The 144,179-nt window shown below is 38.8% G+C and overlaps 11 protein-coding genes across 16 annotated transcripts in view; 7 read left to right on the forward strand and 4 right to left on the reverse strand.

The window, feature by feature from the left end:
• LOC134811349 (uncharacterized) overlaps positions 1 to 1,986 on the forward strand; it is a 6,667-nt gene extending 4,681 nt beyond the window's left edge. For 2 of the 5 annotated variants that reach the window (XM_063818136.1, XM_063818137.1), the window contains exons 8-11: positions 195 to 311; positions 420 to 481; positions 607 to 849; positions 1,004 to 1,985. In XM_063818136.1, coding sequence (XP_063674206.1) covers positions 195 to 311; positions 420 to 481; positions 607 to 849; positions 1,004 to 1,639 — 1,058 coding nt within the window. In that variant the 3' untranslated portion in view covers positions 1,640 to 1,985. Of the gene's footprint in view, positions 1 to 194; positions 312 to 419; positions 482 to 606; positions 850 to 1,003 lie in introns of all 5 variants that reach the window. The other 3 variants (XM_063818139.1, XM_063818140.1, XM_063818138.1) reach the window with 3 other exon arrangements.
• An 8,346-nt stretch (positions 1,987 to 10,332) lies between these two features.
• LOC134826508 (phosphoserine phosphatase-like) lies at positions 10,333 to 12,466 on the reverse strand. 2 transcript variants are annotated; one of them, XM_063838892.1, is made up of 7 exons: positions 12,333 to 12,466; positions 11,966 to 12,122; positions 11,714 to 11,763; positions 11,330 to 11,475; positions 11,098 to 11,194; positions 10,821 to 10,872; positions 10,333 to 10,547 (listed from the first exon to the last, which is right to left on the reverse strand). In XM_063838892.1, exons 1-7 carry the CDS (start codon positions 12,434 to 12,436, stop codon positions 10,437 to 10,439), a joined length of 717 nt encoding a protein of 238 aa, XP_063694962.1. In that variant the 5' UTR covers positions 12,437 to 12,466; the 3' UTR covers positions 10,333 to 10,436. The 2 variants fall into 2 exon arrangements, with proteins under 2 accessions (XP_063694962.1, XP_063694963.1); XM_063838893.1 differs by lacking the exon at positions 10,821 to 10,872.
• A 2,612-nt stretch (positions 12,467 to 15,078) lies between these two features.
• Positions 15,079 to 82,300, forward strand: LOC134811628 (uncharacterized WD repeat-containing protein alr3466-like). Its single transcript, XM_063818624.1, has 9 exons — positions 15,079 to 15,102; positions 68,695 to 68,872; positions 69,004 to 69,192; positions 70,205 to 70,324; positions 71,268 to 71,349; positions 71,492 to 71,618; positions 77,973 to 78,104; positions 79,731 to 79,915; positions 81,076 to 82,300. Exons 2-9 carry the CDS (start codon positions 68,782 to 68,784, stop codon positions 81,404 to 81,406), a joined length of 1,257 nt encoding a protein of 418 aa, XP_063674694.1. The 5' UTR covers positions 15,079 to 15,102; positions 68,695 to 68,781; the 3' UTR covers positions 81,407 to 82,300.
• On the forward strand, positions 29,097 to 44,671 carry LOC134811629 (uncharacterized). The gene is made up of 5 exons (XM_063818625.1): positions 29,097 to 30,148; positions 32,088 to 32,179; positions 38,820 to 38,882; positions 41,131 to 41,205; positions 42,855 to 44,671. The coding sequence occupies exons 1-5, from the start codon at positions 29,389 to 29,391 to the stop codon at positions 43,038 to 43,040; spliced, it is 1,176 nt and encodes a 391-aa protein (XP_063674695.1). The 5' UTR covers positions 29,097 to 29,388; the 3' UTR covers positions 43,041 to 44,671.
• LOC134811630 (disks large-associated protein 4-like) lies at positions 47,322 to 62,204 on the forward strand. The gene is made up of 4 exons (XM_063818626.1): positions 47,322 to 47,409; positions 56,595 to 56,657; positions 58,499 to 58,573; positions 60,379 to 62,204. The coding sequence occupies exons 1-4, from the start codon at positions 47,332 to 47,334 to the stop codon at positions 60,562 to 60,564; spliced, it is 402 nt and encodes a 133-aa protein (XP_063674696.1). The 5' UTR covers positions 47,322 to 47,331; the 3' UTR covers positions 60,565 to 62,204.
• Positions 82,301 to 83,066: 766 nt separating the features above from the next.
• On the reverse strand, positions 83,067 to 89,504 carry LOC134811709 (leucyl-cystinyl aminopeptidase-like). The gene is made up of 12 exons (XM_063818735.1): positions 89,356 to 89,504; positions 88,803 to 89,006; positions 88,462 to 88,576; positions 88,082 to 88,259; positions 87,568 to 87,730; positions 86,970 to 87,185; positions 86,614 to 86,863; positions 85,807 to 85,926; positions 85,360 to 85,553; positions 84,959 to 85,084; positions 84,574 to 84,745; positions 83,067 to 84,125 (listed from the first exon to the last, which is right to left on the reverse strand). The coding sequence occupies exons 1-12, from the start codon at positions 89,356 to 89,358 to the stop codon at positions 83,194 to 83,196; spliced, it is 2,673 nt and encodes an 890-aa protein (XP_063674805.1). The 5' UTR covers positions 89,359 to 89,504; the 3' UTR covers positions 83,067 to 83,193.
• A 1,499-nt stretch (positions 89,505 to 91,003) lies between these two features.
• Positions 91,004 to 96,704, forward strand: LOC134826485 (uncharacterized). The gene is made up of 11 exons (XM_063838866.1): positions 91,004 to 91,152; positions 91,369 to 91,551; positions 91,704 to 91,860; positions 92,822 to 92,920; positions 93,146 to 93,315; positions 94,785 to 95,022; positions 95,273 to 95,362; positions 95,598 to 95,645; positions 95,779 to 95,807; positions 96,005 to 96,162; positions 96,266 to 96,704. Coding segments are annotated over exons 1-11 (1,188 nt in total). The 5' UTR covers positions 91,004 to 91,150; the 3' UTR covers positions 96,280 to 96,704.
• Positions 95,660 to 98,591, reverse strand: LOC134826484 (uncharacterized). Its single transcript, XM_063838865.1, has 3 exons — positions 97,222 to 98,591; positions 96,894 to 97,034; positions 95,660 to 96,459 (listed from the first exon to the last, which is right to left on the reverse strand). The coding sequence occupies exon 1, from the start codon at positions 98,569 to 98,571 to the stop codon at positions 97,366 to 97,368; it is 1,206 nt and encodes a 401-aa protein (XP_063694935.1). The 5' UTR covers positions 98,572 to 98,591; the 3' UTR covers positions 95,660 to 96,459; positions 96,894 to 97,034; positions 97,222 to 97,365.
• Positions 98,592 to 136,855: 38,264 nt separating this feature from the next.
• Positions 136,856 to 139,097, forward strand: LOC134826487 (phosphoglucomutase-1-like). Its single transcript, XM_063838867.1, has one exon. It carries the CDS (start codon positions 136,873 to 136,875, stop codon positions 138,529 to 138,531), a length of 1,659 nt encoding a protein of 552 aa, XP_063694937.1. The 5' UTR covers positions 136,856 to 136,872; the 3' UTR covers positions 138,532 to 139,097.
• Positions 139,098 to 139,329: 232 nt separating this feature from the next.
• Positions 139,330 to 142,557, forward strand: LOC134826488 (mucin-7-like). The gene is made up of 5 exons (XM_063838868.1): positions 139,330 to 139,556; positions 139,849 to 139,978; positions 140,371 to 140,458; positions 140,742 to 140,852; positions 141,269 to 142,557. Exons 1-5 carry the CDS (start codon positions 139,335 to 139,337, stop codon positions 142,125 to 142,127), a joined length of 1,410 nt encoding a protein of 469 aa, XP_063694938.1. The 5' UTR covers positions 139,330 to 139,334; the 3' UTR covers positions 142,128 to 142,557.
• Positions 142,558 to 142,807: 250 nt separating this feature from the next.
• The window catches only part of LOC134826489 (dynein regulatory complex subunit 5-like), a 6,180-nt gene continuing 4,808 nt past the window's right edge, over positions 142,808 to 144,179 (reverse strand). The window contains exon 7 of the mRNA XM_063838869.1: positions 142,808 to 143,880. Within this exon, the coding sequence (XP_063694939.1) occupies positions 142,951 to 143,880 (930 nt within the window). The 3' untranslated portion in view covers positions 142,808 to 142,950. The remainder of the gene's footprint in view (positions 143,881 to 144,179) is intronic.

Raw genomic sequence — 144,179 nt, forward strand, 5'->3', positions numbered from 1 at the left:
TCTCAGAAATATCAAATTTCTCTTCCACCTGTATGAAAGACAATTTTATCAACGTGACTATTGTTCCTGAGTTCGAGAATGTACTTGGCACAGATAATCATGATATTAGAACTCTAATCTCCCAATAAAACATGGTCACTGCGGAGTGATAAGACATGTTTGATGATAACAACATTAAGACATTAAACTTTCAGTGTCATACGATTACGATGGCAGTGTGAGCGGTTTGAGTGAAGATGAACAAAATTACGACGTGCCTAATCATTTTTACAGGAAAGACAAAACAAGGGGATCAACTATGCTAAGCAGAGGTTGGTTTCAATAATTTCCAGTTTGAACAGGAATATTCCTCTAAATACAATGAAGAGATAATACGTTTTATTGTATCTTAACACCCAAAAATAACCTCTTATTCGCAGAAGAAAGCGTGATGTCGCCCATGTCTGACGGATCACACAGTCATATCTACAGTAGTGATGTGGTGAGTGGGGCATATTACTATCGTGATACAATTAGATCTTTGATAAAAATTCTAACTATCTTCAAATTTGTATTAATGTAGATCACCAAAATGAATGGTACGATGGTTGAATTTCTCCCTCTCAGGAAATGAGGGCACAAAGTGGAAGCAGTTCAGGAGGATCTTTCAGCAGCACATCCAAAGCCAGCTACAACAACACCCCCAGAAGCCTAAACACCAGATCTCAGTTCTTCTTCCCCGTCACCAGAGAGGTCAAGTCAGAGATCGAAAAAGAACGTCCCCGATCTGAGATCCTGAGAGAAGATTCCTCTGATTCTCAGAGAGAAAATCTCAGGGCGAGCAGCATGCCACCTTTCACTTCCTTATCGGTAGATTTATCTTGTTTGTTTGTATGAAAACTTTGATTGATGTATGGAACGCATGTGCATGTAGTGTTGTGGTTGTCTGTGAAACATTTTGAATTTGGAGTTGTTAGAGATAGGATCGATATAATATATACTCACACCCACTTAACCTCTTCAGATCAACAGATCAATATCCGAGAAATCCCTATCTGACGTGGAGAAGAGTAAAAAAGACGCTCCAGAAGAACTTTACGTAGAAATGAGTCCCTCTGTACCTCCAACTCCGTCAAACCCAGCCCGATTTACCCATCCAGAACCACTTGCAGTCGAAACTCTTAAACGTCATCCGATGTATCAAAGTCGTTCAGGGTCAGATCAGGATAGTGATCCCAAAACCCTCACCAGAGTGGAAGAACCAGAGAGTTGCTACATGAACATATCAATAGCTAACAAATCAGCTTCTTCTTCCAATCAGGATGAGCCAGTAGAAACTTATGTGGATATGTCCACATTGAGGCCCCTGAAGCCACCACCACAGGATCTTCTCCTGTCTTTACAATCACAATCACATCATGACTATGTCAACAGACAGGGAATTCAGAATGGTTTTTCTCCTTCCTCCTCTGGGAGTGAATATCAACATTTTGATCCTGTCACATCCCAAAAACTCATTGACAATGTTCAAAGTTTAATGGCGACCGTAAAGGAACAAGCTAAGGAAATCTTGAATCTCAAAATGTCAGTTAAGGATTTGAAAATAAAAGTGGAGACCTTGGAGCAACTGAACATAGAAGAGTTCGAATATGATCAATGATGAATAATCTTAATCTGGCAATATAGGAAATAGGACTCGCGTTAGGTACTACTACTAGAACTTTGTTGATGTATATTTCGTTTGTGATATTTTTTGTATGATTTTTGATGCTGATCTGGATCAATCAGAGCTGATGTATCTTGTTTTTTGTAGCAATGAGTTTTGTGATTTTATCTTTCGAAAATAGTTAGAGCACCAGCTACGATGATTGGATAAGTTTTACAATACGGACCAGCTCGTGCGAATAAATTTACAATGCAGGGCACTGTTTTGTTAGGTGGCAGTAATAGTTTAATTGTTATAACTAAAAGCTGAGATCTTTGTTCATTTTGCAGTAAATGATACCAAACTTTTGTTTTTATTGTAGATGACAGCATTGTCTGAAAAGTTATGACCATTATATGTACCTCTAATAGTTAAGTCTCTGTAAACCCTTACAGCAGGCAATTATCAAAACCAATCATTAAAAGCTGAGGCAATTATCAATACCAATCATTAAAAGCTGCCCTCAAAAAGCAACGTCCAGTAGTCGAATCTGAAAAGAAAAAGATGTGGTGCTTTTTCAAACTAGCGCTGCTCGTTGTGCCCGTTCTTTGTGGTGGTTCTGAAGATGAAGATATCCTGGCAAGAAAGAGCTCTGTATCTGATGCTGATCTTCATCAGGAATTGCCGGACTCTTTCCACTCAGACTCTGAATGGGATGATTTCCCAACATTCCAGCCCGTCACATTCTACCCACCCACAGACAAGGACAGCAGCAGTGAAAGTGAAAGTGAAAGTAGCGATGAAAGCGACTCGGATGATGAGCAAATTCGTGATGGTGAGGTCTGTGAAATACCTAAAATAGAAAACGGTTACTTCGTGGACACGACGAGACCAATAAAAGTGGGAGCATCGCGACAGATAAGGTGCAACGCTGGTTACTGTCTCACCGACCCAAATGATTCCGACCTACCAGCCGAGGTGACGACTTTCAACTGCACGGAGAAGATGGCTCAAGGTGATACTTACTGTGGGTTGCCAGTGTGTGTAGAAGATGTGTGCCATAACGAGGGTGTACTCTGTGAGGACGGTAAAGAGTTGTGCAATCAGAATAAGGTTACTATAGTGAAAGGGTTCCTGAAGGAAGGACACGCAGCTATGCAGATAAACTGGTTCTCAAAATATGAGGAGAGGGCTGAAAGATACCTGAAGACTACTGAAGGTTACGAAGGAGCAGAGGTTCTGAAGTTCACAGGGGTTGGGCTGTGCAACAGACATCTAGCCACCGGCTACTTTAACTATTGGCGGAACTACTTGAGACTGAAATATTACGGCGGGTGGGTGGGGTGTGCTGTGTCCCCTGACTATAAGAATATCGTCGCTTGTATTGTTCGTCCGAAATAAATAATGAACTGGTCGTTACAGCCTGATCATGAACTGTTTAATGAATTGATCCCATTTTCATTAAGAATTTGCAGTTACTCAGTTAATTGTGTTACATGGTAATTTTGCGTATAAAAACCGAGATGGGAGTTTTATTTTAATCGTGACAGATATGTGCTATAAACAATAAACATAAAAATTAACCCCACCTAAAGAATAACAAAATCATGTATTTTTACAGCGATGGTTCCGAAGCATTAATTACAACCATAATTCAACGGTCATCTTGGCCTCAAAGATTACCTATCCTATCTATAATAATGAAGACTAATAAACTGAAACTAAACAATTAAACACGTACCAAAGTTCGACAGGGGTGAATCACTCTAAACTCTTATGTAGAGTGATTCACCCCTGTCGAACTTCGGTACGTGTCGAACTAGAGTCCAGGTTGAGGCCGTAGCGTACGTCGTACGACAGACTACAAGACTTACACGTTTACTAACCTACACGTTTACTAACCTACACAGTGAGCATACTGCAGGGCCCAATTCTAATCGTCACTATACTGCACCTCAATCGTGTCATTTGCCATCTATAGTTGACTTACTAACTGGTTGCGGGTAAAAAAATCAGTCAAAACTGTAAAATTTCGGTCCTGGAAATTTCATCTTCAAAAACTGAAAATGGGACAGAGATTGGGACAATATGATTTTGCAATTTTATTCGGAATTTTGACTCCCAGTACCTCAATTTGGTTTCATACCATCATCAATTAACTGAATAATTGGTTTCTGGGCAAAAACTTCATCCAATCTGTCAAATTTGTGTTCAGAAAATTTCATATTTGAAAATGGGACAGACTTTTGAAAATACAACTTTTCGTTTTGTTAAGCTTTCTACTGTGGGCTTCCTCCGACCGAAATCAAAGTTCCAGCACCTCAATCGTGTCATATGCCATCTATAGTTGACTTACTAATTGGTTGCGGGTGAAAAAATCTGTCAAAACTGTAAAATTTCGGTCCTGGAAATTTCATCTTCAGAAACCTAAAATGGGACAGAGATTGGGACAATATGATTTTGCAATTTTATTCGGGATTTTGACTCCCAGTACCTCAATTTGGTTTCATACCATCATCAATTAACTGACTAATTGGTTTCTGGGCAAAAACTTCATCCAATCTGTCAAATTTGTGTTCAGAAAATTTCATATTTGAAAATGGGACAGACTTTTGAAAATACAACTTTTCGTTTTGTTAAGCTTTCTACTGTGGGCTTCCTCCGACCGAAATCAAAGTTCCAGCACCTCAATCGTGTCATATGCCATCTATAGTTGACTTACTAATTGGTTGCGAGTGAAAAAATCAGTCAAAACTGTAAAATGTCGGTCCTGGAAATTTCATCTTCAGAAACCGAAAATGGGACAGAGATTGGGACAATATGATTTTGCAATTTTATTCGGAATTTTGACTCCCAGTACCTCAATTTGGTTTCATACCATCATCAATTAACTGACTAATTGGTTTCTGGGCAAAAACTTCATCCAATCTGTCAAATTTGTGTTCAGAAAATTTCATATTTGAAAATGGGACAGACTTTTGAAAATACAACTTTTCGTTTTGTTAAGCTTTCTGCTGTGGGCTTCCTCCGACCGAAATCAAAGTTCCAGCACCTCAATCGTGTCATATGCTATTTATAGTTGACTTACTAACTAGTTGCGTGTGAAAAAATCAGTCAAAACTGTAAAATTTCGGTCCTGGAAATTTCATCTTCAAAAACTGAAAATGGGACAGAGATTGGGACAATATGATTTTGCAATTTTATTCGGAATTTTGACTCCCAGTACCTCAATTTGGTTTCATACCATCATCAATTAACTGACTAATTGGTTTCTGGGCAAAAACTTCATCCAATCTGTCAAATTTGTGTTCAGAAAATTTCATATTTGAAAATGGGACAAACGTTTGAAAATACAACTTTTCGTTTTGTTAAGCTTTCTGATTTGGCAATTTTATTCGGGATTTTGACTCCCAGTACCTCAATTTGGTTTCATACCATCATCAATTAACTGACTAATTGGTTTCTGGGCAAAAACTTCATCCAATCTGTCAAATTTGTGTTCAGAAAATTTCATATTTGAAAATGGGACAGACTTTTGAAAATACAACTTTTCGTTTTGTTAAGCTTTCTGCTGTGGGCTTCCTCCGACCGAAATCAAAGTTCCAGCACCTCAATCGTGTCATATGCTATTTATAGTTGACTTACTAACTAGTTGCGTGTGAAAAAATCAGTCAAAACTGTAAAATTTCGGTCCTAGAAATTTCATCTTCAAAAACTGAAAATGGGACAGAGATTGGGACAATATGATTTTGCAATTTTATTCGGAATTTTGACTCCCAGTACCTCAATTTGGTTTCATACCATCATCAATTAACTGACTAATTGGTTTCTGGGCAAAAACTTCATCCAATCTGTCAAATTTGTGTTCAGAAAATTTCATATTTGAAAATGGGACAGACTTTTGAAAATACAACTTTTCGTTTTGTTAAGCTTTCTGCTGTGGGCTTCCTCCGACCGAAATCAAAGTTCCAGCACCTCAATCGTGTCATATGCCATTTATAGTTGACTTACTAATGGGTTGCGGGTGAAAAAATCAGTCAAAACTGTAAAATTTCGGTCCTGGAAATTTCATCTTCAAAAACCAAAAATGGGACAGAGATTGGGACAATATGATTTTGCAATTTTATTCGGGATTTTGACTCCTAGTACCTCAATTTGGTTTCATACCATCATCAATTAACTGACTAATTGGTTTCTGGGCAAAAACTTCATCCAATCTGTCAAATTTGTGTTCAGAAAATTTCATATTTGAAAATGGGACAAACGTTTGAAAATACAACTTTTCGTTTTGTTAAGCTTTCTGATTTGGCAATTTTATTCGGGATTTTGACTCCCAGTACCTCAATTTGGTTTCATACCATCATCAATTAACTGACTAATTGGTTTCTGGGCAAAAACTTCATCCAATCTGTCAAATTTGTGTTCAGAAAATTTCATATTTGAAAATGGGACAGACTTTTGAAAATACAACTTTTCGTTTTGTTAAGCTTTCTGCTGTGGGCTTCCTCCGACCGAAATCAAAGTTCCAGCACCTCAATCGTGTCATATGCCATTTATAGTTGACTTACTAATTGGTTGCGGGTGAAAAAATCAGTCAAAACTGTAAAATTTCGGTCCTGGAAATTTCATCTTCAAAAACCAAAAATGGGACAGAGATTGGGACAATATGATTTTGCAATTTTATTCGGGATTTTGACTCCTAGTACCGATCAATTTGGTTTCATACCATCATCAATTAACTGACTAATTGGTTTCTGGGCAAAAACTTCATCCAATCTGTCAAATTTGTGTTCAGAAAATTTCATATTTGAAAATGGGACAAACGTTTGAAAATACAACTTTTCGTTTTGTTAAGCTTTCTGATTTGGCAATTTTATTCGGGATTTTGACTCCCAGTACCTCAATTTGGTTTCATACCATCATCAATTAACTGACTAATTGGTTTCTGGGCAAAAACTTCATCCAATCTGTCAAATTTATGTTCAGAAAATTTCATATTTGAAAATGGGACAGACTTTTGAAAATACAACTTTTCATTTTGTTAAGCTTTCTGCTGTGGGCTTCCTCCGACCGAAATCAAAGTTCCAGCACCTCAATCGTGTCATATGCCATTTATAGTTGACTTACTAATTGGTTGCGGATGAAAAAATCTATTTAAACTGTAAAATTTCGGTCCTGGAAATTTCATCTTCAAAAACCGAAAATGGGACAGAGATTGGGACAATATGATTTTGCAATTTTATTCGGGATTTTAACTCCCAGTACCTCAATTTGGTTTCATACCATCATCAATTAACTGACTTATTGGTTTCTGGGCAAAAACTTCATCCAATCTGTCATATTTGTGTTCAGAAAATTTCATATTTGAAAATGGGACAGACTTTTTTAAATACAACTTTTCGTTTTGTTAAGCTTTCTGCTGTGGGCTTCCGCCTTCCTCTGCAACCGAAATCAAACTTCCAGCACCGTCTACAGTCTATAATTTATCTATTCGGCGTATACTGCTGCTTTCACATCAACAATGGAGTTACATCAGGTGGGACTTTTTTATGTTCACATCATCTTCAGGAGTCGACAAAGGTAAAATATGCTATAAATTATAGACTAGAGGATCCTCTTGCTTCTGGAAACACAGGAATGAGGAAAGCGAAGATAATGTCATTTTCCCATTAACATAATTATTCCGAGACTTTTCGTCCCCAATTCTAATTTAGAAGATAAATTCACTGTGTAAATCTTATAAAGATCTGGTTAAACTCGTTTTCTAGACTGGCTCCTTTTATGTCTCTATGTAAGTGTAGTGTGGGAATTTTAGCATTTCCACTGCTGCAAATTGCAAAAACTTTATGCACCGGATTTTCTGCACAAACTTGATCTATAATAGTATAATAGGGTATAGGGTCACTAGACACTAACCCAATGTCCTTGAGAAAAGGCTGTAGAGCCTTTTAAAGTTTGATACCTGGAATCGCGATGTACCCCTTATCTCAATTCAGTTTTAGAGTTGAGACCCAATAGGAGATGCAAAATTACCGCAAAAGTCACATCATGGTAGGCCAACGATGGTTTGGAAATGCTTTGAATATCATGAAACGAGATATTTCAATTTTTCCGAAACACTCGTTATTTTGTGTGCCAAATTTTACCAACTTGGTATTACAGACTTTTAAATAAGTGTAAATAATGACTTACAACTAGCACTTTGAGTTACGGGGGACCCTGCAAATCAAGTCTGTGTAAAAAATCCGATGGCATAATGTTGTGTACTGATGAGAACTTAATTCTGTTAAAATTCCCATAGTTCTGAGGTCTGGCCTTGTTTCACAGTAACTTAGTTGTTTGTCATTAGTACCGTCGCGTTTTGCGTTGCTATTCGTTTATTACATGTCAATTTGTTCGTTCGTACCGTACGTTTGTTTTTTTATAATATGCGCGGTGAATAAATCTAGTGATGTGTTGATGCGCGTTCCATACATGACATCAGAAATTCTACCTCTGAAACATCTGATCACTGGCGTGACACTCATGACAGAGCCACCAAAATAAAAACTCAACTCTTAATAGAGTTACCCAGTCTTGAGCCTAGATCATAAATCACGCCGGACAGACAGATCAGAGAGCGAAATGGTAATTCTGTTTCTGGTCTGGAATAACAAGTACCTTACGAGACATATTTGAGAAAATTAAATACAAAAATCTTCTCTGATCAGCTGTTTCATCTTGTTAAAAATTTCTCTGGAGCCTTTGAAAGTTAGCCTCAACTTAACTTATAATCCTCCAGAGGGTATAGGAGACCGACAGTGTTTATTATCTTCCACTACTCCCGAAATTTCACCGCCGTAATTAAGGAAAATACGTGAAAAATAACGATGGTGACCTAAATTTTGGTAGTCCGTAAATATGGTGTTTTTTTCTTCGAAAAACCACCGACTTTCCGCGACTTTCGTACCATTTAAATATGTCTCGTAAGGTACATACAAACGTAGAAGCAAACAACTATGAATTATGACTTTCAAACTATATACCTTAGTGACACATTGACCCTACGATATCGATTTTGAGTTGTTTGTTAGTCAACAACAATTAATACATATACATAATAGCATGATGGGTGGTTTTATATAGATTTGTTGACACAATAATATAAGATGTTACTGGCCGTACAAATAACCTATTGACTAAACAATCGAGATATAAATGGTTTTGAGTTATATTAAGTATAATCTTTTCTGAATGTTAATTATGCGTGGAATGTACAGCTAAATGACGCATTATCTGTGCCATACATGGGACACTAAATTTAAACCAGTAATTTCTTTCAACACTTCTGACTTATCCTACCGGCTCGTATTTCAAAATAAATATCTTCCAATTAAGCTCATCAAAACACCGAACAAAGCTAGGAACCGCCCGGTTATCCGGCTTCAATATCCGGTTCCGGTCCGGTTTCAAAACATTTTGCCGGATCTACTGCTAGGCCTAAACAGCAAACATCATCGGTGTGGTTGTATTGCTCTTAGGAATGCGGAACTTATTAATTCAAATTTTCCGGCAAGATCCGGCACATTCCGGCAAGTTCCAGCAGCCTTATATTTGCCCTTCCTAACAACCGGTTCCGGTCCGGCAAAAATCCGGTCCGGCAGCCAAAAGCCCATTCCGGTCGGTTCCTAGAACAAACACACTAGGTCCGCCAATCGCCATACAGCAGATAGCGTAAATACTTTTTTTTCACTGTTAAACTATTCCTGTTATTGTCAATTTAATGTAATTCATTTCTTCGGCGCAATTTATCGACGTGGTTTACTCAAATTATTAACGAGGTTACAATTGAATTATAGTATTCGAATATTCATTCTTAATAATGATATGTAATTGTATTAAATATGCATAATTGTATTTAAATCTTCGTCAGAGCAAGTTGTATGTGATTTAAAGATGTGTATATTGTTCCTTACAAAATAAGACGATTTCTTCATCGGAAAATTATATCATATTAAAATATGTATACTGTAGTGTTTAAATAAAATTCGTTTTACAATAATCGGCCATGATAATGTTCGCCTAGCAAAAAAATATCAACACGTAAAATAAAAACTAATAATAATTTTTGAAAGCATATTTGCAGCAGTTCAGAGCTATTCAAACGTGATAGCATTCTCCTACAAGTAGCAATCACTTAAGTAGCAGGATGATTTTTCTTTTTCGAGTGATTTAAGATCGTTAATCACTCCGATGTTATTCGGTTTTAAGTCGAAATTACAAAGGAAAAATAAAAATCATCTGGCTTCGTCATAAATACTATCGAGTCTGATATCTTTGGCTGTTAAGAGTATTTTAAAATCGGTACAAAGTTACCCCTTTATACCTTCATCATTTTGTTAAAAGTAATAATATTATCAAGATGTTTGTGAGAAAATTAAAAAATTATGCAATTTGAAGAGTTCAAAATATGATCAGTAAAAGGCACGTCAGTTTATCTATAACGGTTTTGATCAGTCTTTGATTAAAAAAAGCAAACCCGAATAAATATCAGGTCAAAATCATGAAAAAAGAATGCAAACTCAACCCCCTGAAAATCATTCAGTACACTATTTACAATGTAATGTTAACTAGCGATATATCCAAAAGGTGTTTATCGTAATAATGAGTGCTTAATTTAAACTGAGTTACAATTTTAAAAGCTAAACTACTAAATCCGCTATTCCCACTTAGATTATTAGCGATGCCTCAAAAAATAAACAGAGCTGAGATCAACCCCTGTCATTCCATACCAATCGAACATCGATGAGTACTTACTTCAGATGTTTTTAATCTATTTCAGTTGAAGAGCCTCTAATATAGAGAAAAAGCTGGAGGTGTAGTAGTCGGACACTTCCTTCACTGCGTCTCGTTTCACATTTCCACCAAACCCGATGAAAATATCCTGCAGGAATTGTGTTTATAGATAAAGTAATTTTTTTTTTTTTAATCAATAAACTTTCAAATTGTTATACAAATACATCATTTTATTTCAAAGAAAATATCGCCGAATGACCTTACATGCCTTGACAAGTGACCGAGTGGGCGAGTGTAAACAAAATAAGGGACACCGAAACACCAGTTGACCAGTAAACTGATCATAGCAATTACATCGGGCCCTAATAAATTCTAGTATTTATAAAACGCTTCGACAACAGAGATGAAAGAGAGAACAAACCGCGGGAGGACGAGCTTCAGCATCCGTCATGCCATCTCCGATCATTATCATTCTGCATAGTAAAACAGCTCATGGTACAATCAGTAAATAAACAATTGCATTATGTTATAAAATATTTTTATATATTACATATGTGTATTTAGAATAATTATACCGTTCATCACACAACGTTGTTACATGAGTAAATATTGTGGTTATAGGATCATTGCAGTCGACAAAAGTCACGCGATAATTTATTTCCAGGAATCAAGTTGAATCTATATAGTTCTCAGCTTACTTGTTGAACTTGAAGGAATCTTTCAGATACTGAAGGGCCCTTGCTTTGCCTCCATTCTCAGAGGTGAAGTTATTCTTGTCAAATCCGGCGTATTTTCCTGAAAAATCGGCGTTCAAAGAGAAATTAAGACAAATAGAATGAATCTATGTTGAAACATCGATAATCATTTGAAAACCAACCCGAGAATTTTTACATTCTTAATTAACAAAAACTTGAATAATTCCTTTAATACCTTCTTTGTCAAAAAGTATGGTATTTGCAATGACATGGTTTGGAGCAATTCCACATTTGGCAGCTTCAGGGACGATCAGACAGTCAAACCCTCCGGAAACTAGATAGATTTCAGTTCCTCTGCTTCTCAGAGCATCTACCAGTTCCCTGAAGTAATGAAACTAATTTTAAGGAATTATTTGTTCATCAAATCAGCATATCTTGAAAAGTATTGAAAAGTATTGTACCAGAGCAGCTTACTAATTTTAACGCAACAACTTTAAAAACATATGTACGGCAAAATCAGCTGATCTGAAGTAACTTGAGTGTCGGTGAATATCGAAGACAGTTGAACTGTTGAAAACATAAACTCAGCAACTAAATGGTCTGTTTCCAGAACACTCACTGAAATCCTGGAGTAATGCCAGGGGGCTTCATTTCGATCATCTCCTGGATCTGAAATTTGATGAAATCAGCTTATTGATTGTAATATTGAAAATGATCTTTACTAGCCAATGAGCCAAAGTGTCACATGAAAGAACTGAAATGACTTAGAAGGTTTATCACTTTGGCTTCCCACGCAGAAGGTCGTGAGTTTGAACCTCGCCAGAAACTATTTGTTTCAATTTTAGACCGTATATATTTTTACTATATTTACCAATTGAGCTGTGGGTTGTAATATTTCCAGCCTCTCTGTAAGGCACTCTCTGAATGACATATTACCACCCATAGCTTTCTTTGTCAAAGCTTTCACTTCCTCATGCTTTCCTGCGTATCTCGCCATCTCATCGATACCTTCGCAGGTCAACATCGTACTGCAAAAATGACATTGTCACAGTACATGTATATCACAAAATAGAATATGAAATATGTCACATTGTCATTAAACTGTGTTGGAACTTGGAAGCATTGTAAGATCATGATTATCGTTGAAAACAATATTTTGAAAAGATGGTGGAAACCAATCATGCGTTATGTCACCAAGTTGATTCTATAACTCCTAAACACGAAAGATAGGAACTAACCTGTCGACATCAAAGCAGACACAATCACAGTTCTGAAGAACGTGGAGAACATTGTTGGGGATTGTTTTCTTGGTGATTGGTACGATTTTGTCATGAGGTGCCATAATGTAGCGACTTTCAACTAGATAATAATAAATTTGGATTATGAGCCGATCAGTATGGAGTTTGGACTAGAAACAGCTAAATATTAATTACATTTCCGGTTCGCGCTTATAGAGGAGAAACTTTTAGGATGCAAAAGCTTGCAGGAAAGTTGATTCGCTTACACTTGTGGGAGAAGCATCATGAACGGGCGTTACCAGGTAACTGGCTATCCCGTGAATGGAAACTTCGTATTTTTTTAAAAATAATAAAATAAAAAACTTTTGAACATTCATCATTTATTGATTATGATTAACTAGGTAAATATGCGTTGAATATTGAATGGTCCCGTACCTGGTACGAATACCTGCCATTGAACCCTGAGATCCAAACCTAAGGACCAGGCATGTTCCCTAATTACTCGATATTAAATCTCAAGACCTTGTGGAGTGTGTCAAACCGTGTCTTAAAATAGCTGTGCATATTGTCTAATATGAACAGAGAGCAGAACGATAGATTGCATACATGCAGAACAATAAAATTATTCCAATCACTCGTTCCTATAATCCTATATTCAGCAATAATGACTTAGATCTGTGTATGGCAGTCATATGACCATATTTCTAATTATTGATTTTTTATATTATATAATTTTTTATATATAATTCAGACAATGAGCTACAACAGTAACATATGGGACACTAACTATCCAGCAAATGTTAGCTTTACATTGTACATCAATAATAAAAGCCCATCATCTCAATCGGTAACCCTAGTAGAGCCACAAAAATATGGATGAGCCTAAAGTTATTTTTATAACCAGCCAATTATGAGATGGTCAATCATTAATGTTTGATGATGCACATGTGTTTAATTCGATTAAACGCCCTGTATTATAACTACACTCCCAGCATTGGGGTGAAAAGGTGTGATTCAAAGGAAAATGTCTGATCTTACGTTAAAAACTGAAAAATTCACAACATTTTACAGAAAACTGAGATGTTGTGTAGGAACTGGAAAAATCGGGACTTCACATGTGCTGCAAAAATGTTCGTTTCTGATTGCTGAACAGTTTTCAGATACATAAAAGTTTCCTGAAAAGTTTTTGAAACTTTCCACTAAGAATCTTTTAAACCGGACTGGAACTCGATATTAAAGCCAGATATCTGGTCAGTTCCAAATTTCGGATAACAAGATATGGTGTAATGTGTGCAGCACTCAATATGTACTGTATCTATAAGAGCATATTTCGATCACAAGTGATCAAAATGGGTTTCCATACCCATTACTCAGTTCATAGGCAAAATTCAGAAGTAAACCAATAAATTGACTAGAGGCAAACTTTATAAAAAACATTCAATCAATAATGGAACAGACAACATTACAAATATAAATATACATTATGGAAATAATTAGAAGTTTCATATAATTGTCAAGCTCTCTAGATATAATTAATAATTAGGGCAACAGGCTAGGAGTAGCATAAATGTACGAAAAAGGAATGTAGTAGAAATGTCTCAAATATTATTTAAAACCTAAATCAGCTAAAATGAAATATATTCTAATATAAATACATACAAATTAAGTATTATTCTGTCTAACCCAAACTCCGTCATTATCCATCTTATAAATCATTGGTTCTTTATTTGGTCCAAACACCATGTTGCTATCCTTTGTTGCTATAAAAAGAAAGAAATTTCTCATATCTTGACAAAAGTAATGAGGTTCACAGTGCGGTGACGTGGAGCACCTTGACAAAAGAAAGTTATCTGGAGCTGAAGCTGCTCCTTGGTATCTGGGGTCCATTTCAAATTCAACATACGGAATTTCAATAAGGCATGTTTCTCTATCAAATATGTTGAAGTCCTGTGCAGAGTCCTGTCGAAGAAGACTTCTCAATTCTAATTCAGGTCCCCTGTAGTCAAAGATAACATTATGAAGTGATCTATCTTCCAGTCTAAAGGCAACGTCAGTCAATATTGGGAAAGATAGCTCATCACTGATTTTCGTGTTTAAATCTAATGTGCACCAGAGTTGAATGTTGAAATGTTTTTCAGACAGGTAGAAATATTCTAATAGACAAGAAGATATGGAATAAGAAGTCATTTTCTCCTCACTGAATCCACCAACAACATACAAAGACAATTCATGACCCATTCCACTAATCATGTTCTCAATTGTACTATCAACTGAGTTAGGGCTGTCTAAATGGGCTAAGGCAACTGAATCATTATCATGAATTACTACAATGTGGCATGTGGTGGCACCTGCTGTTCCAATCCATGTAATTTGGTCTGCTTTAGAAAAACTAACAGCACTATATTCACCCTGGCATACAAAGAGGAATGTTTACATATTCTTTTCTGTGTCATCTCATTTAGAAATGTGTCAACCTTTTGTTTAATAACACTGTTTGCGAGGAGTTCTTGCAGTAGTCTTTGTGGAGATGGATTAATTACTTCCTTTGCAAGCACTTCATTATCGATATTAACCACCATAACCTCTGTTAAGTTTCCTCTACTGGCTGATAAGAAAATATAATAAATTTAAATAAGAACAAACGTGTAATAAAAATACATATCAGATCACAAATCATTTAATGTTCATTTCGAATACAAAGTACTCTAAATTTGTTATTGACACTAGTTTTTTAATACTTTCAACACTACTATATAACAAATAATTTGAGGTATGGCACGTGTTGAAAGTATGTCGTGGCAATAAGTTGAAAAGCGATACACACACAAGCGATACACAGTTACTAGAGGAGTGTTCTATCCTTGATAGCTCTCTTCCCCTTCAAACCAAAACTATCAAAGGGTATCTGACCCATAAGTCAGAACTCTTCCGGTGGGTTGTCTTTATTGTTTTCTGTTGGAGTCTCGACTGTCTTACAAGTTTACAATCCTTACACAGCAACCCCTGACCTACTAAACTTAGCTACGCCTGATTCTCCTAAATCATCTATAACTTTCTCTCCCCAGAACACAGAGGGTACAAGGACCTACATAGCTGCTCCCAACATCATACAAAATGATTGTTGTAACCACTGTCAGGAGGGAGTTAATCCTGACTACAAAGTTCAGTGTTATGACTGTAAAAACTATTTCCATGCGGTAGGCTGCACAGATGATTCCTATTGTGTTAGTGCCCCATCTAGCTTCACTTCCCATTTGGGACCAGCTGTTTCTAACACCAAGTCCTATGAGAAAAGATTTGGCAGATTCTTGTTCTTTTGTAACCATTGTATTACAGTTAAAGAGGAGATGACAGAGCAAAGCACAGGGGGAGCTGCTAATGTTTACGTTGACAGAAAGATTGAGGAGTTAAAGCAGAATTTTGCTGAAGAACTGTCCGGTGTAAAAGAGATGCTTAAGGAAATCTTGCCAAGTAAGCAAAACAATGCTCTAGCAAAACCTCCAATGACTCCCTGCAACCCATGGGATGATTCTCAGAGGACTGAGAAACTTCGCAGCATGATTGTAATTAAGAATGATCAGAGTGGCAAACCAATTGATAAAAGTATGTTGGAAGAAAGCTGCATCAAGAATAAGATTAGTATTGTTAACACAATGAAGCTCAAATCTAATGATACTGCCGTTATTCTTAACTCTAGGTCTGAGGCAGAAACATTGCGTGAGAAGCTTAGCAAAGCTTCCCCCCAACATAGTACATCAACCGTAGCCACAAAGTTACCAAGAATAACAGTTGTTGGTCTTGAGCGTGATTACTTGAAGGAGGAAATAAAGGAAATGATAGTTAGTCAAAACCATGGAATAGATCTGCTCATCAATGATCCAGGTACCAGTATAGAAGACAAGAAAATTGATGTAGTAGCTATAGTACCCCTAAAGAATGACCAGAACTCCTTCAAAGCCATTGTTCGTGTCAGTAATCTTGTACGATCTGCAATTGCTAAACAAGGTGATAAGCTCTTTATTGGAACTCAGAGAGTTTGCAAAGTCTATGATAGCTTCTTTGTCCTCAGATGTTTTAACTGTCAATCATTTGGTCACCATAGCAAAAGTCACCAAGGTCATTGCAAAAGTGAACATGTCTGTGGCTTTTGTGCAGGAGCACATGAAACACGGACATGTGATCGCTCCGCTCCATTGTGTTGTTCAAACTGCAAGAAAGCTGGTAAGCATGGCAATGAGCTTCTACATGCAGCCTATGATCCTGTTTTGTGCCCCATATTCAAAGATTTGCAGGAGAAAGTTAAAAAGACCACCCCTTTTTACCAAAGCCACAACACGGACAGAAATCACTGAGCTGTCTGAAATTCTTCCTTTTCAATCCATGGTCACTTGTTAACAAAGTAAACGATATTATGTGCAACTTATCAGACAAAAGCATTGATATTGCTGCATTCTGTGAAACTTGGCTAACAGATGTTAACTGCCCCACCACTGCAATTATTAAGTCTTACGGTTACAGAATCATACATAATTTCAGGAAAGACAAAAAAGGTGGTGGAACTGCTTTGTTGTTTAGGGGAGAATACTCAATGTCTCAGTTCCAATGCTCTGCTACTTTCTCTACATTTGAGTACACAGCTGCATCAATCAAAACAGCAACAGGCACTAAGGTCATGTTTGTCTCTTTGTATCGACCTGGTTATCTCTCCTCTATCTTTCATCAGGAACTTGATTTACTTCTGTCAGCCATCACCATGAAGTGTGATTGTCTCGTCATTGCTGGGGACTTGAACATTCATTTTGAGAATAAGAATGACAAGCTTGTTAGGAAGACGCTTGACTTATTTCAGTCTTACGGATTTAATCATCATGTTAATGAACCAACCCATGTTGCTGGTGGATCACTAGACCAAATCTTCTGCTTCTCTATCAAGAATCAGCTTCAATGCAAGGTTTTGGTTGATAGTGTGAATAGGCATGGATCAGATCATTTTCCAGTCTATTGTGACTTCTCTTTGGAATTCGAAAAGAAATATTTTAAAGATATCACTTACAGAAATTTGAAGACTGTGGATGATGACCAATTTACCAGTGATCTCTTCGATATAGTAAACTTGATTGATCTTGGGAAAATTGGAACTACTGATATGAGTGCATCTGTTGCCAACTTGAACGACTTGTGTGCTGAACTCCTAGATGAGCATGCTCCAATAGTCTCCAAGAAGTTATCTGTTATTGATTCTGCACCTTGGTTTGATAATGAATACAGGGACTACAGAAAGCTGAGAAGAAAAGCCGAGGCAAAAACTCGTAAACCAACAGCAACGCTTGAAGATAAAATCATGTTTAGAGACATCAGCTCAGAATGTTCTAAAATGGCTGATCTGAAGAAGAAGGAGTACTTTAAGAATATGGTAGAAAACTCTAAAGGCAACCCAAGAACTTTGTGGCAGCTGGTCAATAGAAATTTAGACCGTAAACAATCTAATCCTCTGCCAGATTACACAGATGATCTTCCAAAGCTAGCAGCAGACTTTAACGCCTACTTTACATCTAAGATTGATAACATTAGGAAAGATATGGATCATGATCGGTTTACTCTTCCATCAGACTCTTCTGCTGAAGCTCCCGAATCCTACCACTGGTCTACCTTTGAACCTGTCACATTAGATGAGCTAAAGGAAATCATTGACGAGTTTGGTATCAAATGTTCACCTTCTGACATCTTACCTACTACACTGCTTAAAGAGAACATCAGCATTCTGCTACCATTACTTCTACAGATTGTTAATGCATCCTTATCTCAAGGTTCAATGGACGGAGTCAAACTTGCTGATATTGTTCCCCTCCTGAAAAGTAACTCTCTTGATCCTAATGTCTTGAAAAACTTTCGCCCTGTCTCAAACCTCACTTTCCTTGGGAAGCTAATCGAGAGAGTGGTGTTAAAGCGCCTGCATACAAGAAGACCTTCAGCACAGAAACATTATTGATCAGAATATGGAATGATCTTCTAGTTGCATCAGATGAAAAGAGTGCTACAGTTGTCATGATGCTTGACCTATCGGCGGCGTTTGATACTGTAGACCATGATGTCTTACTGAACATTCTCATGAAGGAGATAGGACTAAGGGGCACTGTGTTAAAATGGTTTACTAGCTTTCTAAAAGGTCGTGCTCAGAGAATTCGACTTGGTTCTACTCTCTCTGAAGAAATAGTTATTAAGTTTGGTGTTCCTCAGGGCTCAGTTCTGGGACCTGTTCTGTTTAACCTTTATATCAGATCCATCTATAGATTTGTACAAGGAATGGACTTCACAATTTATGGGTATGCAGATGACCACCAGATCTTAAAGAGATTTAAACCCATCAACCAGTGCGAAACGTTACTCTCTAAGCTCAGGGGATGCTTTGCATCTATTAGAGCTTGGATGAAAAAATACTTTCTAGCAATGAATGACAGTAAAACACAGATAATGGTTTTTGGTCCTATGTCCGTCCTACGAGAGATCAATATAAAGGGAGTGAATTTTGGGAGTGACACAACTATTCGATTTGTGAGCACAGTTAAGAATCTTGGGATACATATGGACTCTGGGCTTACTATGAGCAACCATGTTGTTGAGTTGAAGAAGAAATGTTTCCTAACACTACGCAACCTCACTAAGATAAGGTTTCTGCTGACTACAAAACAGCTTAAGACAATTGTTAATAGCCTCGTTGTTTCTTGTTTGGACTACTGTAACGCCATGTTTTACGGCATCTCCAAGTACCTCATACATCAACTACAGCTTATTCAAAATGCCTGTGCAAAAGCAGTAACTGGAAAATATAAATTTGATCACCTAGGCGACGATCTTGATAAATTGCACTGGCTTAATATACCTAAAAGAGTGATTTTTAAAATATGTCTCCTATCTTTTAAGGCTATTAATGGAATAGCGCCACTGTACCTTCAAGATATGTTTAAGTATGCTCACCATGGACACACTGTTAGGCTCATAGTCCCTTATCGTTCAACCAAGGGTTTTGGTGATCGTAGTTTTAGTGTGGTTGGTCCACGAGTTTTTAATGCACTACCAGACTCAGTTAAACAATGTTATTCTGTTGAGGCGTTTAAGTCCGCACTGAAGACTTATTTGTTTACTTTATCTGACACTGAGGTAGCAAAAATGTTTTATTAATAATTTTAACCCTCTCTTTGACTTATCTAAATTATATTAGCTTTTTGGAAGTTTTATGAACGAATTTATACATAGAACTTTATTTTGCTTTTGATATATAGTTTTAAAAGTATTTTTGTAAACTAGTTGTAGTGACACTGCTGAGTAAAAGTGTACGCTTAATAGTGGTGTTTTTAAATTTCAATTTTAATTTAATTAATTTAGTATAGCACAACTCGTATAGCACATGGCAGGCGCTTTTGGTTATTTTCCAGCTGTTCTCACCATAATCTCCTACCCATCATGTGCAGGGATATCCTAGGCAAATCCAAATTTCAAACTTTAACCAAACATCTCATAAAGGTTCTTCGACCAGTGTGTACATGTCCAGGTAACACAAAGCTACTGTTATAAAATAGAACTGTTGAAGGTGTAAGCACCAAGTCAGAAAATAGATATGAAAAAGAAACAAAGAAGGGACGCCTGGAGTATTTTAACGGATCACGGTATCAGTTCGCTCCTACTAAATCGCTCGCCCAAATTTTAAGAACATTCTTGAGAAAAGGCCCTTTAGGTATGAAATTGATCTGAATCGGTGTATTTTTGGACGCTGATTCCGAATCACCCCCCAAGATGTAGGGTGAAAATGCTTCCCTGGAGAGTTATGGTATATGGGCAAAAAACCGTTTTGGTCACTTGACAGGCTAGTAAAACATGAATTCGATTGTTTAGGGCTCGGGCTAGAGTTAGGGTTGTGGTATAGGTAAGGGTTATGGATAGCTTCGGGGTTCTGGTTAGGGTTAGGGTTGGGATTAAGGTTTATGTAAAACAATTTTGGACGGCTGCAAAACCATAAAAACCAGAGTCATACGTGAAATTTTTGGGCGAGCGAATTAGTGAGAGCCGTATCAGTTTGATGAACATAACAGCCTTGCTACTTGTCATACGTTGTATGACCCGCCGCGCACGAAGTGCACGGCTCCCCCTGTATCGTCACCATAGTAAAACGACCGTGGGGGTCGCAACGTGATACAACTTGCTTCAACATCGACTACAATCGCCCTTAATTTGTTGTCATACGTTGTATGACCCGCCGCGCACGAGTGCGCGGCCCCCTGTATCGTAGTGAAACGACCATGGGGGTCACGTTAACGGGTGATACTGGTAAAATATTTGTTCCATATATTCGTTCCATATATTCCATATATTCCAGGACCGTCGACGAGTCCAACTCGGGTCACGACGTGATTAAAAATTGATGGAGCTAATATAAATAGCATTAAACCAATGTATATTCCAGTTTAACATTAAAAATAGAATAAAACGAAAACGTTCGAAGGGTCAAGACTCCTTTAATATTTTTTTAATCATTTAAAGTATTTAAAAACATATTAACTTGTATCGCAATGCACTACTGGGCCGCGCCGCGCATCAAATAATTCTTCTCGCAACCACTTCGGTAGATCGGCGAAATGCACCACTGAGCCTCACCGAGCTGCGAAGGATTGACATCGTGAATCAAGCTTGCAGTAGCGCGAGATCGCCGAAGGCGGCACAGGAGGCATATTCGACTTGTGAAACAAGCGCGTCACGCAGTACGCGTACTAGACACATGGCTATGCGAAGCTTTTATATTAATAATATAGTTTATACTTGTATCACGTTGCGACCCCCACGGTCGTTTCACTATGTAGCGTCTTCGACGCTACAGGGGGAGCCGCGCACTTCGTGCGCGGCGGGTCATACAACGTATGACAAGTTTATACAGTTTTTTTTAATGTTCAAAATTTAATTTGAATTTTTGTTTTAAAAATTAATTATTAACAAATAATTTGTAGGTTTATAACCTACCAAAACGCGCGCCGAGTTGGACTAACAAATATTTTACGTCACTTGTTTGGAAATTTTATTTGATAATAATTATCTATTTAATAAAATTTGTTTGTTTTCTTGCAAAGAACGTCGTCAATTTGAGCGCCGCGCGCATTTTTATGCTTGCGTTTTAAGCGTACTAAATTGATTAACGATGTGAACCCTTCCAGATCGTTGCTTTGCGAAGCAGAGCAACGAATAACGATCTCGTCAGATCTCATGTCATCAGATCTCGTCAGATCTCGTCAGATCTCATCAAATCTCGTCAGATCGTCAGATCGTTCGATTTCGTCAGATCGTTCGATGCGAAGCAAGAATGCTAGTTGAAGCGGCGCGTTGAAGCGGCGAAGTCCTCCAACGTACTAATAATTGTTAATTATAATTTTACAGTCTGCACTCTCTGACCCTGTATCACCCTGTATTCTCTTCGACGCATTTTTGTAAAAGGTTTATATTCTACTTCTAGTCACTCCCTTGCTACTCCAAGTCCCCTAAGATATTTGGTAGAAAGGTCCTGCTAGTTATATAGGAAAGAAAATTTTTTTTTAGGAAAGAAAAATTTTTATTTACCACAAATAATCAATACATAACGTTATATTCATAAATAAATTCAAATTTCAATTTCAAACACATATACAGTACGCCGCGCACACAGCCACAATTTAAAATTGTTCAGAAATTCTTAGGTCAGCTGTAGGCGCCGCGCACAGGATCTATTTAATTGATATCTTACAATTACGTGTCACATTTCTTAATTACTAGAGCCAAAATTTCAGAAGCAAAATAATTTAAAAGATATTTCTGTCGTTCACGCAGTACAGGCCGTGAGCACTGCGATCTAATTGATATAATAATGGAGAGATTCCAATATAAAATATATTTTTGTTTGCTTTAATTGATACTGAATAAAATTGTTGTTTTATCGATTGATTTACCAGTTGACTTGCATATGCACTTGTGCCATGTGGAAAACAATAGTGCACTATTGTTTTCCACATGGCAGTCAAATAACAATTGTTTAAGAATTATTCTTGTGGCACTGTCATGCAAACAAAAAACAACCGTTCACGTTTCTTGGCTATATATAATGTACAAGAGACCTGCAGTTAAGTTTAACAGCCATATTATATCATTGATTATTGAAACACTGGGAAATTATGTCGACATTGTTAACAGAACTAACTATAGAATTGATCTTAAACAATAAGGCCTTCTCCATGGGCAGCGACCATCCCTTTAATATATAAAAGAGTTTCAGATGTTTGCCATTTTATTCCCGTCATAAGCCACTCTAAACATAGCTTACATTAAGTAAAATACAATTTTTATACAATTAAAATAAAGTTCACACTATTTTAAAATACCTCCCACTAGGGCTGACTGTAGCTGTGTAACATGTGAGCAATCCCTTGTAAACATCATTGTATTGAGACTTACAAGTTTTCTCATAGAATTGTTTAATTTAATTCAACTTAATCAATCGTATAATCGATCGTATGTCTTCTTCTGAATCGTTCAAATAACAATTTTTGTTTGTTTTGGAGTTGCTTTTTTAAAACATTACAAGTGGAAACAGTTGCAGTTGGGCGCCAACATGGAACGTAATGTCACTGAGTGAAAGTGAATGATCTGAGTGCGAGTAATTTGTCATCTCATTCATCAGTCTCACCGATGCTTTATTATATTGTCTACTCCATTTTTCCTTTACCCATGAACATTACTATAACAATTATGATTGAGGTTTTTGGCAGACATTCAACTTCCCATACTACTCAAGACAGGTCCTAAGAACAAGTGCAATGTCGTCGCGCATTTTGCTTTTTTCCTCAAAGCATCAGTACATAAGATGAGATGCTAAATTTGACACCTGAAACTTAAAAAATAGTCAGTTAAATCATTCGTGAGTCCCAGTGGAAAACAAGTCATAGTGCTATCACTCAAGTTTTCTCAGCGTTTCTAAAAAGTTACTGATATAATACTAAAGCTAAGGTTACTATACTAAGGCATTTGCTTTTTCAGCAGTTTTTTATGGTTATAGTGGATTGCCATGCTCATCTTAGTGATGGAGGATTTGATGAAGATATATATGATCTAATGGCTGACCTTCAAAGGGAAAACATTTTTGTTGTTGCAGTTGGAATGGATTACACTGACTTTCAGAAAGTTATTGATATTTCAAATGTTAATCATAGTTGTGTTGGGTTTGGGTTGGGACTCCATCCTATTCAGCAGGGAACACTTGATGTAGGTACTTCACAGCCAATGTGACACCACATCATTATACATATAACTTTGCACTTATTTTATCTATAATGTCTTTAAAGTTAAAGGTTTTATTACTGATCATTTACATTATTATTTTGCAGAAGCTCTATATATTAAATTTATAATATTGAAAATTTCAGAAGAGACCCCTGTCTGTTGAGGATACAGACCAATTTTCAGAATGGTTAGAAAAATATGCTTTATCTGCTGTCTGTCTTGGTGAATGTGGCTTGGATTTTTCTAGATGGCTTTGTCCCACTTCTATTGAGAGAGATATGCAGAGAAATGCACTTGTGAAACAGGTCACATTAAAACAGAAAATGTTAAGAATGAAAAGCATTTCATTTTTCAATTGATTACTTTGATATTAATTAAGTTGTTCATATTTACTTTATAATTTATGACACGTAATTTAAGATTGTATTAACAATTCTAATGCGCCTGATGTTCATCAAGACGTTCTAACCATCTCAGATCGAATTGTCTAAGAAGTATGATTTGCCTTTAAATCTTCACTCGCGATCTGCTGGAAAACCACTGTTAGATGTTCTAAAACAACAGAATGTAAGGGGAGCCCTCCTTCATGCATTCGATGGCGGAAAAAAGGTTAAATTGTGTTATAAATAGCTTACTGTTGCTGTTTTGTCAATAACATAGATGAACTGCTTTCACATGATTTTCATGTGGGTGTACCATTTTAAATCCATCTCAAGTTTCGAACAGAAACATGGGCTGAACTATCTGAAATTTTAAGTCTTCCATGCTACAACGACTGTACCACCATTATGGCTACATACCACTCCCAATTACCAATCAGTTGTAATGAGACACCTTAGTTAAACTTCTTGATTGTTGACAATGTGTCAGATTTACCGGCTATTCATGTTGTACCTCCTCATACCCTTCTCCCTCAGTGTAACATATATATATAGTGTTGTAATGGTGTTTTCGTTTACATTGCTTTTGTATATTTTCTTCGTGCTGAACATTCGTAAAATTTTTGAGATGCTCACCCACCAATACCAAATTGCATAGTTGCAAGTTCAGATCTGTACTTGTAAAGCATCTAAAGCTACTGGCTAGATACTGTATGGCTGCTTGTTCGGTACATGGCTTATAGGGTTAAAGTATATAAGTAATCTGTAATATAGGAAATCACGCAGTTACACTTATTTCATTTGTATGTTGTACTACTTGTTCCTTTCTAAGGAGGGGAGTTTTCTAGAATACCCATTTGAAGGCCCGATTTCATAGGATTGGCTTATCTCCTTATCTGGTCTTCGACAATTAGCTTTTATCTACGGTAAAGGGCGGTTCTAATTTAAAATCATGATCTCATAGAAAATTAAACTTTCAATGGTTTCAACATGAAATATCATCTCATAATACATATAAATATTATCTCATAATACATGTATTGCCGTTTCGATTTCCTAGTATAGTTATCCTGGCGAGTTTGTACAATTTTGAAATCAGATATGGTTTATCGGTAAATCGCCATTTGATGTTGTAATTTTATTGTTGAAGTAATGGAGTTTGCACACTTTCCGTGTGCAATAAATATTGTTTGCTATTTGCCACCTATCCAATAGCAAGAGTCACAATATAACATGTCTCATGAGATTCTTGTGCATATAATAATAATAATGCCTGTCCATGTTGATAGTGATGTAATCCTCAGATTAATGTACAAGAATCATGATACAGTTCATGTTTTTGCTAGCAAATCATGTTTGCATTGGTTGGCGGGTTGCCAGTATTTCAATTAATTTACACATGACGAGCAGGATTTGATGACCTGCCTTTCAGGCTATCAAGCAGGGGGTCGAAGATGGTCACTATTTTTCGATAGCACCGTCACTTGTGCGGGACCCCTCCCAAAAGCAAGTAGCAACGAGTGTTCCACTTGACCGGATTGTTCTAGAGAGTGATTCTCCTGCACTCGGCCCGGTAAAAGGTCAGAGGAACACGCCACTTAATTTATTACAGACTGTTGATCATCTAGCAGACTTGTTGAGCTGCTCTAGGGAACAAATAGTTGAGATCACCACACAGAATGCGTTGAGACTCTTTCCTAAACTGAAAAATCATATTAAGTTATGATTTACCGATCATTCGGTTTAGTCTCAGGTAATAGTTATTCATTGTCGGTGTTTTAATCTTCCTAATTCTTTCTCAGTGATAGTTATTTAATGTATTTATGGTCGGGGTTTTAATTATCTTAATACTTTCTCATTTATTAGAATTTTAACGCTATTGCCTGCGTTTATATCGGTTATATAACCTGTTTTGTTTGCGAATATGCTTAATTTACCAGTGACTTAAAAGTATCAAGCACATTCCGTTTTCTAAACAAAGCACATTGTAAACTTAAAGCGATGCATCTGATTATGCTGGAGTCCTGCAGAGTTTAAACATTGTTAAGTTACTTGAATTATTAGATGTCAGGTACGGATTTCGAAACGAATTTATATTATATATTTCGGGTAAACGTTTTATGAACTGCAGTTGCCTTCTGAATATTTGATTTTGCTTTCAGACCTCAGAAACCTTATATTATTATAATGAAAAGGGCTACAGGGATTGGATACAATCTTGAGTATAATTTTGAATCAGACTAAGGTTGATATTTAGACAGTGGACATGTAACCTCCCTGGTAGAGAGAGAGCTGTCCGTGTACTTCCTTGTGAGTTACATCAGAAGTTCAGACTTGCTCGTAATATACATATATGTGTGGTGCCACTTGCCAGGTACGGTGTATCACTATAAGTTTCACAAAGGCACGAGATTACACTAGTTACACTGACATAATGTCTCCACTGAGTGAGATTTCCTGTTGAACACAGAAATTACATCATATGTAGCTAGCTGCTAGTCCCAGCCCTGTAGCTAGTCCCACTCCTGTAGCTAGTCCCACCCCTGTAGCTAGTCCCACCCCTGTAGCTAAACCCACCCCTGTAGCTAAACCCACCCCTGTTGCTAGTCCCACCCCTGTAGCTAGTACCACCCCTGTAGCTAGTACCACCCCGGCCCTGTAGCTAGTCCCACCCCTGTAGATAGTCCCACCCCTGTAGCTAAACCCACCCCTGTAGCTAGTCCCACCCCTGTAGCTAGTCCTACCCCTGTAGCTAGTCCCACCCCTGTAGCTAGTCCCACCCCTGTAGCTAAACCCACCCCTGTAGCTAGTCCCACCCCTGTAGCTAGTCCCACCCCTGTAGCTAGTCCCACCCCTGTAGCTAAACCCACCCCTGTAGCTAGTCCCACCCCTGTAGCTAGTCCTACCCCTGTAGCTAGTCCCACCCCTGTAGCTAGTCCCACCCCTGTAGCTAAACCCACCCCTGTAGCTAGTCCCACCCCTGTAGCTAGTCCTACCCCTGTAGCTAGTCCCACCCCTGTAGCTAAACCCACCCCTGTAGCTAGTCCCACCCCTGTAGCTAGTCCCACCCCTGTAGCTAAACCCACCCCTGTAGCTAGTCCCACCCCTGTAGCTAGTCCCACCCCTGTAGCTAGTCCCACCCCTGTAGCTAGTCCCACCCCTGTAGCTAAACACACCCCTGTAGCTAGTCCCACCCCTGTAGCTAGTCCCACCCCTGTAGTAAAGTTAAAAAGAATTCGAAATCAGGATCACTAAAATGACTGTATAATTTATATAAGTAAGTTGGTTTTGTAGTATTACTAGTCCAACATTTAGGACATGTGATCATTTTAGGAAACTTCCGCCCTTGTGTCATATGATCGACCTCCGCCCTCTCGACTTCCGCCCTCGAGTCCAACCTTTTAGGAAACTTCCGCCCTTGAGTCCTACGCCCTTTGGTCTTCCGTCCTCGCGACTTCCGCCCTCGCGACCGATTCCCATAGCTAGTACCACCCCTGTAGCTAGTACTACCCCTGTAGCGACTCCCACCGCTGCAGTAGCTCTCACCACTGTTAGTCAGTAGTCTCGCCCCAGCTAGACACACTACATAATGCCCTACATAATGCACTACATAATGCCCTACATAATGGTGTTTACAATCCCTGGTGCAGATCCACCGCTGATTGGCAGTGAGGCACGTCTTGCTTTTTGCTTAACATATAACGTAGTTTTATGATCTGATTCTACTTGTTGGCCAGACATGATCTCTTGTTTTGCTTTATACAAGCAACTTGATGAGGGACTACAGCTATATAGCTAGAGGGGCTGTATTGCTAGAATGCAATCTCTGTGTTGTTTTCAGATTCATGTGACTGCGGGAAACCCTTCTCCTGCCTCCATACCGTTTAAGTTGAATTACTAATTGAAACTTTAAAGTCTTTAAAGTATTGTCTTTTGAAATTTGTTGAAACTGCATATAATATTAAAGTTAAAGGTAAATACCATCGTGTTCTATGAACTACCTGACACTAAATCACTGCTCGCTCTATTACGCAGATTAATTTGTCGGAAACACTAAAGAATGAGAGCTGGATTAAAGCCAGCCAGTTCAACCTATGTCAAACTGTAGCCGTAATATGGAAAATTATCTTTAATTTAACCGAGATTGGTCTAGGATACGCTGAAATAATGCTCAAGTAACCGACATTGATTAAAGCAAAACAAAAGGTTAATGCTCGCTAGTAAGGAAATTACGGCTCAAATAAGACGAGCAGAGGTCGAACTATTTGGTCAAATGAGCTGTCTGTTACTGAATTGTGTAATCTTGCCCGCTATTTTCTGTCACGATTGTTCCCGCACATACTTAGTGCTACTTATACTTATAGTCTGTCAGTCTATGCAACCTCGTAAGTGACTGCCTAAGCATGGGACAAACTTTAACAATGGTAGGGATATGGGGGGGTCAAAAATTTATGTGGCACGGCCGGCTGTTTAAAAAACTTTTCAGCGAGCCTTATCGTAAGGTTATTTTGAGGCCATTATTTGCCGCTTTTAAAAGTTGTAACACTATAACTAGCGTGAATATGCATTATTTTAGTTTAATGAGTTAATATAATAGGCCAGTTAATATAATAGGCCAGATGTTCATATCATGTTACATAAAGCATTAGATCAGCGGAAGTACATTAAATGTACGATTATTTAAATAGATTTCACTTACCTAATTGTATTTTGAAGGTAGGATGTAAGACGCAGCTGGTACTCTTAAAAACACACACAAATGGCACTCTCCGATACAGACCTTCACTGGATACCCATGAACCGATCCAAGTTCAACCAGATCCGGCGGATGTTCGACACCAAGTCCCCAGAAAATCTGGGCAGAAGTCAGACACTGCCCCGGATGCCATGTGACAAATGCACCTCGCCCCGGATCGGTACACTTCCGCGGAGAGCGTATCCGCACTAGCTCAGGTAAGAGAGGAGAGAGAGAGAGAGAGAGAGAGAGAGGGAGAGGGAGAGGGAGACTGGAGAGGTAGAGAGAGAGAGCAAATATAATGGTCACAAGACAACCATACGAGTGCAGTATACTGTGTTGAATGACAATATATGTTGTACATTTTGAGGTGAGCACCGCGTGTGGCCCCCCTCTCTTTTCAGAGTGAGAACAATTAACCAGTAATACATAGCTCATCTGATTTCGTGTTGTTGTGCTAACAACTTAACTACGTGATCTATATATCAGTGTATGAGTAGATGGCAAAATACTAGGCTGAGTCGAGCTTATCTCTGATGTAACTGTTGTCATCCGATACATTTATTATTATACTGTACCCGGCGTATCGCACTCTCTCTCTCACTCTCTCTCCCTCACTCTTTGCTTGTGCTGTTTGTAATTGTTTGACATGTCACAAAGTGCTGGTAAACGTACTCGTAGATCGTCTCAGAGTTGCTCACTGTTTTGCTTGCAGATTCGAGCGCTGCTCCGCCCCGTGGACCCAGACAACTGCAGTACTTCATCCCGATCCCGCAGCACCAGCGAAGACAGCGTCGACTTACGGACTCGAAATCATCAGCTAACGCCCAACGGAATCGTTGTTATTGATCCGCTGTTGTGTTCCAAAAATTTAACTCAGATTAATGACAATAATGGGACGGTTACTAATAATGACTGCACTGATAAGACTCGAAATGAGCGGTCGGTGTGCGAAACTGTTGCGGAGGTCACTGAAAATGTGACGGTCAGTGAAGTGGCAGATCGAGATTCAGCGGACAAAACGAACACTAACGCTAATAATATCGATCATTCTAATTCAAACGGGGAACTTTCATCTACTGAAAATCACGTGATTCTCGAAAATGGGGACATCAGAAATGGGCATCATCTAAACGGTGTTGTCAACGCAAACCACACAATCGACGGGGACCTGGGGAAACCAGAAAGCGATAAGGAAATCAGTTGTGGGTCTGACCTGCCATTGTTAGACAACGATAAGGAAAATAATTCTTATCTGGAAAACGGCAACTGTGACAGTTCAATCGACGAGGAGATAGCTAATAACAGTATCTACCTCAAAATGGTGAATGATGAGGCAGAAGTATTGGCGAAGGAACGTGAATATTTTGTTACTCTAATTGAGGAAGCTACTGCTGCATCTGAAGAAGGTAATTTTGAATTCAAGTTAGTTTTGTTAGTTCTCATCAATCAACCAAGATGCACACCAGTACGTCTCATTCAACTAAGTTGTCAACTTTTAAATTGAGAAGTATTAACTGCTCATTCTGGTCATTACGAGCACTCAATATTGTGACCCTAGCTTTCTATAATCAAATAGCTCCGTCTTAAAATATCATAGCATAACACGGACACTATTAGCAGCTTCTACCAAATATGGATATATACTATATAGAGGAGGGTAACGCCCTGTGCAGCAAGATGTTGTCGCTGTCGTGACTTAAAACTGCCCATTTTATTATGTATTTCGTGGCTTAACTGTTTCCCTAAATGTATGTTTAAAGGTAGTATTCACTATTCAATAGGTATTTAATAGAGTGTAAGAGTGAGTGCCAAGTATTTTAGTTGCTAAATCATCACGTTAACACTGACCACCCATTCATTTCACCATGATACTTGATGACCTTTGTTATGGAAGCCTTACGCCCCAACAATCCGCATCTGGTAGAGAATGTTTCCCCAGCTCTATATTAGCTTATATTTTCCAACTGTGACTGCATAATATTCAACTCCGCAAACCTTGTACACTTTCTTCATCAACGAATTGAAAACAAGGATTCCTAAAAAGTAATGCTCAGTAAGCCTGTGAAATGTGTAAAACAAATGTCAGATTATACTTACGAGTTGCTGAAGGGAGGGAGGCCTGACAAGGAAGCTCAGTGCATGTCTAAAGCGAGATGCAGTATATTTAGTACCGGGATACACTGAATATGTACATGTAATAATGATATATGGTGATAAGGTGTTGGCTGACTAGGGCAGCCCATGTCTGTAACTATACAGCGCCTGTGATGTTCGCTCCACTCGGTCACTGCACTATTATTGGTGTAGAGTTTCAATCTATCTAATCTTAGTGTAGGTAGACACGGGGCACTGTGGGCAGAATACTGTGTACATATTAACATGTGTCTTTATACATGTAGCTCTCGTATCTGCAGAATTAATAGCCTAGCAACTTGTGACCGGCTAAGTGTCGTCTTTCTGTCAAAATAGGTGAGAATGTTTGCCTGCAGCCTCGTGTACAGCTACTAAATATACAGAAACTGCTAAGCTGGCCATTTTCTTGGCGCAGTTTGTGGAATAGCACTGAAATGTCATTATATATATATTATATATAATGGTGAAAGGTCAGTGTGTGTTAGCTGTGTGGCGTGACGAAAATCTCCAACAATTCGCTCTCAGTTCATACTATCGAGCTGCCGCAACTTAGCAGAGCTCTGACCATAAAAAGCATTGATTTATACACAGCCCAGGTCTCAGAGCTCGCTCAATACCCAGTACTACGTTTTAGTTTAGATCACTAATGGAGAAGCCGTTAGAAGTAAGTCTCCCAAACGCTTTCGCGTGTCAGCACTCCCAGCCCAACTCTTAATCCTTGAATATAAAACAGCAGCCTTATAAAATATAGCCGATATTGCTAAAGTTAGGTAATGTTAGTTGAGGTGAGGTTTACGTAGTGTTATAGTTCTCACCTCTAGTCACGTGATGTGATGGCAGGACTGCAGAAGGGGGTTTCATAATAGCGGATAAATTATTTAGATTAGCGGTGTGAAACTCCTGTTGGCCGTACCTGGCTTGTTGACTGGATCCAATTAGCAAACCAGAATGTGGGCAATTTTCACCAATTACCACCGCTCGGCTTCCCCAATAATCACGTTTCATATTCATGTCTCACATTGAAACCATTTCAACTGACATTCCATTCTCCATTTACTGTTAGCTAAATGTCACAATTAGCCGAAGGTTTCTGAACAAATTCCACTACTTAGCCGAAGTCTTGAAGCATGTAACAACCGTAACAACGTGTAAAGTATGTGTGGCTGGTGGGTGCTCCCTTGAAGCTTCTTTTAAACATTCCAATAATTTCAGCTGGTGGACGAGTGATGGCGAGTTGCGGCAAAGCTAACTTACTGCTAACTTCCAAGTTTAAACAGTACAGAGGGCTCTGTGCTGAGTTCGAGGTTTGTCAAGTTCTTCGAACAATGTCTTTTTATAACCAGTGTTTAGCTATTAAAACGCATGTTGTTAGATTCGGGTGTTGAATACAATTTCTAACAAGCAGGGCCCCCCCCCCCCCCCCCCCAAGCATGTTTGAGTGTAATAATTTCTGGATTACACAGGAGAAAATAGTTTTGCATTTCTTTAATCGTGCACTAAATTGAAGGTGCAATTACGGACGTCAACAGGAGCTAAATTGTTGAGCTCCTGTCAATTATACACACCACAAACCAGGGGAATGGGATTGGTTTATTTTGGGAAGGTGTTTAGGTGGCTGACCTTCACTCACATTGACACATATTTCTGTAAAATACTGTGTCAGCTTACACTCGGAATGTATAACAATTATAATATGTGGTGTTACCAGAAATAGTCTAGTCAGGTTTTAAACCCTTTGAAGAAAGCTATGGCACACGTACAACGTAGGTGTTGTTTCAGGAAATTGATTTTAAGTTGCAGCTAAGTTGATAAAAACTAACCAATAACCATATATATAACTTGATGATAAGCTTTACCAAGTGATAATGTGGCGAAGCTATGAAGATTTTCTCAATATCCTAACTTTGCTTTGACAAACAACACTAACATTCTTACGCAGGAGTTTGCATATTTTCTAGCATCTAGAATGTTCTTTGACTGCTTGCATTCTTAGAGTCAAAAATACTTGTAGTCACCTGCAGTACCTGACCGTATTTTGGCCCGAAGCCCGAATGAAATAATGAAGTTTGTGACAGTCTTATCAGGGTATTCCCATGAAGCACGTACACAGTATTAGAGAGAATATCTTATCGCAAAGTACCCTATGTGACTGTAACTGGTACCAGTTGTGATATATTAGTGACGGAGACCCCACTGTTTATCACTACCTTAACCCAGCTGCTATAACTCAATAACTAAGAGTTTGCTCCCCAACAATAGTGTCATTATATAACATCTCTGGGTTGTTACCATGGTTCCAGTTACACCGCAATCTCCACAGTAACCACAGTAACCACAGACCATACTGAATAATAAGTAATAACCTGACCCCCTCAGCTGTTTATCAGTATCTGGTCACCTTTTATTATGTCAACTTTAAACACTCCTAATAATAGTCGAGGGACTTGAGGTCTGAGGTCTGAGGAGTGTATATTACATCAAGTTGACACATTCTTGATGATCTCGCTGAATTACTGAAAATAAATACCTTAACACGAGTCAGCAGATCTGTAAAAGATCTTTGATTTCTATTTTTATCACCATGAGACCTAGGATCAGTAATTTCTCTCTTTACAATTACTGATCTCATTCGCTGACTAGACTCCATACTTAGGAGAGTAACTACTTAGGAATAACTTAAGAAATAACTTAGGAATAAACAAGAAGTGGTTAGTTGCACCTACTTGCCGGGCACGCAATCTTTAATACCCGTTTATACCCAGTCACTCCGTCACCTAGTGCCACTAGTTCCACTAGTTCAGCCATATGTTTATACCCAGTCACTCCGTCACCTAGTGCCACTAGTTCCACTAGTTCAGCCATATGTTCGGTCAGGTTTTTATAACATGTCACCGTTAAATCTCCCATGGGCTTTGGGAATTACGATTTAATAACGCTTAACTTAATGCTATATTTACTTTACATACCTACACTAGAGCGGTTTCGTGGACAATAGCCTGAGAGAGTCTCAGTGCGTGGTGTATGTGACCACAGTGACCGTAGAGTTGTCAAGCAAAGAAATAAAATATAATGTTCGTATATATTATGCTACATAATGTACAATTATTATATTATGAGAATATTAAAGTCGTTGTCGGAGGAAAGTAGTCTCAATATTCAGCTCGCTAAATCTACTTTGTACACTCTAAAATAACTCTTACACTCACAAGAAGCACTGTTTTCGTGGTAAAATAAATCACCTCATCGTTATATCTGTATTATGTGTCCTATTAATATATTATGTATGCTAGTATTCATTTCATTTGGGTAACAAAGTACGCCAAATTACCGTACTTTAGTTCAGTACCTCGTGACTCCACCAAGTTAGTAAACAAGCCTCTCCCGGAGCCGGGAATAACAAGGATACATTGCAAACTAGACTGAACATCAAGTAAAACTATCAACAACTTGACTGTGACAAGTCTGCCATATGAACTTGTGATGAACCCCTCTAAGATACTTACTACAGGTTATGAAGGACACATATGATACACTGAGCTGTACCGTGTAGTAACTGCACGGTGCAGTGTATACTGTGTGTACACGGTGTGTATACTGTATGTACACGGTGTGTGTACTGTATGTACACGGTGTGTATACTGTTACATGTAGTTACATGATATTAACTTAGTTCCTGTTCTAACACACACACACACACGTGCGCTTGTACTCAATGTCCTCACTGTAGCTTTAATTACCATTTACTTATCCCGGCCAATGAATGGCCACCATCAGCTCTTACCTACCTTTTATTGTTAGGTATAATGAGATTAAAATCCTAAACGTTACCAGATTTTACTAGACTAGACGTGATCTCTCAGTAAAGAAAACTCCAGAACATCCTAGTTCTTTTAAAAAGGCGTGTCCACGGTGAACGATCTATTAATAGTATTCTTCAGTTATTGTTAACACGTGGTCGTTTGATCGTTTACACCAAAAATCACGCGGTTCTTTTTTCTCGGAAAATGTTAACAAAATGGTCGCCCAGAATAATCGCACTAACCAAATATTATTAAAATACTTAGAACAGCTCAGGTATGTATTATGTATTTTTTGTAACATTTCCTATAAGTTGAAATATACTCATTATAATTAAATCATATGCTCATCAGATCATCGGCAAAAACGAAAACATTTGTCGTAAAAACAGTGACATAGCGAGTGTAATATTTTATATTACCATGTTTAAAATTGGCCCACTTCCATACTAATGCAAAATACATACAGGAGCCCCTGTACAGTGTACGTATAACTTTTTTGCATTAGTATGGAAGTAAGCCATTTTTAAACCTAGGGGGTTCTAGAGCACAACAGATCATAGTTGTAGTCTCCAAATGTGGCTACATCTCATTTATCTGACCGATAGTCATTGTCTAACTGTAATGAGTGGTCTTTGTTAATGTAGCGTGTAAACTCTACCATGTGATATACACAGGATACATTGTAAACATGTCATGTGACTTCAACTGTATGCGGGAACGCTCAATACATGATAATATTATAAGTAGTTTTATTATTAATGTAAATGTTCGTTTGCAGTGAGTGATTCCGGAGAAGTCACCCTTTATTAATGTTGCTAAGCAATGTCATTTAAATTTGTCAGGTACACCCACCAATACTCTACTGCTAGGTTTAAGATAGCACAGAGCGTTGGTCTTGGCACACTATTCAATCTCATTATTTCATATAACAATACTGTCTAGTAACCTGCTATAATGTATCATAAAATGTATCTTATAATTTTATAATAGGCCAATGAGCCGTTCTGTAATCTGTATTGTCTTATGGCTATGTAATGATTATTTTGACAGGCTAGTTTTAGTACAAAGAATGTACGCGGTGTTACATCAAAAGAGTATTCAGGCTATACTCGATCATTCGAGTGAGTTATGACCTCACTGAACAAAATGTTCAAAATAATAGGAAATGTCCTCGATTTCGTGCAAAGCAAGGGAATCAAGAATCTGCTGATTAAATCAGCTCAGTCTAATATCAATATTTTAAGCTTCCCCTGGCCCTCCCAATTGTTACGAATAATTGCAAGTGTAAGACCAGGAATGCACCTGTAGAATTGTCCGTATGTGATGTACGAGGTTATTTACCTGATTTAACGGGAAGACCGTATCACGGTCACACAGTTAAACACTGTTCAGAAGTAACCTGCATTGTATCCGTGAGATGTAGTAGAATTCTCTCTCTCTCAGCCTTTAAACACGGCTATAATAAATATATCGTGAGACAATGCTGTTATGTTTAACGGTAGGGATGCCGTGCAGTACACACCAGCAAGCACTACAGTGGGGAGGCGGCTGTGTATACTAGTATAATCCATTATAACGTTAGTTAGTTTACTTATTAATTGATGGAGCTGGTGAATATTAAAAACAGATGTTTTGTCAGACCGGTGCGGTGGTTGCAAAACTTAGTACCTCATCAAACCATACTCTGAATCCAGCTGCTATTGATTTGCTAGCCTACTACTAAAGATTTACTGAGAATATGTAAGAACTAAGATTTACGGAGTATACATGATAATAAGAGTTGTACTGGCAGTTAGATGATCTAAAATTAGTCTGAATCTAGTCTTAGTTAGTGAAGGAGGTCGGTAAAGGAGGTTTTACTGTACAGTCAACTAGCCAACTGAATTGTTTTACATTTAAAACGTTCTGCTACAGGATTATCCAACTGTAGTTCTTTTAAGACTTCAAAAAGTCGAAGCCTGTAACGATCCAATTATTTAGTCGATGAGAAGAAATAATCGAGCATTATCTCAGTTATCAGGCTACTTAATAATAGCTGTCAGCTGTTTCTTGAGTAAATAATATCGCCTCATCATCAACAGAGAAAAAGTTCCCCTAATTAGCTGTATATAATTCGTTTCATGACACATGTGTATACAGTGTAATAGTGTAGTGTAATTATAAGTGTAGATCTGTAAGTGATTAGTAGCATAGTCCTGCTTTATAAGATTTCATGTGGCGTTTGTCCTTTGCCTTGAGGGTCGAAGGAACGGAATATTGAGTTGGTGAGGGAACTGCTTAGAAAATGTAGATTGGGGTTTCTGTAGGACTCGTGAGACGGTTGGGCGAGACAAATTATTGTACAAGTGTTAAAAATGAGGATCATTTACCGTAAATGAGGCCTGGCGACTGGTTTATAACTTCCTAATACCTTCATTATATGTTCAGATAACGTGAATATAAAAACGGTTTCCCAATATAACCAGGGTGCTCCAAATATGGAAACATAAAGAGAAAAGAACAAATCTGATTTGAAGGGAGGAATCCAAATTTGTCTTTGTCTCTAACATAACTTTCAACTACGGTTCGAATATCAAGTGCCCACTATATCATTCTCTATGTACCCAGATTACCAGAGAGGTCTCAGGGACTAGGTTCCAGCTAGCTCCAATTAAGTACTCCGAAAGTTCAACTAGAATAAAAGTTAACGTTATATCAGCCATTTAAAATGCACTGTAACGGTAGTCTAGACTAAGATACTGATTTTGAGTTATAGTTCGAAACAAACTTCCTTCAGTAGAAAGGGTCTTTTGAGGAAGGGGTTGGAGCTTTAATTGTTGCAGCTCATAAGTGGAGCTTCACTAGAAAGTGATTGTTCAGTGCCTGGTACATATTGAGTGCATGCTAGGTCTAAATTAAATGCTTGTAGGTTAACTGTTCTTATTAGGATTCCAGGATTCCAGGATACCAGGACACTCTCAACTCCTCGGTTACAATATAAGGGTTACTGATCACTTTTAATGTTACTTGTAGATCATATGTTTTCAAGCAGAAGACCTCTCTTCTTGCTATCTATAATATTCCTGGCGCCCTGCAGTTAGATCTACAGATCTAAGCGTGTCGGTATGCTCTTCTTAGTAACTGAGTTATAATCAGTAACGGCACTGTCATGGTGATTTATCACCGTAACTCCGTAATACCGCGCCCCTCAAATCTATGTTTTAAGCAATACTCCTCCTTGGCTGGAGCCACTGAGTCGACATCTGCAGTCGATCTCTTAGTTCTCAGTATGTCTGTACTGCATACCAACATACCATCATACCAGCATACTCATGTATATAATAATGACATTCGTATCAGTATCCTGGCTCTATCATAGAGATCTATGATAACTGGAATACCAAGCTTAAGTCTTTAAGATCATCGGATGGCAGGAAGAAATTTTGTGCACTAAAGGCATGTTTTCAGGTTCTGGAATATGAATATACTTTCCTTTCGGATAAGTTAAGCGCTCCAATCACTGTATATATCTGGTCATTGAAGATATAAATAGGTCCAGTTATGGGGTGAGGCTTTCTACAAAATTTGAACAATTGAAGTAATTCGATATCGGGTACTTGGCATTCATAGTAATGCACTTAATTCATCTTGAATCGGATAAGTGGTCTATAAAACGTTGCCTCTTTCATATTTCATACTAAAATCTTGAGTATGGGCGCCATTTGGTGCGATTCTTTAGGTTAACTCTTTTAAAAGCGTAGGTAAGACTTCACAATTGCTATTAATCGAACATCATTTCGAGCATCTCCATACTTATATCAAATCCTAAAAGTGAATCCATCCCCGCTTATAATAAATACATGATACCATTTCATACTGTACTGAGAACTGAGAAGATTGCTAGGTCAGGTGATTTCTGTCCAAGTCACGTACATCTAAAATTTAGTTTCATACTTCATAGCATATTTAGACTTCACGGGAGGGGTGGTAAACATTTCCAAGCCATCTGTCATTAACGCTCTCCCTTGAAAGTGCTTTTTTGGTACTGGAAAGATGCCACCTAAAATCGAGTGACACTGAATTTAATGTGAGTTTTAAAAGTTTAATTTATCCTAATTATTGCGCGCAACAGCGTGACAAGTGTAACACGTCTCTATTCCCCCAGAGTACCAGCAGAAAGATGACAGCTGATGATATGCAGGGTTTCTGGGAGCTCATCCTTCTTCAGGTATTTTTATTGTGAATTTTTATTTTACATTATAGATTTGAGAATTATTTCCGATCGATAACATTGTTGGGAAATTTAAAATGGTTTGATCAAGTTTGCAATCTTAAGAGGTCGATAATTTGATAGTATTCCATAGTCTTGGTTTCTAGGTAAGCGATCATCGATCATCCAAACAGTTCCCTATCCTCAACCTCGCCCATTGCATGTTTAGTGTTTACTGGGTTCCGTAATCCGTTCAGAGAGCATTAATTCGGGCAATACGATCCGCTAAATTTCCGTGCCTTCCATTTGGACAGCTACAGCACGAATCCCCATCTCCATAATTTCAACAGTTACAATCTAGGTCCTCCTAGGACCGGATATCGGTTTTATATTTCACCATTCAATACATATAATACGTTATATATATATACGTTATATGTTATCCGCATCAATCTGGTGGTTTCACTTAAACCCCTACAAAACAAAAGGCTGGTGTGAAGAATAGTGCTGGGTGATAGCCAGGGAGTCGACACGTCGAACACCTTGTCAAGGTGTGATAGACTGCCCATATTATCCTGACCAGACATTAATATCCGTCTGTTAGCCGCGCTAAAATAGTATTCTCCTTGTGCCACTAACCAGCCCTGGCTATAATAGCTGGCCGGTTATAAAACCAGCCTGGCACGCCCGTTATATGTGGGCGTAATTGTATCGGAATAGTAAAATATGCCACTAATTTGACTGATTGTGCGTTAAGACGGTGTCGGATGTTTACTTGGATTACCTTATCTTATCTCTGTGGTGGTAATCCGTCTTATCCAAGTTGGTAGTTTAGTCGGATATTTGGGAGGTTTCTAAGATAGAATCCGTACTTGCAGTATCCTTATCTCTATGACGTCATCCACACTTGATAATATCCCAGCATAATAGTACTCTCTACCGACTAATATCATCTTATTAATAGTATTCAAATTTACTGGATAAATTATGTCTGGTAGAAGAATTACGGAATTATTTGGATATTATCCTTACTGTTGGCGTGCAAGGCGGCTCGATTCATTCGTTACAGTCTGCGACAGATGTTCTAAAAATCATATATTTCTCCCCCTCTCCCTGTCTCCGATTATGCCATATATGGAAATATGTTGGAACAGTTCACTCTCTACAGCCAACCAGCCCTGTGTACAGTTGGTGGCTAAGCTCCAGTCTAACTCCCCTCACGCTGACTAATATCATTTATCTGAGCTACAAGTATAAATAGCCCTATCTCTCTCGACAAGGTTATGATAATGTAATAAGCCCGTTCACCTGACGACTGACAAGGGGCCAGGGGACAGGGTGATGACCGGGCCGGGGGCCTTGTCATTTCTGTAGAATATAAGAAATGTTATCACAAAGACATGATCTGGTGTAAAATTTAATTAAGATCCAGTGTACTAATAAACGTTAAACCTCACTTGCGAGAGCTCTGTTTAACCCACACCGGGGCCGGGGTTGGATTACGACATCAAATTTGATTACAGCTCATCATTACGAGCCGGATGAGCGCATAATGGTGACATGATGTAACCCTAAACGGGTGAATCTGACCCCTCTTAATGGATTTGAATCGCGGTGAATTTAGCAGCACGCAGAGTCGTACAAACGTTAGTAGTTACCGTGTGTGCGATATTTAGTAGCCGGAGTGTGAGCTCGGAGTGTGTCAAGATATTCAATATTTGACGATGGAGTGACATTTTTTCCGTTCACACTCTTTTGTAAAAAGACAATAGTGAAAGGTTACGAATGGACGTTTTTGCAGAAAAACGTGGATTTTGGAGAACGAGATAGGTGGGTTTAAATATGTCGTCCGTCCTTTCGTTAGTTACCATGACAACTAGCGCGCAGTGCAGCGCGCGAGTATTGCTTGCGGAGATATGATGTATATAGCTAGCATGTCAATAAATGCGCGGCGTGAGTGTATTAATTAATGTATAGTATTAGGTAATGAGCCCAATTTGTACGTGGCATGCGTACTCGTAGTATAGTGTACTATGTGTATATTATTATTATGCAGTGAGCTGATTACAGCTTATATTTATAAATATAGTGAACGGAAATCTAGCGTCCGCCAAAACGAAACAACGGGCGCAATTCTTGTTTAGTGAATTGTTCTGTTGAAAGGAACTGTCTGGAATTTCACAAAGTTTCAGATAATTGGCAGCTGTCCTTGTAAGTCTAGTCGTAGACAACATTTTCTCTGTATTAATGTTGTCATTCTACCCAGGTTGAAGACGTCAACAAGATGTTTACTGCGCTGAGAAGTCTCAAGGAAAACAACTGGGTCATCCCCAAATCACCGGTTAGTTGATAATATCACTCAATTTGAGAATTTTCATATCGTCTCAAATTACTAAGAAACGGATACTAAGTATTTATGAGATATAATCATCAGTCATCAGCGTTTATTTGAAAACCAGCTAGTCGTCAGTTTATACGGGGCGACTGTAAACCCTGCTGATCACTGTTACACATCATAGTCTCATAATTATATTGGATATATTAATCTTTATATCATGCTAAACGTTACGTTTAACATGATATGAAGTTAAGTCGTGATTAGCAAGTTTATGCCATATATGGCAATAGAATGTGTTTATTGTCCCCGGCGCGTTTTGTTTGTGCAAGCTTCTGTGCAAACTTCACTGCACGCCTCTTTTACAAGGAAATTACGTAACTATAATGGGGTGTTGCCAAATTCTTTCCAATCATTGTGCAGAGTTTGCACTCCCCGCATACTTAAACGACAATTTCACCGGTTCTAACATGGTAGAATGATGGTAAACACTACGTCAGACCACCGTTTAGAATGACATATCCGGGATATCCTGATACTCAGGATATTGTGGAATGTTTTGGTTGCTCAGTAGACTGAGAGGTGCAGAATGTTAAAAATATCCACTAATCACGTTTACACATGAGTAAGCATTGTGTAAGTAATAAGATTATATCCAGTTCATTCGTAGCTGTTCTCTCATTCACATTATTTGAGTGGTTTGTGGACATAAAACGATGAGAACTCTGAGAAAATACTTTTATTTTCACTTTATCTATGGTGTGTCATTCTCTTTCATTTTCACTTTACCCGAATTATTTATCTTGAAATAGATCAATCATACCTAAACGGAGCACGATATGACAATATAACCGTTACTGGAAGGCATTAAAATGTTGCTGTGATAAAACAGATCCAGATAAACTGTTGATCATCCTTTGATCGTCAAGTATTTTAGAGCAGTTTACGATAAAGACATAAACGAGGAAAACAATTATTCCTCGTGATCCGATTTTTCCCGCCTCAAACTAAGTTAAATATAGATCTGTGATCTGTAATTGCGTGAGATACACAGCATGGTGTATCTTGATACACTGGCTAGACAATAAAATTTGGTTTTCATTGTAATGATGAAATTCCTAACATTTTCGATATCATTTCGCGGCCTGATAGCGTAATTTAGGACCACTAACATGTAACTACATGGTCTGCATACCTTGTAAATACCTAAGTCACTGTCTGATTTAATCAGCATTGTCCTTGACAATTCTTTCTGGAAATTTGTAGGTTTCTAGAAATTTGTTAAGAGTGCAACTAATTTTAGCTAATTCCAACTGAACCGCGGCTTGAACCTTCAGATTTGGTGCAATTAAACCACAATTTACAAACCTAACTCCGTGTCTAATTGGCGGTAATTGGGAGAAACAATTTGGCTTTATGACGTAATAGCACACATAGAAGGAAAATTATCTGCTCACCTCTTTTTATACTAGCCGGCACCGTCACTAGGACTAAATTAGTGTTGCTAACATTACCTCACTGTACTCTCACACTGCTCCTTATAACGGACATTCCAACAAGAAACTACCAAGCATTGCATTCCTGCGCAGACTTGGAATATTTTATAGTTTTATTATACTTGACATGGGATTCTCTAACCTACATTCCTCCCCCAGATGCCTAAAAAGAAAGGAGCCGGCACGCCACGAACACCAGCAGCCAATAAGAAGAAGCCCCGGGAAAAGTCGGCTGCCCAAAAAGCGAGGGATGAAGAACGTAGGAAGATGTTACTCGCGAAGAAACTTGAGATGAAGAAGAAGATGCAAGAGAATGGGAACGTGCCAGAGGTTATCATTACCTAAGGAAGTGTGTGGTCGACCTAGCCTGGATCAGGGTAAACGGGCTGGGGTGACAGAGACACAGGTCAGATGTTAGAAGCTGGGTTTAGGATAGCGGGATCACGTGATAGTAGATGGGAACACGTGATAGTAGATGGGATCACGTGATAGTAGATGGGATCACGTGATAGTAGATGGGATCACGTGATAGTAGATGGGATCACGTGGTCGCTATTAAGAGACGGTCTGGTTGGTGTGATGACCCGTTAATAGGAATAATAGGATCTGGATATTTGTGTAATTGTTGTTTCCTTGTCCGCTGCTGATTGTGTTCCACGACCTGGACAAGCCAAAAGGCGAAAGGTTCCCGCAAGTTAAACTGCTCCACGAATATGTCTTCCTTAGACAAGCAGATCCTATTACGAGTTTCTGAATGATAATTAATTGAGTTCTAGTCTAAAGTGTTGAATTGAGAGTACCAATACAAGTTGATCGATTTTCTGGTCACATTTTTTTGATTGAAAACTGATAATTTGTAGTGTAATTAGCACTCCGTGCAACAATTGTTTGATTTGAAGGTAAGAATTTAAGTTGATGAGTGGTTTAGGCCAGTTAAAGATGAGATTGGATTATGCGTATATCTGTAAATATGCTATTTGATTACTAAAATTCTAAACGTTTTTCCTTTTATTTTTTGAAAAAGCGAGTGATTTTGTGGTCATTTATTGTTGTAGTTAAATTTTATAAAAATCAAGAAAAAATAATTGCTCAGTGTAGTTTTATTGTAGAAGTGTTATTCTTGCACAGTGCGGTAGTTTTCAAAAGGATTGCATTATGGTGAACAATTATTGACAAGCAACGCAGCCTAAGGTCATCATTATAGCATAGTCGAGATGAGGGATCGTTCACATATTACTTGAGGTCCCCCACGGAATTTCCTCCAGAATCATTGGTTCATTTTAACCTGACGTGAAATTGGAAGATAACTCCCTGCTCCTGTCAGCAATCATTCATTTCTAGTAACGCTCTCCCCCTAAATATGTCACATAAATGTGAACGACCCCTTTACCCTTAAAGTCATGTAGAAATCTGCCTCTTTGACGAATGAATGTTAATATAGATGGTGTAGTTCATCTAATTTTCAAAAACAGAGCTTTTAATAAAAATGAGTATTTACTATTTTCCATTTGGGCAATTTTAGAAGTAAATAGATGCATTTACAAAGAGGCATGTTAGTAGAAGGAGAATTTAAAGGTCGTTACCATGTTCAGGGTTTTTACGTTTAGTAGGGTATGTGATGTTTATTGTATTTTTAAGTGCAATATTATATTTACTGCATAATGTGGGATGACCATATTTTGAAAACTAAGTTTTTTTGGTTGAAGAGAATATTCAAGTCAATTTTTAAAATGAGTTCTCAATTTGGTTATTTGTACGTTTTGATTGGTTTACCGCTTTCGTATGAAAAACATCCACGTTTATTACACTAAGTCGATAACTTTTAATTTTGTTTAACTATTTGTTTGCATGTCAATGTGTAAATCTACTACAATAAACTATCTTGTCTTTTTTTGTCGTTGAAAGATCGCCTAGAAAATTTGAGAACGAATGACTATGCTATGATTATCACTACATTCGAATGCTTACTTTGTTTGAACAGACGTTTAAGATTTGTACCTGACAGAGGAAATTACGAACGGTCTACTTTTTTCCAAAATGTAAGATAAAAGTTGAAAGCCGTGAGCATCTAGCGTAACGCTTATACGCGCGCGCGCGTTCTGTTAGCTAAATCTAACTGATCGCGCGCGGCGCGCAATATTTACAATTCTGGTACGTACAGTACATTATATTAGTAGATCAGATTATAGATCATACCAAAGAGCTCCTATACTCAAAAGTAATCACCCAAGTGTTCAATTTTAATTGGCTGGGTGAAGTTGGAAGTGATGACCCGCCGCGCACGAGTGTGCGGCTCCCCTGTATCGTATAAGTGAAATTAAATGGGGGTCACGACGTGATACAATAATCATTTAGAATACTTTTGAAAGAAATCCACAAGCTCGAAATAACGCTATTGCATTGTCTTATTTCGCTGTAAATAGCACAACAAAGTGAGTATAAGCTGCTGCGCTTGTCATCATGTTACTCTCTTTCAAAAATACATCCCAATTGCAATTTGTATAAGTGCATATTATAGTGCGATGCACTACCAACTACTAAGCTGCGCATCCAATTGTGCAATTAAGTGCTTCTCGCAACCGTTAAATCGGCAAAATGCACCAATTGTGGAAATTGGGCCACGCCGAGCTGCGAAGGATTGACATCGTAAATTAAAATACATATATTGATTTGGAATACATTGCAAAATTTGATTTCGATTCATGAAGTTGAAAGAAGTTACAGTAATGCGCGCAATTTGGGAAGTGTATATTGTATGTGCTTTCAGTGAAAAATATATAACCGGTACCTTTTTAATTGTTAAACCATCGTTAAAATAGTCATAAAATACAAACCATTTAATTGTGCCATTGTGGCAATTCGCCACGCGCACTTCACATTATATAATTGTGCATATTGTGCGCGGCAGCGAATTGGAACCTCTTTTCAAGCATATACTTAATACATACACGTTGTATACTTCTTTCACGCATGGCACGAAGCACATATATGTGAGTAAAGAGAAGCGAGCAATGGACTAACAAGCTAAGTAAGCCAAGCTTAAGTGTCTATGTCCAAATATAATAAACACGTCACATATATTTCGAAAGTATTCGTGATCAGCGTCCGAAAATTTATCGATTCAAGGTGGTTTTAACTGATGGGGGCCCTTATAGAACATTCTCGAAGATCGACTGTAGAGTGAACGATCTAGAAGGGATGACATCGTCAATCAACTGATAGCTAACACAATTACAAAAAATTTGATGATAGTGACGGTCCTTTGTGTCAGCCCTATCTTGGGAAAATGGAAGAGTCTTTTCGACTGGTCCGGTGATCCAGTATTATGGTCAAATACCCGTGGACGGGAGGGAAAACCGGAACTTAAACCTACCAACCGCCAATAAAAGAGGAAGAAACCATGCCAGTAAAAACAGACTCATTAGACCACTGGGATCGGCAATAATCTCCAATCTAACTAAGGAACCTAATCGACAAAGATACAGTAGTAAAGGAATCTTCTTCTCGCATGAAGGTAAGATTGCTGAGCAAAGCGTGTGCGCATTATAAGTAGCAATTGTGCTTTACTCTAATCCGAGCCCTCCTGCTGAAATAGCTCAATAGTACAATTCTTTTAAAGCTCCAGCATTCTCTCCAACGACGTAAGCTTGCACTTTATGTAGGATGTAACAATAATGGGCTCATCTTACGTCATGTAACTACTAATAACAGAGTCATGACCTTGATCCAAAAAATATTTGGGGTGATGATTTCGTTTTTTATGGACGATGGTGTTTTCTGGTAAACCAGCATTATGGAAGTCACTCTTTGAGGTTACACTGCTAACAAGGCCTTCAATTGTGCTCTGGGGATGAGTTTGTGAACTTGAACCAAGCATAGTTTGAGTCCTTGTACCGGAAACCCACACTAAACGTTATCTCTAACGGTTGAAGTAGCATCCTACAATGTATAGTACTGCAACCAGGGCATTAAAAGCACAACATAGATAAAAAAGCACATGCCAGATCTTAAACCTGCAACCTTCTAATGTCTCCAAGCTAACACATACCTAACAATTATTGTTTCATTGAAACTTAAACTTATTGTTTCAAACTTACTGTTTCAATGACTTGGCAGGGCAACGTGTCATAGGAAGTTTTGTTGATGATAGTTAGTGTCGTAATTGTCAGGTATTCCAATTCACTGACATTTTCACAAGAAGCAGTGGCTATAATAATAATAATAATAATTCTATACAGTTACATAATTGAAACAATTATGGCCCCTTATTGTGGGCAGAGTATGTGTCTTTATTGAATTGTCCTGATATAAACTTATCTGAGTGACTGCATTAAAATAATTTAAGGTGAGTTCTCTTGAAACTTTAAGACAATAGGAATAAATACTAGGACCTAATAAAATGAAAACAAAGTGCAGCCATCTAATTTGTTGTTGAGCTTTCTCTTCTCCTACGGTTGACTAGAGGAATTATCTTTGGCGAGTATTAGGAACTTAGACCATTACAAATACCGTGCTGTAAGTTTGCAAGGCATGTGGACTAAGTGGGTCGAGAGTGGGTGTAAAGTATGTGTGGCTGGTGGGTGCTCCCTTGAAGCTTCTTTTAAACATTCCAATAATTTCAGCTGGTGGACGAGTGATGGCGAGTTGCGGCAAAGCTAACTTACTGCTAACTTCCAAGTTTAAACAGTACAGAGGACTCTGCGCTGAGTTCGAGGTTTGTCAAGTTCTTCGAACAATGTCTTTTTATAACCAGTGTTTAGCTATTAAAACGCATGTTATTAGATTCGGGTGTTGAATACAATTTCTAACAAGTTTGAGTGTAATAATTTCTGGATTACAGAGGAGAACATAGTTTTGCATTTCTTTAATCGTGCACTAAATTGAAGGTGCAATTACGGACGTCAACAGGAGCTAAATTGTTGAGCTCCTGTCAATCATACACACCACAAACCAGGGGAATGGGATTGGTTTATTTTGGGAAGATGTTTAGGTGCTAACCTTCACTCACATTGACACATATTTCTATAAAATACTGTGTTAGCTTACACTCGGAATGTATAACAATTATAATATGTGGTGTTACCAGAAATAGTCTAGTCAGGTTTAAAACCCTTTGAAGAAAGCTATGGCACACGTACAACATAGGTGTTGTTTCAGGAAACTGATTTTAAATTGCAGCTAAGTTGATAAAAACTAACCAATAACCATATATAACTTGATGATAAGCTTTACCAAGTGATAATGTGGCGAAGCTATGAAGATTTTCTCAATATCCTAACTTTGCTTTGACAAACAACACTAACATTCTTAGTTCTTACGCAGGAGTTTGCATATTTTCTAGCATCTAGAATGTTCTTTGACTGCTTGCATTCTTAGAGTCAAAAATACTTGTAGTCACCTGCAGTACCTGACCGTATTTTGGCCCGAAGCCCGAATGAAATAATGAAGTTTGTGACAGTCTTATCAGAGTATTCCCATGAAGCACGTACACAGTATTAGAGAGAATATCTTATCGCAAAGTACTTCATGTGACTGTAACTGGTACCAGTTGTGATATATTAGTGACGGAGACCCCACTGTTTATCACTACCTTAACCCAGCTGCTATAACTCAATAACTAAGAGTTTGCTCCCTAACAATAGTGTCATTATATAACATCTCAGGGTTGTTACCATGGTTCCAGTTACACCGCAATCTCCACAGTAACCACAGTAACCACAGACCATACTGAATAATAAGTAATAACCTGACCCCCTCAGCTGTTTATCAGTATCTGGTCACCTTTTATTATATCAACTTTAAACATTCCTAATAATAGTCGAGATCTGAGGTCTGAGGTCTGAGGAGTGTATATTACATCAAGTTGACACATTCTTGATGATCTCGCTGAATTACTGAAAATAAATACCTTAACACGAGTCAGCAGATCTGTAAAAGATCTTTGATTTCTATTTTTATCACCATGAGACCTAGGATCAGTAATTTCTCTCTTTACAATTACTGATCTCCTCGTCATTCACTACCTAGACTCCAGACTTAGGAGAGTAACTACTTAGGAATAACTTAAGAAATAACTTAGGAATAAAGAAGAAGTGGTTGGTTGCACCTACTTGCCGGGCACGCAATCTTTAATACCCGTTTATACCCAGTCACTCCGTCACCTAGTGCCACTAGTTCCACTAGTTCAGCCATATGTTCGGTCAGGTTTTTATAACATGTCACCGTTAAATCTCCCATGGGCTTTGGAAATTACGATTTAATAACGCTTAACTTAATGCTATATTTACTTTACATACCTAAACTAGAGCGGTTTCGTGGGCAATAGCCTGAGAGAGTCTCAGTGCGTGGTGTATGTGACCACAGTGACCGTAGAGTTGTCAAGCAAAGAAATAAAATATAATGTTCGTATATATTATGCTACATAATGTACAATTATTATATTATGAGAATATTAAAGTCATTGTCGGAGGAAAGTAGTCTCAATATTCAGCTCGCTAAATCTACTTTGTACACTCTACAATAACTCTTACACTCACAAGAAGCACTGTTTTCGTGGTAAAATTAATCACCTCATCGTTATATCTGTATTACGTGTCCTATTAATATATTATGTATGCTAGTATTCATTCCATTTGGGTAACAAATTCCGCCAAATTACCGTACTTTAGTTCAGTACCTCGTGACTCCACCAAGTTAGTAAACAAGCCTTTCCCGGAGCCGGGAATAACAAGGATACAGTGCAAACTAGACTGAACATCAAGTAAAACTATCAACAACTTGACTGTGACAAGTCTGCTATATGAAGTTGTGATGAACCCCTCTAAGATACTTACTACAGGTTATGAAGGACACATATGATACATTGAGCTGTACCGTGTAGTAACTGCACGGTGCGGTGTGTACTGTATGTACACGGTGTGTATACTGTATGTATACTGTATGTACACGGTGTGTATACTGTATGTACTTACATGATATTAACTTAGTTCCTGTTCTCCCACACACACACACGTGCGCGTGTACTCAATGTCCTCACTGTAGCTTTAATTACCATTTACTTATCCCGGCCAATGAATGGCTACCTTTTATTGTTAGGTATAATGAGATTAAAATCCTAAACGTTACCAGATTTTACTAGACTAGACGTGATCTCTCAGTAAAGAAAACTCCAGAACATCCTAGTTCTTTTAAAAAGGCGTGTCCACGGTGAACGATCTATTAATAGTATTCTTCAGTTATTGTTAACACGTGGTCGTTTGATCGTTTACACCAAAAATCACGCGGTTCTTTTTTCTCGGAAACTGTTAACAATATGGTCGCCCAGAATAATCGCACTAACCAAATATTATTAAAATGGGGGGGGTGTCACGTCCGTCTATGTCCGCTTGTCTCATAGAATCCAAAAAGGACAGGACATAGGCGGACATAGGCGGACATAGGCGGACATAGACGGACATAGGCGGACATAGACGGACATAAACGGACATAAACGGACATAAACGGACATAAATGGACACCTAAATTGCTAAATAAAATGTTCAATTTTTGCTGTTATATGGAGAGATCATGTTTTTTGTCCGGTACCCTATATTTTCAAAACGGACAAAAAATAGAGCGGACAAAAACGGACAAAAATGGAAATAAAATTTAGATGCTTCCTCCTCCTACTCTTCCTCCTCCTCCTCCTGGGTCTTCCTGATCTTCCTCAGTCCTCTTCCTCCTCCCCTCCTCAGTCCTCCTCCTACTCCTCCTCCTCGTCCTCAGTCCTCCTCATCAGTCCTCAACAGTCCTCCTCCTCCCCAATCCTCCTCCTCCTGAGTCCTCCTTCTGGGTCCTCCTCCTGGGTCCTCCTCCTCCTCTTCATCCTCCTCCTCAGTCCTCCTCATCAGTCCTCAACAGTCCTCCTCCTCCCCAGTCCTCCTCCCCCCTCCTCCTCCTCCTATTCAGTCCTCCTCCTCCTCAGTCCTCCTCCTTCTCAGTCTTCCTCAGTCCTTCTCAGTCCTCCTCCTCCTCCTCCTCTTCCCTCTCAGTCATCCTCCTCAGCCATCCTCCTCAGTCCTCCTCAGTCCTCCTCCTCAGTCCTCCTCCTCCTGGGTCCTCCTCCTCCTCTTCATCCTCCTCCTCTTCCTCCTCGGTCCTCAGTCCTCCTCCTCAGTCCTCCTTCTCATCAGTCCTCCTCCTCCTCAGTCCTCTCCCAGTCCCCCTCCTTCTCCTCCTCCTATTCATTCCTCCTCCTCCTCCTCCTCCTCAGTCCTCCTTCTCATTTCTCCTAAGTCCTCCTCCTAAGTCCTCCTCCTCCTCTTCCTCCTGAGTCCTCCTCCTCCTCCCTCTCAGTCATCCTCCTCAGTCATCCTCCTCAGCCATCCTCCTCAGCCATCTTCCTCAGCCATCCTCCTCAGTACTCCTCAGTCCTCCTCCTTCTCAGTCATCGTCAGTCCTCCTCTTCAGTCCTCCTCAGTTCTCCTCCTCCTCCTGGGTCCTCCTCCTCCTCCCCCTCCTGGGTCCTCCTCCTGGGTCTTCCTGATCCTCCCCAGTCCTCTTCCTCCTCCCCTCCTCAGTCCTCCTCCTACTCCTCCTCCTCGTCCTCAGTTCTCCTCATCAGTCCTCAACAGTCCTCCTCCTCCCCAGTCCTCCTCCTCCTCCTGGGGCCTTTTCCTAGGTCCTCCTCCTGGGTCCTCCTCCTCCTGGGTCCTCCTCCTCCTGGGTCCTCCTCCTCCTGGGTCCTCCTTCTCCTCCTCAGTCCTTCTCCTCCTCCTCTTCCTCCTCCTCCTCCCTCTCAGTCATCCTCCTCAGCCATCCTCCTCAGCCATCCTCCTCAGTCCTCCTCCTTCTCAGTCCTCCTGAGTCCTCCTCCTCCTGAGTCATCCTCCTCAGTTCTCCTCCTACTCCTCCTCCTCGTCCTCAGTTCTCCTCATCAGTCCTCAACAGTCCTCCTCCTCCCCAGTCCTCCTCCTCCTCCTGGGGCCTTTTCCTGGGTCCTCCTCCTGGGTCCTCCTCCTCCTGGGTCCTCCTTCTCCTCCTCAGTCCTTCTCCTCCTCCTCTTCCTCCTCCTCCTCCCTCTCAGTCATCCTACTCAGCCATCCTCCTCAGCCATCCTCCTCAGTCCTCCTCCTTCTCAGTCCTCCTCAGTCCTCCTCCTGAGTCCTCCTCCTCCTGAGTCATCCTCCTCAGTTCTCCTCCTCCTCCTCCTAGGTCCTCCTTCTGGGTCCTCCTCCTCCTCCTCCTGGGTCTTCCTGATCCTCCTCCTCCCTCTCAGTCATCCTCCTCAGTCATCCTCCTCAGTCATCCTCCTCAGCCATCCTCCTCAGCCATCCTCCTCAGCCATCCTCCTCAGTACTCTTCAGTACTCTTCAGTCTTCCTCCTTCTCAGTCCTCCTCCTGAGTCCTCCTCCTCCTGAGTCATCCTCCTGAGTCCTCCTCCTGGGTCTTCCTGACCCTCCCCAGTCCTCTTCCTCCTCCCCTCCTCAGTCCTCCTCCTACTCCTCCTTCTCGTCCTCAGTCCTCCTCATCAGTCCTCATCAGTCCTCCTCCTCCCCAGTCCTCCTCCTCCTCCTCCTGGGGCCTTTTCCTGGGTCCCTATATAATTTGATATAATAAGTTAAAGCTATTAATAGCTTTAGTGTGATTAATAAGTCGTTTGTTTTGTACAAAATTATAATACATAGAAGTTGCGAAAAATTCTCAAAATGTTTGTCCGCTAATGTCCACCAATGTCCGCTAATGTCCACCAATGTCCGTCCGAGTCCGCCAATGTCCGTCCGGGTCCGCAAATGTCCGTCCGAGTCCGCCAATGTCCGTCCGAGTCCGCCAATGTCCGTCCGTGTCCGCCAATGTCCGTCCGAGTCCGCCAATGTCCGTCTGTGTCCGCCAATGTCCCAAAAAACACGTCCGTTGTCTCATAGAATCCAAAAAGGACAGGACATAGGCGGACATAGACGGACGTGACACCCCCCCCCCCTAAAATACTTAGAACAGCTCAGGTATGTATTATGTATTTTTTGTAACATTTCCTATAAGTTGAAATATACTCATTATAATTATATCATATGCTCATCAGATCATCGGCAAAAACGAAAATATTTGTCGTAAAAACAGTGACATAGCGAGTGTAATATTACCATGTTTAAAATTGGCCCACTTCCATACTAATGCAAAATACATACAGGAGCCCCTGTACAGTGTACGTATAACTTTTTTGCATTAGTATGGAAGTAAGCCAATTTTAAACCTAGGGGGTTCTAGAGCACAACAGATCATAGTTGTAGTCTCCAAATGTGGCTACATCTCCTTTATCTGACCGATAGTCATTGTCTGACTGTAAACAGTGGTCTTTGTTAATGTAGCGTGTAAACTCTACCATGTGATATACACAGGATACATTGTAAACATGTCATATGACTTCAACTGTATGCGGGAACGCTCAATACATGATAATATAAGTAGTTTTATTATTAATGTAAATGTTCGTTTGCAGTGAGTGATTCCGGATAAGTTACCCTTTATTAATGTTGCTAAGCAATGTCATTTAAATTTGTCAGGTACACCCACCAATACTCTACTGCTAGGTTTAGGATAGCACAGAGCGTTGGTCTTGGCACACTATTCAATCTCATTATTTCATATAACAATACTGTCTATTAACCTGCTATAATGTATCATAAAATGTATCTTATAATTTTATAATAGGCCAATGAGCCGTTCTGTATTGTCTTATGGCTATGTAATGATTATTTTGACAGGCTAGTTTTAGTACAAAGAATGTACGCGGTGTTACATCAAAAGAGTATTCAGGCTATACTCGATCATTCGAGTGAGTTATGACCTCACTGAACAAAATGTTCAAAATAATAGGAAATGTCCTCGATTTCGTGCAAAGCAAGGGAATCAAGAATCTGCTGATTAAATCAGCTCAGTCCAATATCAATATTTTAAGCTTCCCCTGGCCCTCCCAATTGTTACGAATAATTGCAAGTGTAAGACCAGGAATGCACCTGTAGAATTGTCCGTATGTGATGTACGAGGTTATTTACCTGATTTAACGGGAAGACCGTATCACGGTCACACAGTTTAACACTGTTCAGAAGAAACCGTAACCTGTATCCGTGAGATGTAGTAGAATTCTCTCTCTCTCTCAGCCTTTAAACACGGCTATAATAAATATATCGTGAGACAATGCTGTTATGTTTAACGGTAGGGATGCCGTGTACACACCAGCAAGCACTACAGTGGGGAGGCGGCTGTGTATACTAGTATAATCCATTATACCGTTAGTTAGTTTACTTCTTAATTGATGGAGCTGGAGAATATTAAAAACAGATGTTTTGTCAGACCGGTGCGGTGGTTGCAAAACTTAGTACCTCATCAAACCGTACTCTGAATCCAGCTGCTATTGATTTGCTAGCCTACTACTAAAGATTTACTGAGAATATGTAAGAACTAAGATTTACGGAGTGTACATGATAATAAGAGTTGTACTGGCAGTTAGATGATCTAAAATTAGTCTGAATCTAGTCTTAGTTAGTGAAGGAGGTCGGTAAAGGAGGTTTTACTGTACAGTCAACTAGCCAACTGAATTGTTTTTACCTCATGGACTTACATAAACGTTCTGCTACAGGATTATCCAACTGTAGTTCTTTTAAGACTTCAAAAAGTCGAAGCCTGTAACGATCCAATTATTTAGTCGATGAGAAGAAATAATCGAGCATTATCTCAGTTATCAGGCTACTTAATAATAGCTGTCAGCTGTTTCTTGAGTAAAGCATATCGCCTCATCATCAACAGAGAAAAAGTTCCCCTAATTAGCTGTATATAATTCGTTTCATGACACATGTGTATACAGTGTAACAGTGTAGTGTAATTATAAGTGTAGATCTGTAAGTGATTAGTAGCATAGTCCTGCTTTATAAGATTTCATGTGGCGTTTGTCCTTTGCCTTGAGGGTCGAAGGAGCGGAATATTGAGTTGGTGAGGGAACTGCTTAGAAAATGTAGATTGGGGTTTCTGTAGGACTCGTGAGACGGTTGGGCGAGACAAATTATTGTACAAGTGTTAAAAATGAGGATCATTTACCGTAAATGAGGCCTGGCGACTGGTTTATAACTTCCTAATACCTTCATTATATGTTCAGATAACGTGAATGTAAAAACGGTTTCCCAATATAACCAGGGTGCTCCAAATATGGAAACATAAAGAGAAAAGAACGAATCTGATTTGAAGGGAGGAATCCAAATTTGTCTTTGTCTCTAACTTAACTTTCAACTACGGTTCAAATATCAAGTGCCCATTATATCATTGTCTATGTACCCAGATTACCAGAGAGGTCTCAGGGACTAGGTTCCAGCTAGCTCCAATTAAGTACTCCGAAAGTTCAACTAGAATAAAAGTGAACGTTATATCAGCCATTTAAAATGCACTGTTACGGTAGTCTAGACTAAGATACTGATTTTGAGCTATAGTTCGAAACAAACTTCCTTCAGTAGAAAGGGTCTTGATCTTTTGAGGAAGGGGTTGGAGCTTTAATTGTTGCAGCTCATAAGTGGAGCTTCACTAGAAAGTGATTGTTCAGTGCCTGGTACATATTGAGCGCATGCTAGGTCTAAATTAAATGCTTGTAGGTTAACTGTTCTTATTAGGATTCCAGGATTCCAGGATTCCAGGATTCCAGGATACCAGGACACTCTTAACTCCTCGGTTACAATATAAGGGTTACTGATCACTTTTAATGTTACTTGTAGATCATATGTTTTCAAGCAGAAGACCTCTCTTCTTGCTATCTATAATATTCCTGGCGCCCTGCAGTTAGATCTACAGATCTAAGCGTGTCGGTATGCTCTTCTTAGTAACTGAGTTATAATCAGTAACGGCACTGTCATGGTGATTTATCACCGTAATACCGCGCCCCTCAAATCTATGTTTTAAGCAATACTCCTCCTTGGCTGGAGCCACTGAGTCGACATCTGCAGTCGATCTCTTAGTTCTCAGTATGTCTGTACTGCATACCAACATACCAACATACCAGCATACTCATGTATTATATAATGACATTCGTATCAGTATCCTGGCTCTATCATAGAGATCTATGATAACTGGAATACCAAGCTTAAGTCTTTAAGATCATCGGATGGCAGGAAGAAATTTGGTGCACTAAAGGCATGTTTTCAGGTTCTGGAATATGAATATCCTTTCTTTTCGGATAAGTTAAGCGCTCCAATCACTGTATATATCTGGTCATTGAAGATATAAATAGGTCCAGTTATGGGGTGAGGCTTTCTACAAAATTTGAACAATTGAAGTAATTCGATATCGGGTACTTGGCATTCATAGTAGTGCACTTAATTCATCTTGAATCGGATAAGTGGTCTATAAAACGTTGCCTCTTTCATATTTCATACTAAAATCTTGAGTATGGGCGCCATTTGGTGCGATTCTTTAGGTTAACTCTTTTAAAAGCGTAGGTAAGACTTCACAATTGCTATTAATCGACATCATTTCGAGCATCTTCATACTTATATCAAATCCTAAAAGTGAATCCATCCCCGCTTATAATAAACACATGATACCATTTCATACTGTACTGAGAACTGAGAAGATTGCTAGGTCAGGTGATTTCTGTCCAAGTCACGTACATCTAAAATTTAGTTTCATACTTCATAGCATATTTACGCTTCATAGGTAGCTCAGTAATCATAGTTCACAGCATATTTAGACTTCACGGGAGGGGTGGTAAACATTTCCAAGCCATCTGTCATTAACGCTCTCCCTTGAAAGTGCTTTTTTGGCACTGGAAAGATGCCACCTAAAATCGAGTGACACTGAATTTAATGTGAGTTTTAAAAGTTTAATTTATCCTAATTATTGCGCGCAACAGAGTGACAAGTGTAACACGTCTCTATTCCACAGAGTACCAGTAGGAAGATGACAGCTGATGATATGCAGGGTTTCTGGGAGCTCATCCTTCTACAGGTATTTTTATTGTGGATTTTTATTTTACATTATAGATTTGAGAATTATTTCCGGTCGATAACATTGTTTAAAATGGTTTGATCAAGTTTGCAATCTTAAGAGGTCGATAATTTGATCGTATTCCATAGTCTTGGTTTCTAGGTAAGCGATCATCGATCATCCGAACAGTTTCCTATCCTCAACCTCGCCCATTGCATGTTTAGTGTTTACTGGTGTCCGTAATCCGTTCAGAGAGCATTAATTCGGGCAATACGATCCGCTAAATTTCCGTGCCTTCCATTTGGACAGCTACAGCACGAATCCCCATCTCCATAATTTCAACAGTTACAATCTAGGTCCTCCTAGGACCGGATATCGGTTTTATATTTCACCATTCAATACATATAATACGTTATATATATATACGTTATATATGTTATATGTTATCCCCACCAATCTGGTGGTTTCACTTAAAACCCTACAAAACAAAAGGCCGGTGTGAAGAATAGTGCTGGGTGATAGCCAGGGAGCCGACACGTCGAACACCTTGTCAAGGTGTGATAGACTGCCCATATTATCCTTACCAGACATTAATATCCGTCTGTTAGCCGCGATAAAATAGTATTCTCCTTGTGCCACTAACCAGCCCTGGCTATAATAGCTGGCCGGTTATAAAACCAGCCTGGCACGCCCGTTATATGTGGGCGTAATTGTATCGGAATAGTAAAATATGCCACTAATTTGACTGATTGTGCGTTAAGACGGTGTCGGATGTTTACTTGGATTACCTTATCTTATCTCTGTGGTGGTAATCCGTCGTATCCAAGTTGGTAGTTTAGTCGGATATTTGGGAGGTTTCTAAGATAGAATCCGTACTTGCAGTATCCTTATCTCTATGACGTCATCCACACTTGATAATATCCCAGCATAATAGTACTCTACCGACTAATATCATCTTATTAATAGTATTCAAATTTACTGGATAAATTATGTCTGGTAGAAGAATTACGGAATTATTTGGATATTATCCTTACTGTTGGCGTGCAAGGCGGCTCGATTCATTCGTTACAGTCTGCGACAGATGTTCTAAAAATCATATATTTCTCCCCCTCTCCCTGTCTCCGATTATGCCATATATGGAAATATGTTGGAACAGTTCACTCTCTACAGTCAACCAGCCCTGTGTACAGTTGGTGGCTAAGCTCCAGTCTAACTCCGCTCACGCTGACTAATATCATTTATCTGAGCTACAAGTATAAATAGCCCTATCTCTCTCTCGACAAGGTTATGATAATGTAATAAGCCCGTTCACCTGACGACTGGCCAGGGGACAGGGTGATGACCGGGCCGGGGGCCTTGTCATTTCTGTAGAATATAAGAAATGTTATCACAAAGACATGATCTGGTGTAAAATTTAATTAAGATCCAGTGTACTAATAAACGTTAGACCTCACTTGCGAGAGCTCTGTTTAACCCACACCGCGGCCGGGGTTGGATTACGACATCAAATTTGATTACAGCTCATCATTACGAGCCGGATGAGCGCATAATGGTGACATGATGTAACCCTAAACGGGTGAATCTGCCCCCTCCTAATGGATTTGAATCGCGGTAAATTTAGCAGCACGCAGAGTCGTACAAACGTTAGTAGTTACCGTGTGTGCGATATTTAGTAGCCGGAGTGTGAGCTCGGAGTGTGTCAAGATATTCAATATTTGACGATGGAGTGAAATTTTTTAGTGAATTGTTCTGTTGAAGGGAACTGTCTGGAATTTCACAAAGTTTCAGATAATTGGCAGCTGTCCTTGTAAGTCTAGTCGTAGACAACATTTTCTCTGTATTAATGTTGTCATTCTACCCAGGTTGAAGACGTCAACAAGATGTTTACTGCGCTGAGAAGTCTCAAGGAAAACAACTGGGTCATCCCCAAATCACCGGTTAGTTGATAATATCACTCAATTTAAGAATTTTCATATCGTCTTAAATTACTAAGAGACGGATACTAAGTATTTATGAGATATAATCATCAGTCATCAGCGTTTATATGAAAACCAGCTAGTGGTCAGTTTATACGGGGCGACTGTAAACCCTGCTGATCACTGTTACACATCATAGCCTCACTGTTACACATCATACCCTCACTGTTACACATCATAGCCTCACTGTTACACATCATAGCCTCACTGTTACACATCATAGTCTCACTGTTACACATCATAGTCTCACTGTTACACATCATAGCCTCACTGTTACACATCATAGCCTCACTGTTACACATCATAGTCTCATAATTATATTGGATATATTAATCTTTATATCATGCTAAACGTTACGTTTAACATGATATGAAGTTAAGTCGTGATCAGCAAGTTTATGCCATATATGGCAATAGAATCTGTTTATTGTCCCCGGCGCGTTTTGTTTGTGCAAGCTTCTGTGCAAACTTCACTGCACGCCTCTTTTACAAGGAAATTACGTAACTATAATGGGGTGTTGCCAAATTCTTTCCAATCATTGTGCAGAGTTTGCACTCACCGCATACTTAAACGACAATTTCACCGGTTCTAACATGGTAGAATGATGGTAAACACTACGTCAGACCACCGTTTAGAATGACATATCCAGGATATCCTGATACTCAGGATATTGTGGAATGTTTTGGTTGCTCAGTAGACTGAGAGGTGCAGAATGTTAAAAATATCCACTAATCACGTTTACACATGAGTAAGCATTGTGTAAGTAATAAGATTATATCCAGTTCATTTGTAGCTGGTCACATTATTTGAGTGGTTTGTGGACATAAAACGATGAGAACTCTGAGAAAATACTTTTATTTTCACTCTATCTATGGCGTGTCATTCTCTTTCATTTTCACTTTACCCGAATTATTTATCTTGAAATAGATCAATCATACCTAAACGGAGCACGATATGACAATATAACCGTTACTGGAAGGCATTAAATGTTGCTGTGATAAAACTGATCCAGATAAACTGTTGATCCTTTGATCGTCAAGTATTTTAGAGCAGTTTACGATAAAGACATAAACGAGGAAAACAATTATTCCTCGTGATCCGATTTTTCCCGCCTCAAACTAAGTTAAATATAGATCTGTGATCTGTAATTGCGTGAGATACACAGCATGGTGTATCTTGATACACTGGCTAGACAATAAAATTTGGTTTTCATTGTAATGATGAAATTCCTAACATTTTCGATATCATTTCGCGGCCTGATAGCGTAATTTAGGACCACTAACATGTAACTACATGGTCCGCATACCTTGTAAATACCTAAGTCACTGTCTGATTTAATCAGCATTGTCCTTGACAATTCTTTCTGGAAATTTGTAGGTTTCTAGAAATTTGTTAAGAGTGCAACTAATTTTAGCTAATTCCAACTGAACCGCGGCTTGAACCTTCAGATTTGGTGCAATTAAACCACAATTTACAAACCTAACTCCGTGTCTAATTGGCGGTAATTGGGAGAAACAATTTGGCTTTATGACGTAATAGCACACATAGAAGGAAAATTGTCTGCTCTCCTCTTTTTATACTAGCCGGCACCGTCACTAGGACTAAATTAGTGTTGCTAACATTACCTCACTGTACTCTCACACTGCTCCTTATAACGGACATTCCAACAAGAAACTACCAAGCATTGCATTCCTGCGAAGACTTGGAATATTTTATAGTTTTATTATATTTGACATGGGATTCTCTAACCTACATTCCTCCCCCAGATGCCTAAAAAGAAAGGAGCCAGCACACCACGAACACCAGCAGCCAATAAGAAGAAGCCCCGGGAAAAGTCAGCTGCCCAAAAAGCGAGGGATGAAGAACGTAGGAAGATGTTACTCGCGAAGAAACTTGAGATGAAGAAGAAGATGCAAGAGAATGGGAACGTGCCTGAGGTTATCATTACCTAAGGAAGTGTGTGGTCGACCTAGCCTGGATCAGGGTAAACGGGCTGGGGTGACAGAGACACAGGTCAGATGTTAGAAGCTGGGTTTAGGATAGCGAGATCACGTGATAGTAGATGGGATCACGTGATAGTAGATGGGATCACGTGATAGTAGATGGGATCACGTGATAGTAGATGGGATCACGTGATAGTAGATGGGATCACGTGATAGTAGATGGGATCACGTGGTCGCTATTAAGAGACGGTCTGGTTGGTGTGATGACCCGTTAATAGGAATAATAGGATCTGGATATTTGTGTAATTGTTGTTTCCTTGTCCGCTGATGATTGTGTTCCACGACCTGGACAAGCCAAAAGGTGAAAGGTTCCCGCAAGTTAAACTGCTCCACGAATATGTCTTCCTTAGACAAGCAGATCCTATTACGAGTTTCTGAATGATAATTAATTGAGTTCTAGTCTAAAGTGTTGAATTGAGAGTACCAATACAAGTTGATCGATTTTCTGGTCACATTTTTTTGATTGAAAACTGATAATTTGTAGTGTAATTAGCACTCCGTGCAACAATTGTTTGATTTGAAGGTAAGAATTTAAGTTGATGAGTGGTTTAGGCCAGTTAAAGATGAGATTGGATTATGCGTATATCTGTAAATATGCTATTTGATTACTAAAATTCTAAACGTTTTTCCTTTTATTTTGAAAAAGCGAGTGATTTTGTGGTCATTTATTGTTGTAGTTAAATTTTATAAAAATCAAGAAAAAATAATTGCTCAGTGTAGTTTTATTGTAGAAGTGTTATTCTTGCACAGTGCGGTAGTTTTCAAAAGGATTGCATTATGGTGAACAATTATTGACAAGCAACGCAGCCTAAGGTCATCATTATAGCATAGTTGAGATGAGGGATCGTTCACATATTACTTGAGGTCCCCTACGGAATTTCCTCCAGAATCATTGGTTCATTTTAACCTGACGTGAAATTGGAAGATAACTCCCTGCTCCTGTCAGCAATCATTCATTTCTAGTAACGCTCTCCCCCTAAATATGTCACATAAATGTGAACGACCCCTTTACCCTTAAAGTCATGTAGAAATCTGCCTCATTGTTAATGTAGATGGTGTAGTTCAGCTCATTTTCAAAAACAGAGCTTTTAATAAAAATGAGTATTTACTATTTTCCATTTGGGCAATTTTAGAAGTAAATAGATACATTTACAAAGAGGCATGTTATTAGAAGGAGAATTTAAAGGTCGTTACCATGTTCAGGGTTTTTACGTTTAGTAGGGTATGTGATGTTTATTGTATTTTTAAGTGCAATATTATATTTACTGCATAATGTGGGATGACCATATTTTGAAAACTAAGTTTTTTTTGTTGAAGAGAATATTCAAGTCAATTTTTAAAATGAGTTCTCAATTTGGTTATTTGTACGTTTTGATTGGTTTACCGCTTTCGTATGAAAAACATCCACGTTTATTACACTAAGTCGATAACTTTTAATTTTGTTTAACTATTTGTTTGCATGTCAATGTGTAAATCTACTACAATAAACTATCTTGTCTTTTTTTGTTGTTGAAAGATCGCCTAGAAAATTTGAGAACGAATGACTATGCTATGATTATCACTACATTCGAATGCTTACTTTGTTTGAACAGACGTTTAAGATTTGTACCTGATAGAGGAAATTACGAACGGTCTACTTTTTTCCAAAATGTAAGATAAAAGTTGAAAGCCGTGAGCATCTAGCGTAACGCTTATACGCGCGCCGCGCGCTGTTAGCTAAGTCTAACTGATCGCGCGCGGCGCGCAATATTTACTATTCTGGTACGTAGAGTATTATATTAGTAAATATATAAGATCAGATTATAGCTAGGTCATATCAAAGAGCTCCTACTCAAAAGTACTCACCCAAGTGTTCAATTTTATTTGGCTGGGTGAATTGATAACATAATTGCTTTTATCTCACAATCGCGGAGATCAAATCTTCTGCATGTATTTACTATTTAGTTACCTGAGGACCCCAGGCTATTATGTTCATTAACATAAATAATAAAGATTTGGCGGAATGACAGGCTCAGCGCGGCCCAGTAACTATTTAGAATCAATATATGCACCAATATAAATCATTCGTCTTACCACATACGTTGTATGACCCGCCGCGCACAAGTGTGCGCGGCTCCCCTGTATCGTATATACGAAAATGGGGGTCACGACGTGATACAAACAATACCTTTGAAAGAAATTTGGAATTCCTTTGAAAGAAATTTGAAATACCTTTGAAAGAAATCCACAAGCTCGAAATAACGTTGGAGGACTTCGCCGCGCAAACAAGCATTCTTGCTTCGCATCGACGTCGTCGATCGTTGCTCTGCTTCGCAAAGCAACGATCTCGATAGATTGACATCGTCAATCAAGAAATAACACAATTGCAATTGCATTTAATTGACGATGTCAATTCATCGCAGCTCGGCGAGGCACAGTAGCGCATTTCGCCGATCTAGAAGTTGCTCCATCCAGAGCCCTTGCGCTTGCAGTAGCGCGCGCCCGCCTCACTTGTGAAACAAGCGCGCCCGCAGTGGCGCGAAAGCACATGGTTAGGACGTGAAATCTAGAAGTAACGGATCGCGCGCGTTGTAGCGCGATGCATTACTGGGTCGCGCGCGCGCATCCAATAATGCTTCTCGCAACCACAGATTGGCGAGATGCGAAGGATTGACATCGTGAATCAACGCATCGCGCTACAACAATTGCATTGTCTTATTTCTCTGTAAAAAGTTGATACATGTTACGTATCACAAATATCATTGTATCACGTGGTGACTCCCACGGTCGCTTCACTACAGGGGGAGCCGCGCACTTCGTGCGCGGCGGGTCATACAACGTATGACAAAAATATCAGAGATGGTGCATGCAACGTATGTTAAGTAAAAAGCACAACAACTGCTGCGCTTATCATCATGTTACTCTCTTTCAAAAATACATCCAAATTGTGCAATTTGTATAAGTGCATATTATAGCGCGATGCACTACCAATTACTTAGCCGCGCATACAATAGTGCAAGTGCTTCTCGCAACCGTTAAATCGGCAAAATGCACCAATTGTGGAAATTGGGCCACGCCGAGCTGCGAAGGATTGACATCGTCAATTAAAAATACATATATTGATTCGGAATACATTGCAAAATTTGATTTCGATTCATGATGAAGTTTGAAAGCAGTTACAGCAATGCGCGCAATTTGGGAAGTGTATGTTGTATGTACTTTCAGTGGAAAATATATAACGTGTACCTTTTTAATTGTTAAACCATGGTTAAAATAGTTATAAAATACAAACCATTTAATTGTGCCATTGTGGCAATTTTCCACGCGTACTTCACATTATATAATTGTGTATATTGTGCGCGGCAGCGAATTGGAACCTCTTTTCAAGCATATGCTTAATACATACACGTACGTTGTATACTTCTTTCACGCACGAAGCACATATATGTGAGTAGAGAGAAGCGAGCAATAGACTAACAAGCTAAGTAAGCCAAGCTTAAGTGTTCATTCATGTCCAAATATAATAAACACGTCACATATATTTCAAAAATATTCGTGATCAGCGTCCGAAAATTTATCGATTCAATAATAATAATAATTACAACATTTATAAACCGCCTTATAGCTAAATCATATAACTCGATATAATTTAATCCTGGAGATAAACTCCAGTGCTTTCTAAAGCGGCTCTTACATTAACTGAGCTTAGTTTAATTGAAAATTAGACATGACAAGTTCATTTTACCTATGTAAATGCAAAATCAATCAAATGCTAGAGGTGGTTTCAACTGATGGGGGCCCTTTTAGAACATTCTCGAAGATCGACTGTAGAATGAACGATCTGGAAGGGATGACATCGTCAATCAACTGATAGCTAACACAATTACAAGAAATTGATTATATATGATGATAGTGACGGTCCTTTGTGTCAGCCCTTTCTTGGGAAAATGGAAGAGTCTTTTAGACTGGTCCGGTGATCCAGTATTATGGTCAAATACCCGTGGACGGGAGGGAAAACCGGAACTTAAACCTACCAACTGCCAATAAAAGAGGAAGAAACCATGCCAGTAAAAACAGACTCATTAGACCACTGGGATCGGCAATAATCTCCAATCTAACTAAGGTACCTAATCGACAAAGATACAGTTAAGGAATCTTCTTCTCGCATGAAGGTAAGATTGCTGAGCAAAGCGTGTGCGCATTATAAGTAGCAATTGTGCTTTACTCTAACCCAAGCCCTCGTGCTGCAATATATAGCTCATATAGCTATATAGCTCAATAGTACAATTCTCAATGCCTAGCAGCACCAGACAGCAGCCGTGTACCTTTTTCGACTCCGTGGAGTTCCTGATGGACTTTTGTTTACTTTTGTTAATAATCGGATCAACCTTTCTTTCTCGAAACATGTATCCTATTGTATTTCATTATTGTATTAAAATGTAAAGATATACTAGATATTACAACGAAATAGCGGTATACCAAATTGGCCCTTGATATTAACTATAACCGTGTTGATGGTTTTAAATTTTGTATGTTGTAAGTATTATATTTTAGTTTGTGAAGCGTTTACTCCTCCCCCTCAGCAAGACAGTTAGATTGTAGATTGATGATAATAATTGTCAAATGACGTTATATATTATATAACAGTTATAAATGTTCAATAGTTGTAGAGCGATTTCAAAAGTAGTGGTCCACAGGGGCCCGAAAAAGCCGTACAGGCACTTGGGTCCTTATCCTTGTCACTAATCTCAATTGGATTCGGTTTACACAAAACATGAACATTTAGACGTACACATTGACACGATATTTATTAGAAAGCAAAAAGTATAAAATAATACGTGCGTGCGCGGCTTGAGCCGCGCCGCATAAGAACGGATGCGTGCAGGGGCTGGAGTACGCTTGTATGTAGATTAATGAAATGTTGTTCACATAGCCATGTGCCTACGCGTACTGCGTGACGCGCGCTACTGCAAGCGAGAGGGCTCTGGTTAGAGCAAGAAATGTTGCATTGTAAATATTGAGAATTGACGATATATTATGATCTAATAGTAAATTTTACAAAGCTGGCTTTGGATTTAGGTAAGATTATAATTCATTCAAAAAAACCACGGATAGTTTAAATTTATTTCTATTTGTCGTATAATCATAAACAATTTAATCCTGTTTTCAAGAATGCGCGGCTTTGGCGGCCAGTTATTGACTTATACATTAAATTGGATTTTAAATAGAAATGTGAATATATTAAAATTTAAAACTTTCAAAACGGAGGCTTATAAATATTATTATATTATGATTGTAAAATAAAGGATAAAATTTTAAATTTGTTTCACTAAAAAATTTGTTTCACTTTTAAAGCTCCAGCCTTCTCTCCAACGACGTAAGCTTGCACTTTATGTAGGATGGAACAATAATTGGCTCATCTTACATCATGTCACTACTAATAACAGAGTCATGACCTTCATCCAAGAAATATTTGGGATGATGATTTCGTTTTTTATGGACGATGGTGTTTTCTGGTAAACCGGCATTATGGAAGTCACTCTTTGAGGTTACACTGCTAACAAGGCCTTCAATTGTGCTCTGGGGATGAGTTTGTGAACTTGAACCAGAGCATAGTTCGAGTCCTTGTACCGTAAACCCACATTAAACGTTATCTCTAACGGTTGAAGTAGCATTCTACAATGTATAGTACTGCAACCAGGGCATTAAAAGCACAACATAGATAAAAAAGCACATGCCAGATCTTAAACCTGCAACCTTCTAATGTCTCCAAGCTAACACTTATTGTTTCATTGAAACTTAAACTTATTGTTTCAAACTAACTGTTTCAATGACTTGGCAGGGCAACGTGTCATAGGAAGTTTTGTTGCAGTGGCGTAACTTAGGGCCCCGCAGACCCCGCTGTGCGGGGGGGCGCCGTATAAGGGGGGCGCAATTTTCCTGAATTTTAGGCCCTTTCACTGAAAAAACGCCTTGTTTGTGTATTTCCCTGTCCAATTTAGCGTTCGGCCGACGCGAAAAAAATATTTGGGGTACCCTTTTTTGCTTCAGGGGGGCGCAAAAACCTTAGGGGGGGGCGATAAAAAAAGTACCCCGACCTTTTTTTTTTTTTAGGGACACAAAAAATTTTAGGGGGGCGCTTTTTGTCACTGAGCGGGGGCGCCAACAAGCAAAGTTACGCCACTGTTTTGTTGATGATAGTTAGTCATCAGTAGTCAATGACTAGACAGGGTTATTGAAAATTACAAAGAGTAAAGTGGCAACTGGACTTGGGACCAGCTCATAGTACATTTCATTAATGCCCTCTGAAAAGCCCTCTGCTAGCTAAAAAATGATATTGTTAGGTAAAACGTACTGAAAATTAAAATTAAGATTAAAAATTGAAAACGAACTGAACTAACAAAAAGAATGACACGTCATGCTAAAATACATATTCCGAAGTAATATGTTAAAATACTTGTCGACAAAGATTTCAAACCGTTTGCGCAAGGCAGCAATATTGAAACTTTGTCGTGCAAGTTTACGAACTAAATTTTTACAATGCAAAATAAAACTGTTAAAAGAACTATTAATACGAGCTAAACGAACTAACTGACTATTAAATATACCATAAGACTGGCCTTTGGGAATATTCCCATCTAAAAAGGGATAATTAATGACATCAAAATTATAATCGTTCCTCTTGTCATAAAGTTTAACAACAAATTTTCCTCTATAAATACTGATAGTAAGATCTAAAAAGTGTGTCGTAATTGTCAGGTATTCCAATTCACTGACATTTTCACAAGAAGCAGTGGCTAAGAACTTACATCCTATATGTCTGGGTGTATCTACTGTATCTCTGGTGACTAATGGTGTCTTATGATAATACTCTGTATAATGTTGCGCAATAGGTTCTGTTTACATTAACTTTGTGCACATTTTCTTCCCAGTGACATAAAGTGAGGAATCTAAGAATCTAATTCCTAGCCATATTAATTTCCATAGCCACGCCGACTAATTTTTGTCAACAAAATTATTAAATCAACTTTAAAATAGTCGCTCTCGGTTGTTACACACTGTAACGCCGCGCACTGTACTTTAATTCTATATTTATCTGAGAAGATGTTCGAATCGAGCGCAAATGCCAGATTCCTGTCAGGATCCTAGTTCTTGCGCTTAACTTGCGCGTTACCAAATAATCCAAGATATTTCTGTCAGGATCCAAGATTTTCCTACTACCAGTATGGTAGTATGGACTGTTTGGTAGTATGGTAGTATGGTAGTTGCAGGAACGCGCGAAGAGCTATATGTAAATATTACTAAAGCGTACATGGAATCGTATCCTAGTCGGTTAATCCGTCGGTACTATATTAGCAGATCGCGAGTTCGAGACCCGGAAAGGAATTTTTTCACAATCTTTTGGCAATTATGAATAACTATACTAATGAATTAATAACTATACTAATGAATAACTAAACCTCTGTAATATAACTAGCAAAGTAAAATGAAATCGTTATCCGGCCGCGGAGCGGCCGAAAAATTTATGGTAGTCGTTTTAAAAATATATGGTAGCCGTTTTTTCTTTCCAGACTGGATTCCTAGTCCCTTTTTAAATTTATGTCACTGGGATTTTCTTTCTCATATACTGACTGACCTGCTTCTTAACAAAAATTGTACTTATTGAAGGTGTTGATTATTTGGAGAATAAGAGTAAGCATAGTCATGATGATTATTCAGCAAAGAAGAAGTTCATTAATTTGAACTAGGTTGTTTTATTTGGGTCTAAATCATTAAAATTTTATAATTAAAATTATTAAGATATTTTGATGCATATTTGTAATGCTCTTATGTATCATGATGTTTTGATCTGATTTCATTTTTTGATTTGATTTAAGACGTCAAGTTTCTGCACAATTGTAAATTGCCTTCTTTCCCTGGATCATTGATCATATAAAATCATGAAGATAAATAATCAGACACTTTAAAATTTATGATCATTAATCACCTTGTTAATTATAAACCCCTCATGTATTACAAATGTGAATATTTTCCATGATGGCATCAAGTTTCTGTCCAGCAATGATTGATCCATTTAATACAATCAAATTACATTTATAGGAGTATTTTATGTGAATCAGACATTCCAATTATATCAACATTTAATGGAGAAGAAATGAGAAGCAGTTATAATATTGGTCTGGTGAAATGAGGAGTGAGCCGCTCCATAGCTTCACAGAACATGGGTGGCAAGTTTCAAGTGCTCAGTTCAGTGACTGTTCTACTTACCTTGCAACAGGTACATTTACCTGAATTAACTTCTTCATATTAACTAATTTTACTACGTGCTGTAACTTAACAGTCTTACAAGTTAAATTAAATTTTAACGATTCTTTGTATTCAGTAATAAAAATTGGTGACCCTTTTCAGGAGGTTGGGACAAAAGCGCAGTGGTATACAACGTTTTAGATTTGAAACCATTATTCAGATTATCCGTGGCACACACCTTGCCTATAACTTGTGTGCGATGGCTTGACAGAGACCTTGTGACTTGTTCTGCTGACAGATCTGCTGCATTGTGGGATACCAGCAATGGTCAAAGAGCGACCTTGTTCAGTGGTAAGAAACAACTTTGGCCCATTTCTCATTTTTCTTCAATAAATAGTTTGTGTCATTACCTATTTACAAATTTTAGACCTGTTCATTAGTTAAATTTTATGTAATACGTATATGATTTCTTTGTTGGAGTTACTTTGAATCATTAAGCGCTTTTAAAGTGTAACAAAAATATTGATTGCAAATTCATTCAATACTGGTAAGGATTTTCCGATCATTGTAGGATGATCAATAGCCCCAGATACGAAATTTGACACTAACCCTACCCAGTCGAGCCGTCTGTTTTTACCAAACATCAGTCACGCCTGATAAAGTGGCTGAGAAAACCAGCCCTGCTTAATTCAGTTGGATATATATAATTCGAGACCTAGTGCCTTGCTAATGGAGCAGACACTAACTGTGGGGGAGAATCATGAACCCTATCATTAGTCAGGTCTAACCTTGTAATTGAAGATAGAAATATAAGGGATTCTCAAATTCCGAGTACATTCATGACATCACCAGTCGCACTGGCTCTACCCTGTCTATCGAACTCATTACCTGATTAACTCCTCTTTGTGTAGAACGGACAGCATTGGGATTTGGGAAACATTATATTGAGATATACACTAACTGTGCCGCTGTTAGCTGTAATCTTTACATCTAAGTAAAGATATAAGGCTGATGTAAAAATTACGACTATTAAATGCGCTTAACTTTTATATCAAGAAGATTAAATTATATCTTATCGTTTTCTAGCTTTTAAAAATGAAATTGGTTAAAGTTGTGGTAAAAACTTAGCCAGCTTTATTGGGATGAGATAATCTGATAAATATATTGTCTCTAGATAATGGTTTCTACTCATGGGTAGAAAAAACCATAACCTTAACCTTATTACCTGCACAAGAGCAATCCTAACTGCACATCCACATTTTTTTGTGAACAGACTAATATGAATCCTATCTGCACAAAGTTTCATGTTGTCTGCACACTAAACTTTTCTCAAGGCACGTTTCTAACTGGCGTGTGTTTACAGGTCACACAGGATGGGTGATGTCATGTGATACAACAGACAACAATATCACAACCACAAGTTGGGACGGAACTTTAGGACTTTGGGATGCCACCAGATCCTCACCTGTTAACCTTATGTCAGGTAACAATTGTAAAGACTTTCATTTTGTTTTGCTATTATCTTACTGATTTTAAATGTTTCACAAAAATCATTCGTTGAAACTAGAATTCAGTACAACAACTTTCACAGCCTCAAATCATACTGGTAAATCTCCACGGTCCACACACTCTCTCTCTCTCTCTCTCTCTCTCTCTCTCTCTCTCTCTCTCTCCCCCTCTCTCTCTCTCTCTCTATCTCTCTCTCTCTCTCTCTCTCTCTGTCTCTGTCTCTGTCTCTCTCTCTCTCTCTCTCTCTCTCTCTCTCTCTCTCTCTCTCTCTCTCTCCCTGCCTCGTTACACTTCATCTGCTCAACTCATTACCTCTACATTCTGATTAAACCAGGGAATATACACATTTCACAAACATTAGCTATTGGTGGAACTCATTACATATTATACGTCCAATAAACAACTGTAGATTGGCACACAGCCGATTGAAACCTAAATGGTTAGCCGATTATTCCCAGTATGGTAAATGTGGCAGTGCAATGTTCATCTTTATTCTTCTCCTTTGACAGATTCCTGTGCGATATTACTTCCATGGCACTGCTTGGAGAGTGATTTGAGCTAAAAATAGTTCAAGTAGTTAAATGGGGAATAGTCGTTTATTTCGGGGTCAAACTTTGATCCCAAATTTGGATAATTTTAGCGGACAATCATGATCGCGCTATCTGTAATCTGGGGCACAAATTGTTCTTTCTAAAATTGGTCATACTTTAACTAACTCTGATAGGTAAAATAAAGTAGTTAGCGTTGAACACCTTTAAATTCTTTGAAAATATACAAATTCCAAAGATTGTGTCAAATGTCCGTTCTCACTGGTCACCTTACAAAACCATTACATGCCTGTACAGTGTACAAGGTTAAAATTATTGTTCTACAAGGTTCACAGCCGTGTGAAATGTCTCATATAACTTTAATTTCAGGACACGTAGCAGGAGTGTGGGACTGTGCGACTCTTAAATCATCTCAAGTCATTGCCAGCGCTAGCGAAGATTGTACACTGAGGTTGGTATGGTTGCAAAACCGATTCTCTCATTCCACAATCTATATTAGAGTGTTGTCCTGATACTTGAATCCCTAGGATATTAACAAAATCTCACAAAGTCTCTGATTTGTCCAGGAAATGTTAATTTTAGTCTCTCCCCAGATTATGGGATAGGAGGACAGCCAGCAGTTTCTCGACCCTAGCAGGAGGCCACGACGACTCTGTGCTGAGTGTGTGTTGGCCGGCAGACAGGGAGTTTGTACTTGCATCTGGATCTACTGACTGCAGTGTGAGTCTCTTCTTATTTGTTAGTCATAGTGTTCTCTAGCCCTCGTTCTGTGGTTGTTGAAAAGGTTCCTCGATGCAGACTGTTTGGCTGAGCCCTGGATCAGTTAACATAATGTAGCAAATCTGATAAGCAGGGCCGGGCTGAGTGAAAACCACTGTGTTGTCAAAATGAAACACTTTGTTGGCAAAAAGAAGCACCGTCTGCGAAACTTGACCATGTGGTGGTATGTAGCTTGCACGATTTGTATTATGGTGGGGTCCGAGTGTGGTTAACAGATAGGTTTATGTAGATTAAGGTGTGTAGGGTTTGTCAAAACAAGCATATCGTGACCTCATTCGGTGGGCGTTTTAGTTTGGAGTCACCTTTGACCTTATCATAATATCAACAAACATAATGTTATAATCAGAACTCAGAAGTGTCTACAGATTTCTGTTTCTAAATCAAAACTTTAAAAAGGAGATCTCAAAAATCAGAAAAATCCGATTCCTGCTGAATCCCAAACAGATAAAGGTTATCGTTAACAGTCTAGTTGTAGCTTGTCTAGATTACTGTAACGGTCTATACTTTGGTATTGGTGTGAAGCTTCTGTATCAACTCCAGTTACTACAAAATGCTGGTGCAACAGCTGTTCCTGGTAAATATAAACCATCTTGATGACGACTTGTTAAATCTTCACTGGCTTGATGTAAAGAAAAAAAATGTTTTCTTTATTGCTGTCTCACAAGGCATTGCTAGGATTGGCACCAACTTATCTGCAGGACATATTTAGGTACTCACATCATGGTCACATGTATTGAAACTAATTGTACAATCTTTTAACTCTAAGTTAGGTGAGCGTGGTTGGAGGTGGCTCCGAAGATCTACAATCGGCTGCATGATACCATTTCATCGGCTCAATCACTGGAATCATTTAAAGCTCTTCTAAAAACTTTTCTGTTTAAACTGCCCCTTCATGAGCTTGAAAAACTTTATCGATAATTTATTTTCGTCAATATTTACATATAAGTACTATCATTTTCTGTCATTAGACTTAGCGATATATTTTCAAGCATACGTTGCCAGTCCTTACCTTATTCAAGTTCTTTTCTGGGATGTTTAGATTAAACACTGCTGAGTATAAGTTTTATCTTAAAAGTGGTGTTATTAAACTTCAATTTATTATTATTATTAAAAATTATAATGATTGCTCACATTAATAATGCTAATATCTATTTATATATCTCAACAATATGTGTTGAACAGTGACTTAATGTCTGATGACAGTAAAGTAATGCTCCAGACACACTCTCACATCATGATCGTGAGTTGCCCCCCAGGATGAAGGTGTAGAACACTCCAGAACACGTGATGCCCATATAAGGGTGTAAAGTCCGTCATGTCTGGCCGGTGTGCTACATTCTACATGCACATAAGGTCACAAGGCAGGCCAGTTCCCTGCTCCTTACAGTGGCAATGTATTAACTCTAACTTAACCCGAGCAGCTCTCCGGTTTTTTAATAACTGTTAAAGTATATTCAGTGTTCAGCGAGTTGTGATGATGTGGCGCTTGTTTTAAAGTTCGGGTAAAAACGTTTTCTAAAACTCTGGAATATGGTAATCCGGTAACTAGGCGATGTTAGCTACTACGGTAGAATATCCTTCAGCCCCATACTCCTTCAGTTTATCATGTTTTAGTATGGTTGTTTAATATACTGCTGGGTAAATATAATTTATAAATTATCACGACTGTATTCTTAATTTTAATCTTAAAGCTCTGTGCTGAACATTTAAAGTGTGGATTAAATATTATGTCGTCATGATTACATCGATAAGAGAAGTTTACATTCAAATTTGATAGACTGTAAAGCTAAACCGATGATTTAACATTGAACAATACGCTTTGTGAATCTTATTCGCAGACTACATAGCTCTAAAAATACCTTCATACGAAATGAAATCCAGCCATTCGCCAATAAAGGGAAAGATTGATGTAATCAATGATCATGTGTTATTAATAATGATGACTTCCTTGCCTCTAGCTGCGCTCAAAAGACATAGTTTTGACATTGCGTGCTAATTTCCGCACCGCTTAATTACTACAGCAATGTAGCTTTACGACTGTTTGCTCATAATTCTAAACATATATTATTTATATTCAATGATTGTGTTGCATCTAAACCATTACATTCACATAATTACAGACATCAACACGAAGCTGTTTAGACAGAGCATTTGTTTGGTTTTAAAAATTTCAATGGCTCAACAACCTTACTACTTAATAGTTAATGTTGTCGAATTAATTGGCTTTGGGCCACCAGGGCACTGGGCACGACGGCACGTGTCTGTGAACAAACCAATTTCAAATATCCTGTTGCACGTTAACCTGGTGATAGTAGAAGCTGGATTGTCATACGGGCGCATACAGTAGGAAATTTGATCAGAAGGATATTTCATGAGCTAAGAGAAAGGTTGGTGGGTCACGTGATAAGGTTGTGTGCCACGAGATCCTGGTTTTCAGCTGTAAGTGGTCGCATTCTCAGCTCTGACGTCTCATCTTTTAGCACTTTAAGAGTATCGTGACAAGACGTGCGACGTAAGATCAGTCAATCGCATTTATGATTATAGCGCTGATGAATGAACCTTTCAAGCCCTGGGCTAAATGTTGCGCAATTTAACAGGTACCGTAAGTGTAGACCTCTAGATAGAGCTATAATTACCTCTCAAAGGAGCAGTTCGTGTAATGGCTCGTGTTATAGCACGTGGGCGCTAGAAATACTGAGCTGTCAGAGAAGCAGCCAATAATGGTTTGTCAAAAGTAAAACTTGCCTTTCAGTACCTTCCTACTTGCCAATTTGTAATAGGCTATTCCCGAAATGTTAACTTTCTGGGATGTTCGCTGACGTAAATGTGAAACCAAATACTGAATCTCTCTGAGTGAAAGGCACCATGTACTGCATTCAGGAGCTGTTATCCCTATCAATTTTCTATTCTGGCGATAAGATTTTCTTCTGATGGTATGTACAGGAGAAAGATTTTACTGTGAGAATTTAATTTGGATCCTGTACTGTACTGATAAATGTTGCAGAGTATCTAGATATCTGATACTATTAGTATACAGCACACTCGACCAACCAGCACACATTTAAATGATGCTCAGTAATTTATACGCACCTCCGCCTCCCACAATGCCCAATGGTTAGACACAATAGACCCTTGGCGAACAATTGAGGTCTGAGGACGAGAACAAAAGAAACCGATAAGAGTTGAGGTTTAGAGTCTCTATAATTGTTGTAAAACGGCCAAGGTAAATAAATGTGGAAACTATCGGCCACATGTATAATATTTTGGGTATAGTGCGTTATAGATTGTACCCATGGAGATACTGTTAATTGATAGTGGGTTATATGAGGTCCAGGGCCTCAAGAATTAGACTATTGTGGTCCTTACTTCTTACCACGTGGTTAGAGGTAACATTGTTATGATCATTGCTGACCCGAGGCCCGGGAAGGATACAGATTCTTCCTAATTAGGAAGGTAATTAGGATAATTATATCGAGTGTTGCTCCTAGTTACCTAATTATAACGAGTGTTGCTCACACTGAGGCTGGTTACCCTCTACTCCTCTACACTCACCCTGTAGCCAGCTGAGACCTGGCTCATGTTCCTAATCTGTTCAAATCTCTTGTCATGTTATTACATTTTTAGAATTGAGCCGTGAACTAACGTTTATTAAGGTGTTAGATACTTTATTCCCATTTTGGGATATTTCTTTTCACGTAAATAATTATATTTCTGGAGGTGTAATCTAACCATTTTGAGACATGTGAAGTTGATAAAGCTTTGAATTTGAGGAATATTATTAGATTTATACACAAATGTTGAATAATGAAGCTAGTGTTTTGAGGTCACCTGTCATTTGATATCACTGATTACAACAACAAATGAGTTTGACATCTGTTCAAATTGACTGCAACTCAGCAACATCGGCCCATACCTCTGTGCATTTTAAAGAGAAAAGAATCATAATATATGTACGAGGTTTTACATGACCGTTTCGCAAGTGAATGTTTTAAACTTTAAACACCGTTACATAATATTTAATCTGAGGACACCCATACCACCACCTGATATGTTGAGAAAAGCTACAAGCACAGTGTCAGCTGTTTCACTGTGTCACATGACAGCAGATTAGTTGGCTATTTTCCAAGACAGTTCTTAACGCTGTAATATCCGGGGACGCGCTCAGCCAAAGGAGCTGACTTATTAACTAATACCAGCTCCCACCAGTAGCGGGTCTAGCTGGCTTGTCTAATATCTGCCGAGGTAGCTGACTGGAGGTAGCTGTAATATGGCTGATTAGATTGTTTGGCAGGCTACATTACAACAGTTGAAATAAGTAAGATCAGGTGACCACCATGACGTGTGGTACACACAGTCTGTGAACACAATACACACAGTGTATAGAGTAAACAAACCGCACACTCCTGTCCAGTGCTCACGCCGGATGTTCACATGGTCTGCAGAGTGCAGGGTCACGTGACGTGTGTGTGTGTGTGTGTGTGGTCCTTTGACAGCATGCTGCTTACTACTTCGCCCTGTCAAATACTTCCTACCAAACAAAAACCTATACTTATATTCCAGCTACTTTTGTAGAGCTCTGGGTACTCACATGATGGGTTGGTTATTTGGGTGCACTTCTTCTGAGCGTAGTATAAATTCTAAAGAAGCAAGTTTTTTCGTATGGAAGTTTCCTTAGAATCATGTTTTGACTGGTTTTCATAAGTTGGGGCCAGGTTTCAAGATCTGGAATTATCTGGTTTTGGATTGATGAAAGATAAGGATAAGTTAATCCCAGTCCCCAGATATGGGACACTACAAAGCTAAAGGTGACGTGAAGTCATAAATTGTATTTTTAATTATTGTCTGGCCCTGTGAACCCTCCTATCACCCTACTATCACCCTACTAGACCCTGAATACCCTGTTTCACACGTTATCACCTCCCTGGTTCACCACTTGTCAGATTTAGCACCTCCATTGTGTGTACCGTGTGAGCTGTATCATGGAGCTCCGTCACTCAGCTACGAGAGATTATTGTTTTAATTAGTCTGTGGTTCATGAGGCTGAGGGAGATTAAAGTGTTTGAGTGCACCGTTAGGATAATTATAAAGGGACCACCAGTTTTCTAATTTAATACGATAATATGTTAAATGTATCTACTATATAATATGGGTACCATGATCTAGATGTGTGTAAGCTGAAGTGGAAGATTGTTGTTAAGTTTGTAGTGTGTCTGGAAGAGCCGGACAGAGAGAGTTGTAACTGCCCCAGTCCCCCGCTCACTAGCCCCAGCTAATATGAAGTCTAGACAGTGTCCTGTACACTTTTACCACACAGTCCTGTACCCTCTATAATGTTACTGTGTACCCTCCTCCTTCCCACACAGCCTCCCCTCCTGTCATCCTTGGCACTGGATACAGTCCAACTACCTCCACCCCAGATACCTCCTCCATCCTTATTGCCTGCTGCTTACTTTCTGTAACCTACCAGGAACCAGCTGAGTCCCGGAGTTGACTGTATCCTCAGTGTACTGTATCCTCAGGATATTTGTACAATATAGTGGTGACCCCGACTAGCTAAAGTACTCCTGTAATTACAACAAACCACACTGTATCACGGGACTCATTAATGCTATTAATTCGAGTTCCGGAGTCGTCGCAAACCCTCGGGGCTCCTGCTCTACAGTTTCTCTCTTATTTGATGGACCACATTAATCATGCTATTGAAATAAAGTTCATTATTATTCTGCCAGATGACTCCGTGACCACAGTTCCGTTAAATTTCCTGTGTCCCAGCTACAGTAGCGTTACACTTACAGTTTTCATGGTAGACTGAAATCCTCTAATCAGATTGATCTCCTAACCGGTTACTTCAGAGATTGCGTGAACATGGTTTTTAGCGTGTGGTTGGTATTGCGGGTTGCACCAAATACTCACAATGATTATGAGTCATCTGAAACCTCACAACTGAGTATCATAACACAAACCGGCTTCAGAGCTACGTCTTGCCACATGAAAAATAGTCTCCTCGAGTGTCTGTTCTACAAGACGTGTAACAGACACATTATACTACATAATTACTCGCCTCTAAACTCTCTAAACTCTATTCTATCGAACAAACTTTCGAAAAGTATCATGGCCTGTAACTCCCACCGTTTACTATACACTCACCACTAGGTTTAGAATATCTTACATTCTCTTCAAACACTGTTTCATCTCTTTGTTATGCGCACTCAAGCGAGAGATTACTGCTAATTACTTCTTTTCACTAATTATCCAGTTGTCTATTGATGTTATTATGAGTTTTATTGTTTTCAGATCATACTGTGGGACACGAGGACGTGTAAAGCGCTGACAAAAGTAGAGTCTCACACGGACAGCGTGAAGGAGCTGGTACCCCTACCCCACCAACCTGGCATCATGGCCAGCATCGGAGATAACTCACTCAAGGTCAGTACAATCTGTTACCTCTATTTAAAAGCATCAGTTATTTTTACTGTTATACCTTGATTTAAAAAATCATATCTGTGTGGAGATTCTTACTCCTAAGAGCGGACTTCATAGCCTGTCCAGTTCCCAGTACTAGAAGTGAATGACTTGACCTAGGAGACAATTAGTTCAGGTTAAGGAGTGGCGATAAGTGTTAATTTGTGGTCAAATTAGACCTTAATTTCAAAGTTGACAGGCTTGAAACTTGCAAATTATTCAACAATTTTGCTAAATTAAAGTACAGTGGAACCTCTATATACCGGGCCTCTTGGGGAAATGAAAAGTGAACGGTAAAGAGAGAAAACGGGCATAGAAAGGTTCACATGATCCTAATCAGACCCAACCCATAGTATCTCTCAAATAGCTCGCCAAACGTCTTATATACACATGTACTCATTTATTCCCAATGGTATCAGGAATATCTATTTTTAAATGTTTCGAGTTTGACCGAAAATTGATGAAAATGATGCCCATGTTTCCAATTTATTCCTCAACTTTTGGTGAAATGGGCATCGCTGGGGTAGCCAATGGCCCCCCTCCCCAGATTTAAACAGTTTTCAACATGGGGGACAGTGAGATCAAGCTAAATCAGAGTGTGGAAACCTGTAGTTAAATATTATGTCCTTTTGTCGACCTAACGAGTTTTGTAAGGTGGTGAGATGAAGTGTTGTTTTAGGATTGGAGAGGTGGTGATAGTTGTGTAAATACTGTGTGTCATGGTTCAACAGTTGAAGAGTTGAAGGAAGTTATTTGACTTGCAAACGGTTGCAAATGACCAAGTCTCTGTTTGAATCCGGAAAATTTTAGAAAGCTTTCACGCGACAACTTCCAGATACATATTTCTGTGTCTAATTGTTAAAGTTTAGAGACTGTCGTCGTTCGTCAAAGAAAAGTCAGAAGTAATGTCGACGTTTTGGTGGATTAGTGCGGTTTTGAGTGAATGTTGAGAGCAGCTGTCATCACCCACTGCCCTGAGAACTGTTCCGAAAATGAGATGCCTGACTCCTATCTACCTTGCCGGAAATATCCCGTAACAAATTATACTATAACGTGATAACGTCCCTGATAAACTAATTACCGGACAATGATATTCACAAGTTAATGAAAGTTCTGAGTAATTACAAGACGCTAAATCGATTTGCGGAGAATTATGCCATCTAACATCATTGGTCCACAAGGTAGGGCGCACCCCTGAAATTTCACTTCTCTAAACGTACAATCGTGAGACGTGCATGCCAGTGAAGTGCTTTAAATGTACTTTTACAGTTTACTACATGCCTGTGAGTGACGGGGACTCGGTTATATATAATGGTTATTATCACGATGCTTATTATTATTACAAAATATTGCTACTTGTAACTTGCACGTTGTATGTGAAGATAAGTAATCGCTCCAGAGCTCCTCTGTGACCTGCCCATCAAATAAAAACGTGTTATTCAATATAGTCAAAGCACATCCGTCTGATTATTAATCAAACATGTACGGTAACTTCTTATTTGATCTAAATTATCTATCTAAATATAACCATCATGATCACGCCACAAGTCTAACATTAATTGTTTCATTAAAAAGTTACCTCCTCCTCAGATATGGGACACCTCAGACTCCACCAACATTAAACTCCTCGGTTCCCGCGCCTTCCCCACCGACCTGGAGTGCATCGCCGTCAGTCCGGACCGACTGACCCACGTGTGTGGTGGCGTCAACGCAACCACTTACATGTCTCTTTTTGTCGGCGTGGACGACGACGCCCATTCTGACCTCTCCTCAAAGTGAGTTTCATCATGCAGAGACAATAGTTAAAAATAACCTGTGTTACTAGATGATTATTACTCACGATAAGATGATTATTGTTGATATAATTATCTATTTTTAAGAGTCTTATGTTCAGTGTTGTGTTACTTTATGATCTAAGATTTAACCTATATTATAACGACTGTTATGAGTATGACGTTAGATATTATACGCTAAGTAAGAGCTATTTCTCAGGCTCCTGATCCCTGGTCGAGAAGTAGTTTTTGTTATCGTTGTTAAACAGTTAAACGTTTTTATTACCACCGAATCTAAATAATTCATCACAATTCGCTATAGGACCTGGACGTCTATGATTATTAAATGCATGGTCTGGAATGGAGTATAATTCTAGTAGTAAATGGTCGTGAGACCGGGGATGAGACCCAAGTGTTGGGTCCCAGGACGACCAGAGCGGCCCGGCACCGCCACTAGACTCACCAGCTCAATGGTATCGTGTAAATTAAATCTGAATCTCCATTAAATGTGAGACTATTGGTCACCACTGATAGGATTATCTTGGTATTCTCGATTGGTTGCAGCCCTTCGTAATTATTCCTTATTTTGAAGTCAAAACGAACACACCCTTAACGTGTCCCGTAATAATTAATGGGGCTGTATGAGCTTAATGTGAAGTTAATGTGAAGTCAAGATATTGTGTTCAGTATTTTATTTAAACCAACGTAATGAGTCTCAGTCTCAGTCTCGCCATTAAAAGGAATATTCTGTTTTGACAGTTAGAACCAGTTGTAGGGTTTAAATTGAATCTATCATTTAGTGCATTCCTGATAAATTGGATGAAGCACATATTTGGCAAAGAGCAATTAAACACACTAACTCTAGGAGGCTTATAGTACAGACTTTCTTAAATATCTATTTAATGGAGTGAAGCCGTGATGTCGGCAGATAAATGAGCAGACATTACTTTTAGGGTTAGATCACTAGCAGAAACACCGGTGCTGTGGATTAGTGTATTTACTTCTGACAAACTAAGTAAACAACAATATTGTACTTCATCAACACACGTGACAAATTGAGGAAAAAACGCAACTTTCACCATGTCACAGACATTTACTGTTTGTTTACTTTTACAAACACACATAGGGTATCATGTAAAAAGCTAAAATCACAATTATTTCAGGTACAAAGCAACTATAAATCGAATCAACGAAGAAGAATCCAACAAGATAGTCGGCTTCTCTCGACCCTCCCACCCCACCAAACACTCAGACCTCCCCTCTCAGTACATACCACGTGATCAGGGTAGCCCGTCACGTGTCACGACGCATAGTGTGACGTCACCAAGTAGCGTGTCGTCATCATCACACGTTGCCATGACGTCGTCAGGTGATGGGGAGCTGTGCTCGGTAACTTCACCAGTCAGCGTGTCGCCAGTCAGTGTGGAGGGTTGTAAACGAGAGAGCAGTTGCTCAGACAGCGGGGTCGATGTGACTAGTTTGTCTACTTGTTAACTATTTGGGAACAGCTTTTTTTCAAGATTTTTCGTCCGATTTGATAATCATAATCAGTTGACTGATGATAGTTGATGTACGCGAACTTTTTACGATAAGACGGATTTTTTTTCTTGAACGATTGACTGACATTCCCATAAACTCTTTGTACATCTTCCATTTGTTACCAGATGGATGATTTTGAATTTTTTATGATTTTGAAAGATTTAACACTTTAAAATAGGCATTATTTGGTTGTTATATTAATGATTTGTTTAACAAATAAAGACATTTGTATTGCATATTATCAGATGTTTGGGCACTTTGTCTACTGAAATTGCTAGATTTTTGATTGGTTTGCAAAAAAACGTACATGATTATTGATCACAAAAAATGTCAAAACAGTGTTAGGGGTCGTTCACATATTACGTAATCATTTTTTGGAACATTTTAACCCCCCCCCCCCCCTCTGTAATCAGTTTTACACGTAGCTATTGTGTCAAAACTTCACTAGCGTAATCATTTGGACCCCCCCCCTGGCCCAGCTGATTACGTAATATGTGAACGACTCCTTATTTGCTTTAATTTGTGAGTCAGAGGCAGCAATCTGTCAGAAGATTTGATTTTATTTTAAAACGATTGCCCTTTTCTAATTTAACCCTGAGTTTCCAATGTTTTGATCATTACTTGATTTCGAAATTTAATCTTAGAATATTTTTACACAAAAGTACAGGGTAGTTCATTTTGCGAAAATTCCTGTTTTTGTGGTACAGAGATAAAAGTATGGTAGAACAAGTTTCATTTACCATATTAAGTTAAAACAGTGAGGTGGCTTAAAGTTTTCACAATTCAATTGTTTCCTTTGTGTACAAAGTAAAGTGTATTCATTTCAAATTATTATGTTTACTACAATTGAAACGGACATTTTATTTGTTTTTTTAAGAGAGATGAAATATAATATAACCAGCCCTTATTCTTTCCTTAATCAAGAAATCCATTTGATTCTTGGAGTATAGAGGAATGGAAACCATATTCATTTCACTGAAACGTTTTGAGCTTGATTAATGGTGTTGAGGGCTTTCTAATTTATAACAAAAACTTGCAATCTTGCTCTAAGAAAATTTGTACAGAACTGTTTGGAATTATTCAATATGAAATAACCGCCGAAATTTCTGATCACCTTGTAGATGACGAAAGCTAGAACATTCATCAGACACAGAGACAGGGAATACCAATTTTAAATTTTCAAAACGCGAGAATGTTCCCGGTTCCACTTTCCAGCCTTAAATTGACTCCGGGGACTGGTAGACTATACAAAAGGTTTTAAAATGGTTCATCCTGCTGTCATGGGAGATGTGGTGTCGAAACACCACTACCGTTCCGGAACCCACTGCAAATCAAATTCATCTGTGAATTTAAAACTCCCGGTTTCACACATAAACGTCAGGCGCATAGACAATATTGTGATAAGCCAAGCGACGTATCGCTGTTTGGCGCACATGTTTTTGTTATATTTGAGCCGCGCATGCCTCACCCCACGTGCGATGAACTTTTCCTTTCATTCCTATACCCGTCGTTTCAGTTTTGTTGCTATCTATCGGGCAGACCACGTGTCATAAACCTTGACCGTCTGCGAATCTGTAAAGGTAGTTCATTGGTCCCAAGAATAAATACTTCAGATCGATTACTCCAATAGCAGTATCATTTTAAAATATGGTTTTACAGATAATAGTCGGTTTTGGACGTAAAATTTCGATCATTTACTCAGTAAGATATGCGTTGCATTTTTATGGTTGACAGTATCGTTTTTAAACAGCTATTTCCCCATCATTTAGACCTTTTATGAACTTAGCAAATATTTCATCGTAATCAGCCCGTCTGCTCTGACTTCCATCATCCTTGGTTTCCGCCATGTTTTTAGTTATCCTGTCCATGCCTCGTTTCAATCCAGCCTTCCCAGTACCGGAGGAGTTTTTGGTGAAGAACTGGGTAACATCCTCATATTGTTGTCGTGTTTCGAGACCACTGGTAACACACATTAACAAGGAGTCAAACGAGAACTGAGATTCTCCGTACATCTCAAAATAGTAGCTGTAGTTTTTCTTAAACCATCTCCAAGTTAGCCCTGGGTTCCGCGAGGCTACGTAGCAGATTGTTCTCTTCTTCAGGGCCCGTGGCATTATCTGCGATCTTTTACTGTAATTCAGGATGTACAGCTGTTGTTTCGGGTTGCGTGTCTGGCAAACGTAAGCTAGAATTATCTCGTACTCTTTGATTGATCGTGGGTACCAGGTGAGTAATTTGAAAATCTTACCCCAGCTCTTTTTAACCCTTCTGTAGAACCTCAAACAAAATGCTAGGTAAACAATATTTACATGTTCCCCTTTCAAAAATTGTCTAATGACACGCCTAGAACGAGCTCTTGCGGTGCGATCTCCCCATCTAACTCCAAAGTAAAACATCCATTTGTAAAACTTCTTTAAGTTCCAGGACGTGGTATCCTCGATTTCCCTTTTCATCGCTGATCTCACGTGACCTATGAGCACATGTTTGAAGTATCGTTCAAATAGGAACCGGTTTTCTGCTGTATAAAGCTTGGTTTTAAAGTGCAGTAGCTTGATAACCCACCGCTCTATAATGTTTCCTTGTGTTTCATGCAGGACGTAGCGGGAGGTGTCCAAGAAAATATCTGCGCTGACTCTGCCATTGTCATAGTTTTCAAGTAGATTGATCGTGTAGACTGAAATATTGATAAATTAATAAACGTAACAATAGCACTATAATTAGATTACGACATTTTTGAAGGAAAGCAACAAGCTGATTGTTGCCGATTTACGATTGTCACAGCTTCATGCTGCTATAACTCTTAATCAATTTCAAGCGGTAATAAAGCGTGGAATACTTATGCCCTAAAGGCAAAAGTACTAACAATACGATTATATTCCTTCGAAATTGCAAAGCTTATTTTCATCTGTCACTAAAACAATTCATTAGCCACGCCCCCAGGTTCGCAGTCACCAAGTAAACTATTTCAGTCAATTTCTTAATCGAGTTAACCCAAGTTTCTTGCAAATCCTTGAGCTGATCATTGTGCGCCTGTTATAAATAGTTGATACTGGATAGAACCCATGTAAATATAACACAATCATTATAGCAGCTACATACTTATTCAAGATTCATATTCTCACTTGTTCGTTGCATGTCAGATAGGACTTTATGATTTCCTCTCAATTCCTTGGCCAGTGTTTTCATGTTCTTATTATCGTAGAGATGGATAGCAAATTCCGTGTTCAGTGTGTCGTGGAGGTACCATTTTACTGGTTTGGAAAATGTGTGATGTCCCCTCTTGGTTTCCCATAACTGTTTGGGGAAAGGACCGTTTGCATTCCTATTTGCCGACGTTAGGTATTTGTTGTGTGTCGAATTAAAAGTATAAAGACAAAAATTTGTCGCAGCGATTAGACGCTCTGTCGGGAAATTAATGTTCCCGTTTATTAGACTTTAGATTTAAAACAAGTCTGGGGAAATTGACAAAACCCCACAAAAGATACCTGGAAATTTAGCTTCACTTACTGTGTATTTTGTCGGAGGTTCGACATCCGATTTGAAATTCACCGGAATAAGCCAAACTTGATTGGTCTGGTAGTTTCCTTTGGGCGTATACCGGCTTTGTGTTAAGGAAATAGTATTGCCATTGCCCTGAAAAGTTTACCAATTTAAGCCCTGAATTTGGGTTTTATGACGCTGGTAAAGTTTAAATACTGCGGGAGAACTTAACAACTGTGAGTTAATGCAAGTGGCATGTGTAATTATTGAAATTACTCGAAGCACTATTCGATAATGCTGATGCGCAATTCAATAAGATATTGCTGAAGCCACACTTTACTTTTCGTGTGATGAGCAGTATATTTTCCTAATTTTCCGTACATAACAGTGAATAACGTTCGCTGTCGTGTCGACGTTTTCAGACCTACCTTTGTAATTTTTACCATCGGAAAACCTGGCTCGTTAAGCCAGTTTTCCATGAACTTTCTCACTGATACCTTAACCGTGATATTCTCGAAACATCCCGTGAAATCGTTAAAGTCAGCACTTTTCATATGATAAGTTCGGAAGTATTTTTGTAGACCTTTCTGGAAGTTTGCCTCTCCTATCAGCTTGAGAATGGCTGAAATTATTAATACCGATTGTTTACAAAATGTAAAATAATATTTAAGATATTATTATCAGTCTCGTGACATTTATTTAATATATATTATATATATTTATATATATTATATATATTATATGTATATATTATATACCGTTGGTATGCGAAGAATTCATCTATGAGTCATGAACATAAGTAAATCGGGTATGTTCAGTAAAACATTAGGTGAAGACTGAAGAAGGAGCGTTCCATATTAGTAATAGTAAAAAACCTCGTAGTATCCAGGAGCCCTTGGCATAGGACAAATTGTTAAACATAGCTGCAGCCCCGTAAGAGTCCTTCAACTTTTGCCTCACGGGTTTCGTGAACCGATATTTGTCGTCCCCTATCCCTGTGATTAATATCGTGATTATAAAAAGTAACACGTTATCTTCATTGTTATGTTTATTGTTAGTTAAGGTATACCGTGTCATTAAGTCTGCTCGCCTGTTTTCGCAATCTCCAAATTTATTTACTATTCAAATTTAGAGTAGTCTTTTGAGTACTTAGTAATAGTACTTTACCGTTTTGATTATTTTCATGGGGGTGTGCAGTTGATAAGGAAATTGATCAACATATTTTACTGTTACAGTACATTTACGACTCCGATTTACTGCACAGTTTTTTACTGTATAGCATCATCAATTTAACTGGAAGTGGAACTCAAATTAAATTTTAAATAGTACTAAGTACTTTTGAATGTTTCTTTCCTTTCAACACTATGAGTACTACTATTTAACAGATAATTTGGTTGAACTACTTCTAAAGACTTCCTTATTAAACTTAACCACGCCTTTGACCTTTGACGTTGAGCCAACTGGAGATTCGGAGAATCATAAAAGTTGACTATTACTGCAACATTCGACTCATAAATCACTATCCCGTCGTTTCATTTCTGATACATTGCTACTTTGGTCTATGAAATACATTAACTCCGTACACGACATTTGTTTAATGTTAGACGTTTCGTCTCAAGCGCCCTGAGAAAAGAGACACCCAAGCTTGATAACCAGACCTATTTAGTGAAACCTAGACCTACCTGCACCATAGCCCTTTCTCACAAGACCAAGTTCATGGTCTCCAGGACTCCTATCTTTTATACCCATGTGGTCTTGTGCGTACTGGGTGATAAACCTCGCGAAACCCTCCTTTAACCAGAGATCATCCCACCACTTGAGACTAACCATGTTCCCAAACCACATGTGTGAAACCTCGTGCACTACCACACTCCGGCAAAACAGCTGTGACTTGGGAGGCACTGCACTATCTGCACTGTACACACAATCGTACTGGTGGTGGGGAATTGTTATTGTTTAGTGGCAAGTAGAGGTTATGTAAAGTACTAAGCTTTAGAAGATGAAAATTTACAAAGTTGTACGGCTTATTTTTCCTTACCATAAGATGGATCATGGCGATGTTTTCCATTCCTCCAGCGTTGAAGTCGAATATTCCGATGATATCTAGTTTCCTGAACGGATAGTTTATTCCCAGATACTTCTCGAAGAAGTCCAGCGATCGTGCCGCAAGTTTCGCCGTCCGTAGGGCCTGTTTTTTAGCGTAGTTCGGCGTAAGCACTGTAACGGGCACACCACGACCTGATTTCACGCTGACCTGTTGAAATGTCCATTGTTGCTCATTGAACACATTCTTTTACAAAGTATCTTGTGTATTCTGTCATTACTCTCCTTGTGACACTACTTGAGTTCGGGCGCTAACAAACACATAACTATGTGTTCCGTTCTAATTATGTGGAAAGCCGAGGTTTCCGCAAATCACAGCTGGTCTACTACAGTGCGCTAGGAAATATTTGGATGCCGGAAGAGGCAAGTGAAACTTTCCAGACAATTCATAATTCTGGCAGCGATATTACGGCGACTAAAGAGATGCTCTAAAAATACATCCGCGATATAACTATAAATTACTGTCTGATAGATTGTAAATTAGAACGTTTATTGCGAATTAAAAATCGCTGAACTTAATGATGTGCAAATACCCTGTCCATATCATGGATATTGATAGCAAGGAGGTAGACGCTCATACTCGCAGTCTCCTCGAACTCTGTTCGGACTCTTCCGGAACCTATTTGTGTCCGGGATTTGATGGGACCAGCAGAGTTAGCGTGATGTGAAGAGGGATGTTCCACTGTTAACTGAACCCTGTCAAATAGCGTGGTCAGTATTTGGCCTACCTTCGTGCAATTTTGTGAATCTAGCAAAACTCTTGTCCGTGAGAATTTGATAGAAAATATCGTAATATCTAAATCTGTCGTTCATCAGAATTTGTACTATATCTCTGAAAATGTGTCTTCAACAGTTTAAAAAAATGCTCGAATAATAAGAATTAGACCTAGTATACAGACTACCAAATGACAGCATGTAGATGCCTTGAAAGATATCTAATATAACTGTGCCACCAGCTTGTTATACCACTTAAATTCCAGAGAAGGTTGACAAATGAAAACTATAAATCGCACTTTGTGCTAAATCGTTTAAAGGATGACAGGTCACCTGACACGGAAGGATGGCTCATCAAAGCAAGGGAAAGCTTCACGAGCTTTGTCTGGCTCGAAGTGGGTGGTAACTTGGTGGTGTTTGTGTCCCTTACTGTCCACGTAGCCCGACTTTATCATTCCCTGTAGTGCTTCTAGAACTTTCCCGCTAAACCGCAGTTTTATCTTGTAGTGTCCTTATCGGGGATTTGGTTTTGTGAAAAGTGTAAACATTTGACCATCGATAAATCTTGGGTTTTATTCCAGCTCTGGACGCATAACGTTCGCTTGGAGTTGGGAGTGGGACCCATTTGCTGTTCATTTTAGGGTTGCTCACTAATATTATTATCAGTTCTGATTTTTAAGAGATACTCAAATTAAAATCTAGTATACACGCACCTGGTTCTACCGGATTTTGTGGCTTTATAAACAATATTTTCTTCTTTTTATCAGCTGTTGTTTTCGCAATCTTGCATATTTTCCCTTCATGGTCTTCCAAAACTATTGCACTTATCTGGAATTATTGCGATCAGCAAATGGAATATGAACTCTCTAAACCGGTTTGACACAATCTCGACTACGTATATATATATTAACCACCGGTCAAAGTTATGTAAACGCTCGAAATATTAATCGATTTTTGCTTCGCAGGTAATCAATATTATAACCCGTCTCCGCTAATATGCTATAACTAATATGCTATAAGCTACAAAATCAAACTGCGTTAATTTAGTTCTAACATTGAAATGTTTAGCTGATGCATAGAGCCAGATGTTGTCTCTTTTTTTCTTCACTTCAATTTGAATCTCTGTCCGGCCCTCATAACTCCACTTTTCTAAGTCGAATTTGAGGTGTAGAAACTGTTTAGAGGGTATAACATCTCTTGACAGACGAGTAGAATGCACCGAGGGCACCAGGAATAATGTGGCTAATAAGACCTGAATCTGGGAAAGTGAACATATTATAATCTACTTGATTTAAACATATATATAATATTATAATCTAATATTATAATCTAGATTTAAAGGATTAAATCATTGCTGTTAGTGTTACATCGTCAAAAATGACTATAAATAGGGGTACTCCATTTCTGAGAACAATATGAGAAATACGAAAAATAAAGCAACGTTTTTGTCAACCAGCAAGTTTTTGGGCAGGAATTTAATTAATAATTTTCAATTTTGTCTCCAATTATTGTTTACAAACCAGCTTGTATACGCTATACACAGCTCTTTATTATATTTATACGAAAATAGGTATATAATAACAAATTGTACTGAATGGTATTTTTACCATAACATGACGTCTGGAGGTGGACCAAATCTTCAACCAAAAAACTCGAGCAACACGTTCAATACGAACAACAATCCAAAAACAAATCCACCTTTAACTTTCCCAGAACATGCAACGTGTAAAGATTGGTATGTGGTACAGCTGTCACTGAAGACTTTTGTGTATACTGGTATAGGTGTTCAAATATAGTGATAGACAATCCCACAAATTGACGGAGATGTGGAAAAATTAGGCCTCCAATTTAGTCAAGAAACTCCGTGGAGCTTTATCTATAGTGCGGTACCCTAAGTATGGATTGCTCAATAAAGAAATGTCGTGAATCAAAATGTTAAGAGCCGTAAATAAACATCTTGTGTCGCATATTGAGATATTGTTTCCTAATTGTACATTGAGGTTTCGTTTATGCGGTCAAATTTTGATATTTAGAAATATATCAGAGCGACATTGACAATCTAGGTAGTTGGTATTGCAGAGGCTAACTGGTTTGAGATAGTACTGATATCGATTTCTCGTGAATTTCAACCTACAAGTACAATAATAAAACACCGATTTTCCGGCAGACTCGATGTACCAGTTGTTTCTCAGATTTCTCCTAAACTGATAATGAAAGTGTATCTAGTGTAAATCAAAACCTGTATTTACCAGGGCAATTTCCTTTCCCCTGAAAACCCTAGTAAATCGGTTTTTACTGCACTTATGAACCACTTGATGCATTAAATATATATCTTGTTAAATTGCATTATTATTTCGCGGAAAGTCATGTTAAAGCGGATATCTTGGCGTCGGTAAAATGGCAACCGATATACATACATACATATATATCTCACTTTATATATATTAAGATATGCTTTAATTGCATTATTGTTGGATACGGCCATACTCGGTTGAACACACCCTGCTTATAGGTATTAGGTATTAGGTATACTACCGATCTTATCTTTACTTAGAAATTGAATACGCCTTTTTAAAGACTGATTTGGATATATTTACAATTTAGCAACAACGATCCTAATTTCCAAGAATCATCCGAAAATCCATGTCTACATAGCATAATCAATATTCATATCTATGTTACCCTTCGGCCCTCAATATGATGGAAGATCAAGTTTAAAACATAGCTTCATCGTATCTGTTTATACCTTTACTCATTTAGTGCGGCACAATCTAAATATAATCTTTCAAATGGCTTCAGAGACCGTTCAGTTCACAATTGAGATATCGTGAGAGCATTTTCTCGGTTAGGTTGATTTAATTTGTTTGAGCGAATGTGAATTAACTGTGGTAGAAATAATCTAACACATAGATTTGAAATTTACATCTTTTAAGTTCAAATATCCGCTCATGTACCGACCACTCTAAACTCAGATAATCTTTGAATTTTGTTATCACGTTTCACTTATCTGCTCGGGCCTCAGATTAGAGTGACTTTGATTTCAACAGATTTATCTGGCATTAAATCAATTCGCTCTTCTGTGAAAAAAGAATTACAACATGGTGGCTCATTCAACTAATACGAGAACACCAGCTGTAAATACAACAACTGATGTGTGAACATATTATATGAAATTTAATGAGATTTCACGCATCTGAAGCGGTACAAGCTGAATGTGCTGACTGACATATATTTTGGTGTCAAATGCCATTCGACAGTTCATTGTTGCGTTTGTGTATCATTTTGCTTATCGAATTTCAAAACCACATTATGGTGTACATTTAAAACCGACGACTTTTCCTTCGTAATCGTTCTTTGTCTTGCTGTAAAAGTGCGATATTTGTAAATCTCCGTTATTATAATATGTGAGTACAGTTTGATAAAGAACCAATGATTTCCGGCATTCGTGTTAAAAGTAGAAACAGTTTTGCATCTTTTAAACACTTGTCAGCTTTTCAGATCATGTTTGTTAAAAGTATGTACTCTAAATTCATAATTTATAAATTAAATAAGTATCTGTAACAACAGTTAGGTTCCTATAATTGATCAATAATTTCTCAATCTGTTCCCCCTCTCTGAAGGACGGAAGTTGTCTCCAACACAGAAGAGTATTTATATACCGCTGAGGAAGAGTTATTATATAATGTGGTGGAGACTATAACTGTTAAGGATGACGAGCCAACGTCCCAGTTATACGAGGAAACGGTCATATCTCACTCTACTGCTATACAAAACGATAGGGATCTCGTTCATAGTGACTTCAGGTTTTACTTATTTTGAGCAAACGTACTTAATTATTTATTTACTTGAGTGATAAGAAATTTTCAAATGCTGTGATGTTCGCTTTCTTCAATTTAAATACTGCGTCAATCTACGGTAATTGAGCCATTTTGGCTGATATCCTGATGATAACCAGGCGGAGAGAAAGCAGCAGAAGTGCCAGCCTCCCCCCACCTAGCAGACTCTACTCTGATGTGCTGATGGTGAGAGAACAGCTGGGTGAACCCACACACGTGACACACACTCCCATGAAACGCATCTCTGTCCAGGAGAGTAACTACACTCTTCACAAGGTTTGTCTGGAGGTTGGTGCGTGCACCAGGCATCATTTTCTACTTTCAATCAAACGCTTAATGAGGCACATTCGGAAATCTCGACGACTCAATATGCAAATTTGTCCCGAAGGCTTTAGCCATTATCTTTGTGTTAGGTTATATAAATATTCCGCTACCCATAAGGCATAAACTGTATGGTACTTTTGCGATGAAAAATTGAAGCCCTAAAACTGTACCTAACATCCCATATTATTATTTACTTTGAACTTTAAGTTTTGAAGTTTCTTGAAATTATCCGGTATTTCCCGCTTAAATATTTTTGCATTCTTGCAAAGCTGAAACAAATTTTGTTTTGGCGTTTCCGTATAGTATACATACGTTTCCTTATATTAATATATATATTCAATTTTTAATCTTAATTTTAATTTTCAGTACGTTTTACCTAACAATATCATTTTTTAGCTAGCAGAATGGTTTCAGAGGGCATTAATGAAATGTACTATGAGCTGGTCCCAAGCTCATAGTACCATTTTATTCTTTGTAATTTTCAATAACCCTGTCTAGTCATTGACTACTGATACAAGAAAAGACTTAATTTACCTGGTCGATGTTTTAAAAACAGAAAGAATATAAGATCTGAACTAGCCTCCATACTGTATGACTTGAATCAGTAAAATTAATGTTGAATAAAAAGAGCTTTGCGTAGAACTTAAAGTTAACTAATACTATTAAAGTAGTATAATATGATTTACGAAGGGAATTTCAGCTGTAGTACTCCATAATTAATAGAGGCTGGCTCGAAAGATTTCTCATTTCTCATGCTTAAAGCGCATATCGATCACAACCGTAGAAACAGTTTATGAGAAATCGTATCGCGCAGATCTGGGAGAGATCCAGAATAATTTAGTCAAGTAGTGTTGATCTTAGGCCAAAATTTACTACATCTATAATACATATATCTTGACGTTTACAATTTCAGTTACAGAATGAGAACAGTTATCAAGATACACTGCTGCTAAATCAATGCTTACAAGGCGACTTTAATGAGGGCGACTCTAGTGAGGGCGACTCTAATGAGGTGAGACCGGGTGTTATCATTTTATATCGCTAAAAATATCACTGAGACTGAAAAGTGATAGCCTTACATTAGCCGATATTAGATATTAGATAATATCTATTACTGGAGTTAGGTAATATCTGTTTTAGTAAAGCTTTAACCACTTATCATTTTCACAGGGACACTCCCATAACCAGCATATCCCATTATCCCTCTTCCAACACTACTTTTGTCCTCTATTTCCAGGGAAGTGAGAGTGATGAGGAACTGGAGGATTTACCCCGGTTCAGAACCCGGCTGTCAGCGTGCGGTCCTCGAGCTAAAGAAAGTGCACGTGCCGGACGTGCCATCAGATCGGGAACTCTTAGTGGGGACGAAATTGAAATCCTGCGAAACGGTCATGAACAAGACCACGGGTACGTTAAGGGGCAAAATATTGGTATAATATTTTGGTCACCATACTAATTACGGTGTCGAAGAACTTTTAACCTGAACTCTTTTTAAGAGTTCAGCCAAAGTTTTAAACGAGAAAGTATTAATAGTAATATGATAATTTTAATACGATTTCTTTAGAAGCTTTAATTCCCAAGAGACACCAAATGATAACGCCAGCTTCATATGAAGATGTTAGGTATAGGCAAAGTTATGGCCTACACATTATCATGTTTTGAAAACCCTTCAAACTTCAAAGACAAGCGCAAACTGCCAATAAAGTCCTGAAATTTAATAATAATTTAGAAAGCTTATTCAAATATATTAATTGTAGTAAAATTACTTCCAACATGACGTCATGTTAATGCTCTTAAAAACTGTAAGTTATCTTTGAGCGTAAGTATATAATACTCATATTTTCTACCCAAATACAGTAGTCATACCGGTTAATGAGGGCGCGTTGTAAAATAGCTTAAATTTGAATAGTCTCGTCTCGATTATGTTATAAATTGGATTAGGAAATACAATTTAACTGAAACTTGTTTCAAAACACTTAAAGTATGAACGTTATATCAAAGCTGAAATATTAATTATGAATTAAAATTAAAAAGCCGTCTGAATTTTTATTTATACAGGATGTTCTTCACGACATAGTAGTACGGTATTAAACATCTGTAGGTTAATCTATAATGGAGCAATAAGCTATATTAAGCGCTCGGCTTCATTGCACATCGGTTATAATGTTCTTGCAATCAGTTCAGATATCTATATTTTTTTATATTTCTCGAAATTTCGAATATTTTGATGCAACATTCTAGGTGACATATGTGGGTGGGGTTGTTTTCGCCTGTACTAGTTTGGAAATTTCCCAAAATATTGAAGTACGAAGTAGTTTGATTTTGTTTCTTTTCTGGACTCTGAGGGACTAAATATTATGGTAAAACTTAAATCATGATAACGAACATCTTCCTAAGAAATTCAAGATTTTATTGCTTCACAGTCAAATTGTATAGGAAATTGTTAAGATAATCTTAAACAGTTGCATTGTGTTCACTAAGTGAATATGATTTGAGAATTATGTCATTATGACTTATGAGTCATACAGGGTGTTCAGTTTAACCTTAATTGGGCATGCTTTTATCAATTCATCCAAGCATTTTTCTAGTTTTTACTGACAAGTTTTAGAATGACCTCTGTTGAAATCTCTATTTCGTTATCAATACAGTTCACAAATCTGATCCATTCTCATACGTCTCTTGATTCAATCCTTTTACAGTAAATCAAAACTATTTGTGCCACACCACATATTCCTACTATATAACACTCATATATAAGATCAAATTTCCACATTGTTGGCTAATCAAGCTGCTCTACACCTTCAATCCGACTAGTTCCCACAACTCATTAAGATAATATCCTTCAGCCCAACAATCAGATATTATCTATTTCACAGGATCCCGATGCTCAACGAACTCCGCGATACCATCCCTAAGCTCACTATCACAGAACCTGGTAACTCCATGTTTTACGAAACAGCTTTCCCGCTCCACACCCCAAAATCCACTGCTAACTCCGACAATTCTTGTTACGAGAACACGGACTACTTCACCAGGATGGTTATACCCGTGGATGGTGATGATCAGAAACGGCTGACTATAAGCGTGGAACACTACACGTCAGTCCTCATTGAGGTGAATAATTCACACTTTTTTCTTGACATAATACTTATAAAACCATTATAAGTGACCCTCACAGAGGTTTCTTACGTGCGTTGATATTTCAATTTCAAATTTGATCTCTGCTTGACGTAAGGCACTTATGTCTCATAACCCACGCGGTTTCAACAGCGTAACCGTTTAGTTGTACACCACACTATAACTTTATCATTCGCTATTTCCTAATTTTCCAGTTCCATTAACTTACAAGTGATGATTATGTCAGGAGGAAGGTTGTGATGATGATCCCATTTACTCGCAGCCGATTAAACCTAAAACTAAAAAGATAAGCAGGAGTGAATGCGAGGATATTCTGGTATACGTTATACTACTATTGCCGTCTAAATGCCTATAAATTGCATGTCTGGCTCAATTAATGCATGTCAGGTCGCTTGATCATTAAGCCTAAATGGATGCTATAAAAGTCAGTGCTGATTTTGGTGCTTCCTCGAAAACGAATTTGTCATTTTAATGTTTTATGTCGGTTATTTTGTGATTGGCTAGATGGCATATATTTATTGATTTCTGGGTATCTCTATCGCTTGTTGCAGGAGAAGTGTAACGTAGGAGACTTCATGTTCCGACGAAATAAGGAGACGGTGAGTTTGTCTTTGAACTGTTTAAGATAGTAAAATACTGTGTTCATGCAATCATAAATAATTTAATGTGTTCAAGCTTAAATACGATCGCGATCGTCTAGAATGTTCTGTACATGAACACATTTAATTTCAGACCATTTTGTCAGTCAAGGTTCATACGAAGTGAGTTCTTTTCATACGACCACGAACTTTGACTTGAATCGTTTCCAAGATCTCTTTTTAAGTAACATAATTTTAATAAACCTCAAACTTCAAAGTTATCAAAAAGAAACAAAACTTTAAAAATGTTTACAATTTATAGCTGATTGATGTTGGGTTTCAACTAAAGATTGTTCAAACATAATCAATATTCGTTACAGAGTGAAACACATCAAGCTAGAGTTCGATAAAGACAGTGTTAAAGTCGGAAAGGAATCCTTTAACTCCCTCTCGGAAATGATAAAGTTTTACAAAACATCTGTCCCCGTTTCTCTGGTGACCGAGCCCGTTTTCCTGGTAGAAGAAATTGACTCACAAGGTTTGCCGACACATTCTCCATTTCAGTAAATTTATAATATTCGGCTGTTTAGAGCTTGATGTCATCATTCTATTGACAATTACATCTTGTTCCCGTCTCGTAGGTCAGGGGAAATGAATATCGTCATGAGTTACTATTTATACTCCTTCTTGGACCTGACCATGGTATTTTACTGAGAGCTAACTGTTATTCTGCTGCAATTCTGCTGCTATTCTGGTGTTCTGTGGAGGATGTGTTCAGGTGGCTGCAACTGCTGATACCCCCTTGTTACGTCCTCTCAAAACGTCGCCCAATGACCTGGGATGAAACACAAAATTAGAATCAATCACGACAACTATATAATTACTTGGTGATCCCTGGTTACCACCTGATTTATATTTCCGTAGTTGCGACAATTTGGTCTTTTGTCTGCATATTAATTCTACCTCTAATAGCAATTGTCGAGTTGGCTCTAATTGATCACTAGAATGTCATAGTGATTTATGGTCTGATTATCGAGTTGATTTTCGAAAATATCGGTTATTTTAAGTAACAATCAAATTTGTTCCAGATGTCTGATGGTTCCCTTATTTTTTAACAAAAATGGTCTACTTTTTCACAACTTTATAATCTTTTGTTCTAATTTATGATCTAAAATCCACTAAAGCCTATACACAAATAAACTAAAGCCAGCCTTTGGTATACACTATACAGCCAAAGTTCTGTAGCTCATTACTTGAGTCAGGACTTACGCTTTTTTGAAAAGTTTGACCACTGTGGGGGCTGGTGTTAGCATGATCGCTGGAGTTTCCTCTCCATCGCTCAACTTTCTGCTCGGCATCATCATTATAGTGTTTCTAATCCCCGTTGGGGATTGTGAGTTTGCTGGCCGTCTGAAAGAAGCATGAAATTACTTTTTAGTTATTTAACATCTGGTCGGGTGACAAGTAGAAATTGAAAGATTCAAGCAACATAAATGTAAAACTGCTTAACGTCGAATGATAGGTTGTAATTTTGTCTCGACAGTTGACGTAAGCTTGGGAATTGAGATTATATTAAATTATGCAACCTGCCACTTACTTGCCAGAGATAGCTATCCGACTCTCTGATTGACATTTCTTCAGAAGTTTCTTTTGGTTAAGCTGTAAGGTTTTCAGCGCAGGAAGCTGTCGTGGGTAGTCATGAACGTCTGTTTTCCGGGCTGACGATGGTTCGGCACGGTTATCATGTGACTGGTTGGAATGTTTGTCTTTGATGTTCTCGAACGCTGGTTTTATAGTTCTGTGGTCGGTTATTAGAAAGGGTTTTGCTTGATGTGCAGTCTGACTGCTGTGCTGAGGATGACACAATAGCTGAGTTGGGCCGCGGTAACGTCCGTTTGTCAGCTGGTCTCATAGAGTGGGAAGTTTTCTCCTTGCACTTCCTCTCGTTTTCCTCATCTGAAAGATCTAGCTTTGTTTGTGAGCTTGTGCCGACCGATACTGCAGATCTAGTCTCTATTCTGCGCTTTCTGGATACTGCCAAGGTTGCTTCTGATTGTGTTTTTATCATTGAAGGTTTGGTCCTGCTCTGGTCTGTCGGTGAAAGTTGTACTAGTTTTCTCAGCAAGGCGTTTGTTGATAGATCTGACGGTGATTTTATTTCTGATTTCCTGTGATTGGACGTTAATGCTGGGCTCGTGGCCTGCTTCCGTAGAGACTTTTGGCTTGGTTTTCCTTTTTCGCTTGCAAACGCACCTATCTTACGTAAGAAATCCTCGGTTGTCAATTTGTCGGCTTGTTCATCGCAATGAGAGGTGATTCCTAGTGTTTTAGCTGCCTTGCTTGGTACCTGAACAGCTTCAATACCCAGAGTCTTGGCTGCTTTACTTGAAACATTGGCTGGCATTGCCACAGCTTCCATTTCATGCACTCTATTTTCTCTCGGTTCTTTATCTTTAGACTTCATTGAAAACCTTTTAGAGCCACGAAGGCCTGTCTCTGATTTTCTCCCTTTCGCATTGCTTCCACCAAATTGTTCCTTTTTCTCTTTTGTCTTCGTTCTGAACATTGGTTCATCTTGATCTATACCGAGTCTCTGAGCAGCCTTGCTAGGGCACGTCGTCGCCAGCTGATCATTAATGTTGTCGAATGATTTGCTTTTCTGCGGAGATTCGTCGATAAAAAGCTGGTTTGACCTTGTGATGAACGTCTCGAGTTTTACGTCCGTAGAATCGAGTACTAAGGATTCACTCAAAAGATCTGGCTCGGACTGACTTCTTGGTCGTCTTCGTAACGAGCTGCCGGTTCGAGGAGAGGAATGAGGTTTGTGGGACACAACACGATTCAGCTTGTATATTTTTGGGTTTCCCCGAAAAATCTTTTTAAATGAATCAAACACGTTTTTGGACTCGTTATCATCTTGTTGCTTCTGCTTGCGTTTGGTTGACATTTCTAATTGAAAGGTGATGAAGATTTAGTAATAGTATGCATATTTATCGTATCGCATAAATAGCGAAATATTAAAACAGGATATCTGTACCAAATACCAACATACGAATTCTAGGTCCTGGTACAAATCTTGGTTGGGAGAACTGAGTGGCAGAGGTTTGGGTACTTAATTCCATTCATTTTCATAAGGGCTCCTAGAGACATCCTAACAACGCCCCCATATTATCACTACTGTTTTTGGATTCCAGAACATTTGCTTCGAAAGGGATCCATAACGTGACTTTACCTGCCTTCGCTACTTTGCACTTTCTTGATGAATAAGATATTTAACTAAATTATTAAGTAAAATCACTGCCACAATTGTTGCAAAACATTTACTAGACTTAACCTGTACAAACTACTTATGAAATCCTTAAAAATGAATACAGACTCATGTTATCAGATACAACTGAGGTCAAACTTCAAAGTCAAATCCAGCCATTCAAATTCGGCCTAAATCAATACCATCAATACCACGAGAAGGACCATAAGGATTCTATAAAACTTTGATCTCTACCTAATGACGTACGTCCAACAAAGAAAACAACTGAAAAGCAATATTTATAGCAGCTGACATCAGCTGTGCCACGAATACTGAATATGCAGTACATAACGGGGAGCATGGCTGGACAAGCAGAAGCAGAAATCACAGAGCTGCACAGCAATGACAGCAGAACTGCACAGCAATGACAGCAGAGCTGCACAGCAATGACAGCAGTGCTGTACAGCAATGACAGCAATGCTGCACAGCAGTGACAGCAATGCTGCACAGCAGTGACAGCAATGCTGCACAGCAGTGACAGCAATGCTGCACAGCAATGACAGCAATGCTGCACAGCGGTGACAGCGGTGCTGCACAGCGGTGACAGCGTTGCTGCAAGGCATTACACAACACTTGCTAACAGTAACCAACAGGGGTGCTGCAAGGCATTACACAACACTTGCTAACAGTAACCAACAGGGGTTCTCTATACAGTTGGCCGGCCTTGTAACCAGAGCTTAAATTTATTAGGAAAGCTACTGAATCGTATTCGTGCCACTTGGGCGACTCCTGGCAGTAGAGGAGATCTGGGCGGGCTAGTTATCTGATACAAACATGTGGAGAGTGAGGAGAGAGAGAGAGAGAGAGTGTAAGGTCTCTGAGCTTATGACGTCACGTAAACCCTCTGTCTGGTTCATATTTCGGTTAATCAGCTTCCGAAAACAATGGAAACCATGAGGGAAGTTAATTACCAATTCTATTGTCAGACTTTTGTTCTTTTTGTAAATTAGCATCGACTATTAGGCTGGATCATTGGGTCGTTCTTAAACGAGAGAAAACGGCGTACTAGTAACCTAAGACATAAACAATTAACCTTTTATCTTTTCAAATTTAATTTGTGGTTATATGTAAAACATCCGTCAGATATATAGATTTAACCTAACGACCAAAAACTATCAAATCCCATTCAACTCGAGCAATTCGACCATTTCTGGAAGTCTCAGACAGCATATGAGACAGCATGTGAAGGATCCGATGATACAATTTATAAATTAGAAACTTTAGAGTTGGAGCCTGTCAGTATTCACCATGCGGGTCATTGACTAAAGTGCCTCTCCTCGATATTATTAGATCGCATATGGTACCCCCTGCGTCACCACCACTCAATATACACAAAACAAACTAAACCGTAATCAAGGGAGACTGATCCAGTGTTGTGGAGAAATGAGAATTGGGATTATCTTCCAGCTGCCAAAGTGCCACAACTCCTGCACAATAATATACCTTGTCTGCAGTAGAGCTAAAGTGCTGTATCCCAGCTCACTGCTACTACACTGACAGTGGTTCGGTGCCGGTTCTGGTTTAAGAGCAGGTGTGTGGGTCGTGGGCAAATAGTGCCTGATAACAACACCCACCCCCGGTGGTTTTGTGACCCATTTTGTGTCATGATCCTAGCACAAGGGTGTCATGTCGCACTCAACCGTGAATATTTTGAGTATGTAATATGTGGAAAACTGGTAAATCTAGTCCTGGTGGACAGGTGGCATGTTCTGGTTCAATCTAAGTGCATTATTGTCAGACTCTCCAGATACGAGAATACTCGTGATTTTAAAGAACAAAGGTCAAAGCTATATTTAAAAATCATTTTACAGTTCATAAATACAAATAGTGGTGGTTCTTATAGAAGTTATCATACATAGAGTAACTTAATGGCTGCCATTGAAGTCAGTTTTATTCTAAACGCTATACATTAGCCTATCTAAAATCGCAATGCTTCTTCAATACAATGAGTATCAAGACCGCTCGCCATAATTAGCATTCGACTAGATCATGGAACACAAACTAAAGAGGAAAGAAAAGTCTGAACTGTAAATGTTTACCACACCATTTTTATCCAGGATCCTAGCTGTTTATATATGGCCACATCATGCCCTTCTTACTACCTTATTTCATTTAAACGAAAGTATTACAGTGTAACCAAATATCAATAGTTTTGCCGCCGTCACCGTAATGGCTCGGATGGATGGGCTTACGGTCCAACATTAACTTTGATCAAGGAACTGAGTGAAGTGAGTGTGACGTAGAAATGAGGTAATGCCCCTTTTCTAGAGTCGGCACACGATCTGTGACATACAGAAATCATTACCTCGTGGTATTCGTTGGAAATCGAATTTCTCCAACAACAATTTGAGAATTTAGTATTCATGGCAGAACTCAAAAGTTACTAGGAGCAATGAGCATCCCTTCCTAATCGGGTGTTTAGGGTCTGGTGTTACGTCGTACTAAGTCTAGGCTATTAAAGAAGATCGTCGCTTTAATCTTTTTGATATTCGATCTAGCCAATTCGATGAGCTATCCAAGAACACAATATGCTTCTTGAATCTTGATCGATTTGTCTCTTGACAAGCTGATCCTTTGATTCTCCACTATCATTGACTGTGGCTCTCTTATTTTTCATCATGATCAACGATCAGCATTTACGCCACACCCTTGGAGCATATAATAAAAAGGGAGTGCTTTGGCCTTTGACGTGGGCGAACTATCATAGCAAAATACAAATTCATTATTCTTACTATACCCAGGTCTCGTATATCGTGCAAAAAAATGGGAGGGTGGGGCTGGGATCATCAACATTCTGATGAAAATGCATGCCATAAGCCTCTTCGCAATTTCAGGAAAAACCTAGATTTTTAACATCCATTATAGTATTAGTAAATATCTTTGAACATTTCGAAAACGCCGGAAATTTCGAAACAGTGATATGTTCTGTGCTATACTTTGAAAATTTTGGAATCTGTTTCAAATTGTTTTCCAATTTCTCACCTCATCAGACCAAGTTGGCAGAGTAGTCCATAAAAGTAAGCACGATGAGGTAAAATCTACTTCTCTGACATTTCATATTCGTCAATGGTTATGCTTTATTAAACTGTTTTAAATAGTTAAATGGTTTTGACCATATTGGGCAGTAGCAAATTAGTATTATTTTGTATATTTTCAGTTCCTCGTTTTCATTGGATATTTACGGAACGGTGGTCAAAGTTGCTATATATATTAAGTGCATCCGTTTTTAATGGAACATTTAAAATGCTCATTTTATACCACTTAACCAGAAAAATACAGCCTATTTTTATCTTAATACCTTATGGTTGGTTTTTTGCTCTGTCAAACCCTGGTTTAGCAGCCTGGGAAGTAAATTAAATATCAGATAGAAGTTTCTGATGAATTTTGATTTGTAAATCTATATTTAGATTAAAGAAAAATGAATCAAATGAATCAAAGCAAGCTGGTAACTATCGTGAAAGTAAATGAAGGCAAGCTGGTAACTATCGTGAAAATGATCAAGCAAAATTGAGAGGAAGACCACATTCGTCCAACATGTTATTTGGCAAATGAGACCTTCGTTGTGTCAACCTGTATATTGTATTAGTTCCATTTGCTCACGTCCTCATCGAATAACGACTAGTAGTATAGTGAAAGTAACAATATGCCACTGACTATGACTGAATTTCATTAACCTGTTGTAATTTGCGGACCACCTGGATTTTTCGTATGACGTACCTAATAATATTAGTAATATGTATTCAATGGTTGGTACAGTGAACAGTTAACATTGGAAGGTCTGATCACCAAGTACGACATTCATTAAATTCATATCCGATTTGTCGTTAGCAATATTCACGGTTACAAGGTTGAATCGTCCAGCAAATACAAACCATAAGCACTGATACCGATGGCAAATAGGTAATAAGTAAGTAATAACTGTGAGGAGAGCAGGTTATTTCTTGGTGGGATATATTGCCCGCACCTCTAGTACCTGTAAATGGTGATTATTAACTGTGGCCCCTATCGTATTTCAACTGTGGTGCTGCAAGGCTAGGTGACATGGACACCGTCCAGTTTAATCAAAGGTATCAATAATACCTTTGAGTATATTGATCCTTTTTATGGTAATTTATAATATATTTGTGTCTCCTAGATGAGTCTGGCAAGACCGCAATTGCAACAGGCGCTCAATTCAGATGCACTCTAAATTCCGACAGCAGTTAGGAAAAGTATGGCACCCAATTCCACAGTAAATTCTTAGGAGCGAACGGAATTATGACTCCAGAACAAAAGCAATCGATTTCTAGGAGTAGTTACTCCTAGAAATCAATTGCTTTTGTTCTTGAGTCAGAATTCTGTTCTTTGTGATATTTTACCTTAGCTGAAATTTAGTCACCTGATGTTAACCCGTTAACGGAATTAGGGCACTGCCATTTCGGAAACCTAATTTTCTAGTAACCATCGCCGGGTAACATTAAATATAATTACTTCCACTTTTAGCTAATCTAGATTAGCTAAAAGTGGAAGTAATTATATTTAATGTTACCACTACAATATTGACTCCTGTTTGAAGCAGCACGTGCCAGAATAAATTGCAATATAATAACGCCACAAGACACTATCAAGATGGATCTTATTTATACTCCACGGTTCTACATCAATCATATCATAAAGGAGAACTGTAATATCGGGTTTGAAGTTTGAACTATAACGAAACTTGAGTTTGAATAATGATCAGTATTGCAAGAATATGATATCTATTTCTAAGTAGGATAACTATAAGATCTGACACCAATTATGAAACAGATGTATGTATAAAATTAGAAGCTACAGATGTATTAAAGCCTTTTTCTGACTTCATGATCAATAATAAAATAAAATATCTTTACAGCTCAAACTAAACCTTTCCCTGTACAGCCGACTAAGTTGTATCTTTAAATAACCCTAAAGTTTCAACTTTAGTTCCTTATATTTTTGTTTGAGTTTCTTGTGGAGGAGAAAGTTTTGTCTGACACATTCGTCGTGGAAATCATCTCGTGCTCTATTGACCAGGCTGTCTTTTTTCGATTCTTTTTCTCCGATATACTTAGCTCCATACAGTGTCAACTGCAATTGAATGTATTAAGTTTAACTATTAGACACAAATTTTACCCGTGAGATTCAGTGAAACGCATATTGATGTACAATGCACAGTAATTGATCCAGCAAATAAAAGCCGTGGGATGTAATTTTCTTCTAACATTTAGTGCAATGTTCCTGTCAATTTGCTGACCTTATAAAGAGGATACAAGTATATAATGAAGGGAAACATGAAAGGTTGTACTCCAGTGTACTTCAATAGTTGCTCCACTCTACTGAACTTCCAATCTGTAAGTTTTTATTAAAAATGTTGAGAAATTCTTGTTTTCAGCGATCAGTAGCATGCTGCTATCGTAAGTGAACAATCATTTCTTACCTACCACTCTTACTTTCCGTTCAACTTAAACACAGAATTATTATACGGAATATCGAGAAGAAGTTACCTTTTCGGGCGTTCTCTTGGCAAGAGCTGAAGGTTGTATTTAACACAGCTATCAGTAGATTCAACATTAGGATAATCAGACCCACCAAGAATACCATGTAGATTATCTGTGGTAATTTGAAAACTTAGAACTGAAGCCTGAAACCCTTACCCAATGCAGGGGTATAATGAGGTACGATATCCGTTCCCAGTAAAATAGAATATTAAAGTTAAGTGCTAGAAACGTTGTGTCATTACATGGGGTAATCTTTAATAGTTAATCAAATCTTTAAATCCAATTTCGGATTCTCAATCCTTGACTGTCACTTATGGCACCCTTTTAAGCAGATCGGATCTTTACGTTACATTAAATATGGTGTCTACTTAAATCAGTGTTAATTGTAGGAGCAATTTTACGTTCATGAGAAAGGAACTCTGCTCGTCGTATGTAAGGGTCCCAGCACTTCTAGAACCATATCCAAACACACTGAACGCTAGGAAAGACAAAGAATTCCAGAAGGTATCAAAGTTTTCGTTCATCGTCATTTCAGGACCTGGAAATGGTATCAGTAATGCTCAGGTTATCTAGAAAGTTCTCAATTGTTCGTTATTTTAAATGGTTATTAAACTTCTAACAGATCCAACACGTGCAGAAGCTCTCCGATAATAACCATAACCAAGTGCACGTGACCATGTGCACGTGCTGATCTAGTACAGACTGCACTATAATGGTAGATACTTGATGCACTCTGCACAGTGCACAGGTGCTTCATTGTCTTTACGTACAATTTTGTCGTAAACACTGATATAAACGATTTCTATGCTATTTCTTACTGGTGCCTAGCCTACTATGTATTATTGGATGGTTAAAATGATTTATTTTGGGATCACCGATATTTATTTTAGCATTTAACCTCCCAGTTAAGTTAAAGGTTATAATTTAAGCTGATTGGAATTTAGAGAGCACCTCCGGAATTTCATCTCATTCTTGAAACAAATTTGACTTTTGAAGACCTACTTGTTTGGTTATGAATGTTGAGATAAGCTCGGTAACTCTGGTAAGAAATGGTGTGTAGTGGTAGACTGAACACCACCATCGTTATCACTAGCAGAATCACAAACGTCATAAAGTCCTGAAAAATTAAAATCTCAGCAGGGTAAATATTCAGGCAATATTATAAGAATGTTGTTGATAAATTGATTATCGCACAGCATACTCGCGTTTTTATAAAAGCGAAAATATTGAAAATAACAAGGTAGTGCACTTTTCTACTCCAAGTCATACTTCAGCACATTTCATCCCTTCCTAGTAGTAGTACGATGCATTCCTGTTCCTTAATTTCGCATTCTTGAGAACGTATCTCTGTACCATACTCTTGGTATAGATTGTAAAATGGACATTATAAGTGTTATGTAACCTTGTAGCTTTTCAGGAATATATAATAAAAAAGCGTGTTATTCATGTTATAATGGTCATATTATTGAATATTCTCAACTGTTAACAATTGATGATAATACTTATCGGCAATCGTTAGCAGACATGACCTCACGACAAAATGATACTCGTTTAAAATTTATCGCTATCAGAAGGAATTGATTGGCAATTTTAATATTGCATGTCTGCCCAGTAACTACTTCCCCAGTTCTGCTCAATTTGTCACATGTTATTAAATCTAATTTCATCGATGTTTCCTACTGCTAAAACTTTTAGCTAATCGCCAATCTCTTGAAACATAGTTTGAAGGTCGTCTGATGTAGATGATGGAATCCAATTTATTCTACTATTTTTTAAATGGTCTCGACCTGACAGAGGCGTCCTCTTCAAGTTAAATATAACTTGATACACGGAATTAAAGAGGCACTTAGTGACTAGTGAGTGAGTGCACTTAACTCTCAGACACTGACATCATCTCTTATTTAGAGTCTTAACTATCTTGCTTCAATGACTGGCCTGCAAGAATTGCGAAATTAACAGCCTGCAAAGTGTAATCATTAATGTGATGACCTGTTAAAATTAACTAAAGGGTACTTCTACGGAACTTGCTTACATGCAGCATCTTTACAATTGTCCTGGTGAGGGGTCCTAGTGTTTTGTTTATTCGTAACAATCCAGACAGTCTAATGAGGAGACCAGAAGCTGCCAGCCCGTAGATGTACCTCGTCACCATTATCAAATGAATCTTCCTGGGAGTTAAAGGTAATGCTGCTCGTTCGAATAACAAGTTTCCGCCATTTTTGCTTCTTGATAGTTAATTTCCCATACTTAAAATGAGTATGCTAGCAAAATTAATCTATAACGATTAAAGATACTCACAATTTAGCTTTTTCGGGTAAGGCAACCGATACGAGCCATGCTAGTATTGACGTTATAAACGTACACCCGACAGCTATGTTCACAATGTTTGAGCGGTCATTAAAATAGCGTTTCAGTCCTCGAGCCTTCATGAAATCGAACTCAATGATCAGCCTGCACACACAGGCCAACCAAGTAAACACCTGAAACATTGTTTAGTCAAGGCCCTTATACGTTGCTTAATTTGTTTCGCATCAAATGCAGCCTGTGCAACTGTCTCAAACTTCACTGAGCTACAGTATATGCATATAAATTAATGCATTAAAATTCTTCCTTTAACTTTAAGATCGTACTTTAAGCAAATTTGGTAAATACGGCCCATAGTCGCAGGAACTACTAGTAATAACTAGCATCGTTTATAAACATAAATGTGATATCTAGACGCAGCTATGCTACCTCACATCCACAGCTGTCTGATTATAGCATGAACAAGATCGATGCCATAAAAATGGAGGCCAACTAACCATTTTCATGAATTCGTGGGTGAGCAGAACTTGACATTATCGCTTTGCAGTAAGAGAATTATGAATATTTATTCTTTTCTGGGAACTAATATGCTACAAGCAAAAATGTGTTGTCCATAGTCCCAGGAACCACCGCAACCAGTTGTAAACTCAGATCTGAAGGGTACAACTAGCTAGAGAATATTTTCTCTTGGCGACCTCAGAACAAAACAGATTTTTGATTTAAATATTTAGCGGAAATTCAGGTAGGTTATAAATTGGACTAGAAAGGTCATAGAGACTTTCCAAATATAGGTGTAAAATGTTCGCAATGGCCATAATTTTACTATATATAAAGCGAGAAGATATATATCTGTTGCCATTTTACTGACACCACGACATCAACTTTGACACGACTTTCCAGGACAACGGTGAAAGATATACCATTGAAAGGTTTTTGACTGGGTCCAATGCTTTTATTGCCCTTTGACCAGCATGAAGAAATAAAAATTGGCCAAGAAATAAGAACTTTAAGTCCCGAAATTTGGACCCTTAAGTGGTGTAAAAAATTGCAAAATAAATATTGTTGTCTCTTGACACCACTTTGTTTAGGGTTAGACCTGCTAGTTAGAAATTAGAAATTAGAAATTAGAAATTAGAAATTAGAAATTAGAATGATCATTACAAAATTACATGTGTCAGATCCAAATCAATCAGTTATCAGTTAAATCAGTTATATATACAACTTATGAAGCAATGTATGCCCTAAAATGCTTTTTTCCCGCGTTGTGGTCTATATAGTAGAACTGAACGTCGGGAAGGACAATTTATACCTTTTTTGCGAGAGAACATGCTTCAGAAGTCTGTAAGTGTAATACCTTCCAAACAAAATTTAGGAAAATTGACCAATAATACCAACGATTTTCATTTTTTTCCATAAAATAAGAATAAGCCGATTCGGATCGCGATGGTTTGAGCACGGAGACAATATGCTCTAGCTAGTTGTACCCATGGACCACACATTTCTGCACATGAATCATGCTTGTAGCAAATTAGTTCCCAGAAATATTAATAATTTCCTAACCACATAGCAATATGTCAGCTTGAGTTCTGCCACCCACGAATTCATGAAAATGGTTAAACCAAGTTATCGTCTGTTGGCCTCCATTTTATTATGGCATCGATCTTGTTCATGCTATAATCAGACAGCTGTGTATGTGAGGTACACAGCTATATGTCTAGATCGCACATAAACGATGCTAGTGATTACTTTTGCCGCCCTAACCCCCCTCAACGATTAGTCCTATGAGCTCCCCGGCCCCAAATACCACTAAACCTTTTAAATCGAATACTTAACTTTTACTCTAAATTTATATCACTTCAATTCTATATCAATCAACTGGTAGTAGCTTCATTGACGCATATCAGCCTACCTCGATACCTGACAGATCAAAGTTGTCGAGGGAGCAGGACCTGATGAAGAGCGCTATCAGAGTCACATGGTTAACCACATCAGCCCACAGACAAACACTGGGCAGCCTGGCGATGCTCAATACCTTGTCTGAGGAGTCGAGCTGTGGTTAAGTAGAAGCTCTTGCTGGGTGGCATTATAAATGCTTGTCTGAGTTGTTTTCAGTTCTGATTTTGTGTCAGGACGATACCTTGCAGTTGCGATTTTAAAATTGAACTTTTTTGTAAAATCAGGTACACAATTTTAAAATTTCCCCAAAAACTAGGCTAGTTTAGTGGAACTTACGTTCCAGGGTATATGCGGATATTTCTTTCTTGAGTAGGTACACTCTGCAGAACCACAAGGGGAAAGTGATGTTAACGAGGATAGTTGAGAACCATGTGTCTAACATTTGGGTGTAGTTCTGTCTGGAGGGGTGTTTGTTTGTGAGAATGTTTGAGAAGTTTTGTTTATAATGAACAATTTACTAGGCTTCAATTTTGCCAACTTACAATGTCGCGTGTGGCTTCCGCTAGAATATTTGAACTTACGCTAAGTACAGTTCTTAAATATGAAACAGCTCCTCCCCTTTTTACTGCCGTTTGGACTAAGTGCATTTTAATGACCAGAGTTTTGCGGTTCCGGAACTGTAGGCCCTGAGAAACTATAGGGCGGCGCCCTACGAAACAGGTCTATAGGGTGTGGAGACTAGAAAAACAGTTGTAGTCTAGGGCGGCGACAAAACATTACGGGATTGGAACTTTACCTTATAGTTATGTACTTACTTACTTAAATTTCTTAGTTTGGTTGTCATATTTATATATATATTTGAAAGGGAAAAACAGTGATCCCTACATAATTGCTCTTACTCGTTTAATATAATATCATGCATATTGCATGGTTTCGAACCTAAGATAATGGCACTTCCTATTCTAGCAACCAGTAACCACATCTTTAATATGTTGAACGTAAATATTCAAATTGACTGTCTCTTGGTTGACCACGAGCTAATTTTCAAGCTCTTGGCCACTTCGTCGCACAAATTCCAACTTTGGAAACCTAGCTAGAGCATATAATGAGCAGGATTTGTGAAAGTCTGAATTTCTTATTTACATACTCTTTGCAATGGGTCATAATATCGTATTGGTTGTTATCTAAATCCGCATTACTCAAACGATAATTTCAACGTCAGATGACACACGAACACTTGAACAAATCTCAAATATGATGCTGTGATCGAACAACATTTTTCCAACCCCCACAGAACAATTACTTCACCCTACTGTACGTGTTAGAATGTGAGCTCATTGTACGTAGCGCGGGGGCTAACATTACTGGATACGAGCCGGAGAGCTGCTAGTGCTACTCAGGCGCAGAATTCCCTGCTAAATAACTCGTCCTCTTCTTACTACTCAACCTTATCTTACTGCAGGTTACCTAGTTGTATATTTCCAGAATTATGAGGTGAGTAGAGCTGGAGTCCGAGGTAAGCTCTTCCTTGTCAGCTCGTGGTGTGGTGAGTTCTGTGTGTATTGTGAAATGTTCCGTGTGTTTTGTGAAATGTTCTGTGTGTTTTGTGAAATGTTCTGTGTGTTTTGTGAAATGTTCTGTGTGTTTTGTGAAATGTTCTGTGTGTTTTGTGAAATGTTCTGTGTGTTTTGTGAAATGTTCTGTGTGTTTTGTGAAATGTTCTGTGTGTTTGTGAAATGTTCTGTGTGTTTTGTGAAATGTGGGCTTTCTCTCGTAGTAAACCTCGATGGATGACCTTTTACTACAACCTATATTTTCCGCCCATAATGCATGCATAGCATGATGAATGATGATGATTGACTGCTTTGCCGTGTGAAATTCTTTGCTGTTTGAAATAAAAATAAAATATTTTAACTTTTGGAGGATTTGTTTTCTCACAAACTAAATTTCACGCCGACCATCCCATGCCTTTTTTCGCTTTGCCCTGTCTAGATTCCTACATCTTAATTTTGATCAGTACGGTTTCTGATTGTATTTATTTTGGTTGGATCAAAGCACTTACCCTCTTTGATGAGCTGTTCCATACCACATGCCCTCCGCAAGACTCTGAATATACTTGTGCGAACAAAAGTGTTTCTGATCGCACATTACCGCATACTCGTACATTGGAATCCTGCTACCACCAGCTGAGCTCAGTACTGCAATAGTGATCGTTAAACTACTTCTCATAGTTTTATTCTGTATTGTCAGAGTCAGCTGAACTAACGAAATAAAGATAACAGACCATGTCCTTTCCTCTAGATGTTAAAAACATGGATGTTAAATATACGTATCTTTCCGCCAATCCATACGCTGTAAGGATATATTAGATACGTCATGAAGTACGCGAAGCAATACGCCCGCTCCAAAATGCAAAACATTTCGTTTACCGTTAAAATTCAGCATTGACATTGTATGTAATCAGTGCAGTTGAATAGTCGGAGGGTGGGGCGTTATTATGCACACTCTCTGAGTTTGTAGAGTCGCACAATTGCAATATCAGCATCAAACATATTCATTGTTCATAACCGTAAACAAACATATTATTCATTAAATAAAAAGGGAAAATGAGAGAGAGCAAGCTCATCAAATTAAACCTTCTTTGGTCACCAGTGCCCTTGCCTCCCATGTATTTTTGCAGAGATCAAGATAGTGGTAAGTAAAGTGTTCCAGCCTGCTCTGCACGCTCTTCAGTTCCTCACTGAACACGTGGTGCTGTTTCCTGAGGTTACCCAACACCACGCACACGTAGAACGAGGATACCAGAGGGTCGGGGGCACACACTAACACCTCCTCACTAAGCAGCTGGTCCAAGTGGGACAGGTCGAAGTTGTCGTGTCCGGCGTTCTTGTAGTACCTGCCGAACATTTAACAGTCAGTGAGCACTCTAGGGACCAAGTCACACAGCTGTAGTACAGATTCTTTACGTGCGCGCTTGTCACTATTTTCTCATGCGCCAGCCAACATCATTACCCGTGATAACTTACTAGTGATGAGCCATAGGTGATAAGCTTTCCTTGACTCTGACGCTCCAGTACAGTAGTATGGTTGACCTGTTAAATGTTTCTCGGATGTCTATTTGGAGAGTTTTTATGTTATTCTGTAATATCTCTAATGTCAATGAGCTATTGCCGCTTATGTAGACCTCAGTATGATGGATATGTCTATATTTAAATAGACGACCATCAACCGACATCATATTAGTGTGATACTAAACCATTCATGATGTTTGTTTTGTAGACTTTCTACAGTCATCATCGTTTTTTTTCTCCATCTTATTTCATTTCCCGAACTTAAAAGTGTTCAAAACTTAATTGCGCACCTGCCTTCCAGACTGAATTTGCCTATTTTTGTCGAAATTTGACATAACACGCATATTATGTATTGGATAAGGCATATTTGATATCAAGGGGAAACCACTTAAAGTTAAAATGCCAGTCGTGCTGTTCGCGTATTCTGATTTCTGGAAACGTTCTATTTCCCATTAGATTAATGGTGCAGCGGTAATGGCTTTTTAAAAGACTCGGAAAATGGATTTATTTGGTATTCATTTCCAGTATTTATTACTTTATTACAATTTCATCCTTGGTGCTTCCCAGAAAAATCTGTCGAATTAGTGGAAAGTCAGAAACCATCGGTTAAATACCAAGCTTGATCACTCAATTTTTCTCTCTTTTAGCGTAATATAAACAAATGATTTGGTCAACTTTATAAATATTTAAGTATGTTTAACAAAATAAATCCGGCTTGCGCAAATTACCTTTCTTTAAAAAAGCCTAAGTGGAGTTATTTACCTACCTTTGGAATCCTATTACATTGCGAAATCAATCTGCACTCGCCACTCGTCGTTGAGTTGCAATATGTTCGTTTTAACTCCATATACCAATACTAATAGTCATATTGCGATCAAAGGATTATTGCTTTCGTGAGATTATGATTTGACATCGAGATCTTTCCCCGAAATCTTTGACTCTTGATCCATCTTACATTTTGTGTCAATCTGTAGTATGCTATATCACAAAGGTCCACGACAGTGATAATCTTATCAATATCGTCTCTTTGTGGTAATTTGACATAACCTGCCCCCGCCCCTCTTGACAAATTACAGCTAAATATGACTGCTTATTTGTCACTTGACTAACTTATCTTTTACGAAGGCACTCTTTTCCTCGATCACGCTGATGGTTCACCCTTCTTCGATTAAATTATTCTACTTTGATTTAACTCATTGATATAAAAGTTTCGTACTCAGCCTCGAGTCACTGAATTCTGACAAATAAAATTTAACAAGCACCCTCAATTATAGAAGATAGCTTAAATTGCTCTAAATTTGAGAATTGATTTTATTATCTGAGATATCATGTTCACTCGTGCCTTGATTTCTACTTTGCTCTTTAACCGTCTGATTTCAAAATTATGCGATCTTTAAGCAAGCTTATAAAACTCGAAGTAAGATATCCGTAAATATTAAATTGAGGACTCACGTACGTGGGTTTAATAATTAATAACTGTAGATCGGAGGAATTGACAAGTTGTGACGTTCATTTGGAAGCGTAAATAATATAACATGTGCCTAATCCTGGATGACCAGTTGATGGTATATCGACCCAACTATTTAACTAACTAGAGCTGAATTCTATAGGCACGCGGCCATTTATTTATAATGAAGTAACTTACGTTATTTTCTGCTGCACAATGGAACTGTTTAATAGATACCTGGCAGGAGGTGTGAGCTGGTTGACGGCAGCTTTATTAATTACCTCTTTGAAGAGGGCTGTAGGAGACGATTTTTGGCGATCCTCTCGACACAAGTTGTTATGTGAGCACCGCCGGTCACCAGCAGCTAAGGGGAGAGGTTATGGTTATTATAAACTATAATGGGTAATTTATTATGGTTACTTATATGGTAATTATTGGTTACTATGGTAATAATTGGTTAATATGGTTACTATGGTTACTATGGTTACTATGGTTACTATGGTTACTGTGTCTGTTGCTCCTGATTTTAGTAAAAACACTGCCATATTTATTGGATGCTGTTTGGTGGTAATTATAACTGACGAAATCGAGCTCAAATCATCCAAATGAGATTGAAATGTCTCCCAATACCGTTTACCGAGCGATTAAGCTAGTTACAATACGATTTATTGATCAGTCACGTTTTCGCGTCATTCCGAGTGTAATTATTTCGTTTGTCCGAGATCTGTCAATTTCCAGCGAATTTACGGATTCGCGGTGCTATCCTGATCGGATGAAATAGCCTTTGAAACAAACAAAGTTGGCTGCTAAAAGTACACCGTCGTGGTACTGAGTAACATTGTTGTCTAAACGAGCTGGTACATGACAATAACTGCAGTGATCACTATCTGATCTCGTGATTAAAGTCATTGACTTTAATCATGTGTTGGGATGATGTAGAACCAGAGCATGCGTCAGCGCACATCTATAAATGCAATCAAGTAATGAAAATGTTTCTCTTCATGAGTGATGGCAGTGCTGTGAACTTGGTTAATGCCCTGGTATGACGATTCATTCTCCTCACATAGATTGAATTTTCGGCCAGCTCGGTGGTCGGGTCGGCATTAGGTTGGTGGCATGTCGTGCTTGGAGACCGAGCTGAATTATCAAGACTACATATTATTACCAATTGCACTGGACAAAGAAATTTTAAGAGCGGCAAAGCGTAGCCATAGCTACAACTCATTGTACTATTGTTGCCGGATTAAATGCCGATATTTTGGTTTGGATCAAATAGCGTCTTTGTTCTACGCGCTTTTTGTTTCAAGCTTGCAGTTTCTCTTTACTTAGCTAGCTACCAGCCTGCCAAATTCATTAAAGTTTTAATTAATGCACACATAGCGTATGAGTGTGATATAGTCGCTGTTCAAGAGGTCGCTTTTGTGTTTCCTCGGCTGAGTAATGAGACGCTTTTTTGCGAGGCAACAATAATATTTTCGGATTGTTTGAAGTCTAGTGTAACTTGCTTCTGTGATTGTTTCCTCTTTTCAATGATTACGCGTACGTCATTTCATGAAATTAGTTAAGCACATAATCGAAAATTTCTTTTGTAAGTTTTATAACTATACGCTCTTTAATTTGGAGCCCTTTTTGTGGCGTTGTCGAGGCCCTGAAAGGTTTTACAATTTGATGCTTCTAAATTACTAGCTCATATAATTTTCTGCTAAATTAATCTCCTAACGTAATGTATACTAAATATAAATAGTAACTATCCTTTACCTGCAGCTTCCTCAGACGATAAAATTAAAAGTTATATGAAAGATAATAACCTCCCTCCCGAGCCAACATCAGCAAGTACCCACATATAAGGCCAAATTGCCTTGAAAATGAGGCAACTATAACTATATTATATTATATCTGCCTTTGTCTGTCCGAATTGGATTATCCTTTACTGTATTACTATTTTACTATATCTAGTTGTATTAATAAAATAATTTCCCTGGTCATTTTGTGACAGGGATTTGATGTGAGGAAATACCTGCGTGTGCAGTTACTGTTGCTGATTCTGTGGTTTCACGTTATTAGGGCTCTGCAGACATTACTATGATGTTATAAGGCTTTATTGGCATTGGAGATCTGCAGAAATTACTATATTGGCCTTATTATGGGGTAATAAGTTATTGGAGATTAGTTTAATGGTTATCATGGTTATCATGCTTAGGTTCCATCAGTGCTGATTGTTACTGTTTACGGGGTTTTCGCCTATCAAATGCACAAAACGGAGGATACATATAGTAGCTTTTGATTATCACTGAAGTTTAAATTAATATAAGTATCTCCAGATATCCTTTATATTCGTCGTTCTAAATTCCTAATTATAAGCTCGGTTTGTAGCCTACTTGATAACTATCAAAGGGGTTTCTTGGACACACTTATTAGTGGACCTCTGTATAAATGTACATGCGGGGAGGACCTATTACAGTGATATTACGACAAGTAGGATCAGGTACTGCGTGAGAGCATGCCTTTGTTTGAGGCGGATAATCATTCCAAGGCTCATGAGCTGTGGGCCTGTGTCGCTATATATTCCTGTTATACAGCACTGCCGGGCTGCGTAACTAGGGCCCTCCTCCACTTCACTCTTACCTTAATTAGTTCCATGTCTCCCATCTCCACCACCACATCTAGTACTCCGATCTGGTTGGAAGGCACCAGGTTAGGGTTGGCTCCGTAGTTGAGCAGAACTTGACACAGATGGATCATCTTGGTTCTGTTTTCCCCCGCCAGCTGTGTAACCATGCGTACTACTATCTGGAAAACATGGTAACGGTTACCGGTTTAAGTGGATTCATTCTCTCTGTGTCTCTCTTTCTGTCGAGAGCTTGTAAATTTATAATTTGGTAATTCGATAATTAGCATCTCGCAGAAACAATTTGGTCTCTGCTAATTTGGTAAAGACCTTTCTCTTCGCTCTTTATAAGGCAATTTTTTGTGGCTAATATGTAAACGCCAAATTTATGTAGTAATTAGTCATGGGTTAAGTATTTTTCATATATTCAATATTCATTCCTTGCTTTAAATACACTTTACAGTTACATATGGCAATTTCGAGTGCATTTATTGCGCTTTCAAAGTGATACTGAAACCGTGAGTTGAAAACGTTTTCAATTTTTAGCTAGAAGGTAACGTTGTGATCTTAAGCATATATTATAACACATAATATATTGCTGCAGAAGCACAGATTTCTAATGCTGCAGATTAACAGTTTTAGTTTAAATGCCGTATTGTTTTACCAATAGAAGTATTACTTATACGCGTGACAAAGTAGCCCAATACTAATGTCTGAAATAACAAATTATAACACGTTGATATCAGATAAGTTTTGCGAAGTGTTGATTTCCCTTTGTGATTTAATACCTGTCTTGAGACTACAATGCACCTTGCGTAGTGTATACATACTTCTTCGGTCATATTACTCGTTGACATATTTATCAATTATTTTAACATGTTTTTGCTGACTCAGCTGAAATATTTTAATGCTTCCGTGGGACGTGGAATATTATTGAGGGGGGGCTGATCATTAAAATATAAGTAAATTGAAGTATATCCCGCCCTCAAATCAGAAAAAAAACCTACATTTTAATATACTTTAATATACTTAAAGTATATTGTTCGTTTAGATTTGCAAGATAAGCCTGTTTTTGACTAGTACATGAATTTACATCCAGTTTGGACAAAAATGGCTGAGTTATGAGCTAAAAACCATATTTGGGCATACGCACCAAATTTGAAAGCTTTCGCCCAAAATTGGATCAAATTTCAATATTTTTGAATGAGACCTACTTCATGTAAAAGATATAGCTCAATGCAATATCTGTTGAATAGTGGATACTAGTTAAAAAGACCTCCATGAACAAAATTGCGCATATCTCGGTTCGGGATACTAGCCAAAATGTCTTCATTTAAATTGAAAAAACTCCATCAGTTTTTAATATTTTTGCTTGAAATTTTTGGAATCGATTAAGAATCGCATTTCAAGCTTATTGTAGGCAGCGATTTTTGATTTAGGCCTCCAAAAATATAGGTATATTAAAGTATATTAAAGTATATCCCCGCCCTAAAATCGGGAAAAACATACATTTTAATATACTTTAATGTGATCAGCCCCCCCCCCCCCATTTTTCTTGAATTGATTGATAGCTTGGTGAAGCATTTTATAAACCGACAACTCATCAGAATGCCATTTTAAAATACGTCTGTAATACTGAACGGGTAACCAGGCATTTCATTAAACTGATCTCGTTACCACGCTGCGAATCACTTGACTCATCACTCATCAGTTTAAGAAGGCATATTGAAGATTGGGTAGTTCTAACTTCAACCGGGACAACTTTAGAATTCGAAGATTTAATTTACGAGCTTTTCTTTTGAAGGTACGAAATTGTTTTGCAGTGTAGGCATTGGGCGTAAATGTTTTAATTCCTCAATGATCAACAATTTATGTCCGTAAAATTTGGTTTACTGAAAGTTCAGTCAGTATTTTAAAATATTTAACTAATATTTGGTCTGCCAAAATTTTAGGCTTTCCTATGATTTTTTGAATGCACATTTTAAAGCTTTTTCTTCAGAATTAAAACTCGTTAAAATGCTACCAAACTTGACCTAGAAGTAGACGGCTAAGAGTCAGACTAGACTCAAGGCTAAGAGTCAGATTCATAAACGATATTCTGAATTTTAACGTATTCAAGCTCAATTAAAATTTTAGTCGACAATCAAATTATTCGCCAGTTAATTTAGTCATGGTGAAGTTTTATTACTACAACTTTTGTCTAAATTTGGCTTGGTTTCTTGGTTCGTTAGCACTTGGCACTATCGAAAATCTGATTTTCTTACCATGACCCCACCCAGGGAGTATTACTATTAGGTAACCGTTTTATTTTAAGGGTATTCGTCACGACTTAGCTTTTGTTCCCCTCCCCTTTAAATTGGAACTCACAAGGAAAATGTATCACTACTATGCATCTATTACAAATTTTATTGAGGGCTAATTTAGCCATTTTTGGATCTTGTATAAAGCTATTAATATATCGTATCGTCTCAATTTATACTGCAAGATGGTGTAACCACCAAATTTAACACCACAAAACTGGGTTTCATTAGCTTTAAACGGGCATATTCTAATTCTATATCACAACACCGTAATGTAGGGTACTATTTTGATTTATGAACATGAGTAGCGCCTAATATGACACACCTATATTTTGTTACCATATGCTTATTTTTCTATCAAACCCATCCCCACGTATATAACTAGTTGTTTGTACATTAGCACATAGCTGGCCGCACTATTACTTTCTGCTTAATCAATTCGCTCATTTACCGTTCACTTCTCTTACAAACGTTGCTCCCTATACTTATAGCTGTTGTTATCAAATTAGGAAATGAACAGAAACGCTTGCCTAGAAGCAATTATAGTGATAGAACAAAGGGTGGACCCAGAGATTGTAGTGATATATTAGTGCTGCCCGCAGTCTAATTAATTTCCCGAGCTGTAGTTCCACAGAGCTGCCAGCCTGATACAGGTGTTGTCTCGCCTCGTGTTGTCTCTCTCTCCCTCAATTCTATTTATCAAGCCTACTACCTCTATCTATATTCTATAATCGACATACGTTTAATGCGCTCGCTCCGAAGCAGTCTCGATTTGCCACAATACTGTTGCTGTGATGAGCTTTGCCGCATGTACAAACTACGTCCAGAATATCTTTGGATATTTTCTTGTGACCTGAAAAGAATGAAGGTGGCATATTATGTGCATATTATCACTTTTGAGTTTAGATTATGTTCACTTGAGTGTCAATTATGTTCATTTGAATCATACATTTCAAAAATTGCTCGATGCTTGCTTGCTTCATTGTAATTTGTATTGAACCATAGGTTTGAAGCAACCTATAGTACAGACATTGGACGGAGTCTAAGGATTGATTAATAAGACATTTAAAAGCTAAACGGGTACTGTAACCCAACCATGACAAAACGCGGGCGTTGTAAGCTTTTATACATCTTTATTTCCCGAGTAATTGTAACATGAATGTGCACGTAAGCACTAAGCACATATCCTGAACCTACTTTCAAGTAAATTCCTGGCTGCCTCCACGTTACATTTAGCCGCCAATTTCAGGAGCGCATTGAAACACTGGCCGTGGTAGTACTGAGTACACTTGACTCCGGGTCCGGGTAGATTCAGTCTAATCGGTTTCTCTATCTGTTCGTACAGCAGACTGGAAACTTTGCCGTGGGTTGGCTCCAGGTCCAGCACGTAGGGTATCCCAACTGTATCGTACCTCAACTCCCCTGCGGAGGGGAACTCATTGTATTAATATTTGTACCTATACTGTTCCTACAACTGGCCCCCTTTGTCATGTTATTAAATTGCTCAAGAAGTAAATGTAACGACCCCCTGTGTGTTGTTCATCAAATAGAATACACTAGCAGTTCAGTCGGCGTATTGTTTTGTTAGCGGCCAGGTGAGGTCAGTGGTTCTGTGCGACTTTATAGTTGCTATGGGTATGCTTCTTAATGGAGACCACCTCCACTTGTTACGTATATTTCTTTGGCCGTTTGACGAAATACCGAAAAGATTGTCCGCTTTCGGAGAAAACAGTCACATTTGATTTTTTTCCTTTGACAAAATTTTGTAAGAGGATCGTTTAAATAGGTATAAACTACGTCCCTTTGACTTTGTCTTGTCATTTATTTTGCAGGGATTTACAAATATCAAGTGAGAATGTTCCAGAAGTTTCCTAGTAACAAGAAATTAGTAATCTCCAAATGTTAGCTTCCACAAAGTTCCTCGCATTATCGCAACGGGAACTTGACAAGCCTGCTATCCAATTATGCTGTTTTGGTGTCAACAAAATTGTTATCGATAACATAATAAGTCAGGCTTGTTTCATCAGTTTAGGAATTTGAGTATTTCATGTATTTGTTTGGTTTTAAAAGTGCTATTGTTGTTATATAACTGGTGTGATAACAATTGAACAATTTGAACAATTTTGGTAGAAGAATGTATTACTAATATTATAAGTACGGTTCCAGAGAATGGTGTGTAACTGCGGGAGGGGGGGGGGAGGCCAGGGTAACCGGTCATTGTTTTCAAGGAGTTGGCACTCTGTAGATAATACCTACATTTTCGCCTGGTAATAATTGTACATTATATAGTCTCTTACCTGGTTTTTTTGATTCCTCCTTCCGTGTGCAAATTAGAATTGGAAAGTAATACTGAGCAGATGCGAAGATTTGGTTTGTGCCACCAATCTCATCCTTCCCCAGTTCTTCCGACATTACTGAAACGAAATCAAGGCAAAACTAAGTAATTACATGCTTACATTTTAATTACATGCTTGAGACAGTTACAGACAGGTGGACAGACGAAGTGTAAACATGTGATGATATACTTGTAAGAGTAACACTCTGCCTGTGTAGTTTTTTAACAAAAATCTTGCGAGGAATCACAGTGAGGAATTAAAAAAGTTCCCGTTCTGTTTCATGAGGTCCTTATGCTTAATTTATATGGGTGCTTTCGGTTTGGAAAGGAATCCTTACGTTAATTCTCAGGAGAAAATCGTCTCCATCCCATTAAATTTGGAATGATTGTTTGGAGATTCCGTGAGTCAATAGTAATTGTCAGCTAAGTGCTATGCACTAATCGAAGCTGCTACAAGTAATTAGTCTTGGTTACGGAGTTATACCGAAAGATTGGAGGGCCGCCAGCAAGTTAACAAGTTAACATTATCGCATCAAACTCCACTCAATTCATTACGCCCTCCACGTCCCATTGCATTAGTTTTCCCGATAACTGCCTCACACACACACACTCTCTCTCTCTCTCTCTCTCTCTCTCTCTCTCTCTCTCTCTCTCTCTCTCTCTCTCTCTCTGTCTCTCTCTCTCTCTCTCTCTCTCTCTCTCTCTCCCTCTCTCATACTTACATTATATACCTGTACATCTCCCATCTCGGCAGTTGTCTCATATTTGTACTCGTGAGTTGGTCAGGTAACGTAATGCTCTGACGTTTTTATACAAGCTATATAAACTATAATAGCTGCTCTGTTGGCAGGTGAATATCCCTCTGCTGCACGTTAAGCTTCAATTAAGGAGCGGGTGGTATGAGAGTTATGATATAGTCTGATAATTGGAGATTAACCAGTAGTTTCCTGTTCACTATATGCCTCTGTTGGGAGGTTGATCGGCGGCTGTACACCAGTCAAGTTGGTACATTGCAAGTCTTGTCTGATGTGCAGAGTGCCGCCGCTGTAATAATAGCTCACCGGCTCGTTACTCAACAACACACAGGGATATTTGGGCTGTACGCTTTTGTGATTTGTCAGTACTCTGGATATTATGCGAGTTTCTGCTTTTGTGATTTGTCAGTACTCTGGATATTATGCGAGTTTCTGCTTTTGTGATGAGTCCACTGATTGCCAATTATGTTGCGGCACATCTTGGAAATTTCTGGTTTATTTGTAACTTTCTTTATGTGCGTTTCTCTTCTCGTTTCTACATATTTAACTTGTATACTAAAGCAGCTTCGTAATGATCAAGTTCTTCAATGAATGACGTGATAGGGCAGCTGCTGCTCCCATCCCCTTTTGCCCCCCATGAACCCTAGTACCTATAATTTAAATGTTATATTTGGTTTATATTGTGGCACCATTTTTAATTCCTTTTCTATTCACTTGAAGTTCCAACCCTGAAGCTGCACCCAAACCCGATCTGAAGCTCGTGCCTCTTCCGACCTTGCCCTAATGATACAGCAAGCTTTGATTGAAACCCTCAAAGTTGAAAACGTGACCGAGGCCCTGCAATTCTCATTCTGATGTTTGCTTACTCCATAGCAGAAGGCGACCGTTAATATAATAGAAGCCGGTGGTTAGTGCAGATACGAAAGCCTACTGGACAATGTACTGTGCTTAATTGACGTGAATCAAACATAGATATTGAGTTAGTGACGTTTAACGTAATCATATATCGAACGAATGATTGGCTTTAATGTGGCGAACATGTGCCCACGGTTAGACCAATCTTGCACAACATCGATTCAGTCTTTGAATAGTATAGCGTATTTTGCTACTACTGAAGTTTTGGCAAGAAGCTCAATAAAAGTTGCCAATGTGCAGCGGTTTTCAAGCTTCTAGTCATTGGTGCTTCATATTGCGGGCCATGTTTACCATGAAACGATTTCCATCAAAGATTGTTCTACCACTCTTTAAGTCTTGTTAACATTATCGTAACATTTACAAGTTACAACATGATTCGAAAAGCGAATGCCGTAAAGATTTTATAAAGTATGATAATAAGAACATGTTAACTGTTCTTACAAAATTCTGAAGACAAAACAGCATTGAAGCCGAATCTTCATTCCTCACGTGCTCTATTCAAGTTTTGAACAATGGAAATTATCTATTCGTTGAAACATTCATATTCATGGTTATCACGTACGAAAAGGGTATAACTGGTGAGAATCGCCATTGGTAGTTAATTTTCCTGTACACTGAGCATTTTCTTCAGACTTCTTTAAATCTAAATCATTTATATTTTTATAGATAGAGTTATGTGCAAGATATTCTAAGAAACGGAACCGGAAATTTGAAGTCCCCATACTTGAGCTGTTCCTGGAACTCGTTCGACGTTCGCTGCTTTGGCAGTAAACCAAATTGATAACGAACCCGGTAAAGCTTCTTCTATGTTTTTCCAAGTATTTTAATCATAGTTTTTTGTGGAATCTGGTGGATACTGGGATCTTTAATAACGCGTAAGCGTATGTTTTCTGGCGTGTTCTGGCGTGTCGTCAAGATTATCTTGCTCTGCTTTTATTGGTTTTCAAAAACAAGGCCATCACATTGAGAATTCGCCTAAAATCCTTAGACTTCTGCTAAATACTCTGTAAGTGGTGACTGGTGATGCAGCTCAGCCATTTTACTTAAATTAGGGTGGAAGTCATGATGTAAACGGTTAAAGATGGCACAATTTTATAAATGCATTTTTTGCTAGTTCAGGGTTTTTAAACAACATTTCCTCGCAAATCATATTTTACAGGTTACTTTACTTTAAACTTACGTTTACATAAATCACTTATGTAACGTATTGCATTTTGGCAAGTATGGAGTATTTGAAGCTTTTTAACAGCCAGTCACCGATGCTATTGTGTTTTGATTTTTTTATTGTCTGTCGGCGTGATATCGAGATTGCCACATTACTTGATTTACAGTGAAAATACTGGTTTTAGTTAACCCGAAAAACATTCTGAAGATTCGTGAGAAATCTCCATAATCAGGTTCCTACGTAGTTCACAGACAAAAAATTTCCGCAGACGAAAAGGCGCAAATTATACTGTCAAGTTATCTCAGCTTAGGAACTGGTAACCCCAGAAGTTGGAATGTTTGAAAAGCTGATGTCAAGATTTGATAAGTGTATTTTTGTGCAATATTAGCCTGACACGACGCAATTGACCGTTACCTGTAACCCAAAACTAATAAGACTTCAGCTGTGAAGTTTGAAACCTCTCATACGACCTGAAGTAAGACTTCCCTGTAATTCAGGCAACCAGACCATGTAGCTTTGCCAGGGTCATTAACGCATATTTATCCATATTCGATATGTCATGTGAGGATAATTTTACCCGGAAAATACTCGAAACTTATGTTTTTATCGAACTCGAGGGCGTGCAAATAATTACAAAAATTGATTTGATAATGTTATCGATACTCCGACTTCGGAGAAAGAGTACAGCAACCGTAGGATTAGGTCACAGATCCCGGACCATTCATAGCGGCTGAAAATAACATAGAGCTCAATTCCGCTCAATACCGATGTGATAATAAGGACAAATTCGTAATGGTGTCGGAGCAGAGCCGGTCAATGACTAGTTAAGTTGTCAGCTGCTAATACCCATAAACTATCCATTATACCCTGTAACGTACAGTATGAGGCAGGATATGTAATGTTAATACGCATTGTATATATGTGTATCGAGACCTGCCGGCCTTTGTACTTCATATACTCATGGGATATGGATGTCTCCAGTGTCATGTGGATCACTATGATAGTTCAGCACATACTTTGATCCCGACCTGTAATAATGCTGAGTAGTAAAGATATTTCAGGTTCATGTCTATTTTAAGATGAAGCCCTATTGTAATCGTTTTGGATAAATCCCAGCTGGAGAGTTTATTGAGTAAGTGGATTATTATTACACTGAATTCGACCTTTTCACCACCCTTTCGACTGGATTCAAGTAATCAGTTGTTGCCGTCACATCGAATGCTTTCGCTATAACACTACATGAATGTGCCTTGTTATACTCTATATATATTCATGCTGTCCACTGAACGACAGGTTTCTTGCGGTCCAGTTTTTAAAAAGTTGATTACAAGTCGGAGCTTTTCAGAGTAGTTTAGGATAGTTTCGGTTCGTGTCGGTTCAGTATACAGCGATAATATGGCCAGTGTAATTTGTCACTCATGGGTGTGGTGCAATGTTGTTATTCTTCTTTCTGCATTTTTCTAAACGTTTTTCGTATCGTCGGGGCTAATCAGCAGTTAAAAGTTATCTCATCGTGTTTAATAAATAATCCGTCTGCCGTCATGGTAAATTATATTAGCCTATTTATTCTCGCAATTTCTGATTCCTTTTAGCACGCAGAGACCGATCTAATTTCAAATTTTCGGAAATTTCATTCAATATCAATTAGATTGTGCGGCACTTGCCCATTAAATTCTCTGGAAATTGACATTATATGACTGTGATCCGTAGACAACGTGCAAGCTAGTTAGGTACACAAGTAATTTGAAATTAATTAACGCACATAAATACAGTGCACTTGTGGGTATTCCCGTACATGATAGCTCCAATAAGTCACGTGATACGGAACACTTCAGCACGTGCTCTAGGTTCACTTCAGTAACGCGCATCACGCGCCGCGCACGTGACTTGTTTATTCACCACCACGTGTACCATGCTATATCATTATCAGTTATTTCGTAATTTACTCAACAAAGTCTCTCTTTCGTCTTTGCAGGATGAGTGAGAGTGAGCTGTGAGGCTGCGGTCAGCGGTGGAGAGCGGCCTCAACGTTAGCTTCATGTGTGTGATATTGTCGTGATCGTGAGTAGGTTACAGCTCCGTTATTAATTTGATATTCCGCCGAGTGAGCTTCATGACAATTTCATGGCCAGTCGAGATGATCTTTATTGTGAGCGCCGTTTCGCTGTACTCCATTTTTCTTTTGACCCCGGGTTGTGCTGCTGTCGCTTGTGCTGATTTGCTCATATTGTTTCACATACATAATAACCGTATAAATTATGTCGTTGTTGTGCTTGTAACCTTTTACCTTGCCGCAGTTCTTATCACGAATGTTAAACCCTACAGTTCACTAAATGTGTCTGTGCTGATGATGTAATGTGCACATTATATGCAGTGCCACAGATCAGTCGATCGAACAAAGAACTTTTTATTAAGCTACAATAAACAGATTGGGATATTGGCAATTCATCTAATAGACAATAGGCGTGAAGAAATGCTGCTTGACTGAGACGTGATCATTGGGTGTTGTATTGTGCTGGCTGTGCAAGTTATACATTTTACATTATTGTTACGAATGACAAATAATGTCATTTCATCCTTTAAATTGGCATTTCCTACAGATTTCCATTAGCTGTTTTCCGTGTTGCGTGTTTCGTCATGCTTATTGTAACATTTAGTAGTTTGTATAAATACTGTTATGCATACAAATTCACGCCAGATCACCTGAGTTGCCAATTTGTCACACACTATAATCGATCTCACAAGACGTCAGACTGGTGCGCGAGAGCGCCCAGACCACATTACATCAAAACATGGCAGTTGCCCGAAAGCTCCACTTTATGATGTCAAGACTATACCTAGTTCTCCTAGAATGCTGGCATATTTCTAGTCTGTTCTCTTAAGAGTATAATATTTAGCATACCAGTCGGAGGTCGTCTCCTCTCTGTGTTCTATTGCGTGCCCAACCATTTGCGGTCATATTATCATTACAGAAACAAATTAAATGCCTACGATCTTAGCTTCCTAGTTTAATAATGGCCAGCTACTGCTTGATTCTTGCAGATACTCCGCATTCAGCCTCTCATTTCTAATGTCCACAGAATTGTGTTTACTGTTTTGTTGTTACCGACCCTGCCGCACGCCTGCCAACTCAATAACCCGGACCCCGGTGCTGTTGTAGGGCTGTAATTACATCATGAGCACTGATCAGGGTGTTATTTACCCGTGACTTCATGCAAACGACCACCACTACGCCTGATATTTAATTACCGCGTTTTTAATTTAAAAGAGCTGGGTGGCTTCCTGCACTTGTGTCCGCTCAGTTGTTACAAACCTGAAACTCCCTCTCTTTCTCTTTTTCTCTCTGCTCTCTCTCTCTCTCTCTCTCTCTCTCTCTCTCTCTCTACGCCCTTACCGCAGCCAAATTAAATTGATGTATTATGCGATGTGGTAATGTTTGTTTTTATGCCCGTTTTTAACAAATTCAAGCACTTCTTATCTTTCACTCCAATTTTATTATATTATCAGATCTCTAAATTTGCCTTACTGATAACCGGTAATTATCCTTCTGTCTTGTCTGATTTCCTTCCAGGTTAAATCAATGTTTTTGATTATTCAGTTCTACCTAAATAGCAGTGAGGTAGGAACTGCCGGTGAACCGGCAAACCCTTGGTTGCATTATTTAAGTAGGAACTATGAGTAAATGCAGCGGTTGTCACGTCTTGTGGAGTAGAAACTATTAGTAATTTCCCTGGCCACACTAGTAAAGTAGGAACTGTCAGGAAACCCTGTCACAGTATTTAAAAGACTGTCAGTAACCAGCGGTTCCAGAGGCAGTAAAGTAGGAACTGTCCATGGACCCCGGTTCCAGAGGCAGTAAAGTAGGAACTGTCAGTAAACCTTGCTGTCTTACTTGTAAAGTAGGAACCCTCAGTAATTGCACAGTCTTAGTAATGCCCTGAGAGTAGGAACTGTTAGTAATTCCCCGGGTCCCACGTCCGCCAGAATATTAAAAACGTGTCCTACCTGTCGACCGTAGAATTTATTATGCAAATATATGAAAACTGCAGCATACATTTAACAACTGCTGGACCTGACTTCTTATTGTTCGAAATACTTCTGCCACTCTAGGGCTTCCCGCAGCTCGCAAACCAAGTCATGTTTTATAGGGGTGCAAATTGGCTGAATTTTACTGTTTCGCTCTGCTCTCCCCGCGCCCGGTTAGATTTAGTCCAATAAGTATGACATAATTTGATAACATTACAAGGCAACTAAATCGAATCATAGAGAATTTCCATATCAAATTTAGGCCGGGTCGGGAGCCCCAGCACTGACGATAGTACGAGATGCTAACACCTGGTCCAGCGTTATTCGTTCCACTTGTACCCCACTTTTTAAAAATTAATTTGTCAGTGAAAATATCAATTTCGCCTCTCTGTGCTCCTTGCTCGTCTTTGCTAGATCCACACTATTGTTCACTCCCTCATGTGACGTGCTTGTCGCTTCCTGATGATTACTTGGCCTACACTATATCTGAAATGTATCATACTGCAAACTTTTTTTTCTCTCTCTCTCTCTCTCGCTGTCTCTCTCTCTCTCTCTCTCTCTGAGCGAATTCATATTGCTAATGTCATTGTAATATACTGTGTTGTTGTCATTTGTCAGTATATCGTGCGTGCTTGATCTAGCGTCAACTTCTCAGCAGTGTGTCAGCACATCTGTGGGAACTATCTGTCAGTGCATCGTGCTACATATCATACTAATTACATAATCACGTGTCGTAATTGCATAATGAGCAATTATCTTACACTTCCACTTTTAAGCAACCAGACTTCGTGTGGTCTTCCCGGTGTTTCAGGTTTTGGAATCACCTGATAATTATTTGACTGGAATTCGTGGAATATTCTGACTTCCGGACTTTTGTATTCGTTCTGGAGTCTGTTCCAGATTCAAGTTTCACGTACTCCCAAACTTACCCGAGCGTGGCAGTTAATATCTATGTGCGGCAACAGGTGCACACTACAAAGTACCTTCTACTTCATATGTTTTTGCTCATCGCTATGATTTCTTTTCAGTCTCGGTAATTGAGGGCTCTAAATGTCTGTTCAGATTTAAATATTTACGTTGACTGCCGGGCGGTATGTGCGTGTTGTGCGTGTACTGGCTTTAATGAGGGTAACAAACATCAGTTTCTAATTCTGCATAGTTTCTAATTGTAGCTGTGATGAGCCCCACATACCATACATCGTGCTGCTGCACACTGGGGCCATGTAGAACGACTTGTACACCGTGTACATTTTATATGGTCTCAGTGTACATTTTGTTGATCGTGTGGTGATGTGTGACGAATATACATATTGACTTATCTCCGACCTCGCTCTCTCTCGCTCTCTCTCTGTCTTTTTAGCGCACACGATAATTGACCTTAAAGCGAACATGTTAACACTTCCACCTTATGATGATGAGAAGGAATATAGTCATCACTCTCTTTCTTTCTCCTCCTTCTTCTTCTGCCCATTCAATCCTCGATCTCTCCTTTCTCCAAATTGAATTTACGGCAGATTGCCGATGTATCGGAATTATAGCTTGATGAGCGCCTAATCTAGCTGTAAGGTCCCCTGCAATGGTGGGGATAATAACAGCTAGTTTATCACATTACCCCTCAAATTACCCCTCACCATTACCCCTCACATTACCCCTCACATTACCCCTCACTACCCCACATTACCCCTCACCACCTGATTATTTAGCACATGTGCACAGAGAGTACGTATAACAATAATAATTACGTACCCAACAAGGTCTGTAATGTAGAGTACTCCTGGTAATATGCCAGTAATAATTATTCACTGGTCGGTTGTTGAGAGAGAGCTGCTGATTTTCGCTCTGCTAATTAGATTACCGTACTACCGGTAATTTGGCCGTCCAGCTCCGGCTGGAATTCTTGCATTTGTCCGTCACAGTGCGGCACAACACTGTGTCACTATAGTCTCTTGCTGTCGCCTTTCTGATGTTTGTTTTGTACGAGCCATGCCAGCTATTCAGTATTAATTGATATCGTGATGTTGTGTTCTGGTGTATTAAAGTGTGTTATGTTGCACGGCCGGAGTGGATATGTCCTTCCTGTTGCTCGATATTAATGATATTCGGTAATGTTTTTTTGTATTCTGTTTGTTGACAGTTGACATGATTACGCCCCAATTAATCAAGGTCGAGAGCAGTGAAATTTGACCTTGAAACTCATTCAGCTGCTGACATACGAATCCATGACCTGTGATAATATGGGAGCACATAATATGTGCAATCACCGACTCCTGGATTGTTATGCCAGTGCGTGCATTCACATATAATAGACCCAAGCCTCACCAGTGCGGGTAAGGTTTATAATGAGAGGACAAGACGGTGGTTTGATTAATGAGCCCAGCTGAGCAGCTTATACAGCAGGGAACGGACCGGCTCATACTAACTTCGGGACAACCCGCTTTTGCTGCTCTATATCTGTGCGAGAGTAGCAGCATATGTTTAGTACAGTACATCATTTCATGTTGGTTTAACCGAACTCTCGGCATTACATAGCATTTTGCGCTCTCGTCGGCTGCTTAATTGCTCTCATTATGTTTTTTTCAGTTGTAGACTTTCGTTTTACAGTTATCGTTTATAATGGTCGAAAGTCGTAAGTTTACAGCCATCTTTATGAGTTTATGCGGCATAATGTCGCAAATGACTATCATGTTATGCCTCACGATGTCGCGAATGCACATCTTACAAAGATAAACACTTAGCTGCTTACTGGGTAGTTATTATATTGGACACATACAATGTCGACACGACATGCCATGATAAAAACGTCACAGTGCCCCTTTATGGGGGTAAAGAGAGTTGTAGAACTTTAACCGTTGCCAGTTATTTTATCAGACCCATATAATAATGACCATGGTAAAGTGCCTCAAATTAAATGCACGTGTGACATATGATCGAGCTCTCACTATAGCAGGTCGCTCAGAAAGCTGCTGCCTCGGCGCTGGCTTTATTAGAGCTTGTGTGGTTATAAATCTTTGGATAATGACCAATTATGTCATTAAATATCGTAATGTCCTCAGTTATCAAACTTTTGTACGATCGATACTTCACTGTTTTCCGGTGGCCTGGCCTGCCTGATATAATGCATGGTTTGACCTTTCCAGAGTTGTCAATGCTATAACAGTTTAGTTGGCAGTTTTTTTGTGTTGTTCACTTTTTGGTGGTTTCTTCGGCTGCATACTACAACTACATATTTACTTAACACTGCAAAAATGTTGTGTTTTAATGAATGCGTCACGGCAAATTTTATAAATATAAATTTGTTATCGCCAATATTTAGCTTTACCCGCTAATGAGCTACTTAATATTTATTATCTCTGAAGAATGATTATGTGTATTTATTATTACTGAATATCATTATCGTGAACGGCATCAAATCATTAGTGTTATAATATGTATTGTAATTAATGAACCCTGGCCTAGGCCTCTCCCTGGCTCTCTCCCTGATAGCCTGTATAGATGCACGGTTGACGGTGATGTCCGCACAATTACCAGCCCACTGCCTTCTACTAGACAGGCTGTAATAGACGAAATTTCCGCCTTTACTTCAAAGCGCTGGCATAAGAGAGAGAGGGAGCTATAGTATATGTGTAGTTGTGGGTGACCTTGTGTAACGTGAAGGAGAGAGAGAGAGAGAGAGAGAGAGAGAGAGAGAGAGAGAGAGAGAGAGAGAGAGAGAGAGAGAGAGAGAGAGAGAGAGAGAGAGAGAGAGAGAGAGAGAGAGAGAGAGAGAGAGAGAGAGAGAAAGCTGCCGCTGCCGCTGCTGCTTATTGTCGGTGATCAGCTCTGTGTACTATTTACAGCTCAGCTGCTTACTTACTCTTTGTTTATGTTCTTGTCTACTTTTTTGTTCAGGGTAATTGTTAGCCCGGCCCTGGCCCTTGTTGTTGTTCTCAGTACTCTTACTCTGTTGAGCACTTTCCTTAATTATGTAAAAGTACCTTACATTGTTTTGCCACTTTTTCTATGCTCTAATCTAATGAAATTACGCGCACCTGTGATTCGTAAATGAATGTTCTGAACTCTTCTGATGAACCGGTGCTCTGACTGACGGGGAATAAATCTAAATGGCAACAAATTTGGCGATTTCAAACCGTGTGATCTCGGACCGTTAAAACTGTGACAAATGATTCGATTAGCTGTCCCAGGGACTCGCAACAGTACCTTTGTGTGACAAGGCCCCATTTTAAACACAGATCTGGCGTGGCATTGTCGGTAATTTTGGGGACGTTTGCAGATCGAATTTCATAATTCATAACGCGCAGCTGTTGGGCGAGAGGCTGCTACTTTTGATGCGAAATATATTCTCTGGTTATTAGTGTTCCTCTAAGGGCTACGCGTCGTGCATCTTTAATCGCTCCTTTTGATCTGTGGTGTGTCGTCCTCTCCGCCATATATATAACTATAAGTATTACTATTAGCTATACCTCTCTCTCACTCTCTCTCTCAGTGCTAACATCTTAACTACCTTTTTGGCCCGGCTATTATGCTAAAGAGGCCCCATTGGGGCTGAGGGTCCTCTTGTTAACTTGCGGGTTAACGTTAGCTACTTGGACTCACGATCTTAGTTCCCCAGCTGTTTACATATATTTACCACCTTTTAAACCGCGGTTGTTGCATGTCAGGTTGATAATGGAAATGACAAATATTTCACGTATTAGTCGGATAGATATCCCCCGCTGAGAATCTAGATATCCAATCAAACATATTGCACTGATATTGATAAGCAGCACAGTAGCACTGAAGTAGGCTGTACGTACGGGTGTACCACTTATGCACATCGCACCCCGTGTGCCTGACCTTGTAGTTTTTCATCTGTGCAATTTGTGTTCCTTTGTTGTGTGGTGACTTCACTTTGTTATACCACTGCTGCGGTAACAGCACCTAGCTCCTTGTATATAATGGCGCGGTTTTGATGGTTTTGTACGAGCCACATGTGTCGTGACATTGCTTTATCTGCTCGTTTTATCTGCTCGTTTTGTGAATGGCAGAGAAGAGTTCTAAAACGTATCTCATGATCTGACTGTAATTTAACGATTCTGTTTCGCCAAAAGTCTGCGTGTAACGTACTACCTAGCTGTCGGTAACTCATGAGTCCATGTGTCTTTATATTCTTTCATAGCTGCTTTTGTTGGGCTTAGGATTTGTTATACAGCGAGCTAGGGCCAAGCTCAGCGACGGTAACCTGATTATACGGTTCCATATTATAACCGTAGGAAAATAAGAATTATCACCTTTTTATATAGAAATAAATAGCGCAACTTTACACCGCTGAGGGATGTTTGAATTGCTTTTATTTCAGGTCTATTTGTCACTGTGCATTATGTATGTGTGTGTGTGTGTTAGTGTTTTCAATACTCTTGCTCCAATACGTACGTCACTAGTATTTCAATTGTCCTGATCTTTTTACGGTTCTTAGTCTTTATAATTCCATGTTGCAACGTGCTTTTTGTTCATTGAAACAAGCAGCATTCTCGTGTGCATCGTTCATCGTGGATAAGTCAAGAGTCACGATTAATAATCAAAATAGACATTTTAAGAATTTCATCTTCGTGCTTGACACTGTAATGACAAAACTTTATCTAATTTATGTGCTGATCACTGTTGTATGAACATTGAACTGTTGAAATTAAATTGATATTTTTGTGCTCACCTGATTGATCTAAATGCCCTGTTTAAATCTTGCTCCTATAATTTGTTTCCAGTGGCCGTATACTTGTCACAATTTTAATGGGTGATTTAAATCAAAGTCGCCATAGCATCGAGGCTTATTCAGTCCTTGCTATCTGGCGTCTGCAGCATTGCTAATACTGGAGTTGTTTATCTGACTGACGGCTGAGGTCACCCCTTAGAGTATACATGTAGCCAACAATTTACTCTGCAACTGCCATATATTTTGAAGCCATATAAGGTCAGCGATTTGGGGTCAGTGCGCTAAAAGTGCCCCTCATACAGATTCTTCCACCCTTCTGTATGCTCCCCAAAAGTATAAAAGTTTTCTTCTATTTGCAGGCGGAGGGGAGTCTTTGAAGGGACACTCTATCTTGGCGACACGTTTCACTTACTGCTCTATCTTTGTCCACAGTAAGGAATTGTGAACAGATGAAACTTGCAATTAAGGTTTCAGTATGGTCCATGTCGGTCGCGTATTATATATAGTAGTGATAAAGTCCAATTTTATCAACTTATTCAGGGATGTCATCACTTGCAAATTAACACAGCCCAGATCTCTCACAAGATACAATATATTCAGTGCCCTTTGATCTTACACTTCCATTCGTGAACTACTCAGCGCCTCTTTCATATTAAATCATACAGTTGCCGCTCCCCGACTGTTATTAAGCTAAACGATTAAGCTTGCAATACAAAATTGCAGAATACTATTTTGTCTACACGTTAATGTCAAATATTTTGATTATAGCCGTTCGTTTTGGTAGCATTCATAGTTGCAAATATTTTATGGCTAACACGACCCGTCACGTCTGATCCTTCTTGACCTCGCTTTAATTAACTGTCTGGTTAAAATCCTATTTTATGCATCGCCTCCTGTAACACCGGTTATGAGAATAACGACGCATTTTACCCCAGCCAACTGTTAAATGTGTCTCATTTCCGACGCCCGCTCCCCAGTCGGTTCTGTGAGCTAAGAGAGAGAGAGAGAGGAGAGAGAGAGAGAGAGAGAGAGAGAGGGAGGGAGAGAGAGAGAGAGAGAGAGAGAGAGAGAGAGAGGGAGAGAGAGAGCACTTTTAGTACCATATATCATGTTGATAATGATTCGTTTGTCATCGCTGCCAGCAGCTGCTGTCCGATTTCAGCTGTGCCATCAGACCATTCCTTGCTGGCTCTGTGATTAGGTATTTAGATGATTAACAAAATGATGCGCCGGTTCACTGGCAATGGCTGGTTATTAGACCTTTGATACCATTAATTCTCAATGATCATCTGTAAGCAGTGGAGCATTAGCAATTAGATGATCATACTCTTTTGTTTTGTTAAACGTACCCATCTTGTTGTGAACCGGGTAGGAAATGCAGACTAGCGTGCAAGTGTGAAAAGTTTTAAGTAGATCAAGCCATACTGATACCTTAAAAACTAGCCCAGTTTTTCTGAGGACTCCGTTCTTAACGGCTTTACATTCTTTCGACAGAATCTAGTAGCCCAAAATTGTGAAATTATTTGTCGTTGGTACATGCATTGTTTACAACGAGCAGCCATGAAATATATAAAGTGAGTCATTAAATATGCCATTCCCATATATTTCATTTGTCATTTTACTGGCTTCACTCTATTGCATTCCGCTCTCTTTTCAACTAGAATCTGTCTTGCTGCACTCTTGTCTTTCTACAGATGTATAGAGAGAAGTGTGCTGCTTAGCATGCTCCTGTCTAAACGTTCTCTAGTTTCCTTTGATCCGTGGTAAGCACCGTTCTAGTCCCACTTTTGTGCATTTTACACTGTACTGACCAGTGTGTGATATTGTGAGAGGTAACGTCATTTTCCTGCCAGATTAGGAAACGTTTTAGCTTTGTGTTCCATCGTGTGCTATGTTTAAAACTAGGGTGTGAATGAAAGTATAGCTGTTGGCGTATAGACGATATTTGTATGTAGATATAATGCTGTTGCATTAACCATGTGTTGTATGTAACGAATTGATCAGATCGGTGCAGAGCCACTACGATAATTATGTCGGGGCTGACCTGTAATAGCCGGCCTATTCGTCTAACACCTGCACACCTGCTCACTCATTCCCTAACAGGAAAACTCAGGATCTGGCTCTCACTCTCTCTCTCTCTCTCTCTCGGACAACGTGAGAGAAGTGCTTTGTTTTTAAATGAAATACAGTGCAGTGGAAAGTGGTCATCGGTTTTCATGTGCAAGTTTTGCTTCATCCTGTGGCGAGATTTTGTGATTATCGCACTAGCGATCACTAAACTGTTGTAACCGTTTTTGGTTTAGGAAGCTTTATGAATAATGCCCTTGTTTCCTAATTATGACGTCTGTGTGAGAATGTGTTGAAGAGCAAAGAGTTCCTTTATCTGTGTAACAACCAAACGCTTTATCTTTCCTTAAATCGTTTACAAATACGCACAGACTGCAGCCCACAAATGAGGTCGTCGACTGTTGAGATGTAAGAGTCCTTGATATTTTCTGGAAAGAGAGACTCGAATTAGTGTTGCCGGTTAGGAGGAATTACTAGTGTCGCTGGCATTCGGCAGGCCGATAAAAACAGACGTGGCAGTTGTCATGAAGTAGTGAGAAAGCCACCGAACGTAGATTTGACCACATTTGACATGCTTCCGAATATTTAATGACCATTCTTATTGCTGCATATCACAATCTGTTTAAATTTTAGCCGTTGATAAACTTTGTTTTCTTTTAAACGTTTTGAAAACTTGATTCGCTTTTTGTCCGAGCCGTAATTCATACTTTTTCCAGCTGATGATTTAACTGTTGTTATCTAGTTATGTTTTGCAGAAGAATCCGTGTCGTATATTCAGTATTCTAATTTGCTCCGTACCAGCCTTGATCTGTGGCTGAGATTGAACTCTATATTCTAATAAGCCGAATTCTAAACCATAAACGGCTATAAAACCATTCACCGAGCTCGGTTTACTTACCCTCTCAGGTCGTTAGTTTTATATTCGGAGGTATTCAAAACCAGCCTAGGCCGGGAATTAAATTCATGCATAATTTGACATACCTGTTGTGGCATTAGCCTTTACAAGCATTAGTCCCGGGATTGTAAAGCCTTTGTTGTGACGACACTCGACTAGGTACATAATCTACTTAGCTTATATCATATCTTAGTCGTATTGTTGCTGAACTGCTTATTAAAATTGCAGACGGAGGAACTGATTAGATGGTACAAATGTAGTCAGAACAATGTGACGTGGTGCTGGAAGTCGGGCCGACCTCTCCTTTTATTCTATAAATTGAGCGGAGAGCTGTAACCCATTATGCCTTTTTGAGCGAAGTATTACTTGTAGCACTGTCACCGTCACGTGTCTGCAATCTTCTGTTTCATTGGCTGGACCGACACTACTCGCCCGCTCATTGGCCTCAGCCTCCAGCAGCGAGGGTCCGTGAGCTCTATATTACTTGTTGCAGCTTATTCGGCACGATATCTTTAAGTCACCACCTAGTGCCTGGTTTTGAACGTTGCACTTAAAGATAGACAACATTTTCCCGAGGAACAACGCGGTTGATTTATTAATTACCGTGATGAGAACCTTGTGGGTAAGTCTGTTCGAAAATCGGATTATTTACTTATATAGTTATTGTTGTTATGAGTTTACTAACGGTCGTGACAGTTATAGTTTAACTCAGAAATAAGATTTCTATCGTTATTTATATTCTGTTGGCGTTGTTGGTTTGCATTTACCTGGTCACTCCTTATTCTCCACTGTTGTTTAATAATTCTCTTGATATTTCGTTAACTCGAAACACTTGGAGCTGTTCGAGTGCGTCAATGCCAGCACACATTCTAGCCAGGGTCTAACAAATTAGCCACATCTCAACTTTTAACTTTTGCTTTCTCTCGTCAGTACTTTTATAATGTTAGACTAGAATTAATTTTTCAGAGTAGCCATGACTAAGACCAACCGGGTTGTGACTGAAACCCCTTACTTGGATCAAAAACCCGGTACCTCTGGTCTCCGGAAGCCCGTGAAGACGGTTCAGCAGGTCCATTACACCGAGAAATTTATCCAGAGCATCCTAGAAACCGTGTGTGAACTTGATCCGTCCAATAGGAAGCTGCTTATCGGGGGAGACGGTAGATATTACAATAATGTAGTTATCCCGCTCATTGTGAGAATGGCTGCTGCTAACGGGTTCAAGGAACTGATTATCGGAAAAAAAGGGCTGTTCAGCACACCCGCTTGCTCCGCTTATATCAGGACCCATAAATGTGTTGGAGGGATCATTCTCACTGCTTCACATAACCCAGGGGGCCCTGACGGAGACTTTGGGATCAAATATAACGTGGCAAACGGGGGCCCAGCCCCTGATAACGTGACTAATGCCATATTCCAGAAAACTAAGACTAGATCCTTCTACAACATTCTTGATCCAGTGGATATTTCCATTAGTAAAATCGGTAGAACAGTACTGGAAACCGACCAGGGTCAGGTTGTGGTGGAGGTAGTTGATGGTGTTGCGTGTCATGAAGAGCTATTAGGAACGATATTTGATCTACCTAAGATTAAGGATTACCTTCTTCAGAATAACCTGTGCATCACAGCGGACGCCATGGCCGGTGTTATGGGTTCCACTGTACACAGGATATTTGGAGATATTTTGGGGGTAGACTCCTCCCACTTGATAAGGTGCACTCCTCTGCCTGATTTCGGAGGGAGCCACCCTGATCCTAACTTAGTTTATGCCGCCGAATTAGTGACCACAATGGAGTCGGGGAAGTACGAATTTGGGGTGGCATTCGATGGTGACGGTGACAGAAACATGATTCTTGGCAAGAACGGTTTTTTCGTGTCACCAAGTGATAGCTTGGCTGTCATCACTGCCAACTTGGACTGCATCCCATACTTCGTTGGTAAAACGTTTGCAGGCGTAGGCAGGAGTCTGCCAACAAGTGGAGCAGTAGATCAAGTGGCTAAGAAACTCGGATTTGCGATCTACGAGACTCCCACGGGTTGGAAGTATTTCGGTAGTCTGATGGATGCTGACATGATCTCACTGTGTGGAGAGGAGAGCTTTGGAACAGGAAGTAACCACATTCGTGAGAAGGACGGTATCTGGGCAGCTCTAGCCTGGCTCTCAATTCTAGCTTCTCGACAGTGCAGTGTGGAAGAGATTATAAGGTCTCACTGGAAAGAATACGGTAGACATTTCTACTGCAGGCACGACTACGAAGCTCTCACCACTGAGCAAGGAGCTGCCGTTATGGCAGCCGTCAACAACTACACTGCCCCTGACTGCTCATTACCAGCTATGGGGGTCACGGAGGTCATATCCTGTGTGAACTTCTCCTACACGGACCCTGTGAACGGGGACCGGGCACTGAACCAAGGGTTTGTTTTCACTTCTGTTACTGGGTCCAGGGTGATTTTCCGTCTGTCCGGCACTGGTTCCAGTGGGGCTACTATCCGGATTTATCTGGAGTACTACTCTACATCTGAAGTTGATGGAAACGCTCAGGAGATCCTCAGTCCTCTGGTAGAGTTTGCTCTTCTTGTTAGTGACATCAGAGCTCTTTCGGGGAGAGAGGCTCCGACCGTCATCACGTAGGGTATTTCTAGTTATAATATGAGAACCGTTTGTTATAATTTATGACTGGCGTTTCTTCGTCTGCATGATAGATATAATTAATCAATTTTGTAAGTTTTGTAATTTCGAATTGAATTTTTAGTAAAGTTTACAGGATTTTTAGATGAACTGTTTTACGATTCATGTAATTTATTACACTTTGCTGAGGTGCGAAACTGTCTCACAGCTTTTTAGTAAGGTTTCGGGAGTTTTAACATGTTGCAAACAGATAATTACGTGAGCTGCGGGCATACCCACTCTTTGAGGGGAACTGGTTAAACTTGGTCTGTTAATTTATTGTTTCTCCCAAATCTACCTCTCCGTTAGATGAGTGCAGGCACCATTTAACTTTATCGTATTTTATCACAAAATTAACTCAACGATCATTCGATTACTTATTCAGAAGATTGATTAACTAGTGTTCTAATAATTTATTGTTATTTTGATTTGATTTCGAGAATATATTTTTAGTGCATGGCGGGGTTTCATCGATACTTTCCGATTGTTAATCTAAAGTTTACTGTAAATTTTGGCAAGTTGTACAAGAGTTTGTGGGTTTTAACTGTTTCTATCGGACACATTCCATTATGGTCTGCGTTTGACATTGCGGCGAGTCCTTTTCATATTATCATGTTAGTATTTGAATTCGATTTTCATTCATTTAGCATAGTTGAACTGATTTACACTTACTTTTATTGTTCAATTTTATTTCATGATGTCTGCAGTCCAGTTGTAATGATATTTTAAGTAGTTTCAGTTTTAACAGATGACTTGTTTTAGAAGACATGTCCGATGATCCGCAAAAGGCGGAGATGAAGGAAGTACAAGTGAACGGGACGACCCCCGCCTCTACAGAGAACGGAACAGGACCCCCAACCTCAGCACTTGTGGTCAATGGGGCGCCTCCCCCGGAGCCCCTTACTAACGGTGCTGTCACCAGAAACAAGCGAGTTTGCCGGAGAAAAGCTGCCTACAAAGACGACTACACCACTAAAGCCGCTAACCAGGTAACTTATTTCCGGGCTCTTTGATTTGGTTTGCTGAAACTGTAATACCCTCTAATATTATCTCTGTAGTCTGTACAATTAAATCTACACGGGAGACCCTATCTAGCTATTCCACTCCGTTATTTGCACAACCCCTTACCGTGCAGTCGTGCATTTAATGGCCACCCACGATGACAGTTATAATGCGTCCTCGCCAATTCTATACTATATTAAGCACTAGATCTCAAATCTTGCCATAAAGCTCGGCTGAAATCTCGTTATTGGCCGTTTATTAAATTGAGATTCTTCCCAGATAAAGTCATTGACACTGAAGAGAACAGCCGCAGCTCGAGCAACCAGAATCCCCAAACTGCCAGCAAAGCCTTGTAAGGCTGGAACTAACGTTGTGGTCAAAGCTAAAGTTTTACAAGAAGTCCCTGAAGGTAAGGGAACGACAGGTTGTGTATCTGATTGCGACCTTTTTGTGTTTTAATGAGCCTGGCTACGCTTGGAAAAGTGACGAACAATTATCACGTGATATTATACCAGACCGTGCATTTAATCGGATTGGTCGGTCATCTGAATGGTCGTCAGTAGTCACGTGTCGAAACGATTCTGATTTATCGCGACAGTTTTATTCAAGCTCATTCATCGGATCACACAGTTCGATTGTTAATTAGATAGTACTTGAATGAGAAAACTTTCTGTAGACAAGTTATTTCCTTCTATTGTAAGTTGTAATACCGTGTTGATCGTAATTGCATATGCACTGATTTTTTTACTTACACAATTCAACTGTAGCTCTAGCAGACTTATTAATTTCGTAATTTCCCAGGTCTGTTGGTTATGTCGGTGCAGTGGCGAGGAAAGGAGTATTGTGGCTGCTTCATCGATACGAACAAACAAGGATGGGCTTTACCAAGGTATCTTTTGGATGGCAAATATAATCAAATTAATGACCTTGATTTTGTACAGCCTTCAATATCGCCATATTGAGATATGATCGACTGTAAAATCAGTTAAAGTGCTTTAGCCATAACTTTGTACTGTGACTGCAATTCGAGGCTGCATTAGCTTGGTTTGTACGCATACCGAACAATTGCATCATATTTATATAACGGTTTATATCCAAAATTCGTCTTTAACCGAATACAAATTACTTAATACGCCAGTGCTGTGTTGTAACTCACTGTTCAAACTTCCCAGGTTCGACGATCCGAAAGTAAGTTCGATAGCTTTCTTGACGAAAAAAGCCCAACTGTTAGCTTCTGATGTAGATGATAGTACAGATGACGATTATTCTCCTAAAACCAAGAGGTCTATAAGTTATCTTTATTGCGTCCTTTAATGTTAATGTTTGCCGTATGGTTTTTAAAAATCTTTCACAGTCAGATGGTGCTGACATGGTTTTCAACCCTCAATGAGTAAGATTATTAATAATATGAGCGGCATACAAACACCTAAATTCACACTTTTGTTCAATTTTTTGCTATTAAGTAAATTCAGGAATTACAATTCATTGATATGAATTGTCAAGGCATTACATTACAAGATTGTTATAAATCTATTGGTTTAATTATGATTGTGTAACCAAATATGGTAATATAATCATAAGTGACCGTTTTAACTGATGTTACTCGCTTTATAATAGCTTTGCCAACCACGTCTGCTTCCTTTTTTAACGAGCAGATTAGTCAGGGAAAATGTTAATTAATCCTCAACAATCTGTTCAGGAAAAGAGGTGCTAAAGGAAAGAAGAACAAGAAACGGAAAGTTAAGAATGGTGATACTTCAAATGGAAAATCGGTGAAAACCCCCACGAAAAGTAAAGCAGGGCGGCCGTCCAACGCTGACAAAGTCAGCAGACGTCAGAGTACCGACACTCTCGTTGAAAAACCAGAAGCTAATTCTGATAAAACAGCTAAATCTGAGAAGTCCATAAAACCGGATGCACCTGAGAAACCCAATGTCACAAAATCAGATAGAAAATCGGCATCGCCCGAGAAAGAGTCGATGAAAACAGAGAAACCGGCCAGCACTCCGGAAAGGTCTGCCGAGAAACCCTCACCAAGCACCAGTGTCATCGTAAAAACAGAAGCCGCAGCTACACCAGCCCCAACAAAATGTCCTGCGCCCCCTCCTGCTAGCAGTCCCGCATTAGCACCTACTTCGAGTGCTGCTGGAACTCCTAAACAAATTCGGACTGAAAAAACTGCTACAATTCCAGTAGGGACGCTGTCCCATTCGCCTCTGTTGAAACAACCCCCTATTCAAAAAACTGTCAACTCACCGTTCAGTACAATGACGTCACCATCCCCCCAAATTAACGGTGCCCTCGTCTCGCCTTTACATAACCACTCGTTCCCACTCATGGTACCACCCCCATTTTTCATTCCGAACTTTCTGCAGTCTGCCAAGTTTCTTGCTGAGGGCGTCAAACGGACTCAGAGCAACGACGTAGCTAACCCTCATCCGACCTCTTTGTCGGGGAGTGATTTCAACAGTCTGTTCGCTAAAAACTCTGTGGCTGCCAACCCGAGCAGTGGACCTAGCCTCATGTCAGATAGTCAGCTAAGAAACAAAATGACATAGCGCCGTGTGCTACACACATGCTGTATTGTGAAGCCTTTGTTGAGGAGTTCAATGTCAGATTGGTAAAGCTAGAGTCAAAAATGAAGTCCTAGTAATCAGTTCCTTCATTATTCAACCCTGAACTACGGAATTCAGGATTATTATTTTGCATATATTGTCTGGCTGCGGAGACTCAACCCGACAGTTCATAGCTGTTCATCTCAAACCAATTTACAAGAAGACTTATCGCTGGTAACTTGGTTTCAAATCAAATCACTTCTCAAAGTTTAGTTACTGCGACTACTAATATGATTCTCGTATGTATTGTGGAACGCCTACCTTCCGGTTATCACAATTGACAGGGAGAATAACGAAATTCAGATCCCATTATTATTATAATATGCCCATTTACAATATTTTGTGTGATCATTGAAGTTAGTGCGAGATCAAGTCTTTTAATATTATATAGATGAATTTGACAGTGAAATCATTTCGTAAGATCTTAAATTGATAAGTAGTTGATAATTTCAGTTGCTAGTTTTAATCTTCCAAATCGATACAATCACCTCGACGCCACATTTTAGCGTGGCACGATTAAACTTTGAGTGATAATTTATGATTTAACTATATTTATAAATGTATATTTTTTGAAATTTGAAAATTCATTTAGTTCATCTTATTGAAAAGGAAGTCAAACCAACTTATAATGAGAGTATCTAAGAAATAATGTAAGAACATGATGGACACATTTTATTCACAAATTAACATCTGATAAAATACTGTTTACAATCAAATTGGCGCCAAAGTCATCGGCTTCTCTCTAGTTTGCTTTATTTATTGTCCTTCATACAGAAATAGAGTTGTTGTCCTTCTCCTTATTGCTCTTAATGACGTTCATGATTGAATGCTCACTCTGTTGTGATATTTCGGTGAGCCTCAGGTCAAATGTTTTGAGGACCCTGTTATTCTCGAGTCCCTCCTGGAGTACTCTGCCACCAGCTACACCCAGTTTGTTGCACGATATGATGATGTGCTCAAGAGATTGGTTGTGACTGAGGACTTCGGCTAAGTTTGCTGCCACGTGCTCCCCAAGTCCATTGCTCGAGAGATCGATGTGAAGCAAGGTTGAGGTCTTCATTAGCGCCTGGCAAATGTTGCGGCCTCCCTCGTCTCCAATTCTATTCAGCTTCAGATTAAGAGTTTGTAATGTACTGTTTTTCTTGAGAGAGAAGGCTATGGCTGATGCTCCTTCAGCTTGAATGGTGTTATCACACAGATTGACTTCTTCAAGAATTTTGTTGACTGACAGAAGCTTTCCCACAGCTCTGCCAGTTTTGTCTCCAATCCTGTTATGGGACAAATCAAGAACTCTCAGGCCTGGGTGATCTAATAAGTGACTTATTATTAGCCTCGCCTTCTCATCTTCTATTTGGCATCTTTGCAGACGTAATATTTGAAGATGTGTGCAGGACTTCACTGCTTTGGCGAGAAGTGAGCAATCTTTCTGTGTGAACTCAAAGAGGGACCACTCAAAGTTCATTCCACAATTTCGCACACCATAGGTTATAGAAAGTTCAGCCAGGTTGGGCAATTTATTGATGATAAGTCCAAAATCGAAATGGTCGAGTGAATCATCTGTTCCATTGTCTGAACCTTGATCTGATACTTCGTCTTCCTGAGGCAAGCCTGAACTGACATCCTTGATTTGCGGCAAGAGTTGCCTAATTCTTAGACGCTTTATAAAATCTTTCGACAGCTCTAGAGTCTCTGTGATCTGAAATGGTTTAAAATTGAGTTTCATAGATGCTGCGAAAGTAATTGTTGTGGGCAGTGGGCAACCACTTTACAACATTTTTACTTAAATTTACATAATTCAAAGTAAGTTAGAGAGAGAAACTAAAAAATGATAGGTTTTAAAAATCTTAATATTGATCTTGAAACTGAAAAACCATCAAAACTGAAAACTATGATCACAGTCTAGTTTCGGTCTGTCGAAGGTAATTATCTCTGTCATTCGACCCAGTTGTATTAAATTTGAGGCCGGGCGACTATAAAACATTTTGCAAAATTGTG

Source organism: Bolinopsis microptera, chromosome 2 (genome assembly GCF_026151205.1).
Source record: "Bolinopsis microptera isolate Bmic1 chromosome 2, MBARI_Bmic_1.0, whole genome shotgun sequence".
In the NCBI taxonomy this organism is placed as follows: domain Eukaryota; kingdom Metazoa; phylum Ctenophora; class Tentaculata; order Lobata; family Bolinopsidae; genus Bolinopsis; species Bolinopsis microptera.

What these genes read in the sequence shown, in the direction of transcription:
- LOC134826508 (XM_063838892.1), bottom strand. Translation starts at nt 12,436, where the DNA reads ATGGCACCTCATGACAAAATCGTACCAATCACCAAGAAAACAATCCCC. An exon ending in GTCTGCTTTGATGTCGACAG is followed by an intron (nt 12,123 to 12,332) that starts GTTAGTTCCTAT and finishes TCATTTTTGCAG; the next exon opens with TACGATGTTGACCTGCGAAG. An exon ending in CATACTTTTTGACAAAGAAG is followed by an intron (nt 11,195 to 11,329) that starts GTATTAAAGGAA and finishes CCGATTTTTCAG; the next exon opens with GAAAATACGCCGGATTTGAC.
- LOC134811629 (XM_063818625.1), top strand. Translation starts at nt 29,389, where the DNA reads ATGTCACAAAGTGCTGGTAAACGTACTCGTAGATCGTCTCAGAGTTGC. An exon ending in GGGAGCTCATCCTTCTTCAG is followed by an intron (nt 38,883 to 41,130) that starts GTATTTTTATTG and finishes CATTCTACCCAG; the next exon opens with GTTGAAGACGTCAACAAGAT. An exon ending in GGGTCATCCCCAAATCACCG is followed by an intron (nt 41,206 to 42,854) that starts GTTAGTTGATAA and finishes TTCCTCCCCCAG; the next exon opens with ATGCCTAAAAAGAAAGGAGC.
- LOC134811630 (XM_063818626.1), top strand. Translation starts at nt 47,332, where the DNA reads ATGGCGAGTTGCGGCAAAGCTAACTTACTGCTAACTTCCAAGTTTAAA. An exon ending in GGGAGCTCATCCTTCTACAG is followed by an intron (nt 56,658 to 58,498) that starts GTATTTTTATTG and finishes CATTCTACCCAG; the next exon opens with GTTGAAGACGTCAACAAGAT. An exon ending in GGGTCATCCCCAAATCACCG is followed by an intron (nt 58,574 to 60,378) that starts GTTAGTTGATAA and finishes TTCCTCCCCCAG; the next exon opens with ATGCCTAAAAAGAAAGGAGC.
- LOC134811628 (XM_063818624.1), top strand. Translation starts at nt 68,782, where the DNA reads ATGAGGAGTGAGCCGCTCCATAGCTTCACAGAACATGGGTGGCAAGTT. An exon ending in CTGGATCTACTGACTGCAGT is followed by an intron (nt 71,619 to 77,972) that starts GTGAGTCTCTTC and finishes TATTGTTTTCAG; the next exon opens with ATCATACTGTGGGACACGAG. An exon ending in TCGGAGATAACTCACTCAAG is followed by an intron (nt 78,105 to 79,730) that starts GTCAGTACAATC and finishes CCTCCTCCTCAG; the next exon opens with ATATGGGACACCTCAGACTC.
- LOC134811709 (XM_063818735.1), bottom strand. An exon ending in CATCAGCTAAACATTTCAAT is followed by an intron (nt 88,577 to 88,802) that starts GTTAGAACTAAA and finishes CAATAATTCCAG; the next exon opens with ATAAGTGCAATAGTTTTGGA. An exon ending in GGGCTCCTGGATACTACGAG is followed by an intron (nt 85,554 to 85,806) that starts GTTTTTTACTAT and finishes TAATAATTTCAG; the next exon opens with CCATTCTCAAGCTGATAGGA.
- LOC134826485 (XM_063838866.1), top strand. An exon ending in GTGAGGGCGACTCTAATGAG is followed by an intron (nt 92,921 to 93,145) that starts GTGAGACCGGGT and finishes CTCTATTTCCAG; the next exon opens with GGAAGTGAGAGTGATGAGGA. An exon ending in TCAGTCAAGGTTCATACGAA is followed by an intron (nt 95,808 to 96,004) that starts GTGAGTTCTTTT and finishes TATTCGTTACAG; the next exon opens with AGTGAAACACATCAAGCTAG.
- LOC134826484 (XM_063838865.1), bottom strand. Translation starts at nt 98,571, where the DNA reads ATGTCAACCAAACGCAAGCAGAAGCAACAAGATGATAACGAGTCCAAA.
- LOC134826487 (XM_063838867.1), top strand. Translation starts at nt 136,873, where the DNA reads ATGACTAAGACCAACCGGGTTGTGACTGAAACCCCTTACTTGGATCAA.
- LOC134826488 (XM_063838868.1), top strand. Translation starts at nt 139,335, where the DNA reads ATGTCCGATGATCCGCAAAAGGCGGAGATGAAGGAAGTACAAGTGAAC. An exon ending in TTTACAAGAAGTCCCTGAAG is followed by an intron (nt 139,979 to 140,370) that starts GTAAGGGAACGA and finishes GTAATTTCCCAG; the next exon opens with GTCTGTTGGTTATGTCGGTG. An exon ending in CAAGGATGGGCTTTACCAAG is followed by an intron (nt 140,459 to 140,741) that starts GTATCTTTTGGA and finishes CAAACTTCCCAG; the next exon opens with GTTCGACGATCCGAAAGTAA.